General features: G+C 35.1%; 1 protein-coding gene across 1 annotated transcript; it reads left to right on the top strand.

Annotated features, from left to right (window-relative positions):
- Nucleotides 1–32,919: 32,919 nt before the first annotated feature.
- Nucleotides 32,920–93,277, top strand: LOC149554203 (Aha1 domain-containing protein). The gene is made up of 5 exons (XM_089789444.1): nt 32,920–33,381; nt 35,204–35,431; nt 35,648–36,085; nt 92,588–92,667; nt 92,761–93,277. Exons 1-5 carry the CDS (start codon nt 33,157–33,159, stop codon nt 92,852–92,854), a joined length of 1,065 nt encoding a protein of 354 aa, XP_089645570.1. The 5' UTR covers nt 32,920–33,156; the 3' UTR covers nt 92,855–93,277.
- Nucleotides 93,278–144,179: the final 50,902 nt, after the last annotated feature.

Genomic DNA, 144,179 nt, shown 5'->3' on the forward strand with positions numbered 1-144,179 from the left:
ACGAGGGTTAAAGTGAACCCTCGCAACAACTATAGAAGGATCATCTTCATCAAAGAGAAGATGTAAATCATCAAGGTCATCTCCCAAGTCTACGATGTGTGACTCCATGAACAAATCTGAAATGCCTGCCATGTAGTCATCGCCTAGTGCTGGAGATGGAAGACAAGGTGTACCCTACTATGTTAGACCTATCATAGTCGCAATATATGCATGTGGATTATGCTGATGCCATGACCTCTTGCTACAATTGTCGATAGAACCCCACGTGTTTGAATCTGTTGAAGCACTATCATTGGTGTCACTATCAGTTTCCACAATGTATGAAGTGTGGAGAGGATTAGAGGATAAGCTGGATGAACTTTCCTCAAAGTGAACATCCTTCTCCATAAAGATCTCATGAGTCTCAGGAACCATAAGTCTATTGCTTTAGCACCATCTTCATATCCAATGAAAGTACAAGGCCTTGATGCTAGTGCCTCACATCCCTTAGAAGATAGGTTTGCCCATGTTGGACAACCGAAGACTCTAAAGTGACTCACAACTAGTTTTCAGTCACACCATGCCTCAAAAGGAGTCTTACCATCTAAGGCATTATGAGGAGACCTGTTAAGTATGCGAGTGACACTACTAATGGCTTCAACTTCAAGTGTAGGATCAAGAGACTTGGCTTTAATCATTCAACTTGTCATGGACTTAAGAGTTCTAATCCTCATAGCTGCAATATCTGTCTTGTGTGAACTAAATGCTAGTGAGTTCTGAAGATCAATTCCCTCAAGTTTGCAAAAGTCTTTAAGTCTTCTATCCACATATATACTTTCATTGTCCATCTGAAGAACCTTGATGGCTTTCCTTGATTTCTGTTCAACATGAATCTTGAAGGCTTGAAGCTTGTCCAACAATTCATTCTTATGATGAAGTAGACCCATGTGAAGAGTGAAAAGCCATCAACGAAAGTAAGGATGTAATGACCTTAGCTGACTAATGTCACTATAAAAGGTCCTACTAATACCATGTGAACCAATTGAAGAATAACTAGTGCTCTAGAAGACTTTCCTTTAATATACTTCTCCTCAAGATGCATATCCACTAAACATGATGAACACTCACCCTTAGAAAAGTTGATGTTAGGTAGACCTTTGACCATGTATTTTAAGAAAAGTTGCTAAAGATAATGGAAGGCAAGATGACCAAATTGCTCATACCATAGTTTGATTTGTGAATTAGATTGAGTTAACAAGGCATGTGAAGGAGACTTAGGCACAAAGTGGGAGAAAGAATAAAGCCTCTTGTCATGATTGACTTTCCCCACTGCAACCAATGAATCATCTTTTAGACTGCGCACCTTTACTGAATTTGGAAGGAACTCAACTTTGTGGCCATCTCTAAGGTGAGTGATTTAGTAAATTGAGAGGAGATTAGAGCTTAGGTTTGGAACATAGAGAACATCTTTGAATTGCTCATTTTCCATTTCCACATGTCCTTTCCCTTCAACTTCCATTTTTGTATCATCTCCCACAAAGATGTGTAGTACATGTGGCTGCTTCAATGAAGAAAAGTCTCCCTTTGAAGAACCCATGTGATAGAAGGCACCTGAGTCAAGAATCCATTCCGAAGAAGAACTTGTATTTACCATAAGTGCTTGCCCTTTTCCCTTTGAAGAGGTTGGAGTTAAATCCTTGGAAGTACCTAGCACTTGAATTTTTTTCTTCCTAAGTAGGTTTTCCAACTCATTGATTCTCTTAATCTTGCAATGATGCTCATCATGATTTGGCTTTTTGCATGTGAGGAGGATTGTTGTGTCTCAGATTGTGATTTTTGCTTCCACCGCTTCTTCTTCTTGTTGCTAGAACTTCTTCCTCCTTGATTTGATTGGTGCTCATCACTAGCCACCAATTATTTGGTCTTTGATGTCATGAAAAGTCCCAAATCTATCAAGTGAGATTGTTCAAGAATCAAAATCTCTACAAAAGCATCAAATGTAGGCTTCTGGAAAGCACTTCCCATGGTCAACCTATGAGTATTATAACTCAAAACAAAGGAAACATACTCTGAAGGTAGCCTCTTCAGGATGTGATGAATCAACTTATCATCCTTCAAGGGATTTCCACAATCTTTAAGTAGTGCTCTATATTCATTGGCTTTGTTGATGTAATCCTGAATTGTGTCAAAGTTCTTTGGATCCAACAAAAGTAGATCATCCTCAATTTGAAAACCCTTTTCCTCAGCCACCTTACCATATAATGATTCAAGTTTGTCCCATGTAGGTTTGGATTCCTTGAAACTGGAAATGTGGAAGAAGAGATCTCTACGTACACAATTCCTAATAATTCCTAAAGCTTGTTGGTCACCTAAGAATTATGACACAGACAAGCTTCAACTAAGAGACAATACATACATCGATAAAAGGGATGACATAAACCTAAACATATTTTTCAATCCTACTCATAATCTATTACTTCATAGCCAGTAACATATTAAAAGAGCCCCAAGAGTTCAATTAAATGCCACAGTGTCTTTAAAATACCAACCATTAACCACCTAACTACTATGTAACCCATGAGAAGTTTATAAAGCAGGTGGTACTATAATTTGCTAATGTCCCCGTACAACCTATCCTTATATATGGTTTACCTAATCTAGCTATCTTAAGTAAAATCTATATCGAGATATCGAGTGCACCTTTTATATAGATGAAACTTAAAGCTAACAGTAAAAATTGAAACTTAAAATTCATAGCCCATCTTTGAATTCCAAGAGGTTAACACCATCAGCTCTTTGTTAGCCAAAAGGTCTAGCTTCTAGTTACCTTCTTGAAAGATATGGCAGATCTTGATATCCTCAAACCTATCTATCAAATTAATAACTTTTTCTAACTTGGAATTAAGGACCCAGTTTGGAGTAGCTCTATTCCTTATTGCATTTAAAACAATTTGAGAATTGCCTCCAATGAAGGTTTTTTATAATCCTAAATATTGACAGAGCTTCAGCCCTTCTTCTAGTGCTTTGAGCTCTACCAGGTTATTAGAAGTAGGGCTAATGGACTTGGCTTTCTTAGCAATCCACTAACCTGTGTCATCATTGATAATGCATCCAATTCCTATTGTCCCCGGATTACCTCTAACTACTTTTTTAGTTCTATTACAAGACTTGATTCCTATAATAATTTATGATATTCAGCCAATATAATTTCTTATAGATTCATCTTCCATCATTTTAGCTTCTTGAAATAAGCATATCTGATTGTGCAATCTAATTCTCTTAGCACACTTATCACCTTCAAAAGTAGATTCAAAAGTTTTTCAAATTTAATGAGATGATACCAAAGATTTTATCTAACTATACTCATTTTTTAGGAAGAGCTGAAAAAGTGCTTCTCTGGCAAACATGTTGCTCATGAACAAATCTTCTCATCTTTTGTACATTTTTCAAGTTTTCTTTCTTCCATATTGATCTTCCCATTCTTTATAATCAGCCAATATCCTGGACCCATGCATAAAATCTTCTCTTTCCATTTGTCATAATTAACTCCATCAAACTTAGGACTTTCTTTTATGAAATGACTCGCCATTGATCTCCTTAAGCTATTAATCTTTTCCTTCAAGGCCCTAATGCTTTGATTCCAATTGTTTAGAAAGTAAAGTCTACCAACGTAACTGGGGGGGGGGGGTGTGTGAATAAGTTATCTGATCAATATTACTTTTATCAACCTTATTAAACTTGAAACATGTGATCAATATAAACAATAATTGTAAGAAGATATACATACACAATAACACCAATTATGTTAACTAGGGAAACCCTTGATCAAAGGGAAAACATAGTGGGGATGGTACCCACAAAATAATGTACCATTAATAAGTTCCTTCTAAGAGGATTGACTCTATTAGGAGCCAATGAAATACATTTAGTACATATCAGTCCCTATTAGGAGAATTTGAATCACTATGAGGAGATTCCAACCCTATTAGGAGTTGTAGAAGGTAGATGGACCCACTATCCAAATAGCTTCAGGGAAAGACCACTGAACTCGCTATCCAATTGGCCTCTATTATTCTTTTCAAAATAACAGAAATGCAACTGATCTCAACAACTCAATACTTGCTCTGACATCTTACCATGCTACTACCACACCAAAACTCTTCTCAAATCTCAATATCAGATTTGCAAACTCACATTACAATGATCCCTTTGATTGCTTACTTGCATTTACCAAATTCACATATTAGTTACTTCTTGTAGTCTACACACATTCCATCACAAGGAAAATAACTTTCCTTTATACCATGTCCTCAAAATTATTCATTGAGTTGGCCTCGAGGCTTTCTAATTAATTACAATATGACCTTATTAAGATAATACGATACATTACATATTTTCACAATTACATAATACACTTTCGACTTACTATCTGTAACACCTTGCCATGCAAACTAAAAGAAGTTAACCTAAAGTTTTACTAAGTTTGTGAAACATTTTTTTAAAAAAAGTTAAAGATAATAACTTAACAACAATAGTTATAACATAGCAAAAGAAATTAACATACACTCATACATCAACAATACATAAACAGGTTACAACTCTTAAGGGTCCCATGACATCGAATCACATTTAAGTTTAATTAATAATAAATATAATATATAATAAATCCACATCAAATAATAATATACCAGTATGAATCCATTTAAATGATATTCAATTATATACAATGCCACTTGGCAATAAATAGAATGCACAATCATCCACTATACAGGTCACAGGGTATGAAAGGCTGAAATAATATACATCATGAAACAAATTACATCATCTCTTAAGATCTTATGAAATCAAATACAATACAATAGTACAACCATCCATCATTATAATATAAGAACAAATAGAAAGGAACATCTACACAAACACATCCAGCAACAACATCTGACGATTGGATCTCAATGATACAAGAAAAAGCACCACCACCTGACCTCCTGGAACCTAAATGGCCCACTCCCACCACATTGAGGAGATAGTCTCAAGTCTCAAATAGGATAACAAACTCAAAAGTCAAAAACCAACATCTAGGTTCAAGGAATCGCCTAAAAGTAAACTATTTCAAAGGGTACCAAGACACAAGTATCAACTAATCCTAGAGGCAACACAGACACGTACACAATCTACTATGCAAGTGGGCAAGTGTCATCACACAAAACAACTCTAGGGTTACCCGGCTAGTCTTTTAATCCTCTGGCCCCCTAGTGATTCTATGTAGAACTAGTATCCTTTCATATTGACAAGGCATACTAACAAGTCAACTGTAAGGTTACCCGGCTAGTCTTTTAATCCTCCAACCCCTTAGTGACTTTCTGTGGTACCAATATCTTGTTAATTCATTTTAAACCCATTTAATGAAATGTTATCACTTTTTAAATAACCTACAATAGGTTAGGCTCCAACCTCCATTGCAAGCCACTTCCCAACTTAACATACAGATAACCTACCCTAAGCTCAGTAAAGTCAAAACATCACAAAAGACCACATACCATACATTAGTTCTCAAACAAGCAACTGATGTGGATTTATTATACATTATATTTATTATAACATATCATAACATGACATATCTCCATATACTCCTTGACACTCATGGGCATCAAGCACAAGTCTTTCAAAGGCAATGAAATGGAAGCAGAACGGAAAAAAAAAACCTCTTCAAATGCATGATGTTTAGTGGTTGCCATGTCCAACATATTCGATGGAAGAGTTATTTGTTAGCCATCTTACAGAGCACCAACATATTGAATTTATGAATGCGAATGAGCTTGCATTTAAGAACCTTAGTCATCCAGTGTCACATACCAAGCATGGGAGAAAGATTTTATGCACTCAAGGAAGGCATCAATGATAAAATTATCACTATTACCAACAGACTATGGTGTTGAGGAAAAGCATTTCCCAAAGCTCGACTTCTAATTTAGATCCCCCCATTTGATAGAGGATAAAGATAACAACTGAGTGATCAACAAATATTAGTGTAGTTATCCAGGTCATACACAAGATTTTCGAGCGATCAAAAAGTACATTGCTCAGTTGCAGTGTGGGATTTGAGCCATAGTAGAAGATTTATAAGTTTTTAAGATATTTTCTTTTGAATAGATGATGCATAGCTCAAATCATCATAGTATTAGAAATTGAACCCTATAGCGATGAATCCTAACTATGTCACTTGGTGACTGAAGAGAACGAGTCCCTCTTGAACAACCTAATATATACTAAGAATGTATGTGTGGGTAGTGATAAAAGCCTTCCAAAAGGCAAATGGAGAAGAGTGGTTTTGAAACCAACAGTTCCATCAAAGGCCAAACTCATTGAGTATATTATGGAGGTAGGTTCTGAGAAGGATTTTGAATCTGATGTGTTTGTTGGTAGTGCTCTTGTTGACATGAATTTAAATGAACCAGATGAAGAGGCATGAGACTGATAGGTGTGTAAAGAGCTCATAGCTAGGTACTTAATGAAGAAGGTCATGGCATCCCCTATCCACGATGAAAACTAGAATCTTTTAATGAATTTAACAATATTAGAGGCATTGGTTGGAAATGAATTAAAAGATCATGGCACCTATTAATTCTTGCCTCATGAGAAACTCCAAGTGGCAATAACGACATGTGATCGACTCCGTCTTAGAAATATATGTGTTCATGGGGGAGATAAAATATTCACACATTGAAACTTTATAATACCTTTTGGAAAAGTTTTTAAACATCATGTGACTATGTTAAAATATGGGAAAGTAATGCAATGTCCTCATCGTAAGTTCTTCCTTTTTCAAGATTCAATTTTTGTAACTGAAAGAGAACCAATAGTAAGAGGGTATAAATATGCCAAAGGTAGACAAAAGATAGGTTCTTCTTCTTTTCCAGTTTAGAAGTTCTACAACTGCTACAATAGGGGGAAGATAGTTCTATTTTGTGACAGGGGAAGGAGCTTTGTCTTATGCAGATTGATTTTAATAGGGGGATAGAGCAATACTATTATTTTTTTATTATATTTCTGAACTAAAGAGGGGTATATGTGTGTTTGATCTTGAGGTCATGTACATCTATATTTATGATTTGGAAGGATTCTGAGTCCTTTTATTTCTATTTTAGATGCAGCCCTTTATTACTATATTGAATGTGATATACATAATTTTGTGGTTATGTATTCATAGTTATGCATAAAGATATTTATAGCTTTCTCCCTCTCTCTTTCATAATGTGAAAGACTTGGTAAATAGTCCTATGGCTATTTGCTGATTTTTTCTCTCATAATCAACTTCGCAATCTGATAATCGCATTTGTTCCATATTGATGGATGAATGTTAGAAAACCCTTCGTGTCTTCAAGTTAAAGACATAACCAGATATCATATTCATTGAATATCTTTTATGAGGGAGTTGTACCTCTTAATTCAGAGGATAGTTATCAATCAATGATAACTGATCCAACTAGTAGTACGTTTTGTCCTTCTTGTTAGGTGTATTGAGTCATGTTTTGTAATTCTTGTTGAAGGGAAAATCTATTTACTAACATTTTTTTTTTGGGTGACTCTACTGGGGAAAGAAAGTGAAGTTCTAGTGCTTTCTTTTCTTGGATATATGAAGATTACCTCTCCGAGGATGAAGGTTGGCGACTCTGATCTTTTTGGTAAAAGAAGTCCAATACAAACATGGCCTTGACTGTGACTCAATCATGGCAACCACATTTTGGTCCTTTTGGTTTGCCTCAAATCACACTCATGCCCACTGGATCAAAGAAATATTTTCTTGTATGCTAGAAGAAGCAATCAAGATTCAGACAACCACATTCAAGCATTCAATACAGCCTGTGGGATTCTTGGTGTTTTAGAAGAAGATGTGTATGTTCATCTATTTGTTAAATCTCTTGTTGGTGATGCTACTATTTGGTTTCAGTATTTGGAAGATGGGTGCATCACTGAATGGTGTGTGATGGAAAGTAAATTCCTTGCAAGATTTAAACCAGTAGTCAATGTGGGCTCCCTATTATGCCAACTCTTCAAAATCCAGAAAGAAGAGAATGAAGAGATAAGAAACTTTGTGGATCGATTCACACAAACCTTGATAAAAATTCCACAAGCTGACCAGCCCAACCAAGCTAACTTATTGTCAATCTTTATTGCAACATTGCATCTAGAAGTCAGATTTCATCTGAAAAGGAGTAAGATACATGACCTTGAAATTGCTAAGAGAGAGGCTATTAAAATTGAAGATGACTTAGTTTTATCTTGTTGGTTTCAACAAGACAACATTGCAAAAGTCTCAAGTCTAGAATTTAAATTAAAAGATGAGCATACAAGTGATAAACCTTTACAGAAAAGAGTTTGCCTCTATGAACAACAGTATCATTTGGAGGTAAAACCTAGAATGAAAAGGCTTGTCCTCAAAATAGCAAGACCAACATCCTCCATTTCTAATTGTCAAATTACATCAGTTGATGGTGTAGAGGATTTGGTAATGCCTCCCTCATTTGAAAGCAATCCTCAACATACAATGGGATTATAGCACCTACATGTTGAATATGATGATGAGGATTCTCAAGAAGTCACACCCGAAGAGTGTAATTCTTTTGGTATGACACGGTGTTGTTGTTCACAAATTGAGAATAATAGCAAACATACTTCCCAATCAGATGATTCTATGAAGCATCTAAGTACGCCTACTATAGAGGAAGAGCTAGCTAAAGATGAGTTAAATACAAGCTTACCAATGGCTACCTCTCACCCAATCTTTGAATCTTCTTTTGTTGAATTTCCTAATGCAATTTTAGCCATCAACATTAATTAGGAAAGTATGTCAGATCAGTGTGGCAAAGGAAAGATTCATGAGGAAGGAATAGAAGGCATCTTTCAAGGTGATGGAGAGGTAGAATATGAAGCCTTTTTATATTAGTTCCCTTCTTCTCAAGAGGAATGGTCACATCAAGAGGACTTCTACACTCCTACCTAAGGTTAGACCTCAACCAGGCAGTCTACATGAATCAGAGGCAATCACACTCACTTGTGACAGCACAAGTTCCCAAATGGAAGGACCTCTCACATACTCTTGTAAAGAAGATACTCTTTGAATAATTGATAGATCAGCAAGTGAGACAAGTATGAAGTTTGAAGAACTGGATGATAATTAGACTTGGAACGAGCTTAACTTGCTATACCTTCCAATGGGGTTCCATGAAGATGTCATTGTTAGAGAAAAATCTTTTTTCAAAATGCAAGAATCACCTCCAGGTGGGAAAGACTATTTATCTCCCTTTGACATGGAGAATGTTGAAACAAGTATATTGCAAGGAGAGCCACAAAGACCATTGAAGGTTTTAGCAAACACATTGTCTCATAGTGAAGAAGTATTGTCCTACTTTCTCTCAACAGACAAGGAAGGAATTACTCTCATGAAAACTCCAGGTATAAGCCTTTCAAATTCCTCTGATTTAGACAAAGAATTTTCAAACTTTTTAGCAGCAAAGGATGATGGATTTGTCCTGATTGAGATTGATCATATGCTTGAAAAAGCTCACTCCTATCTTGATAGTGTTTTCAATTCTGAAAAGCCTCTTTTTGGTGTTGATTCCAAGAGTATGTATGCTGAAAATAACATAATTTTTTCTTTGAAATTTTTTTAACAAGTTTTGTTTCAATTTATTGTTGGAAAGGAACTTAGAAATTCTTCACTGGATGCCCAAGAAAACTTAGAATTTTATGATGAAATTTGGCTCTTTGGATGTGATGATCGGTGGATAAGGTTCCTTTGCATGATCAGTCTGGAATACCAAGAAGATGAGTTTGCAAAATGGAAGTGTTGGGTTGTGTCATGCCAACAAAACTCATTGTTTAGGAAGGGTTCTTTCTTCTCACAGCTGGTGAATGGCTTTTTGTAAGTTTTCCCTCAATTCTAGTCCTGTGGTGAGTTCTTCTCACCTATGTACATTTGTAAACCTTGTTGCTCTTCATTTTTGGTGGTGTGTAGTGTAGTTGTTTGGTTTTTGTGTTGTTGGTTTGCTTTCATTTGTTGGTTGCTTTGGTCGTTTTGGTGTTGTCCCCTATTCTCTCTCTCTGCAAGCAATCTCCTTTCTTTGTTCCCATAACTCTATTGCCCAATGGCTAGGCACTGGTCTCTACCATAGATTGCTGAATTATTTATGTCCCTTATGGCCCACATCCCCAGTCAAAGCCAGTTGTTACCATGCCCTTTGGTACCTACATTCTAAACTTCTAAGCTAACTCTGCAAAGTAAATTTTGGTTGTTTTTTAATTGTTGATGGTAGATTATGAACTATGATCTGTGAGAATATAGTATCATAAAGATATGTTGAAGTTGAACCATCAAGTTCAAAACTTCAATTTCAACTTCAACTTCAAGCTTGAGTTAAAGCTTTAGTCTGCAAAATCAAAGTTCAGAGCTCAAACTCATCAGTACAAATGTGCAACCTGATTTTCCAAATGTAAATCAATGTTCTCAAAATCATACTTTCATGTTAATGTTCAGTGTAGATTCAAGGGTTCGATGATTCAAAAGATGAAGACAAGTCAAGCTTATGTTTCAGAATGCATACCGATAGCATTGTGCATTTGAAATATGTTATGGGCACCCATTAAACAATGGTGATATGGTTAGTGATTTGATTTTGACATATTAGATTCTCAAATTTGAACTCAAGTAAGTTCGAGAAGTTGAGGTTCAATTCAAAATATAAGGTTGTTAGTTTCAAGCCATTACCAGTTGAAGGTCCAAATGCAGGTGTACTAATGTCCTATTCAAAAGCACATTTTAAAGCTCCAAATTCCAAAGTATGAATTTAGTTCAAGAAGAAAGGAAACTCAAGTTTCAAACTCTTTGGTCTTCCTTGACATGTTTTGAAATACAGACTTAGATACAAATTCTCTAGTTTAGAAAGTTCAGAATTTGAGATTCAAATTTATTTTCAAGACTTAGTACAAAAGCTCATAAGGTTGGGTTCAATTCACAAGGCCATTATCACCATTGCTGATGAAGATGGTAACTATCTCCAAGGATCTTGGGAACACATTTTAACATGTCTCTCTCAATTTGAGTAGTTGCTCCTCCAGATGCGACATGCTCACTCATACTAGGAGTGTATATGAGCAATGTTAGTATGCTAATAGAAACCAAATTTAAATAAAGCTTCTACAAACTAAACAAAATTCATAAACTTCAAGATATACTAAGATGAGCTCTCAATTGAGAATATGAACCATTAATGGACTCTCTCAATAAGAAGCTCTCTTGTTGACTAGCTTTGTCTAAATAGATAGGATGTATGCTCAAGCTTATGCTTCAAAAAGGGCTTCAAATGGAGTTGGAATTTGGGTGTGAGTGTATGGTTTTGATGTAAAATGGCTTCTTAAAATGGCATTATGAATTTACTTCATGGATTGTGTTGTTTTGCAAAGGGGAAGGATCCAATTTATAGGCAAGAGGCTTGAGGGATTGAGGGCTAAGATGCAAGGATGGGAAAAAGCTCATGGAGGGCTCAGATTGCATGAGAGGAGAGCACATGGATTGTGCTTCCTTATAGCCAATTAGGGAGTGACGCATGTCACAAGGTGAGAGGATGGAGGAAAGGGGAAGGATGAGTCAACAAAGGAGGCTCAAGGGATAAAATCTTCATAAAGACCCTCATAATGGCTTGTAAGAGCAATAAAAGGGCTTGGACGAGTCATTTATGGCCTAGTGGGCTTCATAAAGTTTTATGGTTGAGATGTTTTGAGGGAGATGAGAACATTTTTGACTTGGGCTTGATTAGAAAGGTTTTAAGCTTGCTTAGGATTGTGCAAATGATTAGAGGATGGATTAGGATGGTTTAGGATTAGCTTAGGGATAGGCAAGTGGATAGCATTTAATGAGGGTGGGTGAAGGAGGAGATATTTGTTAACTTTGGCTTGGGTTAGTAAGTCTTAACCCATTTTTAGGGAATGTGACAAGGTTAGGAGGGGATTAGGATTAGGTTTAAAGACATCTTCTAGAAGAGTCTAGATTTTGGATGAGGATAAAGACTTTCTAGAATAGTCTAGAATTTCCTAGGATGAGGATGAAGACTTTCTAGAAGAGTCTAGAACTTCTTAGGATGAGGATAAATTATATTTTTAGAAAATAAATAAAGTTTTATTTATTTCAAGGGTTTGGGTAGAGGAGATATTTATTAAAACTTTTTTAATAAACATGAGAATTAATATTTAATCTTAATTAAATATTTTGAGTTGGGATTAGGGGTAGGAAATGATGGGATTAGCCTTTAATCAAAATTAAAGAAGGATTAGAAGATTTTGGAAGAGGTTAGTGGTCTTAAGGAAATTGGCTAAGTTTTGAGCAAAAAATAAATTTTTTATTTATTTTGGGTTTTTTGGTCAATTTATTAATTAAATAATTAATAAATAAGGAAATAATGTTTAAATAAGATTTAAACATTTTTGGGAGGGATTCCTTAATTAAATATTTTTAATTAAGATAAAGGGATTTAATGGCATAAAAATAAATAAATTAATTAATTAATAAATGATGATCTCATCAGGAATTTTTCAGAAAATAAAAATAAAAATACTTTATTTTCTAAAGGTTTTTAGGTGTCTACAAGGAGTACATGTTAGTGTGCTTAGCAAATTGAAGTCTCACGATGATGAGACATGCCTTGTCATGCATAACTCTAAAGGAGTTGAAATGATATATGTCAACTTGAAAGTCATAATGTTCAAACATTCCCCTCCACATTGAGAAACACTGCCATGAAGTCTTGCAAGTCACCAAGGAAGGGGGTAAATGCCAATAAATACTCATGAAATAATTAGAAGAAAATCATGAATGGGTTGAATTATAGTCAAAACATGAAGAGCATTGTTGGCAAGAGAAGCATGCTTATCTAATCCTATAGAGAATGAGGCTCAGTCTCCATATACTCCTTGACACTCACGAGCATCAAACACAAGTCTTTCAAAGGCAATGAAATGGAAGTAGAATGGAAAAAAGAACCTCTTCAAATGTGTGATGTTTAGTGGTTGCCATGTCCAACATGTTTGATGGAAGAGTTATTTGTCAGCCATCTTGCAGAGCACCAACATATTGAATTAATGAATGAGAATGAGCTTGCATTTAAGAACCTCGATCATCCCGCGTCACATACCAAGCATGGGAGAAAGATTTTATGCACTCAAGGATGGTCTCAATGATAAAATTATCACTATTACCAACAGACTATAGTCCTGAGGACAAGCATTTATCAAAGCTCGACTTCTAATTTAGATCCCCCCATTCGACAAAGGATAAAGATAACAACCGAGTGATCAACAAATATCAGTGTAGTTATCAAGGTCATACGAAAGATTTTTTAGCAATCAAAAAGTACATTGCTAAGTTGCGATGCAGGCTTTGAGCCATAGCATAAGATTTATAAGTTTCTAGGATATTTGCATTTGAATAGATGATGCATAGCTCAAATCATCATAGTATTAGAAATTGCACCTTGTAGCCATGAATCCCAATTATGTCACTTTGTGACTGAAGAGCACAAGCCCCTCTTGAACAACCTAATATACACTAAGAATGTTTGTGTGGATAGTGATCAAAGCCTTCCAAAAGGCAAATGGAGAAGAGTGGTTTTGAAACCAATAGTTCCACCAAAGGCCAAACTCACTGAGTATGTTATGGAGGTAGCTTCTGAGAAGGATTTTGAATCTGATGTGTTTGTTGGTAGTGCTCTTGTTGACATGAATTTAAACAAACCAGATGAAGAGGCCTGAGGCTGATAGGTGTGTAAAGAGCTCACAACTACTTAATGAAGAAGGTCATGGCATTCCTTGTCCATAATGAAAACTGGAATCTTTCAATGAATTTACCAATATTAGAGGCATTAGTTGGAAATGAATTAAAAGATCGTGGCACCTATTAATACTTGCCTCATGAGAAACTCCAAGTGGTAATAATGACATGTGATTGGCTCAGTCTTAGAAATATATGTGTTCATGGGGAGATAAAATATTCACACATTGAAACTTCATAATACCTTTTGGAAAAGTTTTTAAACATCATGTGACTATGTTAAAATATGGGAAAGTAATGTAATGTCCTCATCATAAGTTCTTCCTTTTTCAAGACTCAGATTTTGTAACTGAAAGAGAACTGACAAGAAGAGGGTATAAATATGCCAAAGGTAGACAAAAGATGGGTTCTTCTTCTTTTCCAATTTAGAAGTTCTACAACTACTACAATAGGGGGAAGACAATTCTGTTTTGTGACAGGAGAAGGAGCTTTGTCTTATGCAGATTGATTGTAATAGGGGGATAGAGCAATACTATTATTGTTTTATCATGTTTCTAAAATAAAGAAGGATATACATGTTTTTGGTCTTTAGGTCATGTACATCTATAGTTCTAATTTGGAAGGATTCTAAGTCCCTTTATTTGTGTTTTAGATGCATTCCTTTATTACTAAATTGAATGTGATATATGTAATTTTGTGGTTATGTATTCACACTTATGCATAAAGATATTTATAGCTTTCTCCCTCTCTCTTTCATAATGTGAAAGACTTGGTAAATAGTCCTATGGTTGTTTACTGGTTTTTTCTCTCATAAACAACTTAGCAATCTGATAATCACATTTGTTCCATATTAACGGATGAATGTTATAAAACCCTTTGTGTCTTCAGGTTAAAGACATAACCAAATATCATATTCATTGAATATCTTTTCTGAGAGAGTTGTGCCTCTTAATTCAAAGGATAGTTATCAATCAATGATAACTAATCCAACTGGTAGTATGTTTTGTCCTTCTTGTTGGGTGTATTGAGTCATGTTTTGTAATTCTTGTTGAAGGGCAAAACTGTTTACTAACACTATTCATTATTATCTATGTTCATACTAAGTGCAAAAAATTACAAGTATGCACGAACATCTTTACATCCAAAGGCACCTAAACTACTTGTTTGCTGACCACATTCTGATATCGACCTTCAAAAACTTTACATCCAAACTAAAACCCTAATGTAAACTAACAGAAACCTATCTAGGATAATATGATAAAAGAAACATAAACTTATAGGTTGATAGCACTTTTGAAAACACAAAAACCCTTTACAAAAACTCCCAATTTCAAAGGAAGACGATACATCATCGCCTAGCCGTCATACTAGAACAAAGCAGACTAAGATTCTAAACCAACTAATCCTCAACACACCTTACTTCTTCCAGAACAACATTATTACTTCTAAAATATCATTCAAATTTTTTGACTTAAAGTGGGGAGGAAATTCAAAAGAAAACCTTTCTCTGCTGGACTTCTCAATATTGGGGGTGTAGAAGTCCAGCATGTCCAGATTACCAAATCCCACTCCCAGGTGAATATAAGCCTTAAAAAGGCCAAGGTAATTGTTGACCCATCCATGTCCAGCATCCATCATGATCCTTCTCCAATGAAGGAGGAAGTGAGAATAGGATTCCATCTTAGGCCAAACCATATTGAAAGCTGCCATGTCCCTTATTATTAAGGCAAGCCTCCTAGGTATATTTGCCACAACAAGGCTCCCTAGTGGATAATTCATGTACATCTCAAGAAGGGGTACTCTTAAATTTTCATCTAGACTCATGATGGCTTCTATTACTCCTTGACACCAAGTGGAATAGAAAATATTCAAACAAAGTCTTACCATGGCCCATTTGTTGATCCTAGCTTTGGCCATACATCCAATGAATGTTCCTATGATGTCGTTATTCATCATCCAAGTGTATTCATAATTGAAGAACCCTTCACCAATTGCCTTGAAAACCAAAATGCAAGTCATCCCATCAACTAACCTAAGAATTTGATTCCATCTTTCAGGTTTGATGTTGCCTCGAAAGGCCATAGTGCGGGCCTCAGTGATATGAAAAATGTAGATGTTTGTGTCCATATTTATAAAATAAAAATAAAATGACAAAGATAGGGAACTTTCAACATTAGTTGAATAAATTCAAACAATGAAGTCTCTAGAAGCTCCTCAACTATCCGACACTAACTAAGAAGCTTGACATCACCTAAGAATTATGACGCGGACAAGCTTCAACTAAGAGACAATACATACATCATTAAAAGGAATGACATAAACCTAAATATCTTTTTCAATTCTAATCATAATCTATTACTTCACAGCCAGTAACATATTAAAAGAGCCCCGAGAGTTCATTTAAATGCCACGATGTCTTTAAAATACCAACCCTTAACCACCTAACTGCTATGTAACCCATGAGAAGTTTATAAAGTAGGATGTACTATAATTTACTAATGTCCCCATACAACCTATCCTTATAAATGGTTTATCTAATCTAGCTATCCTAAGTAAAATCTAGATCGAGATACCAGGTGCACCTTTCATATAGATGAAACTTAAAGCTAACAGTAAAAATTGAAACTTAAAATTCATAGCCCATCTTTGAGTTCCAAGAGGTTAACACCGTCAGCTCCTTTGTTAGCCAAAAGGTCTACCGTCTGGTTACCTTCTCGAAAGATATGGTAGATCTTGATATCCTCAAACCTATCTATCAGATTAATAACTTCTTCTAACTTGGAATTAAGGACCCAATTTGGAGTAGCTCTATTCCTTATTGCATTTAAAACAATTTGAGAATCGCCTTTGATGAAGATTTTTGATAATCCTAAATATTGATAGAGCTTCAACCCTTCTTCCAATACTCCGAGCTCTGCCAGGTTATTAGAAGTAGGGCTAATGGATTTAGCTTTTCTCGTAATCCACTGACCTATGTCATCATTGATGATGCATCCAATTCCTGTTGTCCCTAGATTACCTCTAGCTTCCCCATCAAAGTTAAGCTTTTCCCATCCGTTTGGAGGGGGGTCCATTTGCACCTTTTACTTGCCTCCTTTCTTTTCTTAAAATAAATGAAAGGAGGATTTATCAAGTTAGGTCATACCTTTTTAATTTGGTCATCCCAATTAGAAAATGAGCCTTCTTCTATTCTAGATTTCCTAAGATGGGAGTTAGTTATTTCAACTATGCTAGCTTCTATTTTTTGGACTAACTCTTCTGATTTCAACTCTATATCACAAAAAATTCTTCTATTCCTTTCTTTCCAAACATTCCACACAAGGATGGAGGGACAAATGTTCCATAGTTTACTATAGATACCCTTGCATAGGTTGGTGGGCTAACCTTTGAGAAAATCAATTAATGATTTAGGTGATGGAGATTACCAACCCAACCTCTATCTAAGCCAGTCCCAACAGACTCGAGAGTATGGGTAGCTATATAGCCAATGGTTAGCATTCTCACTGTCATGCTTACAAAGAACACACCTCGAAGGGCCTTCGATACCTATTTTACAGAGTATGTCTGCCGTCAAAATCCTATTTTGAAATGCTAGCCATAAGAAAAATCCTGCCTTTGGCAAACAAGCAAGATCCCAACAAAGTTTAAGTGGGATTTCCAATTCATCCCATCTCTTTGAGTTTATCAATGCTTTGTATCCATTTTTCACACTATACTTGCCATCATTTGATGCCACCCATATGAGCTTGTCATTCCTCTCGAGCTACTTAACTTTCTTGTCTTGTATGATCTTTTCATATGCCTTTATAGTGGCTGAATCCATCTCTATATCTTTCAAGGGTTTCCAAATCCATCTAGAATATTCTTTCGTAGTGATCTTTGTTTTGTAGTCACTCACTTTACTACCCCGCTGATTAATTAGTTTTTCTTTAAGGTCTCCTAGGATTAGACTACTATCTATCGATGGGTGCCCATCCCAAGAGTCTTCCCAAAAAAGGGCTTCATCACCCTTACCAACATCCCAAGTTAGGTATTTGCCAATGAGGTGGCGACACTTAACCATAAAGTTCCAACTTTTTGATCCTTTAGGAAGGGTCTTCATTCTGGTACTTATTATACATAATCTTGGCCCATTTATGTTCTCTTTCCATGTAGAGGTGCCATATTTATTTAGCCCCTAGTGCTTCATCTTGCCATTGTAGGTTCTTAATTCCTAATCCTCCACATTCCTTAGGTTTGCAAATATTGTCCCATTTTATGAGGGCTAGTTTTTTGCATTCCTTGCAATCATTTTAAAGGAAATTTCTAAGTTTTGAATCTAACTTATGATGAAGATGCTTGGGGAGAGGGGGGCAGGAGAGCGGGTACATAGGGATGGTCGATAAAACTGAACTTATCTTGATACTCTTTCCTACTTTTGTGAGCCACTTATCTTTCTAGCAACCAACCCTTGCTTCCAATTTCTCTAGTGTATTATACCAAACCTTACTAGACTTCACACCCTTCTCTAACTCAATGCCAAGGTACTTAAAGGGGAACAAACCTTTTTTGTATCCCATAATGTGGCAGATATGTTTTTCCACCTTAGAATCCATATTAATAAAATATATCTTTGATTTTGACTCATTCACTTTCTAGGCAGATGCATTCATGTATCGCTCTATGATGGATTTTAATACAATTGCCTCTTTCACTATGCTCACACCTGGAAAAATTGTGTCATCTACATATTGTTGATGGGTTATATTAGGGATATTTCTAGTGATGGTAATACCTTTAATCTCATGTTTGTTATAAGCCTCAGTAAGAGATCTCCCAAAGGCTTCAGCCATAATTATATACAGAAACAGGGATAATGAATCTCCTTGTCTTATGCCCCTCGAGATATCAAAAAAACCTTTTGGGGACCCATTAATAAGGACAAAAATTTGGGTAGAGGAGATGCATTTGTAAATAAGGTTAATCCATTGATGAGAAAAACCAAAAACTTCTAGGGGTTTGTAGAGGAACCGCCAATCCACCATATCATAGGCTTTTTGGATGTCAAGCTTCATGAACATACGTGCCTCTTTATTCTTTTGGGCTGAGTGAATAGTTTCTTGAATGGTAAGAATGCCATCCAGAATAGATCTGCCTGGTATGAAACTTGTTTATTCCTCGGAGATAATCTTCAGAAGGATTAATTTTAGTCTACTTGCTAATATCTTTGAAAATATTTTATAAATGGTATTACATAACACAATGGGCCTAAAGTCTCTTGGAATCTCAGGCTCTAGCTTTTTGGGAATTAGAGTGAGAAAGGAATAATTAATTTCAGATAACAAAGATCCACCCTTCCTAGATGCTTCAATAGCTTCCCAAAGATCTATACAAATAATGTCCCAACATTTCTGATAGAAAGATGCCTAAAATCCATCTGGACCTGGTGATTTATCAAGATTCATGTTGACCACCACCATGATGACTTCTTCTAATGTTATGGGTTTATTTAATGCCTTATTGTCCTCCACTATGACCAATTTAGGGATCACTTCAAGCAAGTTGGCTTGAGCCTCTCTATTTGACCCTTCAAAATTATTTAATTTTTTCTGAAAATGATCCACAAAAATCTCTGAAATTTCATTTGATTTATGAATTGAGATACCTAAATTATTTATAATACTCCATATTTTACTTTTGGCTCTGTTATAGAGGGTAGAGTTATGGAAAAATTTAGTGTTTCAATCTCCCTCCTCTAGCCACCTTTCTCATGACTTTTGTCTCCTAAAAATTTCTTCTTTGGATAGTATATCCTCTTCTTTAGCGAGAAATTCTTTTTCTAAAAGATAGCTATCATTATTCATACCATTCTTCATAATTTCTAGATTTAATTCCTTTAATCTATCATTGATGTCCAATTTTTCTTTAAAAATGTTGTTGAAGTGTTCTTTGTTCCATCTGAGGATCTTTTCTTTGAGCATCTTCATTTCAGACACAAAAATAAACATCCTAGATCCTTCAAAATTACCTTGTGACCACCACTCCTTGATATTATCTAAAAAACTAGAATCTAAAAATCACATTTTTTTGCATTTAAACGAATTCCTAATAGGTTTATGAGGCTCAAAAAATTCAATTCTAACTGAGAAATGGTTAGAACCAGCAATCAATAGAATTGAAGATTGAATATTTAAGTTATTTACATCTAGATCTCCTTTAATAAAAAACCTATCTAATTTTTCAACTATATACACAAAATCCTTTCGTTTGTTGTTCCATGTAAAATTCCCCTTATTAAATGGGATATCAATAAGATTATGGAAATCACACCATTTTCAAAAATCTTTAGGAGATTGAGGGATTTGTTGAGATCCCCCTATTTTTTCATTCAGGTTAAAAATAGTATTGAAATCTCCTCCTAGTAAGATTAGACTATTTTGATGATCCTTCATGAATTGGCTGATTACTTCCCAAACTAATTTTTTCTCTAGATTGTTGGTTGGACCATAAATGTTAATTAGAATAAATGTGAGGTTGGATTTCAAGCTTTTGACAGTACCACTGATCCAATTATTGTTTGATCTTAAAATATCTAAGGTTATTTTCCTATGATTCCAAATGAAACCTAAACCGTCAGATGCACCTACAGATTCTTGCATAGCAATACTCCAATTGCCTAACTTCTTACCTAATTTAATTCCACATGGTGATCTTCATGGTTCCTTGGGAAGGATCTTACCCTTATGTTAAAAAGTTGGCTATTTTTTGTTGCTCTCAGGCCTAAACATCTACTTCTTTGAGTTCCTTGAGTGATTTTCTTCCTCTTCTAGATTTCATCTTGCCAAAATTAGGGGATTTAACCCTTCCTAATTCATTATTATGCCCAATTGTTTTGGATTCTCTTGTGCACTTTTTACTGTCTCAGATTGATTACTCTCCTTGACCTCCTTTTCTTCATTACCCAACTCTTGTAGTATTTGTTCTATTATGCTTTGGTGATCCAAGGTGGCTCTATCCTCAGCCTCACATAACCTTCTGGCTACCATGTCATCATTGTCTTTGTTTGGCTTATTTTCTTCTTCACAAGATAATAGATCCCTTTTGAGATCTTCAAAATTATTAATTATCTCCTCCCAACTATAGTACTTGCTGCAAATGTTATTCTTTCTATGAAATACTGCAATTGTCTTCATTTTCAAAGTCAAATACCCAAATCAATTTCTCTGAGAGCCTTTCTATATTTTCCTTTTTCTCCTCTTTTAAAGATTATGCTTCAATGTCTTCATTCTCCTCCAGCTCCTTGTTTAAAAAATCCTGGAAGTCTTGCACTGGGATATCTTTAGGCCTGTTTCCTCCTGATATGCTAGTATTGAGTTTGCCTTTAGGAGACGCTCTCCTTGGGGTGGGAGTCTGCCAAAATTTGGTTAGCCACTTCAGAGTCTTCTTGTTAGAAATTAAGATCACCAAAGAGGGTTCTTCAACTTGCTATCTTTGTACCTTCAAATTGTGTTCAATATTTCTAATCTTTCCACTCGCTGAAGCTTCTCCATATACAAATAAGTATTTCATTTCATCAATATTTTTGAGTGAATTAGCTGGGCTCTTATTACCCACCATATTGGTTTCTGAAAAATTCTCTTGTTCGTTGACTAACTTCGTAGGACCTTTTCTTTCCTTTTAGATTTTTTACTGTAAATAATTATGCTCTATATTTTGTATCTGATTTGGGGGACTTTTCTTAGTTGAGGTTGAGATCTTTCTACTCCACCACATCTAATGAATACAATTTATCTTTGCTCGTCTCTGCTTTTGGGCATTTCCAATTGAAGACTTCCTTTGCTATTCTCTTGTGATGTTATGATTCTTTCCTTCTGATTTCCATTGATTTGGAGTGTTAGGCTATTGTCATTTTTTGCTTTAGCCTTATTTGAATTTTCTTCCATTTCATTTCTCGAGTCATCTCTTGTGCTCATTAAAATATCTCGCTCATCTAAACACTCCTTTTTCTTCATTCTTTGGTGCCTTATTCTGATCATGGGAAGGGAGGCATTGATATTTGGTGTAGCTTGTAGTGTTCTAAAGGAGAACTTATGCTCATCATCAAGCCTAATTATCTCTGTAATTTTGCCTTCGTACCTTTGAAAGTTTAGTTTGTATGTCGATCTGTTGGTAGTAATTTTGATTGGTTTGAGAGTCATATTGTTTGCTTTGCATTTGATTAGGTTTTTTTATGTTGTCACATCACTCAAAGGAGGCATCTAATCCAATCAAGTCTCCCATTAATCTTCCTATCCTTTTGATAATACCTATTTGTTTTAACTCCAGAGGGATAGGGTTTATGGAGAACCATGCTAGAGTTAAAAAATTTAAGTTATCTTCATTACAGTTTGGTGTCCATTCAAAAAAATTAACTGCATGACCTTTGAAAAAACTATCATAATCATATAGAAAGTCTTTTTTCATAGCCTCCTCACTACAATGTATGTAAACTAATCTATCCGTATAGTGAGAAATACTTACCTGATAGCCGTAAAAGTCCTCCAGCCAACCAATTAGATTATGTAGCTCTGCTTTAGGGCCATTCCAGAAAGTAAACAGTCTAACTTCCTAGCATTCCTGCTAACACTCTTCATTGTCTTGGTCACTAATAATTAGGACCTTATCTCCTTGGTTTGATGGTGCGAAGCTGTGGGACTGAGGGGGTAAAGTAGTCAAATGGAGAGAAGGGCAAACGGGTGACGACCTACGATGAGGAGGAATGTAGGCTTTCAAAGTATTCGAAGCTAGGGATTCCTGAATAGGGATTGATCGACCAAAAGATGGTTTAATGGTAAAACCTGTCTGCTGGGTATAAATGGGGTTTAGGTTGGAGCTTGCATATTTAGTTAGGTTAGAAAAATAAATATTCTTATCTAAGCTAAAAGTCCAATGGATCAAGGGTAAATCTTTTCTTGGGAGCTGATGAGAATGGGGGTGGTTGCCGCAAACGTTGATTCCTCGATTAGGGTCGAAATCCTGAAAATCACTTGCCTTCGGATCCTGTGAGCAAGCTAATGTGGTAGAATAGTTTGAAGTCTTTACTGCAAAGGTTGGACTTTCTCGAAGATTGTTGACCAAAGGTTTTGGCACCTGTTTGCCTCTGAATATGGAGTTATTTGAGCTATTGGTTGGTAGAGACTCAGGGCAAGATTTTGAAAGCCCTAGTTTTTTAGGATGTACATGTCTGCAATTATATTGACTATCTACTTTTGAATAAAAAGTTTTCTCAATTTTTGCTTTTATACTTTTCATTCTACTCACCATTTTTTGCGTTCTTAATAAATCAAATATTCACATATTTTAATATTTTCTTTTTAATCAAATAATATTTATTACTAAACTAATAATATTATTTAGAGTTTTTATTAAAATAAAACTCTTAAATAATAATAATTAAATTATATGAATATAAATATGCTAAAATTAGAACTTTATTTTAATCTTTTAAATTTAATTATTTTAATTAATTAATTTATCAATTAATTAAATATAATTAAATATCAAATTTCTTTATAATTTTTTTATTAAATTAAATCATTAAATTATCTTTTAATTTGATATAATTATAATAGAAAATCACCACATACCCACAAAAACAAAAATGACAACTTAACTAAAGGCAAAGAACATAATTAAACTCTAGGGTCAAAATTACGAATTCACGTCACTTGACAAATTCGAATGGGTGAACTAACTCAGATACTTGTCCTATTTTCTAGGACAATTGGCTTAGGGTTTAAGATTTGGACTTAAGAGTTATCTCCCCACTTATACCATTGAAATACTGCAATAGGGTACGCTCATCCTAGCAATTCAGGGAACTCGATACTCGGTACTTGCAATCTGCATAAAATCCACACATGTACAAACACAATATTCTAAACTAAACAGGCAATGGTAGGAAGTGGTTCATCGTGTAGATTCCAACTAGCAGGTGACTATGACTCCCTTCCTCAACCAAGTCAAAAATGTCAAACATAAAGAAAACATACATGCACACCATACACATGCAAGTATGGGGTAAGTATCCCTAGAAACTGCATGAAAATCATTCATCTAACTAACATCAGTCAACAACTAGCTAAAATAATTGGCACTAAGTACCTAAACACACACACACACACACACACACACACACACACACACACACACACACACACACACACACACACACACACACACACACACACACACACACACACACACACACACACACACACACACACACACACACATCAATTGAATATGAAATACAACTAATCAGTTCTCGTAATCCAACACTGTTAATCATGAAACATAATAATAAAACAGGCCTGAAAGAATCTAGTCAACACAAATAAGAAAAGTCAAGTAGGGGTGGACATTACACTATCTTTATGATTTTTCACATGTGTGACCTCTGACTCTACACTTGTTGATGTCATCATCAGGCTATCTTTTGTCTCTATCTAACTTTGGTCATCCATATTCTATCCCTTTTTGGAGATATAATTTGAACACCAGAAGCCACTTCTCATGAACTATGTTTGCAAATTGTCTTTTGTAAATCATAAATAACTCTCACCAGTCTTTGACTTTATACACATGCTCTTAGTTATGTCATCAGGACACACTATAGAACATGTCCTCAACTACGCTTGACCTCATCTGCAATACTCAATCTGTATGACCCCAATCCCTATTTGTTACTCTGCCAATCTTCACAGTATGTTGACATCAATGACAAACATAGTCATGAATGTAATACACAGTAACGTTGTCAATCTTTCCAGTGCTCTAGCAATGCTATAATACTCCCACATAGGAATATCATCAACATTCATGCTAATAGTCCACAGTAGTAATAAGAGGTGGAGTAGGATCTACCAGATTTGAGAAGGCTAAATTATTAATGAGGAATCATCTTGGGAGGATACATCATCAACCTATCAAGAGTCATCAAAGGAAGAGTCATATGGTAGGACAACTATTACTCCTAGTATTTTTCAGTCACCTAGTGTTTGTGTTTCATATTCAATCTTGAACTATCAACTTCGAACCTCTGTTCAATCTTCAAATTCTTAGGTTTTGGGTTGCTAGTTAATTAATCATCTTCTTCAAGGTCATCATGGTCAAGTTAATATGCGTTGTCAAATGTAAGTATTAAGTCGAGTTCAAGTCAATTGAAGTCCTTCATGTATAAAATAACTGAACTCTTGAACCATTTTGAACCCTTTTGAACTCCTGAACCACTTTTTACCATTTGAACCTTGGTTCAAATCATTTGAATAATATATGCAATTCATAACGAGATTGGTGGTGGGTCCCAACATCATACACATGGAAACACATTTCATCATCGACTAAGCAAAGATTCCCAAAGGGAAAAAATATTTGATATGGGGTACGGTATGATTGAAGTGATACCGAAATAAAAGGTGATTTCCCTAGACATGTCATGCATGATAGTCATTATATGTTGAAGTTAAACAAAAAGTACACATTATGTAATATACATAAGGAAAGGTTGTCATGTACATAAGTGATTATGATTTAGTAAGATATTAAAACATTGAAAAGACCATCATTAATTAACTTACCACGAGTTGTGAAATCAAGCAATATTTATTGCATGCAAATCTTTCTAAATCTGTACCTCGAAACTTGTTATAATTGCCTTCGTCATTCAAAGGTCTCTTCTTGAAAGAGGTAAGTTTAAAGCTTCTTCAAGTACCTACAACAAAGGTGAAGTCCAGAAAGTTTGAGGAGTTTATTGGTATTTTTATTGTTGATTCAAGGTAATCTTCGTCACCCCACTCAATTTTATTTTCCTCAGTAAGCTTTCTATTGTATAGAATCCAGGTGTTTGTGATCACATTGGTATCAAGAAAGTATGAAGTCATCTCTCCATTTCTTTGGTAACAACACCGATATGAATTATAAGGGGCCTATACTTATAGATACATATTTAAGGGGGGTAGACATTAAGTCCATTCCCAACAACCTATTGAATGAATTAGAAGAACCCAATGTAATTGAATTCCTCAATATGGTTTGTTAGAGGCAATTGATTTTCCCCTTGTTGTAATAGGTTCCAAACTTATAAAAGAATGTCTAAGTCATTATGATACCAAGACTTGTTGCTTTAATAAAAATGATGTGAAGGATTTCCTTGAAGTCACCCAGGAGAGTATAATTTATATCTTTAAATTACCTGAGGAATCCTTTTCAAATTTTTCCCGAACCCAATCTCTTACCAAGTTCGAGGAAGACCCTAATAAACATTGCAACGTGATTGCTAGGCATTCAACTATGAAGAATTATAAGGGTGGTTCACATTTTCCTATGAGCCTAAATAAAGATCATATGAAGCCCCACATTTATGACCTAGTGGCCCTACTACACAAGGTTAGAGGTTCACCAGATGCTTACCTTTGGGAAGACTAGATGTTCTACTATTTAGAGATCATACTTGAAGGCAAGCAACACTTGGATTGGGTTGAGATGGTTGTTAGTTCAATGAGGTCACAACTAAAATAAACTCAGACCGTTAAAGAATAGTTCTTCATGTCCTCGTATCTCATGTATTGTTTGGCCTGTATGCAAAACCTCTCACCCCTACCTCATGAACCATTTGAAAAAACTATCACCACGTATAATTATTGTCTCTTTCTATAAAAGAACTATGCTTTGTCAGATTATAGGAAGGTTCATGATGTCTTTGTGGGAAAATTATGTTTTGAGCTTGCAGGGATGTTTGAGCAAAGAATGACAATCAAGGCTTAACAATTAGTGCAAACTTATGGTATCTTGTTTATCCAATTTCCTAGGTTCACTTATATTAGGATAGGGGTTTTTGATGAAGAACCTATGAAGCTACCCATTTTTTCTCTAGATTGCTTCATATTAGCCGAGGTCTATAGATAGATGATTGTTGTGATTAAGAATTTCTACTCAAAGATGAGTGAGATAATGTCTTCCCCGTTAAACTTGGAAAGCTCTCTTGTGAAACCATGGAAAATGTTGTTAATATTGGTTGTGATCTTTGTAATTTTAATTTCAAGTTCTATGAAGAGAGAAATAATTTTGATAGGAACGGGTTTGCAAGAACAACATTAGAGTTGGAAAACTGAATTGTACCTTTACCCCACATTGAAGACAATTGGGAAGATTGTGCATCTGAAAAATAAGTCTTTAGAAGAGATCATTTTAGGCTATTGGTATCACATATCACTACTTTCGATCTAAAGTAAAATGTAAAAAGAATTCAAAATGGCGGTTCAAATGTAATTGAACCTAAGTTCATAGCCCAGATAGGGGTTGTTCTACCTACCCTTGATCAGTCTTAGGCCGAGGAAGATAACATAATTAAACGAACTGATGCATTTTTTGAATGCAAAAAAATGTGGTTGAAATAAAGGAGAAAATAAGGGATGGTTCAAGTTTAGTCAACAGAATAGAACCAAGATGTAGAGTCTCCCAGGCAATCGCTAATACTTTTGTTTTCATTGATCATGCAGGTAAAAAAAAGGTGGTTAAATAAAATGATCTCTGAACTAGCAAAAAGCCAACCCATTCTATAAAGAACTAGGTCGAAGATCAAATCTAAGAAATAGGGCAAGATGACTACTAAAGAGACTACTAAGGTGGATTTGGACAAAGAACAAAATAAAGAGCCTATGGATAATGAGCAAAAGGTTCAGGCGACTACATATATTATTGCTCTAGTGGTGACTGAATTGACAAGCCCAACGAAGGATTCAGGTAAATCCAAGTCATCCTCATTAGTTCCTAATTAGCTTACTAGTTTAGTTAGCAAGAAACAAAACCTATTTCTTGTGGTGGTGCCTATTTAAGATATGGTTAGTATGTACAGTTTCAAGACCCCCAAATAGAAAAGAATGAAGAATACGAAACATATAGTCATAGATTCTAAGACAAGGGGAGTTACCATAGAAGTTGCGCCTTACAAGCCAAAAGAAGGTTCCACTGATTTAAATAGTGGTGACTTTGAAATTACCAAAGTTGATTTTGGGGTACTAAATTGCAAAACTAAAGAACATTTGTTGCAGCATTCCACTCTAGAAATATTGGTTCTGTCATAGAAGAATGGAAAGTAGAAGAGGGAATTGAAACAAATAATTAATGTAATGGCAAAATACATTGATTCTCTCAATGTGCTTAGACCACATCTGTTGGTTCAAGCACCACAAAACTTTAACCCAAACTCCCTTGAGAGTAAGAAGATGTTGAAAGATTTGTAGAGAGGTAAATCAATGACTTTGGCAATGGATAATTAGATCAATGGTAAAATTAAGAATGGGAAAAACTTCCTCCAAGAATTTAGTATGGTCTTCGATGCTGAGGCCCTACTTGAGGAAGTGCAAACTCAACTGCTAGCATGGGAAGTTGAAGAAGCCAAGTGGTCTTTTGTGGTCACTCAGATCAATGAAGTGGAACAATATGGTGTCAATAATTTTTTGGCTAAAACCCCTTGAAAACTATGGATCCTAGCATGTTATATGTTCTTGAAAGAGAATATAGCCTCGAGATTCTTTGTAACCAAGTGTTTTGTCATGAAAACATAGGATAACAAGGGAGAAATCAAGAACATGTATAACATTGTTAAGGACATGAAAACCATAAATCCTACATGTGCTACGCAATACGAAGAAGGGAATTTGGACTTGGAGACTTTGATCAAAATATTTGAAGAGGATATAAAGATAGTGAAAGAAAATATGAACTCCACATCTGTAGATTTCACTAAGGTTTCCCAAATAGAAGCTATGTTATCTTTGTGCCTAGATCATCTCCCATGATATGTGAAACAAGTCACAAAGGTGAAGTGCAACAAGGATGTGTGTAGGATTAAGCTCTTGAGCTTCAAGAACCCTATTTTTAATGCTTTGCAGGAATTTGTGGGCACCTTTTACATTTGGAAATTGGCATGTGGTCTCGTCAACAAAGATGAGCAAATTGAAGACCCTGAGTGCAGTTCATCTACTTAGTCGTAGTTTCTTTTAATTTCCTCTTATGGTGTTTAAAACTTATGGGACACATGTCCTCTATTTTATTGCTTAGTTGTAATAATTGTTACTTATAACTGTCTAAGGGTGAAATTTTCAAGGAGATCCTCATGTAATTTGAAACTATAAGTATGCAACTCTGAGATAGAATAGGGGTTAGAAAAAGATTTGGTGAGTTATTTTTTAACTCTTTTTGGTAGCATATGAATTGATCCATTTTTAATAAATGTTATTAAGATAGTTTTTGTCTAGAAATTTGAACAAAGATAATAGAAGTTAGTTTATGGCAATGATATGAATTTATGTTATTTGGATTCTAGAAAGGATTTTTTTTTTGTGAATTCTCATTTTCTTTTCCTATATTGTCTTGCTATCTTGAAGTATTCCATCATGATGAATTCACTTGCTGCTATGTCAATCTTTAATAATTTTCATTCATGGTGATGTGAGAAGCTTAGATCTTTTCTTGTTTTGGTGATATTTTTTTAAGTTAATTATTTTTAGCCCCTTGTCTAAGAATAAGGTGTGCAACCTTCACACTTTCTAGTTAACAACAATAGCATATATTTAGATTAGTTGATTTATTGGAAAACAAACAAGGGAGTTGTACCTTATTAAATTCAAAAAAAGATGAGCCATTGAACCTACCCAATAGTTGTGGACTCTTTCTGTCTTCAAATATAGGGTAGTAAAGTCTTGCTAAAGAAACATTTTTAAGGAGACAAATTTGTTCACCACCAACAACAAAATAATCAACATTATCATCCTTTCACCGAGACACAATGCCTTTATGACACATGAGAGAATGGTTTATGATCAGGTGACAATTAGAGAAGAACCAACAACATTGAAAGGGGGGACCCTCATAATCCAATGATTGAGTGCATGGCCTATTTCCAACCACAAGAACCACATTCCTAGGCAGAGGTATTGGTGATGTCTATGTTGATCAATATGTGTGTAAAGGTAGAGAGACTCATGGAGGTTGTGGTATCATTTTTCTACCTTTAAAAAATGACCAATAGAGTTGTTGATGACCTTCAAACAAGAATTATCCTAAAAATGAGTGAGAAGATTGGGGAGACAAAGCCATACTAGATGCACATTGAGTTGTTCAATAAGAAAATTAAAGGAGATTGTTCATGGTTTGGTCAAAAGAGAGTAATCCACCCAAGCTCACAACTAGTCCAATACTAGATTATAGTTGTCAAAAGAAATAAAATAAGGAATATAATTAGCCTTAGCATTGTGATGAAAGAATATAGGTGCAAGGCAAAATCACTATAATGGGGGAAAATCACTATAATGGGTCATAAAACTAAGAATCTCACACGAAAATTGCTCTCAATCATTGGAAGGAATATGATACCCTAGGCTCAAGGAGATTCAAGCATCGAGGGGATGCAATTTGGATTCCCTTATTATGGGGATGAAAAGATGGTTATGTAAAATAAGAACATAAACGCAACCACACAAAAAAACCTAGGTAATAAAGCATGTGGATAATTTTGAATTCACAAAAGATCTAAAAATCAATACTATAAATAACCTATGTTTGAGACTATAATCTAGAATAACTGGAACAAGGTGCCGTTGAGGATTTGGGTTGTGTTGGACATCTAGGGTGACTCAATTTCACTTTGTCCAAAACAAGGACAATTATAATTTTTATTGACTAAGATTTTGCACCTGATATTTTTGCCATTGTACTCGCAATTGCGCTACCTATCACTTGTACCTAGACATAGAAATGGAGAAAATAGTTGTGGAAAAAGATTTATCTTTGTAAAACCCTTGTTTAGGAATCAACCGCAAAATTGAATTGAAATGTTTTAAAAGGAAACAAAACATGCTATTAGCAATAGAGGCTTGATAAAATAAAATAGCTTTATAAGCCTTTGTTTTGTTGAATCTTATGTAGATGCTTCAAAATGATTTTTGATGTAGTCTTGACTTGGATCTAAGATAGGAAGGACATGCATGTTTTCACCAATGCTTAGATCTAGACTTCACTCCTTGTTTACGATGCTTAATGCTTGAATGGACGAATATCAATGCCAATTAACTCCTTGAATTGAATGCTTGAATGCTTGCTCGGCATCTTGAATTGATAGGTTATCATGTCTTGTGCATGTAGATGCTCAAATGAGGGGAATAACTTTTCACTTATATCTCACCTTGACCATATAGAGCTCAAAAATCAAGAGATAAGTAGGAATATAAATCTTTCTAAAAACCTAGATGGAAACTGCAATGTATATTTCATTGTAAGCTATGGAGTACAAGCAACTTTCTAGGCATGAGGCAAGTTAGAGAGACTTTATACACAAAAATTTGGCTAGTTTCAACAATTTGGGCTCAAATTTAAATTAGGACCCAATCAAAATTCTAGGATTCTAAAAATATATTTTAAAATAAGATAGAGCTAAAGCTAAGTACAAAAAGCCACCCACAATTAAATAGGGCTTATGTATGCAACAAGAGTGATTGGAATAATAAATAAGGCAGACTTGTAATTAAGGGGTCTCCATAGAGATTCATTAACATTGAAATAACAAAAAGGAGTTGTAATTTAATTGATCGATTGATGAAAGTGGAGGATTTGATTAAAGGAGCACACCCATAATTAAAAGAGGCCACACTATGAATTGAATGAACAAATATTTGAATATTAATTAATTAAAAGTACGAGAGAAAGGTTATAATGCATGAAAGCCCTGAATACTAAAATGAGGACTATTTAAAAAAAAATTATATTGCCCACAATTTAGGACTATAAGCACAAAGAGAAAGCTCAATGTTAGAAGAAGAATCTTCAAGAATCCATTACCGAATGATGAAGATCCAAGATAGAAGGCCAAAGACCAACAAATCTACAAACAAACTTGGAATATTGTTAGAAGTCCACATTATCCATCACATCATGGCCATAAACAACAATAACGAGGTCTTGGCACAAGCAAAAGGTTGAGATTCTCTCCTGGGAGGAAGGGTAGCAAAAACTATGGCAATACATTTAGAGCTTCACCCATCAATAAGAAAGAGGCTAGGAGGGTTCGAGGGGTTGTTGATTCCTTCACAACATTAGCAAACCCAGGAATAAGTCTCCTAGAGGTTTACCCAATGATATGCCCCCTCCTTAACAAAAACCTACACACCAAAAGCATCACCAATTTCAAGATTAGACAAATAAACAATATCTCGTTGAGAGGACTGTATATTGTAGAGCGCAAAGCTTTAGTGGTTCAAAATTTATGACTTAGTGTAATGTTGGGTCTCAACATGTTCATTTAGTATTAAATAAAGTTGATGTATAAGATTTATGGGTAATAGTTTGAAATATTTCCAGTAGTAAATTATGTCAAAATGTTAATATCGTATATTTTAGAAGTTAATAGAAGCGACTATGAATACTGGAGTATTAAGATGATGACAACTCAATTAAGATGAAATGTCAAGGGAGATTGTAGAACAAACTAACTAGACCACTCTTGCAGTCAATCATAAATTAGCTAAATAAAATTTACAAAAATGGTTAAATTAAGATTAGGTTGAACCCTAATTACACAATAATTAAATTAAGATTCAACTATGATTACATGACTCGAGATAAGCAACTCTTAATTTCTTTATATGCTAATACATTATATTATTATTATTTCAAGTCTATTTAAAATCATTTTATAAATAATAATGATTCACTATTATATAATTTTTTAAAAGAAGAATAAATACTTCATATAAAGTTATAAATTTGAAATCATAAATGAAGTGCCCCATCTCCGATTAAACATTCAATAATAACTCCCCTACTAGTATTATTTACAAATTACTATATAAGTTAAAGTAAAACAAATTTTTATTTATTTTAAATTATTTATATTTAAAATTACACTTGTACCTGTTTAATGTACGAACTTACAATTGTAAGTTTGATTTCAAACTATTCTCCTCCAAAAGCCCAAGACTGCACGGATTTCCCCCATAAAACCCTGTTCGAAACGGACGGGAAATGTCCGTAGGTAATGCAGTTTTCCCCATGACGATCACGCCTGCGTATACCCTATAAATATAACGGCGTAAACTAGTGTGAATAAAGCGGGAGGTTTCTTCGACCAGATTCTAGAAAGATCTGTGCCAGAATATTACCGTCCATATTCCATCAACAACTTTTACAGGAGGGTATTCAAGAAACCAGAAGGTAGGCTCTGAAGCACGGTGATACGCTCGGGCGCATCGACCAGGTTAAGGAGCGCGCGGAATTTTGTATTCATTTAATTCATTAATAGCAGGTTTATCATATTATTCATTCGGTGGCTGGGCAAGAGGGGTATGGCGAAATTTGGAGAGGGCGATAAACGATGGATAGTTGAGGAGAGACCCGACGGTACCAATGTTCACAACTGGCACTGGTCCGAGAAAGATTGCTTGCAGTGGTCCAAAAGCCGCCTAGCTGAACTTCTCGAGAGCCTTACAGTTCTTGACGAAGAAGGCCTCTCCATCAAAATCACCGCAGTCGAAAAGATCGAAGGGGAGGCTTACGTAAACATACGCAAGGTCAGTTTCACAGCAATTCATCACTTATCCAAATGTAAAAGTTTCTTTTTCATTTCTATCACTAACAAATTGTGCAACTATCTCATTTTGTGGGTGACCTTTGCTATAGAGTTTCTATGAGAGTTCTGCTGGGCACGCTGCACCAGCATGTTTGATATATATTTTACTCAATCTCAACACTTTTAGTATCTCAGGTCGTCTATTTAGAAGTTCGTTTTTTGAGCTAAATACATTTGGCCTTTTATATAAATTTTGTGTATTTCGTGGCTTGTTTGTTGATCTTGGCTAGTCCAGATTCGCTCTGGATTTGCTGAAAGGCAGATCTATTTGGACAAAAGCTATTTTGGCTTGGTTTTGTTGGGTATGCTATTATGCCTTGGTTTGTTCCTATGTGCTCCATACGGTGAATTGGGTGGGGATGTTACCTGTTTACAATATGTTGTAAGTTTTGATTGATGCTTTTTAAATCGATTGTTTAGCTGCAAAATATCTATTTTCCCTCAAATTGTGTCTATTCTTTTTGTCGTGGTTTATTGCTGCGTGCTGCACATGAAGAGTCAGGGAGAGATGTTATCTAGTTTCATTATGTTATGTTCCGCCCTCCGTATTTGAACACGGAGTTCCTCTTTTATATATATATATGAATATGATTGCTTTACAACTCGAGAATCTTGTTCGAAAATGTTTTTTCCTCCCTCCCTGCTCTATTTGAGCATGGAGCTCCTCTTTGAAACCCCTAATGCTTTACAAATTGACGATATGGTTTTCAAAAAGTGTTATCGTCGTTCAAATTGCCATTGCCTCTGTTTGTTGCTGCATGCTTTATCAGAGATTAGATAAGCGTCAATAGAAGCTGAATAGAAAAAGTTGTATACGGGATAACACTTTGCTCATATGTTTTTTTGCCTTCAATACAACTTAGATATATTGTAGGGTTTCCACATTCTCTATTATAGAACCCATCCTTAAAACAACTCCTAATATATTGAGTTGTGTCCAAACTTTCAACAAGTCAAAAAACAAAATCCTTAAACAACTCCTAATATATTGAGTTGTGTCCAAACTTTCGACAAGTCAAAAAAAGAAACTCAATTATTATACTAACAACTACGGGAATGATGTAGTATTCTCAACATGCTCTTTATAGATAGTTAATGGGAATGTTATCTTATTTGAATATCTCATGCTCCCGTGGGATTTGAACATGGAGCTCCTTGTTGATGATTCTGATTGTTTCGATTACTTGAGCATAGAGTTTTGAAATAAGTGGTCTTCCACACCTGTATTGGTTTAAAGCAAGTTTGGCTGATTTCAACATGTTATGATCTCTCTTTGGTAGTTGCATACCAAGCTCCTTTTTGAAACCCTTGCTGCTTTGCTAGCTGAGTGTTTAGTTTTGAAATAAATTTTCTTTCTGAAATAGACTGTCTTTTTTGGCTGTAAGCTTTATACAACAAGAACTTGGTGGGAATGTTAAATAGCTTCGGATTTCGTCATTGGGCTTCTTTTCCAAAGCCTTTATGCATTGAGACTTGAGTATATAGTTTTAAAATAAATTTCTCTCTCTAGTTTTGAGTGTCTTGAGAGTTTGAAACTGATGGAAATTCTTTAACATATGCTAGACAAGTGGCTAAAGGGTTTATTAGTCTAGCTGAAGGCTTTAACAGGCTGAGGAGACTGGGGGAGAGCAGCACATTTATATTTTCTATCAACTCTGAGAAGAAGTTTAGTTTAATGGTGTTGTAAAATTAACTTTATTTAAAAGTTGAAGTATTAAGATACAACCATATTATGTTTAAATTTTCCTACTATCACTACACAGGGTAAGGTCATTCCGGGTTATGAGATCAGTCTCACAGTTGCATGGAGTGGGGAGACTAAGGAACCTCCAACAGGTGAAGCCAAGGGCACACTGCACTTCCCATATATTGGCGATGAGAATGCTGGTGAGGACCCAGAGATCCGGGTTTCTGTCAAGGATGAAGGTCCTGTTGCGGAGAAATTGCGCCAGGCATTTGTTGATCGAGGGAAGCCAGTTGTATTGGCACAGGTTAGTTTATTTCCCAGTGTAACTTATTTTTTATTTTTTCTCTAATATTGTCATGAGATGCATTTTTGAGTGCCATTGACCCACTTAGTTTTGCTGGATATTAATATGACTTTTTTTTCCTGTCCCCAATGTTATTATTATTTTAAATATTAGAAGCTACAAAATGTAAACATAGTTTGAGGATATCTTGCTACATTTATATCTACCTATCAACAGGTGAGGAAATATGTGGAGCACATGACTGCTGGTGGTCCAGCCAAGGATGAACTTGAGTCAAAGCTCTCACAGTCCAAATCCACATCTGTACCCACATCCACACCTGCTCCTGTACCCACATCCATACCAGCAACTGCATCTGTTGCTGCAGGGCCAACCAAGCCGGTAAAGAAGGCAGAGCCCACGAAGGAGGGGTTTAAGACAATTAAAATTACTGAAAAGTTCAATTGCAGGGCGAGGGATATATATGAGGTGCTTATGGATGAGAATAGGTGGAAGGGCTTTACACAGAGTAATGCAAAGATTAGCAGAGAGGTTGGTGGCGAGTTTTCTGTCTTCAATGGGGCTATTACGGGTGTCAATCAGGAGCTCCAGCCGGATAGGCTTATTGTTCAGAAGTGGAGATCAGGAAGCTGGCCCGATGGGCTTTATTCAAAGGTAATTTCTCTTCTAGTCTCCATAATCTCATTACAGGCATTGTTTTATATCTACCATTTTGTGTATATAATTAGTTAAGCAATAAGAAACCTTTTGATCAATTTTTTGTGCTGCATATGGATGCTTATTTTGTATGGCTGTAAACAATGGTCATTTTGGTAAAGTAAAAGGCTTCAATTGCATGCTTGTTTAAAGATGGGATATTTTTGTCATAGGATTTAGGGTTTGAGACTTAAGGCAACTAATGTAGGGTCTCCACTCAATAGGACAGTGTGGCGATTTTTTCAGGAGCAATTGATAAAAAAAGTAATCTAATGGAAAATAAATTTTGAAGGCCTTTGCTGTTTGATCGTTGGATTATGCATATTAACATTTTAATTGCATGGAAGGATTTAGGTAGCGAAAAGGATTTGTTCATTCTGCAGAAATACTCCTAAAAATTATTTGAGTTGGTGCTGCAAACGCGTGATCCTTGTGTTATTGGATGCTCAAAGTTATGTCTGTAAGAGTTGTTGCTTTGAATTTAGAGTATTGGAACTTCACTCTGTTGTGCTTTTACAGGATTTTATGTTGGGTCACTTGTGCTCGCAAAATAAGGTCCTATATAGGAGGGTGGCCATGATTAGTTTCTAAATGGTTCATGTCTAGTAAATTGGCATGTCCTCTTTTGGTATTGGATTCCACCTTAGTACTGCCTGTTTTATGATTTGGGTCTTTGCTCTTTGATAGTAGACATGCCAAGATTTTTGTTTGCTGTGAGCCTTTGTGTTATGTCCCTTTCATATATTATAATAATACAAATATAGTGATATAAATACAAAATTATATATATTAACATACATTGTAATATAAATAAAACTATAAACAACTGCAACTCAGGAATGATGGTTTAGTGCTGAACATTATAAGCAACTGGGAAGAGGATTCCCACTACAAAATCACCTTTGCATAGCTCCAATCCACCATTGCGAAGGTTGGTCTCGGATCCAGAGGGAGTCGTGATTAGTACCCAACGATGGCACAATGACTCGCTGCGCACAGCATTCCAGTTGCAAAATTGAATACTCAGCAATCAAGAGGTTGGAATCTTAATACAATCGGAGTTATTAAGTTGACTATTGCAGGTGTAAGAAGTCAAACCAACAGCATCATTCTTCAAAGCACAGAGACAGCACAGATTATATCCATGCCAATATGATATCACTTGAGGCTGCTGCAAACAGCATCAGACTTTCACCATCACGCAGCTTGGGAGATGTGATCACATGTAAGATGGTTTATCTGGAACTGATTACCTGTGTCACTGTTTGAAGCCAGGTGTTAACAATACCGAGAGTGTCGTTAGACAACTAATATAAAGACAAAGTTAAGTAATTATGATCTGATATACTTGTTGCAAAATGATTTTAACAGTTACCTTTATAAATAAACAAAGGGGTTTGACCTCTCACATGAAGGTGGCATCTCTTTATGAGATTTGAAGATATAAAGGGGAATGAGAAGTGTGTGGAGATGGATAGACGTATGGGAAGTAGTATTCAGAAACAGTGGTAATCCCACAGATTACAGATTCATGAAGATCAGTATTATAGTTATTGTGTTTTGGACACTCTTTAAATCCATTAGGGGTTGCCATTAAATCAGATTCATGGCATAATCAGGAAGTATATTTGAGATGGTGATGTTAGTTTTATAGATCTCTGATAGATAAAACTATTACAACAAATATGGATAAATACTCTTACTTGTATAACTGCAGAATTGATTTGATTCCCAAATGGTGACTGTTCTGTGATTGCTGATATGGCAACTATCTTCAATGATGTCTGTTAATAATCTGTACTGTAGAATGCATATGATATTTGTCTTTCAGCAAGAACTGTGAAGGAGAGAGTTTAGAATAATCTTGTGATAATAGTGCAGATTGTTGGGACTTATGATGCCGTATATTTATCTTATCCTCAGCAATCTGCCTATACTTATATATGTTAGTGAAGGGACATGAGCCCCGTAGAGTCATGACTCTACATGGCCTTTGGCCATAAAGAGTCATGCCTCTACGGAGGCATAACTAACTCCATATTAGTTTAGAGTAAACCAATACTTCTTAGAATAAGCAATCGGCAATAACACAATGCCATCGATATTATATAACTTGTGATGTTCTCCAGTATAAAGCAGTCTGTCGATAAGACTATCAATCGCATGTTTATGGTAATCATTAAACAACTATATATATGTGTGCGTGCGTGTGTGTGTGTGTGAGAGAGAGAGAGAGAGAGAGAGAGAGAGAGAGAGAGAGAGAGAGAGAGAGAGAGCAATAATTATTATTAGATAAATTTGATACAGGTTTGCATACGACTGATTACTTCTACAAATGCTATACATCAACACTCCCTCTTAGCAAGGGAGAAATAATACACCTTATATTTTAGAATAGAAGATTTGATCACTTTATTTGATCTTAACACTCTGAAACAATGACTGGTCAGATAATAAAAATCACCAAGCTATGAACACTATCATAACGTACATTATGATCTCTAATTGTCCAAAACAATATCTAGAGTAATCATAATGAATATGTTATCTATGATCTCTAATTGTTCAAAACAATATTTGGAGATGTCCATAGTAATAACATAAAAATTCGTTGTCCATGATCTCTAATTGTCCAATACGATATCTAGAGATGTCCATGGTAACACAAATGAGTTTGTTATCTATGATCTCTAATTGCCCGAAGCAATATCTAGAGATGTCAATGATAATAGGCCTATCATTTGCAAGATCGTCACCTTACAAACAATTACCTTCTGAATAAATATGTCCATGAAAGATCGTCACCTTTCATTACATATCTGATGCAACTAAACAACAATAGAAGCATAAACTCACTTGAATTGAAATTTTTTAAATTCAAATATTCAATATTACAAATTAATCATACCAACTTTTTCTCTGAAGTATTTCAACTTCACTTTAGCAAGAGGCTTGGTAAAGATATCAGCTGTTTCCTCATTAGTATTGATGTACTCCAGTTGAATGATTCCTTGATTCACCATATCTCAAATGTAGTGGTAAGGAATTTCAATATGTTTGGAGTGATTGTGGAAAACCGAATTGGTTGAAAGCTTGATGCAACTTTGATTACCACAATGAATCATAGTGGGCTTCAAAGGTCTTTTGAACAAATCTGCTAACAACTTCCGTAGCCATACTACTCTCTAGCACTTAAAGAAGATGCAATGTACTCTGCTTAGGTGGAACTTAATGCAACTGAGTTTGTTTTCTGCTGAACCAAGAAACCATACCAGATCCTAGACTGAAGCAACATCCAGAAGTACTCTTACGTTCAGTAGGACTGCCTGCCCAATCAGAATCAGAATATCCATGAAGTTCGATGTTGACTTTATCATATTTGATTCCCATTCCAATAGAACCTTTTAGATATCTCAAAATGTATTTAGCTGCATGTAGATGTATCTTCTTTGGTGCACACATAAACTAACTCAAGGTGTTAGTAGCATAACATATGTCAGGATGGGTATTCACTAAATACATTGAAGATCCAATAATCTGCCTGTAGTAAGTAGAATCTGTAGGTTCTGATTTGATCATATCATCCTTCAAACTTGTGTAGATTTACTTCCATAGGAGTAGCAACTGGTTTACATTCCATCATTCCAAATATTGTTAGAATGTCGATTGCATATTTTCCTTGATTCAGAAGAATGTAGTTATCCTGTTGCCAAACTTCTAATCCAAGAAAGTAGTGAAATAGACCTAAGTCTTTCATTTCAAACTTTGCTGTGAGTTCTTGCTTGCATTTCTTTATGAGATGTTCCTCACCTGTTATCAACAACTCATCAACATATAACGCAAGAATAATCATATCATCACCATCTATTTTGAAGTATAAGTTAGGATCAACTTCATTTTTATGATATCCTAACTTCATTAGCTAGTTGTCTATCCTTTCATGCCACGCTCTGGGAGCCTGTTTGAGACCATAAAGAGCTTTTTTAAATTTACAAACATGAGTTTTACTGTCATGAGTGTTGAATCCTTCTGGTTGTTCGATATAAACTTTTTCAATTTTGCTATTTAGGAATGCCGTTTTGACATTCATTTGATGAACCTTCCGTCCCTTGGATGCTGCAATAGCCAAGATGGTTTTGACTGAAGTGTATTTAGCAACTGGTGCAAATGTTTCTTCATAATCAATGCCTTCTTTATGTGAGAAACCTCGTGCTACAAACTTGGCTTTGTACTTTTCAATGTTTCCATCAGATGCATGCTTAGTTTTAAACAACGATTTGGAAGAAACAATTGATTTGTTTTTAGGTCTTGGTAAAACATCCCATACATCATTTTTTAGTATAGAGTTATATTCTTCAATCATTGCTTCTTTTCAAAATTGATTTGAAAGTGCTTCTTTAACATAAGAAGGTTCAGTTTTTATAAGTTGAGTTAATAATGCAACATAACATGATTGATTTCTTGTTCTTTTGCTTTCTCAAATCACTTCATTAGTTTCAACCTGATTTCCTTCTATCATTTTCGTAGCCCAAAGTGGCCTCTTTTTATTGTTGACATTTTCAAAATCTTCATGATTAGACATAGTGGAAGAGGATGGCTCAATATCATTCTCCCTCTCAATTTCTGCTTGTTGATTTTCATCTACTTTAGGAATAGATTCAGTAATGAATTCATCACTGTTTTTAGAGATATTAAAGGCAATATTTTCTTCAAATTTCACATCTCTGCTAATCTCAATTGTTCTTTGACCTGGAATGAAGACGCTGCATCCTTTTGTTGTTTCACTATATCCAATAAGTATCCCTTTCTTTGCTGAAGGTTCTAGTTTTATTCTTTTTTCTTTAGGAATGTGGATATAAATGGGACATCCGAATATTCTTAGATGACTTAGATCAGGTTCAATGCTCGCAAATACTTCTTCCGGAGTGGTGTTGTCTAATATTGAGTGTGGACATCTGTTTTGAATGTAGACTGCAGTGTTAGATGCTTCAGCCCAGAAGGAAGTATGAAGGTTTTGATCTTGCATCATTGCTCTGGCAGATTCAACAATTGATCTATTTTTACGTTCAACAACTCCATTCTGTTGAGGACTATATGGTACAGAAAACTCCCTCTTAATACTAACAACAATGCAAAAATTCTTAAAAATATCAAAGATGTATTCACCTCCATTGTTTAACTTTAGAGTTTTTATTTTCTGTCCTGACTCATTTTCAACTAAGGCTTTGAACTTTTTGAATTTTGATAAAACTTCAGCGGATTCTTTCTATTTTAGAAAATAGATCCAAGTGCTTCTAGAGTAATCATTAATAAAAATTGCATAGAAGAAGCACCCGTTAAGAGAAGATTCAGATATAGGACCACAAAGATTAGTGTGGATTAGTTCAAGAATGGATTTTGATTTGTGAACACTTTTAGGAAATGATTGCTTAGTATTTTTGCCTAAAGCACATTTTCTGCAAATACTTAAGTGATTAGTTTTTAGACTAGGTAAATCTTTTACAATTTTTCTATGGATGATAATGCACGATAATGAAGGTGACCTAGCCTCCTATGCCAAATTTTGGTGGAATTTGAAGTTTCGTGACTAAGAGCTAAGTTTTGATTATTACAAAGTTTATATAAACTTACATCTCTAAATCCAGTGGAAATGGCTTTCTTGATATTGGAGTTCTTTGGCCAAGATAGAACTTTGTCCTCTTGGAAAGTGATTTTGAATCCTTGATCAGCAAGACCAGAAATAGAGACTAGGTTTCTCTTTATTCCTGGTACATATAAAACATTTGTGAGTTGTAGGGTAATTCCTGAATTTAGGTAAATTGAACAGGAACCAATTCCTTTGATAGGATGAGTAGAGTTATCTCCAATGGTAACTTCTTCTGAGGATTGTTTAGAGAAAGTTTCAAATTTGTCTTTAAAACCAGTGATGTGCCTAGATGCTTCACTGCCTATGATCCAAGTGTTGTGGTTTATGTTTAATTCACTTGAAAGGACTAAATAGAAAGCATAGTTTTCTCTTTCTTTCTCTACATCCTCTCTTTTGATTTCTGCTAAGGTTGCTTGAATTTTTTTCTTGTCAGGGCAGAAGTTATGAGAGTGACCAATTTTATTAAAGTAACGTCTAATTTAATTGTAAAATATTAAAGTGTTACTTTAATATTTATTTTATGGGGATGTGTACCCAAGGGAGACATAAGGGGTATTTTAATATATGTTTTATATATTACACATCTTTTATCCCACATTGCCCATATGAGTTGAGCGGACCCTTGAAAATAGAATAAAAGGAAGCATTTGTGGCTTCATTAGACAGGTTGAATATGAGAAGAAATTGGTGTGTGAGTTGCAGCTCCGTTCTTGGCATTTGAGGACGTTTATCCTCTCTTGTAACATTCTAGACATCATTCCCTTGGGGTTTGGCCTTTGGAATTCTTTGTTATCGGCTTCATTATCAGGCAGTTTAGTTGCATTTCCAGCTACAGGCAGATTTGGTATTTTGCTCATATCTTTTTCACTACTTGTCCGACGCTTATGCCGCTTTGAGGGAATGATATTACAAAAGTAGTGGACTGATTGAAGGACAAAGTACTATAGCAACACTATTCATGCGGCACTGTAGCAGCAAGTTCGAAAGCATGGGCTGGAGTATTATGTCAATAATGCTGAAGTAATTAGTGAGTTGATAAATCTGCCATGTATTTGGTTTTATGAATTCTGAAAATAACATTTTGCATATTATTGTAGTTTCTTTCTTGTTTATGTTGTATGATACCAATTCCATGCACAAAACACAACAAACAAATAAACGTTTGATTTCCAGAGTTATAAGGGGTTTAAAACATTAAACGGAGAAATAAGAGGTTGAATGCAAACTGTTTGACATAATTCCTTTCAGCAATTTGGTTTAGTTTTTTGGGGCATTCAGGGGTGCCCATTACAAGAAGTGTGAAGGAGAGTTTAGAATAATCTTGTGATAATAGTGCAGATTGCTGGGACTTGGGATGTTGTATATTTATCTTATCCTCAGAAATCTGCCTATACTTACATATGTTAGTGAAGGGACATGATCCCCATAGAGTCATGCCTCTTCATGGCCTTTGGCCAGGAAGAGTCATGCCTCTACGGAGGCATAACTGATTCCATATTAGTTTAGAGTAAACCAATACTGTTTAGAATAAGCAATCGGCAAGAACACAATGCCATTGATATTATATAACTTGTGATGTTCTCCAATATAAAGCAGTCTGTTGATAATATAATCTGCCGATAAGACTATCAATCGCATGTTTATGGTAATCATTAAACAACTTGTGTGTGTGTGTGAGAGAGAGAGAGAGAGAGAGAGCAATAATTATTATCAGATAAATCTGATACAGGTTTGCATACGATTGATTACTTCTACAGATGCTATACATCAACAGGTGATAGTCAATTAAGCTTATCAATTGGATCATTGGATACACTAATAGACATAATTCAGAAAAACAAAATTCACTGTAATCCTTTGATTCATACCAGATTATAGATCTCCAAGATCATTCCTTGTGTCCTGATCGGTATGCTTAGATTGATATAAGTTATACAAAATCTTTGTAATATCAGATCAACATTTACCTTAACATATATTGAAAGATCTTTTTCAAATTAGCATAGGGCATACAATCTTACCTTATTCAAGTGAAATTACATTTCCAGCTGCATTTTCTCTCTTTTTTCATTTTGGATTTGTGAACTTAGAACAAAGAGTAAGGTATCCTGAAAGGGGCACACCGCACTCTGTATATGGTTGCTTAGTTTCATATCATGCGACTGTTTTGAATTCAAATATGTGTGTGTGCTGGCATAGGATTAAAAGTAGCTGAAGTAAAATGTAGTATATAAGTTGCAATACTAGAACTTGCTGTAGTTGCTTAGATAAATGGGGCTTTCAATTGTAATTCTTATTCAAGGCGTTCCTAATTTTTGATCTGTGGCTACGGTTTAGTTATGATAGTCATTATCAGCATAGGCCAAAGGAGCATTAGTGATTTGAGATATTTTGAATGCTATAAACTGTAAATGGCTTCCATAGGGGGCTCATCCAGTAAACTGGTGAAGACCTTGAGTTTAGTCCATGTTGAAATCAGGACCTTGATGATCTGATCCTAGGGAAAACCTTTGTTTTCCATATCCACTTTTGCACTAACTAAAGGGAGACTTGTCAATGGGACATAGATTGATACTATCATAATGTACATTTGTCTCACCAACCATTGAGAGAAAAAGGTATGTTAATGGTAGCACTGTGTCAGAGCATATAGCACAAGGACCTAAACAGTATACCTCTTGGGCCAATTTGTGAAGGATTTGAGAGAACTGAATCCACTTAAACTGAACATTCATCCAACATAACTGCATAACTTAAGATAGGATATGTTTGCCAATTTGATGTATAACCTTTTGTATGTTTGTAAATTGTGTGAATTCCGGAATGTGACAATGAAACTAACATGAGAAATGTGAGTGCCAAAAGCCATTTTTGGCTAGGGAATTCTGTGGAAACAACTAAGTAATGAAAAAGACATGAATTTCAATTAATGAAAATTTCTGGAAAAATGTGGATTGGAATAAAGTATGATGTCAGTACAAATATTTGATGTATTATAGGTTCGCCATTTTAAAGCAAATCACCAACCATTCTTTGTTATGCTTGTTAATACCTGTCCAATCGGATCTACATGCCTCTTTAATGTACTGGTCCAAATAACACTGGTTGCTGTAGATATTGTTGGATATTAACCCAAAAATCAGATAAACAACAATAACAAATAATCAGAAAAGATGCAAGAGGCACACAAAAATATCCTAGGAAAACCCTTCGAGAACGAAGGGAAAAACCCGGCCACATGCAACAAAAGATCATTTTATTGATAATGAAATTCATATGTACAATACCGTTTGCTTGATGCGATATAAATAAGATAAAGAAACACTCTTCAATAACTTTTTATTTTCAAATACCACTCTTATTTCCATGCCTTAACACAAATGTTGTATGACACGTCTTTATATTTAATATTACAATTAATCATATATGTCATTTTCAGCTGAAGGTGACCATAACGGTATTAATGCCCATACTTCTAGAGATAAAGATCTCTATTGCAGCTATAATCTCGAACACTCCCTCTTAGCCAGAGAGAGATCTTTAGCTAAGCAGTCACACAAGGCTGCAATGAAAATGTCATTCCAATCATGTAGATCCTATAAAAAATTCATGAAATCACCCAACATGAAAACTTGTAACAATCACATTCAACTTTCATCACAAACTCTCTCAATGTGATGCTGTCATTGAATCTCTCAACATGACAAACTTGCAAGAATCACAATCACAATCAGTTTTCATTATGGACTCTCTCAATGTGATGCTGTCATGGAATCTCTCAACGTGACAAGTTAGTAAGGTTCATAACTAGCATTTTATCATGGAATCTCTTAACGCGATAGAATCATGGACTCTCTCAACACGACTTTCAATTCCCATCATAGAATCTCTCAACGTGATGACATCATGGACTCTTTACATGATGTTCATTATGAATCTCTCATAAGTGTAAGAGTTATTAGGTTGTCCTTACGACTTATTATTAATCTCACATGAGTAATAACACATAAAATCACAACTGATTTTTTTCCTGTCAACAATCTCAAAATTTTACAAATACCACAATAACAATGTGTATAAGATTGGTAGGGATTCCATAAATACTCCCTCTTAACTATCAAAAGAAGATGATGGTTGATGAAGCCTCCCTTTGAAGCTAAAACATCTCTCTCAATCATTGTTATTGCATCCTGCAAATACTCATCCCAAATATATAAGTTAGAAAACTTATTTATTTGAAGAATAATCTCCTTAGTCATGCGTGCAAAAGTGAATCAATAACCAATATGCAACCATTACACATATAACTTAAAAAGAAACTTAGATTAGATTATAATTTTTTTTTGATTTTTCGGGATCGCTGCAAGTTTACTAAGCAATGCCTGATTTTTTGTATGTGTTTTCCAAATGACAACGATTTCTTATTTAGATTGAGGATAAGCCATGAAGAGACATGTCCCTTCATTGGACATGTCTATTTGTTAATCAAATAATTAATATAATAACAAATTTAATCATAGTTATATATATATCATTATTATATTAATTTCTCTCATGTAATAATAAACTTATGTCTCAAATATAATAATCACATGTATAAATTTTTTTTTCTGATCGGTAAGAGGCCGAAGCCAAGATTCATTATTACTATTATGTGTTGTGATTAATTATTATTATTAAGTATTAATCTTGAGTAGATTCGAACCCAAGAACTCCCACATAGGAGGCTCACAATTTACCGTTGTGTTGTAGACTCTTGCCTATAATCACATGTATATATTATATCATATATGTAATTTATATATAGGTTTATTCGATTGAAGCTATCAAACATCAACATTCCCTCTTAGCTAGGGAGGATAACCACAAGATAAATATTACACCATTAGTAATATTAGGAATAACAAACTTTAAGGATATCTTTGATCAGAAGATATCCACCATTTTGAAAACACATTTGATATCATGATTATTAGTCTCCAGAATATTAACATATAATATTCACCAAATATTTTGAATAATGGCTTGCAGAATATCAACACATGATATTCACCATTTTGAAATCACATGAGTATTGGCTTGGCATCCAAAATATCAACATATGATATTCACCAAATACTTTGAGTAATGTCCTATAGTACATCATATGATATTCGCCATGTGCTCAATAAGGTTTGATATCACATCTGATATCATGAGTATTGGCCTCAAGAATATCAACATATGATATTTACCAAATACTTTGAGTAATGGCCTCCAGAATGTTGAAATGCAAGATATTCACCAAGTACTGTGAGTAATGGCCTCTTGAACATCAAGTTGAATGATATTCACCAAGTACTCTATGTAATGGTCTCCAAAACATCAATTTGCATAACATTCACCATGTACTCAAAATGTTTATAAGGTATGTAAACACACATTCTCATAATGTGTACAATATAAACATTCACCATGCAAATTATAATTTATCATGATCTGCATAGACATCGTAAGATATCCATCATAATAGAAAACTAAGTTATTGTAAGATTGTCACCTTTCAATAACTTTTGCAAATACAACTAATAATCATTTGGAAGTCATAACTTCCTCGTGTATACATAGGGGATAGGCCCATTAAGATCATACAGTCACACACAATGACTTTCAAACTCCCTCTGAAAATCAATAATCCAAGCTCCTCAACCAAAGTTGCCTTTGATGAAGTGTCACACTCCTTTTGAATCTTAGATGATCAAGATCTTTAAAGATCAATTAAAACATATCCTCTATTTGCTCCTTCAGACAAATGTGTCAAACTCCCTCTGAACATCAATCTTCTGAGCTCCTTTACCTTTGAAGAAATGTTAGACTCCTCCTGAATTTGATATCAATTTTCCATTTTCTGCAAGAAGATTCTTCGAAAAGATCAAGGCAAATAGCTCTTATAGTACGTATTGAAAATAAAATTAAGCGAGTACAATAATACTCAATATAAGATTTTTCAATGTAATATAGATAAAGGTTTTATTTAAATATATACTTTGAACATAAATGCATATATATATTCAATCGTCTAAGTATATTTCTTTAATCTAAGTTTTCACACATTATTATTACTTTATATACATATAAAATCACCATTTATGTACATTTATATCTATCCATATAAATGAATTCATAAATAATTATTAATGATAACACATATTAATGTGAGTCGGCTCGTATTTGTACATTTAATAATTAATTTATAGTCAAATCATGTAAATAGGCATTGATCACATACCTCAAGATCCTCTTATACTACTCACCTCATTATCTTCCATGTTGGCTTCAGTGATAATATGAGGTGTCGTTCCCTCTTTTATACTTGCCAATTTCATTTCCCAATTTATTGAATGTGTCAACCAGTGTTGATGTATGCACATCTGTACTCTTGCGGTGGATCACCATCTCCCTACGGTCGTACTATATACTATGCAGTAAGGGGTTGACATAACAAGGAGGTGTTGCCATTTATCGTACTTTTCCAATTTAGTCTGTTGCCCATCAATCGGATTTTGTCAAGTAGAATACATGTCAAAGGACCATGTCATCCCCTGATGCAGACTATTGCCGGGTTTGTTTATTAGGCAAAGTTTTATATTATCAATTGATGAGTTGTTCTTATTAGGTCTTACTTCCTTCAACATTCAACTTGCTTTGTGATTGGTTTATTGTTCGTGTGGGCAACGTATGCATGTTGTCCTTAATGAGATAAGCATGATTATAATCAACATAATCAAAGTGGCTGCCTTGGATTATATTCTCCACCTTACATATGGTTTTTAATATCTATTTCTTGGTGATGTACCTTCTTCCTTGTGTTGCGTTTCTTTTCAGCCAATCATCTTGTTTTGAATTATTTCCTTCATAATGGAGGATTCTTGCAAAACTCACCCTAAGAGAATTGGAATTTCAAATCTGCTGATAGATGATGATGTCCATTTGTAAATAGTTTCTATTATCAAAACACCTTATTGGCAACTATTTTAGAACTATCCACTTCGATCCAAATTTAGATTGAGAATTTTAGCGTTCTTGTGTTCCTGATGTCTCAATATTATGGGAAGAATTTATCATTTGAATGCTCTAATGATGTTTGCAAAAAAGGATTGATATTTGATTAATAAGGTGGTATTATTAAATTGTATATTTGACAAGGGGCTACTGGATATATGTCGGTCAAGTTTCTCATGACTCTATGCAGTGTGACGATGATATGGCATCTAAAAACCAATAATAGGCAACTCATCTACATTGTTTGGTGTCACTATGTCAGCAAATGAGTGATTTCCATGGTTGCGCATGATGATTGGATTGTGGCATTCCTCACCACGGTACCTGACATGTCATAAGGAGTTAATAGGCTTCTCCAAACCGAGTTTAGAGAACACCGAATCTACTTTTAAATTATACCATGAGCAACGCGAGCTACATCATGTCTTGGTATTAAGGCATAAATACAATCAAGGAGGCCATTATGTACAGGTTGTGGAGATGTAATTCCATGAAAATTTTATCATCATTGTCGAATCCTTAATTGTTTCAGTCAATCAAAGTGCTTGATTTTGAGGTTATCGTTGTTTGCAGCTATAAGGAAAGGATGTGAAATGTTTACATGAGAATCCTCACCCCCAAACAAATGTGAATGCGATGCATTATAATTTGCATCATAAGTTTTCATTTTGCGCATGAGAGGCATGGCATTGGCCATTGAATTTGGCTTTATGTTTGTCATTTATACTTGCTCAAAAGAATCTAAAGCCCTTCTAACAGATCTATCTTCTAGATGTTACGTACTTTTTTTTCTTTGTTACATTTGTAGTTGGCTTAGATACCATGTTGATTTTATCGGGATTACTACAAATGTACTAAGCACTGCCTGATTTTTGGTATGTGTTTTCCAAATGACAGCAATCTCATATTTATATTGAGAATAAGCCATGAAGAGACATGTCCCTTCATGGGACACGTCTATTTGTTAATCAAATGATTAATATAATTAAAAATTTAATCATAGTTATATATATATCATTATTATATTAATTTCTCTCATTTAACAATAAACTTATATCTCAAATATAGTAAATACACATATAAATTATATCTCATATATAGTTATATATATGTTTTTCCGACTGAAGCTATCAATCATCAATAGTTTTTTTTTATCCTTTTAAGACGGGACTCCTCTAGGATGGCAATAAATAAAGCTTGATATTAGAGTCCCCTAGGATTGTAGGAGTTGCAAGAGCTCCTTCATCTTACTGCACATGCTTGTGCTTATCATAACTCCTTCCACAATAACATTTATACCCCTCTTCCTTTAATGATTGTCACTGGAGAATAAAGAGACCTCCGCTAGACAAGAAATGACAATATCGGGGATGCTTGCTGCCTTATCCGCCATAGATGCTCCTTTCATCTTCTTGAAATTGTATCTCGTCTATGACTTCCATCATGGGGAAGTTGGGAGCCCAATGGAAATAATTTCTACTCTTGTATCCTTTTCTGGTGACTTAGCTTCCATGGACTTCATGTGTAGTCAAATATTGCAAATCCTACTTGGAAATTTATGAGTGATAAAACTTTGAATTTCATCAATTGCTCCTTCTCATTGACTATTATTTGAGATAACAACTCTCTTTGCAACCTTTAATTGTGCAGAAGTTTTTCAAGAATGTTGTAAACATACATGTGCCTGTAATCACGAATCACGACAGTCTTTCCTGCGTTAAGATCTCCAACCAGTTGATGAGAGGAATTGAGCCATGAGCTCGGAGTTGTCATCACTTTCTCCACACGTATGCTCAAATCAAATTCTTTCACGAATTTGCTAATACCGTCACTACCTTTGCAAGATAAAAGTCAAACGAATACATTCATTGCAGACGCATGAACATGGATTTTCAGTGGGGACATAAATGCGATAATTAAGAGACTAAATCCTAGACAATATGTGGATGCCGACAAAACAAAACACGATATTGACAAATGACCAAAGTTGAGGTCGAAAACTCATAAAACTAGGTCATACAAGTCTAGGGATAACTCCACGCAAAGAGAGTCTTGCAAATGGAATCATACAACAATAAAACTCTTTCCTATGTATTCACATGTTGTTTGCATTTGACATAAGATATCAAATTCATCACACGAGATCAAAGAAGAAGGAAGTTACAAGTATAATAATAATAATAATCTTGATAAACATTAAACAAAATCATAATAATTCTGATGAAGAAAATTTTTCTCGACTCTTTTAGCTGACCAAGAATATAAGACACAATAACAAAAGCAGTGCTTCTTAAAAGTTATGAAGTCCCATGAAGATTGCATGAGTGAAAAAATACAAATCCTGATAGGGTAAAAAATGGAGGGATAAAAACAAAAACTAAAGAATCCAGGACACCAAGAAAACATTGCCAAGCCTGATAGAGCTGACAATGCTCTATTTTAAGACAAAAATGGATCATCACATAAGTGACTATTCGAGCAATTTGAAGTCGGGTTTCAATATTTGATGCAAGAATATAGTAAACTTAGCTAAAAAGTGAGGATAATAATCTCCAAGAATGACACATAAACAAGGAAAAATGTAGAAAGTCTCAATCCTTAGAATAACAAAATTCTATATTGTTGTAATAAATAGGCTTTGATACCATGTTGGATTTTAACCTAGAAATTAGATAAACAACAATAACAAATAATCAGAAAAGATTCAAGAGACAGAGAAATATCTTCGGAAAACCCTTAGAGAATGGAGGGAAAATCCAGCCACATACAATAAAAGGTCATTTTATTGATAATGAAATTCATATATGCAATGCCTTTCGCTTGATGCGATATAAATAAAATAGACTCTTCACATTCCAACCAAAGGTCTCTTCAATAATCAATAACTCTTTCTTTTCAAAAACATGCCTTTACAATTTAATATCACTATTTATCATGTATGTCATTTTCAGCAAAAGGTGACTATAATGGTAATAACGTCCATACTTCTAGATATAAAGATCTCTATTGTAGCTATAATCTCCAACATATATTATTGAACTTTTTTGGCTCAAATATGATCTTTTGATGACTTAAAACCTATGTACCCTAGTGATACGTCACCGCAAGGTTTTCGAGATGAGGGGGATGGGTATGGGACGTCTCTCCCCCCCCCCCACCATCCCCAATTAGGCAAAAAATGCAAGGGATGACCCTGGTACTTGGGAACTTTTGAGAGAAAAACAAGTTGTCCCCAATACTGAAAGGGGACGTCTAGAAGTCCCCTTACCGTACCGAGGACAGGCGATTGTTCCCTTTTTTGTGAAGCTTAAAAAAAGATTTAAAACAAATTTTTTTATTTTGTTTGTCCATACTTGGTCATCCAATGGGCTTTGCCCCTCCAAATGCCCTAAAAGGGCAAAAAAGACCACATTGTGGTTGTTTTGTCATTTGTTTGGTTTTCCTTGTGAAGTTGGAGTGTGTTGCAGTTGGTTGGGTTTTTCATTTTGCAAGAAGAGTTGAATTTTTTGCTTCCAAGAGCATGAGCAACAGTTTGTTTCATTTTTCTATATTTTGTTTTCTATGTTGAACTTGAACGTGATGTTGAAACTTTATGGCAGCCCCCTAGCCTTTGGGCATATTTAGATTTCCAGAGTTTTATGATATTGTTCGCTCCTAAACTTATATTTGATTTTTTTAATTTAAATATTTTTGTTTCACATATTGATATGCATATTGACAATTAAGTATTGAAATCGGTTATTATTTCCTAGATGGCATTCAAATGGTGTATGTTAAGGTTTTATAATGTCTAAGTGACATGGTTTGTGCTTAGTTTTATATGAATGACATGTATATTTGCAAATTTGAGTGTATATTTTAAAATTTTCCTATATATATAGCCATCCCTTTCGTCCCCAAAATCGCTAAATCATCTTGCCATCCCCATCTTAGAAACTCAGGGGAACATAGCTTAAAACTTTTTTGAGCTTGTTTTCCAATAATAAATGTAGGCTTGCTATTTTAAAATTTATTTGGTATCTTTGATGTGATTGTTGAAGCTGTAAATGTTAAATCCCCATGTCTTTGTTAGTAAGCTTGTGTGCCTTGGTGGTAGGAACATGGGTATCCTTAAACCATTTTTCTTCACAATTATAGCTAAGTATCTTTTACCTCACTTCATGCCTCCCTTCCAAACAGACAAAAAAATAAAAATTACCTCCCTCTATTTTGTATAGAAAATGATTTGGGGGTCTTTGTCAGTAAGCTTGTCTGCCTTGGTTGGTAGGAGCATGGATATCTGCTTACCCTTTAAACCATTCTTCTTCACAACTATAGTCAATTGTCTTTTACCTCACTTCATGCCTCCCTATCAAACCAACAGAAAAAAGGAATTACCTCCCTCTATTTTGTATAGAAAATGATTTGGGGATCAACTGAGGGGTTTGAGCCCTATACTGAAACTTAAAATATGCACCAGACCGTAGGCTATAATAGTATGTACAAACTGTCCTCAAAGGGGTGTACTGGACAAAAAGCAAGAGATGGATGGAATCCAAAAATATAGAAACCAAACACTCAAAATCTGTACATTAAACCAATCTAATGTAGGTTTGAGAACCCTAGTAAGTTACTCTAGGAAATCAGGTGCCTCCCTCTAGTGCTTGTATGCATGGCTAGGCATATTGCTACTTGCCACAATAATTGCCTTCACCTTTTGCCTCACCGTAGCTGGGAGGATCCTCTAAGCCTTAAAGTCTTAGTTACTGATTCAGATGCAGATGTGGGAAGTGGGTGTGTGAATTGTTTTTGAGGTATGCAGATGCGTGGGTGTGCGTTTATATATATGTGCAAAAAAACTTAGAAATAGACATAATTAAAACATTTAGTAGTATGATACTTGTGACTTCATTAATGCATATTCAAATTGAAATTCAAATATTCAATAAGATTATAAACCATATCATATCAGTCGATGTGCATGAATTCAATGCAAATTGGCAAATGATCACAATTACAAAAGTAAAATATAGTTCATGATTCAATGTTCATCAATCCGAATTTGAATCATATGGATTCACAAATTCCTCATCATCCCCAGCTCCTTTAATTGCAGTAAGTTCAAGATCATTTGAACTGAAAACGGCTCTACTTGTGCTAGATGCACCATGTGTTATGATGTTATCAGCGTCACCATTCGTGAATGTAGTAAGATCTTGAATCATTGCATCCAAGTTTGAACACTCAAATTCTACATTCCAAAGCTTGGCTGCTCTGCTAGTGATCCTCCTTACATGACAAAAGATGCAAGTTGGTATGAATGTAAACCGAGTCTTCAACTTTATTAAAGGCCAACCAGTTATGCTTCATAGAGTGGATAAAGTAGTATGTACTCCAATTCTGTTCAGTGGTAGAAGAACTTGCAACCTGGGGAATGTTCACAATTGCAAAATTTAATTATCAAAGTAAAACTTGTAGAATACTCGTGGTAAACAAAAAATAAATAAAACTTACTTGTGAGAGGATATTGATTGCGGGAGGTTGTAAATGCTTAAATGGTTGACCATAGAGGTACTTATTTCGATAATAGATAGTTTGTATTATAATTATTTATTATTTAATTGTTATCTATTGTAATCTATTGTAAATATTATAATGTTTCTAATATATAGTCTCATGTATCTAGAGTAGAATGGCGCTATTCTTTACAATTGTTTCCTAATGAAACATCGTTCATTCTTTAGTATATATTGACCTCTCGGTCTTTGTTAATAATAAGCAAATATTTACCAATTACTTTGTAATATGGTGTCAAAGCCATAGTAACTTTTTTTTTTTTTTGACAAATTTTTCAGTAAAAAATTTGAATGAATTTTTTTAGTGTTTTTTGAAAATTTTTCAGTTTGTTGAAATTGGTTTGTTTTTCCAGAATTTTTTTGTGGCCCTGTTTTTAAAAACAAAAGGAATCTATTGTTTGTCATAATTGTGAGTTTTGGGCAACACTTCTAGGCGGTTGTGTTTTGCAAATTGTGTGACTTTGTCTACAAAATCGCACAACCTTTCTTGTTTGCGCTTTTTCTCTAGAAGATCACAACCTCATTCAACCATGCCTAGCTGTGTTCAACCTTGTTATTTGGCTCTATTCAGTCGTGGTTATTTAAAGAAGGTTTTCTTTTTGGCTCATTTTTTAGAAACGTGAATATGTTTATTTTGAACAAAAAGTTGTAGTTCTTTATTGTTGTGGCTTTGTCTAGGGTTTCTCAAACCCTTAGTAACATATTTGTGCTCAAAAAATATGTTTTTTTTGCACATTTCTACCAATTTTTAAGCCTTCTTGAAGCCCAAGCCTTTATTATAAAACCCTAATTTTTTTGTACTGGATTCAAATTTTTAGAAAAAGTTCTTGATGGATTTTTTGAGAGGTCAATTGGGTTGTCTATTTTTTTGGGTGTCTCGATTTTTGTGCTGCAATTTTCGAGGTAGCGGATCCAGAATCTGACAGCATATTTTTTTTGGGTTTCTCAAGCTCTCTTATGGATTTCTCGTCATTTTTCTTGGGTCTTCCGTTCTTTTGCCTCGAAGAACATGCCTTCACAAATTTTCTCGTTTGTTCACTAAAAAACATGCTATGGCATTTTTGACAAATATTTTGCTCGAGGGAAATCAAGAGTTCAATGGTCATAATTATGGCATGTGGAAACAAAAAATGTTAACCATCTTTGAATATCGTGACAACAATAAGGTGGTTCTGCATACTACTTGACCTATTCAAGCTGGTCTCGATCAGAATAATCAGGAGGTGGTGATGCTTCTCAAATTATTCGTAGCTGATGATCAGCTCCCTCAGATTCCATTGGACAAAACTACTGTCGAGATATGGGAGCATCTCAAGAAACTTCATGAGACTTTTGACAAAAGCAGAGCCTTCTTTCTCAAGAACACTCTATTTTCTATTATCATAGATGAGTAGAAATAGCTCTAGGAATATCTGAATAGGATTTAGGAAATTTGTGAGGAGTTGCTTGCCATTAAACGCAAGATGTACGAAGATGACATTGTGGTCATAACCCTCAAAAGTTTACCCAAGTCCTGCAAGCATTTTATCGACTCTCAACTTCACTTCTATTGGTGTTGATCTAAAGTTCATCTATCTTTGCATAATGTTGCTTCAGCAATATCAATGGAAACAATAGTTTGGTAGCAGTATTAGCTCCTCCACAGAGCAAGCCTTTGCTGCTAAATCCTTTCAGAAGGACAAGGGCAAGTCTTATTCCCAACAGTCTTCTCAACAGAAGTCCTCTGCTCCAGCTTTAGAAGGCTCCAAGAAAAATAACATTCAATGTAACTGCTGCCACAAGTATGGTCACATGAAGGTTGAATGTCAAAAACGTTAACTACCCAAGCTAAGCAATCTGGTTTATAGCCCAAAGCAAATAGTGCAGAGCATATTGAGCAGGCAAAATCTTCCTTTTATGCCTTTATGGCTAAAAGACCTACAAATCATGTGAATTCATTTGCCCGATACATTGATTTAAGTGCCACTCATCATTTCACCCACTATAGAGACTGCTTCACTTTCTTCTAGCCTTATTCAAATTCTGTTATATTTGTGGAGGGGAAGAGTACATCGCTATCGTCAAAGGAAACATTTAGATTCAGTCTGCTAGGAGGAATCTCATTTTCCTCGATGTGTACTATGGAATATCCCAAACCGGATATTTATTCGATTTCCTTTTCAAAATAACATTTTGTTGGTGTAAATAATTATTCACTATTTACACTTAAGTTTACTTAGGTTAATGCATTATTTTAATATTTATTTATTTAGTCACCTAGGAGTATGTGCACTCTTGTGAGTTGTCATGTTGACAACATAAGAGTTCGCACCTCTTTTATGCAAATGGTGTCTACAACACAGGTGTTAACACACTAATTAAGCACATGGTGTCACAACATCTCCACTTGAGATACACCTCATCATTCTTATCTTATCATCTAGAATGATGGATAAGACGTGTGCTTAGTTGTCATGCTTATCTCCTGGTTCTTTCTAGAGACATTCTAAGTGCTTTCTAAGAGGCCTTTATATACAGACACTCCTAGTGTGTACATTCATCACATATAATACAGAGCAATGTATGAGGACATACTCTGATATATTGATCATACTATTTTTTGGTCTATAGTTGTGCTCGTGTTCGAGGTTTACAATCTTGGGTGAATCTTGCCTTAAACAAATTCTTACATGGTATCAGAGCTTTTGGAGAATTTCTCTTCACATAGCCGTTCGAGACCATCTTCTTGCTTCAGCACCTCAGCCTAAATCTGGAGTATTGTAGTCATTGGGAGTGTCTAGAGCCAGATTTGACCTCGCCATTGCGTCCAAATGTCGATTTGGTGAAATTTGACTATAATTTCGCCTACCTTAAGCCATAGTCAAAATTGAGGCAATTTTTTTTGCAAACTGGCACTCGAAGGACCGATTTGTAAAATTGGTATGATCGTTTTAGATCTATACATTTAATTCTCAGATCTCCATTTTTTTCATCCGCATCTCTACTACTTTTTTAGATCTGCATTATTTTTCGGAAATTTTTTGGCCATCGGGCCATAGGAGAGATTTTTTGCAGGTGAAGATTGGTGCTTGTTGGTGCAAATTAGATATTTGCATCACATTTAGAAGGTCAAAAAACCCCCAGATCGGATTTTGTTTCATCCAAATCAGACATCTGAGGTAAAATCTAGAGCCATTTGATTTTTGGAGGCGTGACTTTCAAACAATGATATCTCCCTCATATGGACTCTTTTTTGCAAGCAATTTTTTGTTTTGTTTTGGGATAGAATTTCGTGATCTATATATTGTTGCAGGTGGTTTGAGATTTCTATTCCTGAATTTTTTTGCAATTTGCAAATCCCGATTTTCGCCACTTAAAATGCTTAGTACAAACTCATCTGGACTCCCAATCAGATTCTTTTTTTTTTGAAAGTGCATATTTTTTAATCTACTTTCTATATCTATAATCATATTATAGGTTTTGTGGACAAAAATACTGCTTTCAGAAATAGGCCCTAAATTGGCATGTGGCTATCACACTAGTGCCAAATCATACATTGGGGGGCGGTTCTTTGATTTCTTTTACATTTTGGAGGTTCATTGATTGATCTCATGGAGTCTTGTCAAATATGTCGGTTTGGTATTAGACCACAGTTGACAAGAAGGAACTATCACAAATTGAGTGCTTTGGTACTTGATCATCGAAGAGACCATCAAAAATTGCCTCCTTATCTCTATTCATTGCCACCACATTTTAATTGGACACATCTTGTGCACCTTAGTTGCTTTCTATATAACAGTATGAGTAAGCAATCTTTTGCTCCTCTTAGAATGACAAGTTTTCCTTATGATATTTGGATGTCTATTTGGGAAGCATATGGAGATTCGTGTGTTCCTCCATCTCCAGGGGACATTCTACATCTAGTCACTGCAGCTATGGTTTCTTCAACTCCAGAGAAGATCACACCTCCAGATGCTCCTGTTGCTCCTACTGATCCTGTTTCAACCACAGATGCTTCGGATTCAGTGCAGCAGGACACTTCATGTCTTCGTACTTTACCTTCATGCAACGACTTCCTTCCAGCCATTGCAGCTTTGTTGTGGAGTCTCACATTGAAGATATGGGATACATCCTTGATGATATTTGTCTTCTCTTTGAGGCAAATTCTTCATCGATTGCCGCAGTGACAAATTCATGTACTTCAGCATAGTAGGGTACACTTTGTCTTCTAGTTTCAGCCTCAGGTGATGACTTCTTGGCATATATTTCAGGTTTGTTCGTAGTCACACACAACAGATTTGGAGGACTTCTTTGATGATATCCCGCTTCTTTTTGATGAAGACGATCCTTCTACAGTTGTTGCGAGGGCTCACTCTGACCCTCATGTCCATTCTCTACATGATTAGTCTTTACAGGCTGATGTGGTTGTGGATACTTATGTACAACACTTGTTAGAGGTCTCTTTGTCATTTGAGAAGACTGTTGGTTTCTTGAGACAAGTTCTACTTGCATCCTTGCTAGGTCTGCACTTCTTTTCAGCAGTTTTGGAAGGAGCCACCAGCGATGTCGACGCAAGGACACTTGAACAAGTTTCAGAGACACCTTTCATCATTGAGATTCTTTCTACATATAGGGGAAGCGTCTCATCAGTACCTCTGCCATTGTTTCTTCCAAAGGGGAGGAAGATCATTCAATGGTCATGGATTGGTTTCTACATTGGAGCATTTCTCACTGGTCGGCACCTTACTTTTAGGGGGGGGAACTACCTTGTCTCCTTCTTGTTTTTGGGGGGGACTTTTTCCTCTCAAGGGGTTTTGTCCTTCTCATTCTCTCTTTTATATATTTGATATATGTCGTAATGGCGGGGTCTTGATTACTCTATCCATCCATGCATCTAGTTTTTTCATCTCTTTTTGGGGGAGGGTTTTTCCCATGACGTTTTCCCTCTTTCTTCACTTTATGAGAGATTGCATTTTCATTATGTACATGGGTACCTAACATGGCCACGTAGCTGGGACCCATTATGCATTTCATCCTAGTTTTTGTAAGCTTAAGGGCATTCCCCTAAGTTGCACTTAAGGGGGAGTGTTAGTGTAAATAATTATTGACTATTTACACTTAAGTTTATTTAGGTTAATGCATTATTTTAATATTTATTTATTTAGGTTAATGCACTCTTGTGAGTTGTCATGTTGACAACATAGGAGTTTGCACCTCTGTTATGCACATGGTGTCTACAACACAGAAATTAGCAAACTAATTAAGCACATGGTGTGTACAACATCTCCACTTGAGATACACCTCATCATTCTTATCCTATCATCTAGAATGATGGATAAGATGTGTGTTTAGTTGTTATGCTTATCTTATTTCCTAGTTGTAGAGACATTCTAGGTGCTTACTAAGAGGCCTTTATATATGGGCACTCCTAGTGTGTACATTCATCACATACAATACAAAGCAATGTATGAGGACATACTCTGATATATTGATCATACGCTTTTTTGGTCTACAGTTGTGCTTGTGTTCGAGTTCTACGATCTTGGGTGAATCTTGCCCTAAGACAAATTCTTACACATTTAGATCATAAACATATGAAAACTGTATTATAATAGCCAACAAAGTAAACCATAAGAAATAACCCAATTGATATTTATATGGCTGCTTACTCAAACTGATATTCAACACATGAATATTGGCAGATGTATTATGAAATACAATAGAAAACCAAAAGAATTACCAATATATATAAAGCTGTACTTTCTCATAATAGTATTTAAGATTCAAGTATATAAAATGTATTACAAACCAACAGTATTTAACTAGTAAACTCTCATACAATCTCCTTAAAACATGTCATTGCATTATACAACAACAGTACAATAACCAGCATTAAAAATCCAGTCCTAAATACAACTTTACAATCATATTGGAAAACTTAAGAACCTGGAATGACGTCTCTATGGACAATGGGTTTGCGTCCATTGTCTGCTAGCACGAGGGGCTACGTCCTCACACTGGCTGAACGCTGAAGCTTTCCGATTACTCTCCCAAGAGAAACTGAAATCTGAATAATTAATCAAGCATGCCCAAATGAAAGAGTTTCTTCTCCTTTTATCCCCGCTCCTATGACTCTTCGACTTCCCACTTGGCTTTTCATCTTATCTCCCTTGTCCTTTGTGCCTCCTTTATAACATTAAATTGACCTTTATATTTTAAGTCCACGCTCTCCAAGTCAATTTTGATATTATATATAATACACCTTTAACGTTTCTAATGTCCCAGAAAAGGCGACATTACAAATCTCCCCTCCTTAAAATTGCTTGTCCTCAAGCAATTAGTACCAGCATCCTATACGAATCTGTAGGCAGCCCTGAAGCCCAATCTAAAAACAATTCGGGCCACACTGTGAAGCAAGGTGTCACTTTGCAACACATCGATCAACCTTATTCCTGGATCCCATATAAATCTATAAGATTTCACTATACTTGTAGATTGTACAACTTTGACTATCCTCGCATCCAATCTCAAACTGAGTAGAACTATAACAAACTCCTCAATGAGCCATAGATGCATACTGTTGACACCCGGATCCCAAACCTTGTTGTCATAACCGACCAATATAATAAGGTAGAAATATATTAATGAACTATGCACGACCTAGTAGATGGTGACAACCTGACCTAAATAGATGATGGAATAAACAAGCCGTTCAAAAATTGAAAGTAACACTTTGGGCACATCAAATAACATACTGTCATCATCAATCTAGAGAACTTCATTCTGGAGAACCTTTGGGTACATAGGTACTATGAATAAGAATGAAGTTGAAAGAGCATTCCTTATGATCAACACATAACTCTTCTCAATACTACACCAAAAGCTATCCAAAGGCTGATGTATATAATCCAACCAACACCTATATGGTGTGAAATCAAGAACCCTATTTGGATTGATCCAATGACACACAACCGTAGTCAATTTACCACTCCCATCTTGTGACCAAGTTTTGCTGTTAAGAACTGTAGCTGGATTCGAATCTTTGAAGCCAAGGTTGCCAAACAACATCTACCTCAAACAAAGGGTTGCCTATAAGTTGAATATGATCTGAAGTTTTTGAACTTGGTCGCTTGGGGAAACTATCCAAATCATACGTCTGCACTATCAAGTTCTTCAATTATCTCTAGGAAATTTTTTTGCCTCTCTTTATCCTTGTGTTCTTGAGAGTGATTCGTGATCCTAATCTGATTTTATGCTTCCTGAAGGGAGATTTGAGCATCATCTAATGCCTCATGAGTATACTTAAGCTCTCTATTGAGCTCCAAAATCTCATTCTTTTCTTTGTTCAGTTGATCAACATGTATTTCAACAACTTTAAGAGTGTTATCCCTGTCGGAAAGCAAACGTAAATAATCTGATTTCATAGTTTCAAGAGCTGTTTTGATCACTTGTAAATCAGCAACAAGCCAGTTTGCTTCCACTCCCTTTTGAGCCTTCCTGTAGAGATCAACCTTTCTGTGAGTGCTGTCATAATGTTCCAAAGAGGCCACAACCATGTTTTCACTAACCTTCAGCTGGTTCTTTAAGGTATACATTTCATTGTTGTCATATTGAGGTGGTTCATCATCTTGTACTCTTGTCTCAGTTTGTTCCTCCAATTTCATGTCATGGACATTAGAAATATATGGTTCATTAGCTCTCTCAAAATCATAGGTATTCTTTCCCTTGTTCTCTTGATTTGCATGCAAAGGCCAAAGTGTTGCTATGTTATCATGTACACACAAGGACCTCGACTTGTTATTACCTCGTGTGCAACCTATCTCATCAATCTGCCTGTCAAAGCTAACCTCCAATTCACCAACGAAGAAACTTGTTCCCTGTGTAACAACTTTTGCGTGATCATGAGAAGGCTGCAAGTCATTGGTGGTTGACAGTTCTTTTTCAAGATCCTTTATTAAATGATTTTGGCCGGTTGGAAATTCTTCATACAAATTTTTGCACTCGTCTTTTTCAAGGAGATCTTGAACCAATTCAAAGCACTTTCTTTTTGCCATATCCGTCTTATTTTGCTGCTCTAGATGAAGCTCCAAGTAATTGTTGAATGATAAGTCATTTTGAACTCGGTTAGGTAGTCTTTTATATTCTCTGTAAAGGTCAAGTATTTTTGCTCTTATATCGGCTTCGGAATTCCGGACTAACTGCTCTTGTCATTTCATAGTACCTTTCAAGATTTTGTCCCAATCTTTTCCCATTGTTGAACTCCTTATCCTGTTACTGGAAGCCTGACAAACAACTATATCTTGCCCTTGAAATATACATGTTATCTAAGATCTGATGCATCGTATTCTTAATTAGATGTACATTTGCTATTGTAGTTTGAATCGTTATAAGTTTGTGATCTATGTTGATCCACAACATATATTGACAATTATGAATGTATTGATATAAGTTTCATGATTTATACTTGGAATTAGATGTTTCTATATGTTGAGATCACTCAAAGACGCTACTATTCAAAAGCATGATCTACATTTTTAAAATGTGTTCACTGCTTTGAATACGGTTTTACTGCCTTTGCTGAAAGTTACCACTATTACACTTTCGATATCAGGAATTCATGATTTGCATACATTGCTAGATGGAATATTGTGTCTATGTGGAAATCATCTTGAAGTATTATCAGTATCAATTATAATATTATCTTTAGACAACAACTCATGGCTCATTAGTTAGATGTATATTTGAGGATTTTTACATGTGCTTTGAATCCTTCCTTAGGAATTATTCTAGAACTTGCAACATCAACGAGGCCCTGATTGACGTACATTCAACACTAATAAAAATTTGAATCTCCCTTCTAAGAGACACGACATACGGTCAAAATCAAAACATGGCGGATATTGGGGTTCCTTCAGACATTTCTTGTCAATAAATGGATGTAGCAAGCCATTGCTTACGAGAAAGCATCTTTCATAATAGATTTCTCATTCCTCCAGTCCAAAATTACAATAACCTCGCCACCATAACTGGGCATTTTGCCATGCAAGCCTGAACATTTAAGGTGTTTTTGCTTCTGCTTAGTGATGCGTTCAATCGTAGTTAAGATATTTACCATGTATGTGAAGGGTGCGTTCCTTGCTTAGATACATGAGCAACATTTGTCGTCAACCACTGAGGATGAGAAATACGGCTTTAGCATCCTTCTCTGTGCTTGATAAATTGGTATCAATGTTGTTCATATTTACTTTTAGATGCTCTGTCGGAGAGTCACTGTTTTTAATGTATGTATCCATCTTCAACTTCTCTCATATATGAGTCAAACTTCAGATTCTTGATAACAACTATCTCCAAGCGATATGTAATAATAATGGGTGAATCAACATGCTTCCTCCTAATGGGTAAGCCAACGTCACACAAATGCACCAGGTTTTGACATGGGCATAGCCTCAACGAAATAAATTATTGACGGATTAACAATTGCTATTCTGTCAACACATATTTGTACCCCCTACGCATGATGATGTGTCTTACCTTGAGACGTGTCATTCTATAGAGCCTATTACTCTCAGCCCAAGTCTATCGATAAGTGTTTTATCCGTTGCTTTCCCACTCCTATGGAACCCCAGGTGGTTGATAAAATATGAATCGTGGCTCCTTCTTAAAACTTGTTGATGATTCACCAACTGGTCACAATAATTCTTACCATTTCAAAGAACGACGTTACTTACTGACCCTGACTAGATTCTTGCTTTCGACCTTAACGCTATCTGTACGGGACATTGCAGGTAAGCTTCATGTCTTCTGGCTTTTGGTGTTACGCACACAACCATGACAGGTGTTAATGAATAGGAAAAGGAACTCCAATTTATTTCCCAAACTGTAGTCTCACAACCTCGTCACAATAACTTCGCTTCCTTTAGTCTGAAACTATTAATACTCCTTTCTCTATGTACAGTTACAGTCTCTAGCATCGACCACCTGTCAGCAATTTCCCATGACATCTAGCTAATATCCATCAAACTAGAGCTCCTCTCAACTATCTGAAATCTACTATATGTGTTGATAGAATACTTGACAGAACAATGCACATGTCATGCCCGGAATAGTGCTGATATCTATTTGGCAAAGGCTATCCCCAAACTCTCATCGTTTCCTTGAAGGTGATCTGTAGTTGCCCAGCTCAAGTATTCTTCAAAGCCACTAATGTGCATGCGAGTGCGAAAAGGGAGTTATTTGCAGAAATGAGCGACGTTCTGCTACTTCACCCGCATTTGACTTCCTCTTGACTCGACTGTAGGTGAGGCTCACCATGAAACCGCCACAATATTGGAGTGAAACAGTCACATTGAACAATTGTTGTGACCACCTCAATATCTGCTAACCTTGACTGTCATCCCAGCTCACACTGCTACTCTATGCATTCATTCAATTCAACTTCAAATGTAGAGAATATTTGTTCACACGTAAACTCATCCCTCTAACTTCAGTGATACCTCAATATATTTTGATCAACTTTCTCTACTATAGAATATATCGGCTTCCATATAATTTTTTCCTAAGTAGTTTTCCATGGCAACAACAGAAATAACAATTCCCTTGAATCTTTCGTAGATTGAAGAATAGGCCTAAAACTTATAAATAATTGTGGCTTGAGAAGAGATATTTGGAGTACTAAGCTCGAAAAGGTCTATCGTCGATAACCATAGGGATTTTGTCACTGCACAAAATTTGAAATAATATGATGGCCTATGCACATTTTCTTTCCATGTATTTCTGAACTTAAATATTTTTGTTCCTTAGCATAGTCCCGCACAGAGCTAGTAAATCTTAGACATCAAAACTCCCTCACATGATGATACCAACAGTATTAGGATTTCTTTAATCTTCTTTATCAAATATAAGCTTCTTAGCTCAGATTGTCAAAGTGCATTAATAAATTTTTTAGGACTGCAAATACTTATCTGAGATAAAATTTCCGAATAGACTTCACAGGATGGCAGGATATTTTGGCTTTGATACCAATGAAATATCCCAAACTGGATATTTACCCGATTTATTTCTCAGAATAACATTTAGATCATAAACATATGAAAACAGTAGTATAGTAGCCAGCAAAGTAAACCATAAGAAAAACCCAACTGATATTTATATGGCTGCTTCCTCAAACTTATATTTGACACTTGAATATTGGCAGATGTATTACAAAATACAATAGAAAACCAGAAGAATTACCAATATCTATAAACCTGTACTTTATCATAATAGTATTCAAGATTCAAGCATATAAAATGCGTTACAAACAGTTTTAAACCAATAAACTCTCATACAATCTCCTTAAACCATGTTATTGCATTATACAACAGCAATACAATAACCGTCATTAAAAATCCAATTCTGAATACAGCTTTACAGTCAGATTGGAAAACTTAAGAACTTGTAAGCGCATATGAGACACCTGGAATGATGTCTCCACGGACAATGGGTTTGTGTCCACTATTTGTCGGCACAAGTGGCAAGTCCTCATAGTGGCTGAAAGCTGAAGCTTTCTGAGTACTCTCCCAAGAGAGAAACTTAAATCTGAATAATTAATCAAGCATGCTCAAACGAAAGAGTCTCTTCTTTTATCCCCACAACTGTGACTCTTTGACTTCCCTCTTGGCTTTTCGTCTTATCTCCCTCGTCGTTTTTGCCCCCTTTATAACATTAAATTGACTTTTATATTTTGAGTCCACGCTCTCCAAGTCAATTTTGATATTATAGATAACACGCCTTTAACATTGCTAATGTCCCAGAAAAGGGGACATTACATACTACGTTCCAGGGATGGAACTAAATGTACTCTCAATTAGTTGCTGTAACACTCTCCACAATTGGATGTCACCTTCAATCCACATCAGTGCACCATCACTGATAGGGCAACTCAATCTAGGTCTTGAGGATCGTGGTCTTTTTCAAACTTACTAATTTTGGTGATTTTCAAAACTTAGCTATGGCTGTTCGGCGATCTTCTGTTAGCACCCTTTGATATCAATGATATGGGGACTTAAATGTGCACTCTCTTAGCTTGCTCGGGAATAGCTTGTCCTCGGATTGCTAGAAATTCAAATTCAGTAACTCGGAGTTTGTGATGCATGCTAGACTGGGAAGCAACATCTCACAACTTTCACCACTGGTGATTCACGATGAGCTTCTCAGATGCCTTATGACCACTCCTTTTGTTCTTGGGTCCAGGTATTTTTTGTTATTTGTTGATGATTTCATTAGAAAAATGTGGGTATATTTTCTTAGAAAGAAATCAAAAGCATTTACTATATTTCAGAATTTTAAACCCTTAGTTGAAAAAGAGTTTGGGAAATCAATTATTGCTTTTTAGGTTAGACAATGGGGGATTTTTTTGTTCTCATGAATTCTCTAGCTTTTGTGATACTAATGACATCAAGCATCAGTTATCCACACACCACAATAGAACAATGTAGTTGAATGTCGAAATAGATTAATCACCAAGATGACTTGGTCCATGCTCGAATGCAAGCATGTTCTGAAGAATTTTTGGGTAGAAGTAGTTAACAACACAGTTTTCTTTTGAATCGGTCACCCACAATGACAGTCAAAGGTAAGATCTTGGAAGAGGCTTGGTCAGGTTGGAAGCCCAGAATCAGTCATCTGAAGGTTTTTGGCTCTCTTGCTTTTGTTTGGATCCTTGGTGCATCATGTACCAAGGTGGATGTCAAGAGTTAGAAACTCATGCTTGTTGGATGTAGTCCTCACAAAGCCTACTGCTTGATCGACACTGAGACATGTCTCCTATACAGTCGTGATGTAGTCTTTGATGAGCAACGATGACCATTCATGCTTGTTTCTCCTGTACGACTTTAACCAGACCACTTTGCTTGAGTCTCTGTGACTGGGTGAATTTGCTGCGAATTTAGTCTTCTGTGAAGATCAGATAGACGTAGAAACAGAAAGAAGTGTGTTAAATCCTTCAATTTGCTTTCTTAAGGCCATGAATTACATAAACTTAGAACACTAGACTCGGCTACTTGTTTTGCATCTATATTTTCCATTAATATGGTGGGTAAATGGCCTTATTTGAATTAAATGTAGCTTTAAGAGCGATTCGTACGATTAATTTCATAAACTTCACCTTTTAAGCTCAAGCGTAGCAGAATTGGCACTTTTCTAACATTTATTTGTGTTCTTAATAAGCTTTGAAGGCCTCGAGGAACAACAACTACCTCTTTAATGAGTTGGACAAATCACTTATATTTCACCTTTCACAACTTTCCTCTATAATGTTTTGGGCTTGTAGTTGATTGGTTTTTCTTGACACCTTCGAAAGCTTTAGCTTATTTGCCCTTGGTTGAGTGTAGAGCACTCTTCTTTTTTGAAATTGGATGTTTCCTTCTAACTCTTCACTTCTTTATAATTCTCTCGAGTGTAGCACATTCCAAGCATCTTCGAGGAATATTCTCTCTTTTTAACGAGCCTTGACTTGTGCTCGTGTGGTCAAAACCACACTTTCCGATTGGGGCTCTGGTTTGACTAAATTCCTCAATATCTGATTGCATCCAAGGCTCAGGATTAACTTTAGTAGCTAGAAACTGGAATAGCTTCATTCTCTAGATGGTTCAATTGTGCTCTAAATGCTTCTGAGCGTCGTTAGAATGCAAGACTTCATCGTATATACTTGGTAGATCCTTTCCAAATCCCTTTTCGGAAAGTAGGGATCGCGGCTCCGCAATGAACATTGCATAGCAATAGGGGGAAAACTTCTAAAATGGAACTTCCACTTTCATAGTGCACTTTAAAATGATTCAACATTGCTAAGTATCGTCTGAATTGCTTCCTAGAGTGAAATCAACACAAGATATCACAAGAACTCAACGGATTTCATCATCTCGAGAAAAGGTTTGCACGGCTCTGCTATGAAGAACGTTACGTGGCCAAATTAACCGATTTTAGAAGTCCTTTAGCTTTGTCAAACGAACTCTAGAGTTCTTCCTTATCATGCTCACAATCTTCCAAGTTACTCCAGGATTGTAAATTCAGCACAAAAAACCTACCACTTGACTTGATTGATGCATTTTGGAAAATTGTGTCTCGAGGTACGTTGCCTGAGTTCACAGAGCAATGAAGGTGTTTATTTGAAATGTATATATTTCGATAAAATTGGTTCATTTGAACAACTGAACACTTCAAGATCTGTGTAAAACTTTAGAGAGGCAATCTCCTTCAGCTTAGAGACCAAACAAAACTCGTTCAAATATGTTTTCGGCTAATTGGATATGTGGCTCCGTGATGGCCTTGGTGCACTGAGAAAGGTAGTTTTCGAAATAGATCATGGACCACTGATTTATGCTTCTTCATGAGTGAACGAACAACCAAGATCATTTCTTTACTAGCTTTGCGATCAACACACATCTATTTCATGTTGGGGCAAATCTACGGCCCCTATGCTCCCACTTTGGCTATCTTTCGAGGGTTTGTTCTTTGCAAATGTATATGAGTCGTAAAATTACCTGATCTTTAACACTACATCTTCCTTCAAAGTATTGTCCTGGTGACTTTTGAACTTCAAACATGTGAAAGGTTTTCATTGGTGCATGACCCAAATAGGGTTGCATCTTCATTTTAAAAAAATAGCAAGGCAACAAAAATATCAGAAAAAGGGATAAAGAGCTCCGTTGTGGAGCCGAAGTAGAGGTTTTTCGAAATTGCCCAAAAGTATGGAATTTTCGCCATGTCTTCATTCAAGCAAGTTTGCCTTTGATTCCCAAGAGCATGAATTTCATCTTTTCGAAGTACATTCTGACAGATGTCCCTTGTGACATGCATTTTGGTCAGATCTTTCTCCATATGCATGCTAACTTTGATATAAGCAATTTTAGAGCACGAGTTGAAGTAACAAGCTTTCTTCTCGTCAAGTAAAATGTATGACACTTCCCTTGCCAAACCGATAATCACCTAGTCTTGACTGACATGCATTACTTGCTTTAATACCCACATTGGTAAGCTTATGGAGGTAGGTGAGAAAGAAGCCCCCCGTAAGGGCTAGCTTTATTTGGATGTGAACTCATTTCCATTGAAATAGGATCAAACTAGAAGTTTGAAAAAGGGAGACTGAAAGTTTGGTAGTATGAAAGATTGCAAGCCTACATCTACATCTATGGAGAAAGGTCTGAAGTTATTAGCCAAGTCTGATTCTCCTCTAGTCGATGATACTACATATAGGCAACTAGTAGGTAGCCTCATCTACCTCTTTGCTACTAGAGTTGATATTAGCTTTGCAATCAGCTACATCTCTCGTTTTATGACAACTTTTAAGGTTGATCATTGAATGGTAGAAAAGCATGTGCTTCGTTAGGTTAAGGGTACTACTGATTATGGACTTCTTTACTCTCGGAGTTCTAATCCTAGACTTGGTTCATAGATTTAGACTGGGTAGGTTTTGTTGTTGATAAAAAGTCAACTTCTAGATATGTATTCAATTTGGATTCTGGTGCCGTCACATGGACCAGTAAGAAGCAACAAGCCATTTCTCTCTCCTCTATAGAGGCTGAATACAAAGGGACAATCAAGGCAAGTTGTGAATTTGTTTGGCTTCGTTAGATGCTTGGGGATATGCAGATGTCACAAGAAGACCAAGAGACTTTGTTCGTTGATAACAAAGGTCTTATCAAGTTAGCCCAAAGTCTAGTCTTCCATGAATGAACCAAGCATGTGGATGTTCACTGTCACTACATACGAAAGCTGGTTGAAGATGAGACAATAGACTTGCAGTGGGTTCCTACTACAGATCGGACTGTAGACATTCTCATGAAGCCTCTTGGTCCATATAAGTTTGTCCAATATAGAGGACAACTTGATGTTGTGGATAGATTAACCATTGAGGGAGGGTATTATGATAATATATAGTTTCTATTATTATTATTTATTGTTAAATGATTATCTATTGTAATCTACTGTAAATATTAGAATGTTTCTATTATTTATTATTGTTTCCTAAGGAAACATTGTTCATTCTTTTGTATATATTGACCTTTCGGTCTTTGTTAACAACAAACAAATATTTATCAATTACTTAGTAATAGTACCACCATGTGATAGCTCCCATGTCACATTGATCCTTTATTGCAAGTGAACTAAGTTTTGCTCCCGAAGCAAATAAGCCAAATTCTGTCCTAACTTTTTTGTTAACATCATCATCCAAGAAGAGTCCTTCAAAAGCTTTACAGTACCCACTAGCAACCTTTTCATTTGCATATGGTGTTTCTCTATCTTGCATACCAAGTACTTCCTTGCTATAGTGCCTTGGAGATAAAGCATAGGCAAGGAGGTGCAACGTGGTAGTCATCTTTCCCAATGATGATGAATGATTGTTTCTAGTTGCTTACATAAGGCTTCACATTTTGTGGGGTCATTCTCATGTGTTTGTATAGAAAGTTTTACCTTTGCTACCATTGTGTCTATGCCATCACAAACATCTCCCAAACAAGGCTGATCTGAATCAGCATAGTGGAGCATAGTGATGATAGGGCACGTGAAATCCAATACAAATTGCACACGAGCCCACCAACTGTCATCCAAGACCAAAAGCCTTGACCTTTTGGGCTCTCTCTAAACTTGAAGCCTTCTATATACCCTTTGGCTAGAAATAACCATTTGGCTCTTGTACCTTGACAAGTCATTTCATAACAATAGTATGAGTTTGAAGTTGTGTCTCAGCAACCTAAGCAAGTTAACAATATGTCAATAAATATTAAGCAAAGTTATATACAATTTGATAATTGATCATGACATAAAAAATATCTAAATTAAACAAATAAATTAAGTTTACTAATTACAATTTACCTTCAACAACTCCAATTTGGAGAATGATTTAAATATCGATTGTGAGATGTGATGGTTCATCACGAACATTTGTATCTCCTACCCCTCTTGGTAAATCTGCTTTACCCAATCTATTTGAGTGCCAGTGTCTTGCACGACCAAGTTTAGAGAGTGTGAATCTTTCACTTACCCTTCACAATGGACTACCTTAAAAAACATTGTTCCTTTGGGGGACACAACAATCGTATTAATTAATGGCCAATTTTTCGTATCTTTCCATTCATCCAAAACAACAGAAACACCTGAACTTTTACATGAATATTTAATTGGTTGAATAATTTTTTCTGCACAAGCCTTCTCTTTTTGCATTAAAGTGGTACACACCTTTTCATGCCTGAGATTTGTGTAATCAGCTGGTGCTTTATTTATGGCTGCCACCATTTCCTTCCAATATGGCGATGTCAGCAAGTTGAAAGGAAGACCATTGGCATAGAGGCAATGTGCAGTGGCTTGATCAACAAGCTTCTTGACTCCATTTTAAATGCAGTGTCTAATGGACCTCTTTTGTGGGCAAGAGTTTCTACTTCTTCCTCTTCCACTCCCGGTATAGGTACTTGCAAGAATGGGTGTTTGGAGTACACACTTATTTCAGTGGGTAATTGCATTATTTTCTCTGAGGATGAAGGTTGATAAAAACATCTTTTGATCGTTTTATCAATTTATCAACAGCTTCTTGTTCTTTTACAAATGAAGCTATTTTTGCATTAGACAAACCTTTCCCATTTGTACCTTCGTTCATTGAAAATCCTTTACTAGTAGGGCCCATAAAATAAAGTTTGACTCAGGAACATGAGCTATTAAATGGTTTGCCATCGTTTCTTTGAAATAATTACACTTCCAAATACACGAGCCACCTTCGGAAACTGTGAGATTCTTGTGGTATGTCTCCATAAAGGAGATCCTACAATTTTATAACTATTAGCTCCTTGCCGTCCCACTAAACTTTGACTACTTGTGGTTGACATTCTTGCACAATATAATATAATTTAAATTTCTTGACATGCCTATAATAAGAGATCTAATAATTTTAAATTAGAAAAAAAACTATGAACATCAAGCATACAAATATAGAAAAATGACACAAAACTACAAAAAAATGAAAAAATTTGAAAACTTTCTTCACAAACTTGAACTTTTTATCAAATCTCGAAAAAAAGTCATTAAGGAACTCAAGAATGGGATCAAATGCTTACCTTACATGCTTAAAATTCATTTGTGGAAGCTATCTCTTGCCCTACAAATGATCCTCTTAAAAACTAATCACCTTGCCTTCAAAATGCCAAAATGGAGACCAAATGAGAAAATAATCCAGCTTCAAACAAAATGTGATGAAGAGTGGTTAAGTGACATCTTTTAGAGCTGTTTTAGGTTTTAGGAGTAAAAATTAGGTTGAAATTTTTATTTCCCCATGTGCTTTTAATAAGTGGCAAAAAAAAGGCTTTTCAACCATCTGGGCTCACAGAGGCTAATGTAGGCACTTGGATGTGTGGTGGTTTCAGCGCACATCTAATTGGTTCGGAGTGGCTTCCAGCCAGCTTCTATACGTATCAGCTCTTGATTTCACCTCCACACGCTTCCTTCTCTGCCTCTTCTAACAAGAGGCTCACATCAATATCAAACTTAAAATCCTACACCTTGAGTAAATTCTGCCCCTCGTTGCAGTTTGCATTAGATTAATTTGGTGAATTAAATCTGCATTAAATCTCCAATTTTTCCTTTGTCATGCAATACATCTAGGTATTTAACAACCATTTTCATATCCTAGCAGAAAACCATAAGGCAGTGTAGGATCTATGATGAATTTCAACAGCTCTGACAAAATAACTTCAAATGCTTCCCTTTTAAGTTTATTGATCTTAGTCATCTGATTGACTGGATGTAAAGCAATTGGTGCATCCAAGGGCTCGTCCTCATCAATTGTTGCACTTGCTGGAACTAACACAATAGCATTTCCTTTAACCATCCCTTGACTTCCACAGACAAAACTAGAATACTGAGTTTTTCCAAGAAATATGGCTCAATCATTTGATAAGTGTGGGGAGAATTATTTTTTTAGAGTAATAATATATTGCCTTATTAATTAAATCATTTTGATCTAATTATTAAGTCACTTATTTATCTCTAGTTTTCTTAAGCTAAACTTTAGGCATATAATAAATAATTATTTTATTAATTATTATCATGCAACCTAGGTTTTCCTTGTTAGGGTTTTGATCTCCTTTCATAAGGATTGATCTCTTTGTAATTTCATTCATTCACTTTTGATAATAGCAATCTCTCTTTTTGCTCATAAAAATGTCTCATCTATGGATTTGGTAATTTCAGCCTCCATAGCTTTTGCTTCTCCCTTTCTATGACAGGTGTTTGCATGCAGGTGATTCTTGGAAGCGGTGGGGTTGATCTTTTATCAACTTCAACATGGTATCAGAGCTCTAGATCTTTATGCCCTTGTTTTGTTTATGAGAAGTTTGTCTTGACTTTCAGATCTGTGCTTTTTGTTCCGAGGGTTTCATTTTTTAGAGTTTTTTTGTATTAAATTTGGGGGGTCAGTATTTTTCAGTGCACTTTGAGCCCAAATGGACATCATTGTTGAGCTCAGAGTGCCCAAAAACCCTATTATCATATAAAAATTGGCCAATTTGGACACAATTGGAATTTGAGGCTAAAAAATTTGCTCCCAGATTGGACATGTTTCTTGAGGTGGCCATTTTCTAAATTTTGTACACAAATCGAGATTTTTGGTACATTTCTCGAGGCGGTGATTCTATGATTTTTTGCACACAAATCGAGATTTTGGGGCACACAAATTGAGATTTTTTGACATGTTTCTCGAGGCTGCAATTTTGTGGTTTTTAATTGAGATTCTTGGGCATGCAAATTGAGACATTTTTGGTACGGAATTGACACACTTTCTACGGCAATTTTTGGTGTTGTTGGGCACCGTTTTCGAGATATTTGGCACAAATCTTGAGGTGGTGATTTTTTTCTTGCTTTTCCAACACATTTTAAAACCTACATGTGGTTTTTTGGCCATAACTTGCTTATCTGGACTTCGTTTTTTGATCCGAAGGAAGCATTGGAAAGCTGATTCCAAGCCTGTCATGATTGTGCAGTTTATTTGGATTTTTGATGCTGTTTGGTGGCCTGTTTTGGCTGTCAAAGTCAGAAGTTATATTTTGCACTCTGAGAGACATATTTTGAGAGATTCTATTTTTTCGATTCTACTCCAGGCACATCCCGTTTAGTTTTTTGCCTTTTTACATTTTGGTGGATATCTTGGTTGTTTCAGGTCTGGGGATCGATTTTGTTGTTTTAGATAATTTTTCATGGGTTATACTATCTATTGTGTCAGCCATATGTCTCTTTTGATCTTTGTTGACATCCTTTTGTAGTATTTTTGCAAATGCATTGAGATAAAGTGCCACTCTATTGCATTTCAGGGTCTTGGACATCTTTGTGTTTTTTGTACTCGCACTACATTATAAAGTGCCTTGGGGGGTTTTATATTGGCCATATTTGCCATCTTCCTTTGTTAAGTGAGTGTTCCTTCCACGAGTATAGGTGTTTGTACTTCTTTGCACTCTCGATGTTCCTAGTTCTTCTTTCTGCATGCGATATTGCATTTAGTTTCAACATTGATGTCTTATCTCTCAGCATTAGAGGAGGATTATGTTGGTTCTATTATTTTCTTGGTTTGATGGAGTGAGCTATGTATTCAGTATTTGATCCTATGTATTAGGCGATTGCAATGGCTGGATATCTATGCATTTCGGTGAGATGGATCATTTACCATATAGACATTCTTTCATTCCTATTTTTAGAGGCCATAAAGATACCTTCTATCTTCAATGGATCAGCTCTTTAGACTTAGTCTTCTCTACCTGGTCATGTTCTATACAATGGAGGTTCTTCAGATTAGTAGTTTGGCAGTGTTTGCAGCTTCATGCTTCAATGGTGTTTTTCATGATCATCTTTTGTTCCTGTTTTCTGGAACATTCTTTCCATATTTTTTTGGAGTAGGGTTTTTCCCATGTGGTTTTCTCTATTTCTTCTCTTTATAGAGATTTGGTTGTGCTTGGGTACTTCATTAGGCCTTGTTGCCAGGACCCAAATTTGCTTTCAGTAGTAGTTTCTAGGTTTTTAGCTACTCGTAAGTTTATCTTAAGGGGGGGGTGTAGAATAATAAGATATTGCCTTATTAATTAAATAATTTTGATTAAATTATTTTCTCACTTATTATCTTTAGTTTACTTAAACTTTAGGCATATAATAATTATTTTAAAAAAAATTATTATCATGCAACTTAGGTTTTACCTGTTAGGGTTTTCATCTCTTTTTATAAGGATTGATCTTTGTAATTTCGTTCATTCACTTTTGATAATAGCAATCTCTCTTTTTGCTCATTAAGAATGTCTCATTTATGGATCTGGCAATTTCAGCCTCCATAGCTTTTGCTTCTCTCTTTCTGTGACAGGTGTTTGCATGCAGGGGATTCTTGGGAGCTATGGGGTTGATCTTTCATCAACTTCAACATTATTTTCTACCAATTCTTCTTTAAAATGTTATAAACAAGTCATTAGTCAATAATGTGAAAGATGGATATCTCACTTGGCAACAACTCGGCAAGCCCCCCTTCAAAAAAGAAAAAAGAAAAATTGGACCAATTTTTTCAAAAATGCTCGTGAAAAACTCTGGAGCCTAAAAAATAGCTTAATTTTAATTAGAACATTTTTTTGCAAAATTCAGTGAGAAGATGTATGTAATGAGTTGATTACACACACACACACATACATATTCTGCTTGTTTTCTTTTGTGTTCTCTTTAATCAACTCATTACATAAATGCATGGTGGGTACAAGATCACATTCTCGTGAAATTTCAATGGTGGGAAGCAAAATAGTAAATAGTTTCAGTCTGTCTAGAAGTAAATAGTAAAACTAATACATCAAAACAATTACATCTTCCTCTTCCCAACTTTGCAAAAAAGGGAGGGGGTCTAGGAGCCCCACATTGGGAGTGGGTGTGACTATGAAGTCCATGGCTGTGCCTCCTTTCTCTCTATCTTGGAACTGGATGTATCTTCTCCTATATGTGGCACTGGTAATGACTCGTCTGATTCCTCATCGTCCTCGTCCTCGTCCTCAATGTCATCCATTCTAACCCCCTCCTCCATGGCCTGCCTCTCCAAATCAATGATCTCATTTGTTGAAAACAATGAACTTGGATCCTGTGCTGTCCAATCAAAATAATGATATAGCATCTAGAGCAAGTAAACCGGGTACTGAACACTGTGCCTTTTTCATGCCCTTCTTAAGATTACATTGCACATAAACAAGGTCATTGAGCCATTTTTGAGTGAATTTATTTCTTTTCTTTATGTGGATGGACTCAAATATGCTCCAATTGCACTCACAATGAGATGCGCTACATGGCTGGTACAAGATTTTAAGAGCAAAATTCATTACATTGGGGGTATTGCCACCCCAATTTTCGCACCAGGCATCTACAAAAGAAAATATAATAAATTAAAAGCAATGAAAAAAGATAATAAAAAAACATAACTTATCAAATTGCAAATGTTCTAAAGTTTAAACTTTCTCTTTTTAACATTATCAGATTTCCACAATCCATTTGAAATAAGAATTTTTTGTTTTTGGATTTGATTGTATATTTTTTTTAACATTCAACGTTTCGGATCACACTCTGTGATCCATCACGAGGATGAGAGAAGCAAGAATAGAATAGAAAAATGTGCAAACCTAGCATCAACAAGAAGGAATAAAAGAAGGGGACAAAGAAGCACACAAATCAAGGAAGGGAAGAATAATAAAACAAGGGAGTCAAACAAGGAGACAACTAAATAAAAAATGAAACAAGTAAATGAGTAACTAAAGAGGCCCAAAATTACACCTCACAAAAGAAATATTTCACGTAGGGTTTGAGTGCCTCTTGCTCTCTTTGATAGCATAGAAGAGAACAAATTACCCCTCGATTCCACATAGATTTGTTGTTTGGTCACAACAAGGTCTCTTTAATTGGGGGATCAGACATCTACACTTGAAATTTGAAAAATACAAATCAGTTACTTACACAGTAAGTTACAAATTAATAATGAAACTTGAATCAACTAAAAAAATTAATGTTTTGATTCTTGAAGTTACCTTCACAATTTTAGTAGCCTTTTCAAAAAATTTTTCGTTAAAGACTATTTGTGCCATAACCTTTCCTTTAACCTTCTTTGAGTAAGGTGAAGCAACCCAAATAGGACATAGTGTTCCACGAGGACGTGTCCCATATGGTTTGGGGTCCTATCCTTATTGGGGACAAAACAGGGATGTGGGGAAGGATTTTTGCCGTCCCCTTTTTGGCAAATTTGAAAATGTCTCCGAAATGGCCAAATGTTTTTTGGTAGGAAACTTGGGGACGACCAGTAGAACCAGGGACGGCAAAACGAACCGGGGACGGTTTTTCTGTCCCCTATCCGTCCCCAAAACTGCTGGCTGTCCCCTTTTTTCCATCCAATCTGGTAATGGCAAAACACCCCCCAAAAATCATTTTTAATTTTAATTTTTCTATTTGCGTAGGCCCCTAGTCTTAAAGACAATAAAAATATGCAAACCATATTTGGTCCATTAAAACATTAACTTTTCTACTCTGTTTTAGATTTTATATACTAGCTATAAGAGGAAGAAAGAAAACATAAGAGCAGTAGGAGCTACGAGGAAATATTGTTTTTAGTGAGGACAGGTTGTGTTTAGTATTTACTAACTATTTTAGTTGGACTTCTCTTTATTTCCTTTTATGATACTTGGAGCCTTTAGGGATTTTAATTTTTGCTATATATGTATGTGATATTGTTATAATGGAAGTACTTAGTATTTGCCATTTGATAATATTTCATGTATTGATCTTCTAAAATGTCTATGGTGAATGGTTTCTCAATGTTATGATATGCATATTTGAATTGTCTCTCTATATAAAAAATCTCCTATGTTTTTAATTGCCGTCCTATGAGGTCTTATTCCCTAAATTTTGGCTTCGACTTGTACCCATACGGGAAACATGTCCCTGTCCCCTAAAATGTCCTCGTCCCGGAAACTTCGTGGAGCATAGAGGACACAAACATTTGTTTCAAAGGCAATAGTGTCTTTAGTGACAACGAGTCTCACCAAATCTTTGTCTTTAGTGATCCTTCTCATCAAACTTAGAACCCATGGGTGATTATAGATGAACTTGGTGACTCGCCTAACATCTTCCACAATTGGATTCACCCAATCAAGTTTTCCTTTGTTCTCAGAAAGAAGGTCAAGGATATGCGTTGCACAAGGTGACCAAAAAAGTGTGGGGTGCCTCTCTTGGAGGATTCTACCTAACATTTAGCAAAAAGTCAATAATTAGTTACAAACTTTGCATATTTTACATCAAAGCTAAATTGAATAATACCATAGAATTAGATTCATGATTCATATTGAACATAAAAATAAAAATTACCTGTTGCCACATTATCTGTGATGATTTGCACCACATTCTCTATTCCCACCTCCATGACAACATTAATGCCAATCTGTGTGCATTTTTTACTTTATTGGAGGCATCAACAAATTTCCAAAAACCCACATCATCTTTGCAAGCAACCAAATAAATAAATAATTGTGCTACTTCTTCCATTTGTGCACCCATAAGATAAAATGGTGCAGCCATATTTTTTCCACTCTTTTTTTTGCTCTTCCACTTTTTCTTTTAGTGTATCAACCGCATTGTCAAGCAACCTACAAATTAAAGTGAATCAAGTGTTAGTAATAAATAGAAAATAACAATTAAAATTTAAAATATAAAAATTAACTCAAGCGGATTTCAATTATTTATAGAGGCTAGCCTTTCACTCAAATCCTTGTGAGAAGGAGCCTTGTACTGTTTACCTGAAATTGTCAATGCGGTCACCAAATTCAGCCAATAGGGATTATCAACCACATTCATTGAGAGATTGTTGAAATGCCAAAAATCAGTACATTCAACATCAGTTTGCTTATGCACCTCCTTGTTCCATCCAATGCCCTCTAATGATGGTTGTGCTCCAGTTGTGTTCTTGGGCACATAATAGCTCCCTAACCTTGATGGTGATAGTGATGAAGAACTAGGTGCTGTAGAAGAGGTAGTGGAAGTAGTAAAAGAGACACTTTGTTTGCAGATCCACGAGCTACGCAAAGATTCCGCTATGTTATCGAGTGCTACTTCTTTTTCAACATCAATAGAAGCTCCTTTAGATTCAGCTATGGCTGCCCTCATAGCTAATCTTCCCCTCTCCCTATTCAGTTTTCCTCTTCACTAGCTTCAAGTAGGGCATTAATGAATCTTTTTATTTCTTCAATTGCCTTGCCACAAGGAGTTGAATTATGTTTCTTTATGCCGGCAAGGTGGTTTTTGAAGCGCTTTATGCCTCCACAAATTATTTTTTGACATTGAATGCGTATTACCTTCGCAACATCATTTGGAGCTTCATAGGTATACCGCTATGCTTTATCTCTCACATTTCTAGACCGAGTGCTTGTATATCTAGATGGGCATGGTGTTTGTGGTCACTCTTTCTCTGAACTTGCCATGCTTATTCAATGCTTAATTGCTGTCTACACGTAGAAATTTAAAACACAAGTGAAAATTTGTAGAAAAATAATTGAACAAAGTTAGAAATAGAAACTAGGTAAATTAGTTTGATTGTATTTAGTCTTTAGACATCATTCAAAGTTAAACATCAATTACACAAAATGCTAGGTTTTGTTTAAAAAAAAAACTACATATTCTTCAAAAAAAATTAGCAAGACTCTAAAAATTTGTCAAACAGAGTTAAAATGCTTTCTAATGATTCAAAATCGTTTCTAACTATTTAGGAATGAATTTGAATTCATTTACATGCAACAAAAAAATAATAGAACAGTTTTTAGAAGTATAAAAACAAACTCAGCAAACTTACTTGAGGAGGAGGTTTTTCTTCCAAGACCAGTTGAAATCCACCCAAATTCGCCTCCAATAGCTTTAGCCTTGGAACCCTTTTTCTCTCCACTCTTTAAGCCTCCAAACGTTGACACATAAACTGGTGAAGAAAAACTAATATTTTATTGCCTTTATCGCTGGTTTGGAAACATGGCCGAAACATGCATTAAAACTCACAATGATAGTAAATGCAGATATGGGATTTTGGATGGAGTATTTTTAATCAAGAACCATGGTGAGATGGAGGTTTTATTGGGCATTCTATGGAAGTAAGAATTTAAGAGTTCCTTTGAAACTATGATTTATCTCGTACATCATGATCATCTAAAAGCACACTGTGCAGCATTTCCTTGAGAGACACAACTACTATAATTTATTGGATTCCCTATTGTTACAAACGTAAATGGCAGAATACTTCATTGATTAAACAGAGATCAAAATGATCTATATATACAAAATGAGAGTCGAATAGAATAGAAACATTCTATTCTAGACTACATCTAAATATTAGAAACATTCTAATATTTACAATAAGCTACAATAGTGAGCATTAAAAAGAAACATAAAGATTATTTTAATACCCCCCCTTAATGCTCAATCTATTTACTACACCAATAGATCCCATGAATTTAACAAACTTGTTAGGACCAAGGGGTTTTGTGAAAATAGTTGCTGGTTGCTCTGAGGTAGGGACATAGAGTAACTGAATAGATCCATCTTCTACTAACTGTCGGATATAATGGCAATGAAGCTCTATGTGCTTGGTTCGTTCATGAAACATTGGGTTTTTTGCAAGTTTGAGTACTGCCTGATTGTCTGAAAACAAAGAAGTCGGACCTACTTGAGGAATATACATATCTACAAGCATCTGACGGAGCCAAACTGCTTCACAAGCTGCCTTGACAGCTCCTCTTTATTTTGCTTCTGTAGAGGAGAGTGCATGTGCCTGTTGCTTCTTATTGGTCTGTTGCAGATCCGATACTGAACACATAGCCAAAAGTAGATTTCTTGTCATCAACTGAGCCGGCCCAATCGTAATCGGTGAATCCACTGAGCTAAGGAGTAGTACTCCTTGTGTAAAGAAGACCATAATCTGAAGTACCATGTACATAGGGTAACACGTTTTGCTGCAATCCAATGATCAGGCTTGGGGTTCGTCATGAACAATGAGATGTAGCTGACTACAAAATTGAGATCAGGTCTAGTAGTAGTAAGGTAGATGAGACTACCTACTAGCTGCCTAAAGAGTGTTTCATCTACAAGAGGAGAATCAGATTGTGCAGACAATTTCAGACTAGTCTCCATAGGAGTGGAGGTAGGTTTGCAATCTTGCATTCGAAACCTGTTAAGCAAATTTCTGGCATACTTGGACTAAGACAAAAAAATATTGTTGTTAGTCTGTCAAACCTTAATACCTAAACAATAATGAAGCAATCCGAGATTGGTCATATCAAAAGTTTTGCATATATCTTGTTTGATATCTAAAGTCAAATGTTCTGAACTCTCAATAATGATCAGATCATCCACATAGACAAGAAGAAAAAGAATATCATTACCAGAGTGTTTAATATATAGATTACTGTCTGATGGGCTGCGCTGAAATCCCTGATTAATCAAGTACTGATCAATCTTTATGTACCAAGCCCGAGGGGCCTGTTTAAGACCATAGATGGCCTTCTGGAGTCTACATACTTTTGGTTCTGAACCGGCAACCTTGAAACCTTGGGGCTGCGTCATGTAGACTTCCTGTAATTCACCATTGAGAAAAGCACTCTTTACATCCATCTGGTGAACTTTCCAACCATACTGAGCTGCAATAGCAAAAAGAATGCGAATAGTGCTCATCTTGGCTATCGGGGCAAAGGTCTCCTCATATTCAATGCCTTCGCGTTGGGTGAATCCTCGAGCAGCAATTTTGGCTTTGTATTTGTCCAAGGTACCATCTGCATGGTACTTGACCTTATAGACCCATTTACAACTAATGGGTTTCTTCCCTGGAGGAAGATTTGAAAGAACCTAGGTGTGATTCTTTTGAAGACTCTGAAGGTTAGCATCCATTGCCTGTAACCATTCTGGAACTCCTTTGGCCTCTGCATATGTCTGGGGCTCAAGGATACTGTGGATGTTGGCCATAAGCGCAACATTAACTGTGTTGTGTTGAATGCTCTTATTTCTGGAGGTTCTACCCTCAATGAGTTCATCAGGACGAAGATCACTAATCGTTTGAGCCTACCATTTTGGCCGTAGAGTAGAGGAGCCAATATCAGATGTTGTCGGAATAGCTGGATGAGGAACAGGAGCAGGAGCTGTATTATCTGGAGGTGGCTGAGATGGTGTATTAGTAGTATTCGATGACTCATATAAAATAGAAGGACCCAAGCTAGAGATTGCTGAAGACTGAATCTCGGAATGCGGTGGGGAGGCATAGAGTTGAAATGGTCTGAGTTCCTCATCAAACACAACATCAAGGCTGAAGATTAAACGATTAGCGTTTACATCAATCAACCTGTAGGCCTTATGTGTGTGACTGTATCCTGTAAACATGAGTTTTTGGCTTTTGGAATCCAACTTAGTGCGTTTGGCATCAGGATTCCACACATATGCTAGAGAGCCAAAAACTTTCAAATGGTTGATCTTAGGTTTACGACAAGACCAGGCTTCCTCAGGAGTCTTATGGTTAACTGCAAGGGTGGGTGATCGATTAAGAAGGTAGACAGTTGTGGATACTGCTTCTGCCCAATATTTTCTGGGAATATTTCTATGTTCTAGCATAGCCCTAGCCATTTCTGTGATGGTACGATTTCGACGCTCTACAACACCGTTTTGCTGAGGGGTGTGAGGTGTGGTGAACTGATGTCTAATGCCATGAGTAGTACAAAAGGCAGAAAAAGCAGAAGAACAAAATTCCCTCCCATTATCGGTCCTAAGAGTACGAATGGGGAACGAGACTCTTTTTCTACTAAGGCTTTAAATTGCTGAAATACAAGAAAAGCATCTGATTTTTGCTTAAGAAAATATACCCACATTTGTGATTGAAATCATCCACAAAGAGTAAGAAGTACCTGTTCCCAGTAATAGAAGGAGTATTCATAGGACCACATACATCAGCGTGGACCAGCTGGAGTACTTTAGATGCCCACCATGATTCAAAATCCTTAAATGGTGTCCTATGTTGCTTCCTTGCTTGGCAAGCTCCACAAACGTGATGGTTTTGGGTCTGGATATTAGGTAGGCCATGGACTAAATTATCTTGAGCAAGTTGTGCTAGATATTGAATGTTCAGCTGACCGTATTGTTGATGCCAGAGGCTGCTGAGAGCAGATGATTTAGCGATGAAGGCATGCTCAAGGGAATCGCCTGAATCTACAGGCCTATAAATACCATGGTCCTCAAGACTGACAACAAGTGTATTGCGAGAAGCATAATCAATAATCGAACACTTATTTCCACTGAAAACGACATCAACTGAGGGGAGTGCTTTATAATCTGAGTAACAGACAAAAGATTATGTTTCATGCTAGGAACATAACATACATTGAGGAACATGAGTCTTTTTTCTTCGGACTGAATCTAAACATTGCCCTTGCCGGCAATATTGTATTCTTCGCCGCCTCCAAAGATGATTGAGTTAGAATAGGGAGTGAATTCAACAAACCAATCACGTCTGTGAGTGAAATGTCGAGAGGCACCAGAATATATGTACCAAGCAGAAGATTTCACATGATCGGTAGGTATGCTGGCCATAAAGGCATGGTAGATAGATTCTATCTGCTTTGAGTGTTGGGCAACATTGGCTTTTCTGTTAATTGACTTTGACTTCTGATGCTGCTGATACAGATGGTCATAATATGCCAATATCTCAAATGGCACAAATTTTGAGGTGAGAAAATGAAAGATCCAGAAAAAATGGAGTACATGGATGAGAGCTCGAAAAACTCAAAAATAATATGCTGTCAGAAATTCAGATCTGGCTTGAAAATCAAGGCACAAAAATCGAGGCACCCACAAAAATTTGATGAAGATCCATTTTAGATCTCAAAAAACCCACAAAGAATATGCGATTGGGAAAAATTTTGACCCCAAAAAATTAGGGTTTTGGGCAAAACCCTAGCCAGCGACTTGGTAGGTCGAAATTGAAAAAAATGGCAATTTCTTGGAAAGAAAAGGCTGATTTTTTGTTGCAGAGTTCGTCTAGGAGCAAATACCACCCTAAAAAAAGTAGAGATTTGACGACTCAAATGGCTGAGATTGTTGGTTGAAGGAGAAAACACATAGTAGAAAAATGCAGAGGAAAAAAAAACGCTGAGCGATTTTGTAGATGATTTGAAGACCTGACTTTCAGATGTGATTTGAACCACTATTAGTAGACAAATTGACCACGAGGAGGTCGTGAATCTCAGAGAAAAAAACCTGCGATTTTGCAAGGGAGGAATACTTGCGATTTTTCCAAAGAAAGACCAGAGATGCGCTGTGGATTTCAAAGTTGAACCAAACGCAACAAAAGAAATCGCGATTTTCAAAGAGGAATTTTGAAAAAACAAAACAGATAATGTCAATAAAAAAATTATAATTTTTTCAAAAAATTACTCTAGCTCTGATACTGTGTTACAAACGTAAATGGCAGAATACTTCATTGATTAAACAAAGATCAAAATGATCTATATATACAAAAAGAGAGTCGAATAGAATAGAAACATTCTATTCTAGACTACACCTAAATATTAGAAACATTCTAATATTTACAATAAGCTACAATAGTGAGCATTAAAAAGAAACATAAAGATTATTCTAATACCTATTTCATAGTTTGACAAAGCATCTTCAATAGCATCTCAGCTAAAGAGTAATTGTTATTGACATAAACAGATGACAATGCATGGGCAGCAATAACATTTATTAACAGAAGCAACATACTTAAGAATATTTCTATATCAATCATATATGAAGGTCATCAATATTGATTACCATTGCTAATTCTGATCAGCACTTAAAACTAGTAAAATATCACCAAGGATCAGCTTGGTGAACGAGGACATCAACTTATCAAACAATAGTTGTCTGGATTGTACATAGATAATGATCCATCTCCAGGTTATTGACAGTGACTCGAGTAAGATGGGATGATTATGGGAACTACTGTTCAGCAGGGAATCAACATGCTATTCCTTGTCATCACCCAAAACAACGAGTTTGACTCAAAAACTACACAGTTAAATCCTGATAGCAATATCACAATTTGACTTGCTGTGGAAAATATCTCCTACTTATCAAGTACAGAGTTGTTAATCAATTTGGCCCAGGCAACATGTCAAAGTTATAAAAAATAGTACTGCCATTCCCTGTCGCTAATTACTATGGAACCATCATGGATACTAAAGATTAATAAGTTATGAAGATGATTAATTCAATTCAGAAGGAAAGAAAAAATTACGAGAAGAACTAATTAAATAATTATTTAATGTTGTTAAGAAAGAGGCAGACTTGTGAATGGTTGTGTCTATTTGAAGAGAGGTCTCTCTAAGAAAATAAAGATATTAGAGGGAGACCGAGCACATTCAGGGGAGAAAATCAAGGATTAATGATTGTAAAAAGATATTTGGTACTGATCAAGAGGATCAGAAGTTACCATTTATTAATGATAGAAAAGGATGAGAGATTATAGAATACATTGGGTACTCATCTCAAGGAAGAGACGATGGTAATAACAGTGGATTGTTATACTATAGTTTATCTATGGATATTATTTACAGAATATTATATCAGAGTACTATGATGAATAAGGCACCACTATATGGTCTAACATGTATGCTATAACCTTAATATCCTTATAGTAGTGAAATTGGGAATAAATAAATATATCAGAAAAATTAATTTATTCATGACTGGAAGAATCAGAGACTGTAAAACATCTGATATTCTGCATAAGAAAGAATTCCAAGGGAAGTAAATCATATTACATTCTGTCAAGCATCATGACGGCAAATATATGAATAAATCCATACTAGTCTATAGAATATTATAGCTGGATAAGGAATCCTCATATGGTTGTAACACACACACACAGAGATACATATAATATCTGATAATAATAGTGAAAGAAGAATTATATAGTAGTTATGTTATATTTTCATAAATTATTCGTAATCTATTCTAAGTTAGTACATTTATAGTCTGTTTTTTGAACTCTTGCTACAGTCCATTTTGAGGACAGATAGGTTGCAGGGAACGGCTGGAGCAATTCCCCACAATGCGGGCAAATTCCAAGAGAAGCTTAGGCATATATCTTGGAGAACATGAGGGCGTAGTCCCAAGATGGGTATGGATGTGTTCTGGAAACATCGAGGGAATCCACTTGAGGATTGAGTTTGGAGAGAAATAAGCAATTGTTAAATGCATATTATGGATCACTAATTGATGTGTTTGATCTTTTAAAGAACGCTATGGAAACTAAGTAAATTTCCATTTTCAGGCGCAACTTAAACTGTACTTGGAGATTTTAGGGTAATTTAAGTAACATTTACCAACCAAGAAGGTGTCATTTGGTCATTTGCATGGCTAGATAAAAAGATATCAATGTTAAACTCTACCATGGACAACGCAAGTGTTAATAACTTAATTGAAAAATAATATTCAGCATTCTGTTGTGAGAACATAGACAACTAACTGAACAATGAAATTTCCTTAGCATGCATACTGGGCTTTAACAAATTAAAAAAAATGTGAAATTGCAGCTAAAGAAAATATAATGTTGATTCAGTCCATCATCTTTCTAACGTCAGAGCTAGCATTCAAGATCCAAGCAGTAAAGTTTCTTCAAGTTGCAATTTCTACTGAGCCAAGAAGGCAATAATATAATCAGTCCATCAATATGCTTTTTCCAACACAGGCTTGAAAAAAAGTAGCTTTAATAAATGGAGAACCAACTGTTTTTGAGTTAAATTTGTGTGCATGTCTTTTTGTGGACAAATGTTTCAATATCAAGTGCATGTCATTCTATTGGATGAAATTTATAATTCTATGTTGAAGTTTTGTGGCTTCAGTTGGATGATTTCTAGTGTGTCTATATATATATATATACTTAAATATATTTATATACATATTTATATTATTTACATATTTGAGAAAAAGATATTATATATATATATATATATATATAAAATTTCTATATATATAATTATAATAATTTTCTTTATGAATGGAAATGTCCCTTCATGTGACATGTCTATTCTTGACTTATTATCCATATAAATAAGTGGTTTCTGCATTTGAAAAACACATATCCAATACGACAGTGCTATTACATTTGCAGCGATCCAAGGAAACTAACACGGTATTAGAGCCAACTGCAAATATAACAAAAAAAAATGAACATAGCATCTAGTGGCAGGGAAGAATCTCAACATAGATTAATGCATTTGATGAAAGTATATGATTGAAATCTGGTTTCCAATTTGCAACTGAGGTAAAGTCTTCTTAATGTTTTGGCCATAGTTGCACTCATTCTATGAAACTCAGCTGGTTCCCAAATTAGTTCAAATATGTTTTGCGAGTATGATAATCCAGGTTTGAATTGATGCTGGAACAAAATGAAATAATATGACTTTGATGATTATCATAATGTTTTAATCATCTTTAGAAACAACTGGAAGATGCTAAATGACATTTCTTAACTTGTCGGACTTTGTTTTGGGCATACAATTTAATTGCAAACTATGCTAGCATCCAATGCTGGAGGAAATTGAATGCAACTTTCACAACGCTACATCTCCTAGAGCAACTTGTGGCGAAGAGATCTGATCGAAAATGTTACCTTATTGTTTTGAAGGATGTACATGCGCTATTCCACTGGGGATTTCACAAAATGCGTTACTAAAATTACCTCTGATATCACTGTATTATGTGATATAGCATCCACCTTCACAACACAAGAAGAGACAATGCACACTTTGCAAACATATGTCAGGCAACCTGAACTAAGACACATTTTATCAATGCATTTCTCAAAGGCTTCCACATTTTGTAATCCATTCTGCCTACTTTGTAACCATTTCGTGAGTTATTGCGGAGTTCTTGCGTTTGGTGTAGTGGAAAGATTATTGATTTGATCTTGATATCTTCCACTTACATTAGCTTGATGCTTTTTGAAGCCTTCACAATGAATAGATGCCCTGATCTTGCTGCAAGGTTGGTACAATAAGATGAAATGACTTTGTAGTGTTCTACTGAGCAATCTAACATGGTTTTATATCTATGATACCACATTTGCATGAAATAAAATATGATGGAAAAGGATCAGCTAGTAAAATCTATACATGAAATAATACATTGCTCAAAGAAATGGAGACACAATGCAACAGCCCTTAATACATTGAATTAGATAATAAAACACAATGTCATCATGGCTATTAAAAGGGTGGTAGATACATATATATTATATTAAATGACACTTACTATGCTTCTTAAAAGAAGTCATAAGAGTGAGCAAAAATCATGTATAGGCACGATGAGACGACAGAGATGATGACTTACGAGATGAGTATTTGGCAGGAAAGTATTGGAATCATTCAATTCAATTGACCAATCAACTCATAGGATTTAAAAGATTAAAAGAAATGCCAAATGTTTATATCTTTTTCTAATTTTTCATTATTTTATTAATCACATTTTCTATTCATTTTATTGGACCATACTATTTTTGGTATGGAGAAAATTCAATTTTCTCCAACAAAAATACAAATATTTTCTAACAAGTCTATCATGCATTAATTACAACTTTATCTTTTCCACATTTGTGACAAGTGAATTAACTTTTCAAGTTTTACATTGATGTTTATTTTTGTCATTTCTAACAAAATACAAATATTTTCTAACAAGTCTATCATGCATTAATGGATGCATTAATTACAATTTTATTTTTTCACATTTGTGACAAGTAAATTAACTTTTCAAAAAATAAATCATTTTTATCTTCCACCTCACAAATGAATGTCTAATCAATATTAATTATCACTATCTATTTTTCTAAATATAGAGTTTAAATGTTTTATATTTCCTTTTTTAAATATATTGATTAGTTTTACATTGATGTTTATTTTTGTCATTTGTAAAATGTTATTTCTTTAAGTTTACACTATATTTTACTCGCTACTATTTTACAATCTTATTCTAATTTTTGGTTCCTGTCAAAGGTAAGATACTATTGCTTTCATGCAATTCAATTTTTCAATTAAATTGACCAGTCAACTCATATGATTGAAAAGATTAAAAGAAACTTCAAATGTTTATTTCTTTTTCTAATTTTTCATTAATTTTTTAAATCACATTTTTCATTCACTCTATTAGAACATTCTATTTTTAGTAGGGAGAAAATTCAATTTTCTTCAACAACAATACAAATATTTCCTAACAACTCTATCATGCATTAATGAATGCATTAGTTACAACTTTATCTTTTCCACATTTGTGACATGTTCATTAGGTTTTCAAACAAGTAATGTTTTAATCTTCCACCTCACACCTGAACAAAAATAATGTGTAATCAATAATAATTATCACAATTTATTTTTCTTACCAAGTTCAAATATAGAGTTAAATATTTTATATTTCTTATTTTAAATATATTTATTAATTTTACATTGATGTATATTTTTGCCAATTGTAAAATGCTATTTCTTTGAGTTTACATTATGTTTTATTAACTACTATTTCACAATTATGTTTTAATTATTTTAGTATCATTTTACAAATTGTTAAAACTAATACTACCTCTCAAACTTACGAGATATTTTGGTAGTTTGAATTAAGTAATCAACAATTTATTTTTTAAAATTAAATATTTCAACTTATAATTGAATTGGTAGAAATGAGTAGTTCATTCATATAATATAATTTTTATTGTTATTCATATATTTCTTAAAATATTATAATTATTAATATTCTTTAAATTCTCTTCAACTCTCTCCATCATTCTACCTTTACTTTTCTTTATTATAACATATCATTCTCTCTTTTAATTCTCTTTCTATCCTTCCTTTCTATCTATAGATCTCTATTTTCCTTTTTTTCCTATTATTGGCAGGAACCGTCTCTTATTTTATACCATTTTGCAAACTGTAAAAGTAATACTACCCCTCAAACTAATTAGATATTTTGGTAGTTTGAATTGAGTAATCAACAATTTAAAAAAATAAAAAAAATCAAATATTTCAATGGTAGAAATGATTAGTGCATTCATATAATATAATTTCTATTGTTATTTATATATTTTTGAAAATAATATAATTATTAATATTTTTAAAATTCCCTTCAACTCTCTCTATCATTCTACCTTTAATTGTCCATATAGATTAAAGTATATATATGAAAAATTGAATATATGCACATATGTTCAAAAATATATATTTCAATTAGAAATTATCTATATTTTATTGGAATGATATTATCATTATGTAAAATTTTAATTTTAATTTTATGTAATATAAAAGTTTGCGTCGATATTTTCTAAGAATGTTTTTCTAGGAAAAAGAGGATTGATATCAGACCTTATTCAGTGTTTGGTGAATATCCAAGACCAATACTCATGATATCAAAATATTACTGAAGAATATTTGGTGAATATCATGTGTTGATATTTTGGAAGACCAATACTCATGATTAAAATGGTGGGTATCTTCTTATCAAAGATTTACGACTTAGGTAATATTATCAATGGTGTAATTTATGTCTTGTGTTTATCCTCGCTAGCGAAGAGGGAGTGTTGAAGTTTTGTAGCTTCAGTTGGATGATTTCTAGTGTGTGTGTGTGTGTATCAATCAAATATATAAATAATATAAATATGTATATAAATATATTTAAGTATATATATACATCTCTTATATATTAAATATATACATATTTATATTATTTATATAGTAAATAATATAAATAATATAAATATGTATATATTATATATATATATGTATATATGTATTATATATATACATATCAATCAAATATATAAATAATATAAATATGTATATAAATATATTTAAGTATATATATACATCTCTTATATATTATATATATACATATTTATATTATTTATATAGTAAATTATATATATATATATATATATATATATTTATGTATGTATGTATGTATATATGTATATATATATGTACATATATACATATCTACACTAGAAATCATCCAACTGAAGCTGCAAAACTTCAACTCTCCCTCTTAGCTAGGGAGGATAATATTATTTATATATTTCTGAGATACATATATAATTTATATATATATAATTATGACAATTGTCGTTATGAATGTACATGTCCCATGAAGGGACATGTCTATTCTTGACTTATCCATAGAAATAAGTGGTTGCTGCATTTGAAAAACACATATCGAATAAGACAGTGCTATTACATTTGCAGCGATCCCAGGAATCCAACACTATCCTTTCCCAACAGAGCATCACTGTTAAGTTCATACATACATCGTTCATGTGCTTTTTATTGCAATGTCCAACCAATTTTAAGGAGTTGTGCGCATCATACCTGAATTACGAAAGGTACGGGAACACAAAAAAGTCACAGTGGCTGCTGTTTCAACTGCTGCCTCAACAGTTGCTTAAAAAATGAGAGCAATCTCTTGGCTGGTACGCTGTTTCCCAACTAGGATTTGTTTGCTTATTTGAGTGCCATTTAAAAATTTTTTTTAATAGTTCGTCGTCTTAATCAATATCAAACTATTCACACATCACTTTAATTAGGCTAACAAATGGCTTAAGGTCTTATATGTCGAATTGCAGTGGAAAAATCAGTTCAGGGTTTCTGAAAAAATAAGAATGCGCAATAAAAAACCAGCAAAAATGATGACTGGCATTTCTTTTCCATAATTTTATTATTGTGATTACAATATTGTAAAACGAGCAATTTATGATGTATTCAGCATGTATATGAGTGAATTATGATATATGCTTAGAGTTCTCTTGTGCTGCGTACAAGACACACACAGACACAAGATTTAAATAAATTAAATCTAAAGACACATGATAATAGTTCATTAAAGCGTGTGCACTAAACAAGATGACCAAATTTGGCATTGCATCATCCTTACTTGGTCAAATATCCACTTTATTAAGAGCACTATGGAACATGTGGGCAATTTTTTCTTTAAATGTTCTTGCAGTTTGAGAGTATTTCTTATTAGTTGACATGACAGGCTTTTAATGTCTAGTCTAGTCTTTTGTGTGAATTTATAGTTCAAGAATTTTGTTATTTTTTTTGTACATAAGAGTAAGAAAAATTCTTGAAATTTAAAAATAGGACCAATCTCATGCCACCACACTGTTATTAAATGGAATGCCTTTTTCAGGTTACAATCACTTTCGAGGAACCAGAAGTAGGGATTACAGTAGTAAAGTTGATGCAGACTGATATACCCGAAGAAGACAGGTAGATCCTCATTTTGAAAACCTGAAATTAAAACTTGAGTATAGCTAATGTTTCACAGGTTGTTTATTTACTTTCTGGAATGTCTACCCGCAGATATGGAAATGCTACAGTTGTAGAGAACACTGAGAGGGGGTGGAGGGAGCATATCTTCAATAGGATCCGAGCTGTTTTTGGATATGGGATCTAAGGGTCTCTCTTTTCATCCCAAATAGAAATTCAATTTCCATTCAAGTTCGGAAGATGGTAGTATTCTAATTGAAACAGAAATAGGAGGTTGCAATTCCTTTATCATCCTTCCATGCTGAATTGAGGCATGTGAGGAAATGAGAAACAGTGGTTTATGGCCAAATATGTAACTATCCTCTTCAAAATAATGGTGTCATCATTTTTTTTAAATGCCTTCGAAATGTGCACATTGGATTGGAAACTACTTTTGATATTTTGATTGGCTGGAATGATGAGCTTGTTTCTGCAATGCTACTTAAGAGCAAGTTGAATATATCTCTTTGTTCAGGCTGTTGACAGTGACAAGTAACAATAGTTCTTGATTGTATGTTCATGCCTGAGTGGTTAAATCTTCGGTGGCTAAGATGATCTATTATCTTCTAAAGATGTTATCTTTTTTTGTTAGTGCCATGCATAAAGGAGGAACTTTGGCTCTTGGGTTAGAACTTTTTGGTGCAGCTCCTAACTAGGCATTGCGTCTGTTGCAAATCATTTCGATGTTGCGTTGTTGTGATCAATAGCAATTCGATAGTGTTGATTTGCATTGAGAAGCTTAAAACTGGTTTTGTAATATGGCGTGGCAACCTTTCTGATGCTTATGATATCTTGGGGTTTATCTACAGATGCATATGTTGAATTTTCCAATGTTTATTCATTCAGGTTGAGACCTAGCAACTTGACTGCCTGGAGGTTATCATTTTTTAAGAGACAAAAATTGGTAGTTTATAACTACTTAAATGGGCCTAGATGCTACTGTGTGCTAATTTGATGCATGAAAGTGATTCTTATGGTTTGTGGCCAAATGCGTAGCTTTTTCCGTCAGTGTATCTCGGAAATATTTATATTAGGCAAACTAATGATAAGTTCCAATTGGTTGGATTGACCTGATGATCTCATGTTGTTTATATGCAATGCATTTTGAAACAAAGTAGACCATTACTAATGGGGGCTTCTGCAGGTAATGAACATAGAGAAATACAGTATTAGGTTGTTTCCTGGGATGCCCATGCATGGTGCTTCTTTTGTGGGTCAGATAGTGACCTGTTTATTTTTACTTGTTTATACTAGGCAGCAACTGAGGAAAAAGCAAATGGAGAGTAATATTACACCTTCCCAGTGGTTTGAATAGGGCTTTTCACTGTTCAAGAGACAGTCGTGTATTAAGAAATTAGGTGTTGAAAAAGTAAAAGACCTTGTTGAAGCACTGGGACATGAAAACTCTTGCACCTCACATTATAAATTTGTTGAACATCATTATTTAACATAGGTTCCTTTGAGATTGGGCAATTAGTCTTGGTATTCCTCTTTTTAAGATTGGGGACATCAATAGTCCTAATTATGACAACCTTTTATTTGCAAGTTTTTGGGAAGTATGTTAGAAACAGAATTAGCAAGTCGTCAGAAAAAAGATAAGCGTGCTAAAGGGCAAGTAAGTTTCAAACCAAAGCACATTCTGTAGCTGATCATGCTAATGATTTTCAGACACACCATTGAAAAATTCTCAGAGAAAAAAGGAGGATGCATTTTGCTGCCTTTTTTATTTCGAGAGGTATTTTGCAGTCCCAGGGTCAAGTTTTGGCTCAAGTTTATTCATCTTAAAGCTGCTCCCCAAATTAACTGTCAAATCAGAACTTTAAATGGCATCTCTAGAAATTTTAGTAGTGATAATAGGGGTCAAGCAAAGGGTGCCTTTTGCTCATTCCTCTCTTGGTTTGTATATTGACAAATCTGAAGGGTTGTTAAATTTACAAGGAGATCGTGTTCATTTGGGTAATTTTTTGTAAGTTATTTTTTTGGTATGCCAACTTTATTAAAGTTTGCTCTTAGAATTATAAAAACACTTTACTTTCTTTTCAGATTTGTTTTTAAAATTGTGGAGATACAAGTCAATAGTGATGAGTCCCTCTAATAAACAAAATATAACGCACAAATTTTTTACTTCAAATGTAGGAACTCTTGAAGGAGTGTTATATTACAAATATATTAGAATGGACTTCAATAAAAATTTAAGTTGGGAAACGTGTGGATTTTGGGTGCTGGAAAATATTTTTATGCATTTCAAAATATAGATGTAGAGAGGGAGAGCTATGGGATTTGAAAATACCCAACTCTCTTAGGGCTTCTAGTGCTTTTAGTTTTTCTCTATAATTGTGCACTATGAGCCAACAACACTTGATTTACAATGGAAAGAGCTTGAAAAAAAATATTCAAAAACACTTGCATATGAATAAGTTTAAGAAATTAATAGTTTAGTCACCTATGATATCATGCTGAGTGAGGTGGGAGTTGCTCTTATAACACAATTGTTATGGTGTGACTCATGAGCTATTTATAAAATAATCAAATCAACAGATAAGAGTAGATGGCCTAAGGTTATTACAATGACATATTGTGCAGAAGAAAAAGACTTGGGCGTGAGAAACCTATAGATACTTTAATAAATGAGTTATTTACTTGAATTCATGCTACACAAATAGCAAAGAGATAAAGGCTTTTGTTATGAATAAATTTGACAAGTGTTCCTCAGATAAATGTTTAAATACCACTTGTAATCATTTTCAAAAAGATCACATAGGGGTCAATATCTATCAAAGAACCAAAGTTCATATTGCTTAATTAAGGATCAAATCTCATCAACTTTGTTTGTGAAACCTAGTGTTGGAGAAGAAGATCAAAAGAAGCTTTAGAAATAAAGAGCACATTTTTTTGCATTTCTAAAAAATGAAAAAATAGAAAAATATTTCATTTTGAGTGTAATTCTTTCAAGGATAGCAAAGACAATTTTGCTACTATCTTGAGAGCGAATGTTTAGGTCAATTTATTTAGCGAGGGGATTGTTGAGTAGATGGGAACACTCACCATCAAGTTGCACAAGAAAAAAATTGTAATGTGAAATTAGCGTGTGAAGTTGTTTGTCCCATAGGCTATCTTTTAGCCTTGCAGGCATCAAAGATAATTGTTGATTAGAACGAGAATCTTGATTGTGTGTCTCCACTAATTAGTAGTTATTTTTATAAGTGCTATCATAATTGTAGAGCACTTCAATATTACATATTAGCATGTTAAATGCTCCTTGTTTCTATGTTGCCACTTCTTTCTTGTTTTTATGTTGTCTCTTTGACATTAATTTGATGACTATTTTGGTTTTATGTTTCAAATGGTCTTAGGTTATACTATTAAATATTGTTCTCAGACATTTTTTAGGGTTCCACTTAACTTTGGATTGAGGAGTGTTGGTTTCAAGGAACAAGGGACCATGTCCCAAGTTTGATGGATCTCTATTGTCATGCACTTGATCACCATACTATTCAATGGGCAAATAGTACTTTGTAGATTTAAATAAGAACTATTGTGAAACTATTTAAAACTACTTTTTAATTTCAAAATTTTATATACTTAGTTAGCTTTTTATGCAATTTGATATACCAATATATGGGGAAATATTATGCAAGAATATTATTATTATTATTTTTGATAGGTACCTATTTTAGGCACGCTTGAAGGACCTAGAGGAAAGATGCGGCTCTGGGTATGGCTCCAAAAAGATTAGATGAATATAACTTTCTTTATAGATTGACAGATTAGTATTATTGAATAATTAAAATGATATAGAAATTTATAGTGTTCATAAAGAAAGGGAGTCTTAAGTTCCTTTTACAACCTCTTTGCTCCAAATTAAATCTCCTCAGAATCTCAACTATTTCCTATGTAAATTTGAGCTCTTCAATGTTCCTAGTGCTTCTGAGCTCTTCAATGTTCCTAGTGTTTCCTAGACCTTTATCCTGGATTTACAACATAGAATTCTTCAACTCTTGATAACATATGTTTGCTAGAATTTTTTGAACCATCTTCAAAATAAAGCGCATCTTATATATATATATATATATATAGGAATAGGATTACATTTACAAAATTCTTACCTCGATGAAGATAATATTACTTAGGATAATTAGTTTAGCATTTTAATTATTCTTCAGAAGTTCTTTATAGATTACTTTATATGTTCAATCTGAATGAAAAATTAACTAATACTTAATTGAATTAATTCCTAATACCTTCGCCATGAATAATGAGGTATTATAAACATGTCTTATATCCTAAGATTCTTATTGTAGGTTATGTCTACCTAAAATAATTTGATAATTAAATTAGTAAAGAGATTTTAAATAAATAAATAATTCCATAATTAATTTATGAATAAGCAAATTGATTATCAATATAATTTGCAATGGCACTTAGTTTTCACTTATGGCTCAGATACTAAGTTAAAAATAAAAAAAAGAGAAACCTAAAATAAGCTCTACTGATTACAGACCTTCATCTATTAATGTATAGAAAGATACATTTTATAAATACTAGGTTCACTGTTGCAGTGAGTTAGATTTGGAGTAATTGTGGATAGATGCAATAGTCTGCATAAGAAGAACGTGCATGGCTGGAGATAGAGTTGAGCGGATAATTAATACAGACTATGCTTTACTGAACCTAACAATGTCTCCTATAACCTTGTTGATATCGTTGTCATGGAAAGTAAAACATTAACAATTTAACATTCTTTCTAGAAGCTTAGATTAAAGTGGTTACTTTGTCCGACTGATCACAACTGCGAAGAAACTCATTTATGCTCACAATCACTTAGAAGCGTATAGAACACCTGAATCGAATTAAATGAACGAATGAATAAAACCGCAAGGAGCTTATTACCCATGATTTGGTCTAACCATATTGCACCATGAGTTTGTATCATTGTAAAAATTGGTCTGCTAACCATTATCTATTTAAAAACAAGTAATTTTGTATGGTAAGTATCATTATTTGGCTCCCATTTCATACTATAGGTCTAAAAACTACACAATGCGTAATTACTCGTTATATCTTATATTCATTATAAAGAATTTATAATTAAGTAAAATATAGCTTTAACTCTAGTTTAAAACGTGTAGCAAAAACTAAGTTCTTTACTACTTATCTACCTACCTTATTATTATTATTACATACACAATCTGACTGATTCTGTGAATAAATTTGTCATCCAATAAAGTGACACCTACTATTGTTGCGGGATTCATTAATTTAATACGAACATTTTACAAGATTTTAGTCATATTTTAGTATCTCCTCCCCGTGGTACCCATTTCATATTAAGTTCATTAATTTTGAGAAAAGTCAAATCCATCGTTTCCTACTGGCTATGTGTACAGAGATGAAGATAATGACCTTAATTGCATCTCAAAAAATATTGTATTCTTCATCATTTGATTCTTTATAATAAGACATTGTATGTTTTATGGGGCTGTATCTTAGGGCCATATTTAATGGTTGTAGTTAAGTAGGTTTAATGTTATAAATCTGATAAATTGAGTTGAAATTTGAGCTAAGACATTATAATGCATTTTCTAATATAGTTTCAGTAGGGTTTACATATACCACACTCTTACGTGGTGCAAGAAATTACAACCTTCATTAGCACTAGAGATCGAGCAACCTATAACAAAGTTAATACCATAAATCAAATAGAAAAGAAGTCAAACTATATAAAGTAAATTATATTCTTTGAGCTTTTTAGATCTAAAAACTTTAATGCTTTGAAACTTTATTGTATTGATATCAAGCCTTGCTAGTGGCTATCCTCTAATATGAGATTATCTATAATAGCACTTACACTTTTAAAGAGTGTAAGTGATGCTGATAGTCCTATATATATTCATTATTTTTATATATTGGTAAAATATTAATAATTTCAATTGTTGTTTTGTGTTGTGTGAGCCCTTACAATTTATGTATAGTATTGCCCATGAGATAGTGTGTGAGAGTTGTCTTCGTTTGCTTGATGTTGTGGAACAAGCAATATGATTTTTTGGATTCTACTTGTTTTGTGACAAACCACAATAATTGTCAAAATGTATGATAACATACATGGGGATATTTGGTGGCTTAAAGCTTGACTCATAAACAATTTTAAAAATCTCATCAAGAGCTCCATTAACAAGTTTTGTTTGTATCCATATATTATTTGTGAGCATAATGAGTTGTCCTCTGCAAAGAAGTACATATTTTTCTAGTTGTTCATCATCCAATATATTAATGTTAGTGCTTTCAAAATCCATTATTGTACTTATTGTGACCAGACAATTTAATTATTTTAACATCTTATTGTGTAGCTTTATTCAATCATTAGTAGTGAACAAGTGTGTAGTGTTGTCAAACACTTTATTTTTAGCTATTACGAATGTACAAGATAAGATAATTTTATTAATGTCCAACAAAAGACCACAACTTGGGTCTATGAGACTGGAAGCTTGCAACTGAGAAGATAATGGAAAAACATAACACTGAATGGTGTCCACAAAGAACAAGCACAAAAAATGAAGAAGCAAGCATGAGACATAACTAAAAAGATTAGGTATTCGTCTTTAGAGGGAAAAAAATCCAAAAGTGATTGATATGGTTGGTGGCTACCAGGGGCCCTGTGGTGTAGCTGAGTGCTACGAGAAAAGTGTCGCTAGCGAAGAAGTCCACTACGAGGTCTTACTGATTTGGAATGGCTTGTGTCAAGGAAACTGCATGGTCACTTCACACCTTGAGCCAGAGCTAAGGGCGAGAAGAAGGTTGTGATAAGTTGTGCTTGGGTTTGACTCTTGGGGAATGATAGCTATAAAATATGGTCACAAAGCTGTAAGGACTCACAAAGATAGAGCACAATGCAACACTGATCTGTGTACCTAAAGAACTCTGAGAGGGATCTGCAATCTCTAAATAAACAATAAGATTTCCCTCTAATCTCATAGTATATGGGGCATCTGAAAAGGAAATGGGTCTCAGATTTTGCCTCTGGTAAGGTACAATGTCTACAAATCCGTTCCTCTCTAGGAATATGGTGATCGACTTGGATTCGGAGTTGGTGCAAGCCCACCCTGAAGGAACCAAGGGAGATATGCAAGGCATGTGTCCAATGTCTGTGTAAAAAGTCAGTGTGTACATAATCCCATCTTGAATATCTAAGAAATGCTCAGCATAGAATGCCATCCTCAGACTAAGACCCCCTAGAGGATCAACCTAGGTCCATATAATATACTGCTTGTAGATGTCAAGTCTGACATGCCCATTCAACTCCTATCGAAAGGGGAGAAGATTAGCACGAGCATCTAATGAGAACTGATAGGGAGGGAGATAGTTGATGTTGATCCCAACCGATCTCAGCAGGATAGTAGCCTGAGCATACCAACAATGGTATCTAGTAGCTAGATTGAAGTCTGCAATAAGAACTAAAGAGAAATAGGCTAAGTAAGGGTATCTGTGTTGGCCTTCAGCCGAATCTGCAAATCCATGAAGACAAGAGAAACTAGATTAGGTAAAAAATGGCTGTAAGCCTGAATGGGGTGGCTCCAAACTCAGCCAAAATAATATTGTGGGGGTAGATCTATGATATCTGATAATCCAATGGAGGAGTAGAGTCTGGGTGCGCTTGATCATGGCCCAATCCAAGTCCAAAAGGGAAGGCCCCCATACAACCGAACCATAGAGCACTGTGGGTCTTACTAAGGAATCCAGGAGGGATAGCTTAGACGATGTGTCTTGAAAGTGGTGTTTGAAGCACTATCTCTCAAAAATGGCAAGGGAACCCAACCCTTTTATGATCCGAGGCAAAATGGCTGATCTCAAGTTGAAATGGGATCCAGAAAACTTAACCCCAAGGTATGTGTAAGATGATGTAATCTCAACTTCTCGACCCTGGAAGTGAAAATGGAGATGTGAGGTCTTCAAATTGTTGAAGACCATAACACGAGTCTTCTCCAGGTTGACCAACTGTCTCATGTCACAAAAAGATGCAAGTCTATCTAGAAGCCTCTGAAGACCCTCAAGAGAAGAAGCAAAAAGAACCACATCGTTAACAAAGAGAAGGATGGAGATCAATACTTGGTGTAGATGATAGTTGTCACTCGGAAGCAAGGAGTCACTAAGAAAGGCCTCAAGCTCATCCATGTAGATCTTGAACAAGGTAGGTGAGAGAGGTCAACCTTGCTTCACCCCAATGGTGCTTTGGATGGGGTCAGAGAGGCCGTCAGTGGTCTTGAGTCTACCAACCACTGTCTCATATAACCTCATGATAGCCGTTAGTAAGATCTCAAAAATACCAATATCTCTAAGTCTCTAAAAAAGGGCTGCTCTAGGGATGGAATCAAAAGCCTTACGAAAATCCACAAAATAGCAGTAGAATTTCTTCAAGTGGTGCTGGGCCTCCTTGATAATAGCTTGTAGCATCAAGATATGATCCATGGTCTGGTAGTCTGCCCTGAAGCCTGCTTGGCCCTTAGCCCTGCATTTTCTCTTGTCAAGCTCACTGGATAAAATAGTATTCAATGTTGTGGCATAAAGTTTGGAAAATATATGCCCAATCATGATGTTCCTATAGTTTTTGGGATCAGAAGCCAACCCAAACTTATGGATTGGGTGAATAATGTGTCTCAACCATGAGTCCGAAAAACCAAAACAAACCACTCTATTAAAGAGTGTAGAGAGATAAGGGCCCAAGATCGTGGTACCAAGCTTGAAGAGCTCAGTCTGAAAACCCTCCTCATAAGTCACCCTACTGTATCTCATAAGTCTGATGGCTTCGTAAATGATGGAGGTGGAGAACAAGTGACAATGGGGGGCTGGGATGGGAAGGGGAGCAAGCTGACCCAGGATGTCATACAACATGGAGACATGGGAGGCAAAGGTCAGGGATGGATGGGGGTTGGGGATGCCGGGGGAACATGATGCGCCAAAACATCTTGGGACATTGTATAAGTGTGTCAAAAAGGGATTTTCCCTATGAAGAAATAAATAACCGCTTCTTATGGCAAAGAAAGCATTTGTAAGAGAGTCATATGTTGGTGAAAGCGAGGGAATGAGTATCAAAAGCCAAGCACAAGGAGCGGTGAAAAGTTTTACATGTATCATCAAACCACTAGTTCATGGGGCAAGTATTTTGTTGAGCAGATTTAGGGGTGCTAGGAATGGAGTGATGGGGGATAGAGAGGAGAGATGACTCCCAAATTGTGGTGGCTAGTGAGTGAGACATGGTGGATATCTGACTGTGATCTATGAAGGTAGCAGGATAGAGGAATCTTCTCAAATGAAAGATGAAGAGGTCTTGATCACTGCCATCAAAATAGAAATGGGTATGGGGGTAGATCTAAGAAGGGGGACTCGAGGTGGGTGGCGGAGGGTGGGAAGAAACATAAACTAAAAGGCTAGGGAGAGCATGATCAACCAAGGGGAGAAGAGAGATGGTAAAGTTGTGGATGGAGGGGAGGAAAGAAGCAACAATGAGGATGTAATCAACCATGCTTGCACCCCCACTATGAGGCCAACACATAAAAATCTCAGAGCCTGGGAAGCAAGAGAGGCCATTTAGAATCACCATGTTGAAAGACTCATAGAGATGGAGAAGGTGGCAACCATAGCAAGAAAGAGGCCCACTGTGATCCTCGAACAATCACTAAAGCCCCATATTGGAAGGATCCCTCTCTATAGTACAAATCAATTCGGACCCATGATCATATTGTGGGTCTGGAGATCTCTAGTCTATGTAATAAAATCACCTAAGATGATGATGTCACCCATAGCCCCAAACTTGGAGATATTCTTGTATAGGTCTATAGAAGGGTTCCTATCCTCAACACTCTGCATGGCGTAAGGTGAGGAAGCTGACAAAAAGTAGCAAACAATAATGAAGACATCTCTCTGATGGTGGTTGGTGCCTCCAGCACGAATCCACATAAATCTGGCATAAGTGTCAAAAAAATCAATGTGGTAGTACTGAACATGTCATCTCTAATCAAACATTCAACCCCACCAGAACCACACACACCTCTGGAAGCGCAGACCTGCTCTACAAACTGAAAGCCATTGATACCCTGTGTAACTTGGAAGGTGCCGTGCAAGACTCTCACTAGTCTTAGTAACAACCAACAAATCAATAGACCCAACTGCATCGTGACATAAGCCTAGAAAAGACGATAGGGAGCCATTGCCATTCCAATAGTTGACAAGCAGCAAGCTAATGGGGGGGGATTAAACCTGCCCAAATTTTGGTGATCAGACCATCATTTGGCTTGGTTATGTCTCACTTCCTAACCACTAGGAGGTGAGCCATGAATAACTGCTTTTAGATTCTTTATAACTGCCAATTTCCTATTACTCCTTGCCTCCACCACTGGACTCCTAGAGTGCTTTAGTTCAGCTACTTGTGATTTTGTGAGGTCTTCATCAAGAAATATCTTAGTGGGAAGAGGGGAGAGATTCTTCTTTGCCTTGAGAGCTTGTAATTGATCAACCAATGATAGAAACCTAAGAAAAAGGGTGCCATTGTGTCCAAACCATGTTTTGTCTAATGTAATATCTAAAATACCCAGTTACTCGCTAAGAAATGAGTAGCCTATAGGGAGAGGGTTAATGGAGGATGGAGGAAGACCTCTAACCCGAAGGTTGAGTTCCCAGAAGTGCCTAACCTAGTCTTTTGCCAACTTCACTTGGACAATTTTTTCAACCTTGGGCAAAGATGTAGTGCTGGAGTTCTTGCAAGTGGAAGCCCAAGATTTAATATGCTACTTTGTTTCAATCAAGAGAGATGTTTGTTTATTAATGATCTTGGTTTGCTTGTCTTTGAGGCTTCCAATATCTCTGAAGTCTTCAATAATGGAGCTGATATCTTTTGTAATGCCTATTGTTTGGGTGGTAAAAGTTTTAGAGAGGTCTTGGATGCATGAAGAATTAATCATCACCTGTTGGTTCAAGTCATTTAATGTCTCAGAATGGGAGCAAATAGTGTCTCAGAGAGTTTGGTTCACAGATTCGTACTTCTATAACTATACTAAGATACCTTGGGAGACTGTAGAAAGAGAAAGAGTTGCGACTTTTAGAGGTGCATTATCCTTCTCTAGTAATGTCAAGAGGTCAACTATCTATTGAAATGCTATTGGATTGGGTGGGGGGTCCATGATTCAAAATCGTCATTGCATAGTAACAATGCTATGCAGTACTTGTATAAATAGATGCAGATAAGATACAATGTGACTCTATCCAAGAACAAGGAACCGTGTTTCATAACATGCATTGTGTCAAATAGTTCACGTACCATCAAAAAAAAGTTAAGTTACAAAGTTATAAAGCTTTTAATCTGATTTGGTATTTGGTTAAAGGTCAGACATTTTGTCGAATAGTTCACATGCAATCTGAAATTTGGTCTGAAGGTTGTAGTGATGGCTCTGCTAGTGGCCCTGTACAGTGCTCCCTTCTGCTACTCACAACACACTGCACCCTCTAGTTGCTCACGACACTATATCTTCCTACTATAGTCAGCCACTCACGACACCTGCACTTAGAAACCCACAACAACCCATTGTAGAAGATTCAAAAACTCACGACACTTGCACTTGGCAACCCTCGACAACCCACGACAGAGAAAACAAGTTACAGTAAAGAGCTTATGACAACCCACAACCTCTACATTCAGCAACCTAGAGCAATCCATGACACCTTTACCAAATAAAACACGACCAGAAGCAGAATGGTAATCCTATTTCCATTTGCATAACACAGAAGACTAGAAGATTAGTGTTGTGTGGTCTACGAGTCTCCTTGTTGCGGGTAAGATGAAATTACTAATAAGTTTCAAGGACTATCTGTAATGGTTCCAAAAAAAATAAAAAAATAGTTTTCAATCATTTTTTGTTAGTTTTGTGTCTCAAATATTTGACAAAGCACATCTCTCTCTCTCTCTCTCTCACACACACACACATTGTAGGTACCCAAAAATTGGTAAAGACCTAAAAAAATCAAATTTTGGTCAAATGACGCAAAACTAAGGATAAAATTAGAAGAAAACAACAAACTTCCAAATCAATCGTTACATCATGTCATTAATCAATCAAATCATCTATCAAATAAAAAGGGACCTAAATCAACTTTAAAAAGGGGAAAAAAATTCACAAAATCATAAAATGAAATAAAAAAAGGAAAAAGAGAAAGACAAAAGTTAAAATAAATAAAATATTTATTAAATCAATAAAAGCCATTTATCCTCACAAAAGTGAAAATCCTTCTTTTTAGATTTAAAAAAATTGAAAAATCCTCTTTTATCTTCACAAACTAAGTCTGTTGAACTCTTCCTCTTGGTCCCTTATGAGATATTTATAGTTTCACCATTACCCTCTAGTAAAAAGTGAAATCCTAATCTTTACCCCGACCCCTTTTGAAATCTTATAAATAGGAGGGAAATTCAAGAGCCAAAGGACCCAAGTTTTAGGCATTTGCATTGTAGGCACATTTTGAGTTATCATCTTTTAACATTGTCATTAAAAGGAATTCATGTCATTTTGATAGTATTTTAACATTCTTTTCATGTTATTTAGTATCATTTAGCACATGATTAGTCTATTGCATACTCATATCATAACATTCTAGGGTTATTATACTTGTATAATCTTCATTCTCACATAGATCTTGCATACATCTTTGTAGATCTGCATTCGTAGAATACTCCCATTCTAAAACTATCACTGAGACGCTGGTTTGAGAGCAATCTTAATGATTATAGTTAGGGAAACATGGGATATTCGTACAGTCTCTATTTGATAATGATTTCTTGGGTTTAGATTAGTTTGTTGTCATTCTATTTTTACTCTGCTCTAAGGTCTCATGAATACGCGAATCCACCGTGTACAAATTGGCACCCACCATGGGACACTGTCTTAAAGCCTTATTGTTCTTTTAGTTTTCTTGCTAATCTTCCATTTTTATTATATATCTGTGTTTTTCTCTAGTTTCGTGTGCAGATCTGATTGGTTGTGGGTTCTACAATGTTTGGGAAGCTTCACAATATGAACAACAAACCTTCAAAGACATTCCTGAGCTCACAAAGACTAGATCTATAATTTTTTCAACGCTACAACACTTTTGAACATTATTTTAACACTTTTGCATAGTCTTTTAGTTCACTTGAAGTGTTTTGTAGTGCATCTGAAGTTTTCTGTAGCGCATTTGATATATTCTATAGTGTATTTGCTAGATTCTATAATGTATTTGCATGTTTAAATAACACATTTGGCTAATCTTGTAGTGCATTTACATCTTTCTATAACACGTTATTTTCTATAACACATCTAATCAGAGTTGTAAAACACCATATTGAACTTTCAGATTTGATTGTGGGGTGTTTTACAGATCTCTTCTAGTCTGATAGGAATTCTCAGGTTTCCAAAATTGCAAGGTGGGAATGAAGACCCTCAAAATTACACCTAGCCTTTGCTAGCATCATATCAGGTAAGTAGACCTAGACCCTCCTCAATTAAATTATGACATTTATAAATTCATAACCTAGTTTAAGCAGTAGGTTTGATCTTACTGATCAGATCGAAAGTAGGCCTATGCTCTCAACTTCCAAGAGTTGATCAGAATGCCAAACCTTCTGCAAGGATCAACAATAATCAAACATGGAATGAACAAGCACTTGGCTTAATTAGAAGCCCCTTTGTCTTTTGTAGTTAAGGGCTCAAAATTGAACAAAATTTTTTCTATTGTGTTTTGGAGATCAAAATAGTAGGGATATGTTCTCACTCTCTTAGAGTGATCAAACTCCCAAACCTTCTTTTGATTTCTACTTTTCCTACTTTTTACTAGCTAGATTATCTAGCCATAGAAGAGCTACCTCCTGATATTTGCCTTAGTAGGCCCGATGAGAGGGAACTGTTAGACTAAATAATTAATTTACTAATTATTTATTCTATTTACTTAAGCTTACTTAGGTAAATGCATTTCATTTATTAGTTGTAGTCTAGGAGTTTGTTATAAGTTGTTGACAATACAGGAGTTTGTTCTCTCCCAAGTCATACTTATCCTCTCACATTGTTCGAGGACTTTCCACCTCATGTGGATGTATGCTTTTAGTTGTCACACTTATCTCCTAGCATCTTTTAGCTCATTCTGGAAGATTCCTTGAGCTCTTTATATTCGAGCTCCCTCATTGTATAACATAACACATATTGCATATTGTAAATACATATTTTCTTTTGTTTGCATATTTTCTCTCTCATATCCGTTTAGGGTTTTTCCCTTGCTCCACGCTCTTCCTTTGTTTGCTTCCCTTTGACAAGTTTTCGCATGCAGGTGATCTTGGGCATCTTCAGAGTTGGATTTCATCAACTCCAACATGGTATTAGAGCCTCCCTGCTGCTACTTGGTTGAAAGTTTTTTGAAGCCGTGATTTGGAGTCACAAACCCTAGTTTGTTTGTGCATTTTTCTTCAAATCAGGTGAACAACAAATTTTCAGCCCAAAAAAATGCCGCCATTGGATTTAGAAGGTGCTTTTAAGCTAGGATCCATATAAAACTTGTTGATTTTGGAGACAGGGCTCCGACTTTTCAGCTAGGATCCATATAAAACTTGTTGCTTTTTTTTTGTTACAAGGCGTTCTATACGAACTGTACAGATGATTTGTAACGCCCCGCCAAGGGATCCAAAAGAAATAACCTAAAGTTATCACTTATTAAACAACTTACAATGGGTTACCCCTAGGACCACTTAGGGTCTCGGACCCCCATTGCAAGCCACTTCCCGACACTGCATAAAGATAACCTACCCTAAGCTCATGAAATCACAAATCACATAATCATAGTAAAATCACTTCAGTCCTATACAAGTGACTGAGAAGCATCATAAAGATAATCATAGTAATCACATCAATTCTCTACGAGCAATTGGAAAGCACAAGATAAATCACAATATCCATCAGTTCTCAATGAGCAACCGAAAGTAATCCAACAATACTAAACAATGACTCAGAATGGTTAATCAGGTATCTCATAGCATACATCTTGCTATTCCACAAAGACACTGAAACATAGTATCCAACACAATAAATATACTCATCATAAGCATACCATTACATACATGGTTGAGAAATAATGATCGAGATCAAGTCAACATGATACCACACTCACAAAACCCCCAAGCCTCTGGTAGATGTCCTATAACTGATCAACAATCTAGTCAACCCAAAAAAAATCCCAAACATAAATAGCATAAGGAAAACAAGCTACAAGCACTTGATTTTCAGTTTATTTAAAGCATATAGTTAAGTTACATGTGGGTTTTCAATTTCTATTTCAGAGTTCACTAACAAGTGAAGAAATATTTCCATCGTTTTCCTTATAATAAATTTAAGTATCAGCTTAAGTAAAAATAAATGTTTACCCCATGATTTAAAATCAATTCCTAAATTTACTAAGATAAAATTATATTTATTCCAAGTTTGCTAATGTTTATTTATCAAATTTTAATTAATATTTATTAAATTAAATTTAAATAAACAACTATATTAAATGTCATTTATTATTCAAAACTAATAATGATTCTATTAATTAACATATTATTTAAAATATATTATAATTATATATATAAACAACTTTTAAAAAAAATAGATATAAAAAAAAAACTTTATTCAAAAAATAAATCGCGTTTAAAAAAAAAACTCGCTGGCTTAATTTAAAGAGGCCTGCGGCCATACTGTGATGCAGGGACTGCTATTGCAGTCGTCCTACATCAGTAGTCGCCTGCTATGCGCAGAGACACACAAGGCCGTGACAGGGGTAGGGGGTGGTTTGATCCGCCCCTCCCCATTATTATTATTATTATTTTTTATAATAATTTAGAAAAAATAAAAGAAAAAGTTTCTTCCAATACAACTGTGACGTTTTTTGAACATTTACTCTATATTCATATTTATTGCTTAAAACATTTTTCCCAATATTGTGTATATATATTTAAATTGAATTTTCTATCACCATCAATGTATACAATATGGATTTCAACCATCCAATTTTAGAATTTTAGTCTTAGATTCAACCCTTTCTGGTAAATTTTTTCAATTTAAAATCTATTGGAGAGAATTTTTATTGAACAATTAAAACATTCCATGTACAGAATAATTTCCCAATATCCAAAAAAACCCAACATGGTATATATTTTTTACCAGAATTATCCAAACAATCATCTAGCAAACACGAAGAAGACATGAATTAAAAGAACGTATTTAAATTATGCAAATTTTCACAAGTGTCTACTTGGACATTAATGCTAATTCGCTACGCTCCAAAAATCTATAGAGAACAAATCCCCTTTTCAGATCTTTCTCCTTCTTTGGAAATTTCCTTCGTCTCCTCCAAAATTCCCAACCCCCTTGAAAAATGAACCCCTAAATTGTGAAAAAGGAGTTCTCTCCCTAAAACGAGGCACTAATTGTGCGTTCACTGTAGAGATCTCTTTGCTCACACCTTTTTTAACTCTTTATTAACTTTTATTTATCTTTCTTTTATCTTTTCCATGCACATACAATAATCCATTAAATTACTTTATTTAATTTTTTTTACTTGACCTCTTTTAAAATGATTTATTTAATTTAGTCTCATGCACGTATTATGCAATCCTAAAACTTTTAATAAATTAATTTTTATCTTAGTAGATTTAGGAATTGATTTTAAATCATGGGGTAAACATTTATTTTTACTTAAGCTAATACTTAAATTTATTATAAGGAAAACAATGGAAATATTTCTTCACTTGTTAGCGAACTTTGAAATAGATATCAAAAACCCACATGTAACTTAACTATGTGCTTTCAATAAACTGAAAATCATGTGCTTGTATCTTGTTTTCCTTATGCTATTTATGTTTGGGATTTTTTTTGGGTTGACTAGATTTTTGACCAGTTATAGGACGTCTACCAGAGGCTTGGGGGTTTTGTGAGTGTGGTATCATGTTGACTCAATCTCGATCATTATTGCTCAACCATGTATGTAATGGTATGCTTATGATGAGTATATTTATTGTGTTGGATACTATGTTTCAGTGTCTTTGTGGAATAGCGGGATGTATGCTATGAGATACCTGATTAACCATTCTGAGTCATTATTCAGTATTGTTGGATTACTTCCGGTTGCTCATTGAGAACCGATGGATATTGTGATTTATCTTGTGCTTTCTAGTTACTCGTAGAGAACTGATGTGATTACTATGATTATCTTTATGATGTTTCCCAGTCATTTGTATAGGACTGAGGTGATTTTACTATGATTATATGATTTGTGATTTCATGAGCTTAGGGTAGATTATCTTTATGCAGTGTTGGGAAGTGGCTTGCAATGGGGGCCAGGGACCCTAAGTGGTCTTGGGGGTAACCCATTATAAGTTGTTTAATAAGTGATAACTTTACACTTAATGGTAACTTAAATGAACCTAATAAGAGATAATTGTATGTTCTCGCCCATGCCATGAGTGCTAATACAGACTAGGATGGGAGTAGAGAGAACGCTTGGTTATGACCTTGCATTTTTTAGTATGCCTTGTCAGTATGAGAGGATACTAGTGGCCACAGGGATCACTAGGGACCAGAGAGTCCTAAGGGACTGCTCGGGTAACTCCGAACGTGATTTGTGCGATGACACTTTCTCACTTACATAGTAGATACCTACGTGTCTTTGTGGTGCCTCTGGGTCTAGATGTCGATCTATGTGTTGGAACCTTTGAGTTAGTTTACTTTTAGGATATCCTGGACTTAGAGAGTTCTTGTGTCATGTGATTTGATATCTTGTTTGGGACTTGAGACTATCTCCTCAGCGTGGTGGGAGTGGACCATTTAGGTTCCACGTGGTTGGGTGGTAGTGCTTTTTACTCTTACCATTGAGATCCATCTGAGACACCGTGGCTGGAGTATTCTTGTTGGCATATACCTTCATTCTATTCATGGATCATTATGATAAATGGTTATATTTTATGTTGGATGTTATATCTTTTGATGTATGGATGTATTATGTATGGAGGATGGTTTCATTTATTTTATTGCACGTGTATCATGGATCTAAAGAGGATGATGTATATCTATCTTTACTTATGTATATCCTTTTAAGCCTTTCATACCCTGTGACTTGTACAGTGGATGAATGAGCATTCTGAATTAATTTGCCAAAAGGCATTTGGAACAAATGTATATTAAATGGACATTGGACTTTTCATTATTCTTTCATATAGATGTTGTAATTGATGGACTTAGTTTTAGATTAGATTTAAATGTGATTCAACGTCATGGGATCTTTAAGGAATGTAACCTGTTATGTATGTTATTGCTTCCGCTACTATGTGTTTGATGTGTATGTTATATCTTTCATGTTAAAAAAAATTAAAAAAATGCTATCAAATTTAGCCAAACTTTAGGTTATTTATTTTGGATCCCTTGGCAGGGCGTTACACGATTTTGGCAAAAAAAATTAAAAAAAAAAACAAATTTCAGGCGCGCCACCTAGCGGCCACCGCCATGCCACCACCGCACGGCCCACTCTCCACCCGCAGTGGCTGCAGCCGGCAGCGCCATCCTTCCTATGCTGTAGCTCAGCCTCAGACTGTGCTTTGCCTGAGCACCACCTCCTCCTGACGGCGACACCCTTTCACTCCGCTCAGTCGACATTTTCCATTGGCACACAGCTCCTCCACCCGCCTGCATGGACTCTCTACATCCAATCGGTGCCTGAAAAAACAACACATTCAGTGAATAGTTTTCTACCACATGGACGGTGTGTCACCAGCCTATGTCATCATTTGTAGCATAGATGGTAGCTCGGGGGGGTGACATGTGGACGTGGACCCGTCACGTCACCCTTGCCACGTGGCCCTTCTTTTTTATGGTGACGACCTTCAAGCCATCAAATTTTTTTCCCTAAATGCTAATGTCAGCCTTGCATCATTATCCTTCTTACACATCTCCAGGGTCTTTTTTGGACCTACTTGCGATTTTTTGGCCATAAGTTGAGCATACGGAGGTATTTTTTCGATCCAAAAGAAGCACCGAAAAGCTAGTTCTGAGACAAAGACATTGGTGTAGGTATTTTTAGGTTTTGATGCATTTTTATTGCCCATTTTTTCAATCAAATTTTGAAGTTGTGTTTTTGACTCCAGCAAGCTTATCTTTTGCATCTCATGTCCATTTTTTTGAAAACGTTATATTTCTGGAAAGCTGGTTCAGTCTACTTTTCAGAAATGCTATCATTTTCTTTAGATTTTGCCCCATGCTCTTTCTATTATTGTTTTGGCATTTTTGGTCCATGGTGGATATCTTGGGTGTTTTAGGTCCGAGGATCATTTTCTTGGTATGGGATCCTTTGTTTTGGGCTGTACTATGTTTTGTTGCAGCCCATTTTTAGTTTTGATCATTGTACTTATCATTTTGAAGAGCTTTTATGTATCACACTGAGATAAAGTGCCACTCTTGCATTCTGGGGGTCATGAATGTTGTTTTGAGATAGTTGTACCTACACTATTTTCAGAAAGCACCATGGGGGATAGTAGTTGCCATATTTGTGCCGTCTTCCTTTGTCAAGTGAGTGTCCCTTCCATGACATTAGCCCATGCAGAGTCAATTTGATCGTGTCTTTATGGGTGTTTGTACCTCTTTCCCTCTCTTGTCATTTTTGGTTCATTTGCAGGAGACTTTGGCCCACCTTTTCAATTGCCTGTCATCTCACCCCATCTCCATTAAGGGGGGGTTATGCTATTGTTCTAATGCATCCTTGGTTCGATGGTTCGATAGTGTGAGCTATGTATTCAGTGGTTGATCCTATATATAAGGCGATTGCAATGGCTGGCTACCTATGCATTTCGGTGAGATGGATCATCTACCATATAGACACGCTCAGTTCATGCCTTCTTCTTCTTCCATGGAGGTTCTTCAGATCAATAGTTTTCTTTCTGATGGTAGATTTTACAATTTCTTCATGCTTTAGTGATGCTCTTCATGATTACTCCCTGTTCCTATTTTAGGGGACATTCCCCTAGTTGGAGGCTTCTTCAGTTCTTCACTAGGTTACCTCTTTTTGGGGGAGGGTTTTTCTCGCGTGGTTTTCTCTCTTTCCCCATTTTTAGAGGTTGCATCTTTTGCATTGTTCATGGGTACCTAACATGGTCTCATTGCTGGGACCCATTCTGCATTTCTGCATTTCTTAGTTTTGTGAGCTTAAGGCATTTCTCTAAGTTGCACTTAAGGGGGGGTGTTAGAGTAAATAATTAATTTACTAATTATTTATTCTATTTACTTAAGCTTCCTTAGGTAAATGCATTTCATTTATTAGTTGTAGTCTAGGAGTTTGTTATAAGTTGTTGACAATACAGGAGTTTGTTCTCTCCTAAGTCATACTTATCCTCCCTCATTGTATAACATAAATCATATTGCATATTGTAAATACATATTTTCTTGTGTTTTCATATTTTCTCTCTCATGTCCGTTTAGAGTTTTTCCCTTGCTCCATGCTCTTCCTTCCTTGGCTTCCCTTTGATAGGTTTTCACATGCAGGTGATCTTGGGCATCTTTGGAGTTGGATTTCATCAACTCCAACAGGAATGACATCTAATTTTGTAGTCTTAATCAAATGCAAGCCAACCATGTTCAAAATATAGCCTTCCTCTAGTAGTCTTGCAAGAGATTGAACCAAACTTCCTTAGCATTGGTGGGAAACTCTTTATCACAGAGAGGTATATTCGAACATTGTTGGGTAAACACTAAAACTCGGTGGTCACCAACCTTAGATAACCTTATTAGGAAGACATTTCTTTCATTTTCTAGGTGTGTGCGAGTTTATTTCATTGTCATTTCTACTGCAATTATGTTTGAAATGTGTCTTATTTAATATATAATAATCTCATTTTTTCAGACCATAGTCCTTTCAAGAAGATGTAATGACAAACTGATACAAAATAGAGCTCAAAACTACTAAATAACCTGAAATAACATATCCATTCCTTAAAATAGTGCATTTCACCTTTTCTGTAACACATTTTCATTCTGAAACATCACATATGACTGAAATAATAGTGCATTTGAATAATTAAACAACACATATGCCTTGTGGAACAATGCTTGATGAACTGTGAAATAGCTTATATAATAATTGAAATAGTGCATTCAAGAATTTTTGTAGCACATTTGAAGAAAATCTTAAAAAAGAGGCTACCCGCACGTGAAATTTTCGTGAACAAACAATAGATTTAGATACCCTTTTTCCTTGTCAAAATTTGGCAAAAACAGAGAGATTCTAAAATTGACCATCACCATTTTTCAAACAAGCAATGTTCTAACTCCAACTGAGATTTGTTACTTTAGCCCCACATATCGTCAGAAACAAACCAAAAACACACATCTGTTCCCTACTTGACTTCACGAGATTGAATTTTACCATTGTCAACATTGTCACACAGCTTTTTCAAACATAGCTTATTGCCTAACCAACTATGGTCTAAAAGAAGCCCTCATATTGTCAAAATGCAAAAGAACTAAAGGAATCCCATCTATATCTCATGTCACTGTGTAAAACTAGTGTAGTCGCAAAACTAAATTGATCACCTATGCGGGTAAGTGCCTGAATAGTCAAGAAAATCATCAGATACACACAATCTTTGAACTTCAATGAGCATGTTACACCTACCAACTATTCACTAAATACACCTACCCACAAATCACCCTTGTTCAATGAGAACTCAAAACCCTTTTCCAAAATGGGTTCATCCAACATGTGGGATGAGAAAAGCATCGAAGCCAAAATTGAAGATTTTTAGCATAACCCCAAGCTTGTTGATATCATGGACATGATACTTGAAAGACACAAAAAATGCTACTAGCTAGCATTAGCAAAACAAGGTGTGGAACTACTATTTGATTTTGACATAACAAACCTTAAATGAGATGAAGAAGAAACACCATTGGATATTGTTACACAAAAATTACAAGACTTACAACTAGAAATGGAAAGGATGAAAAGAGGGAAAATCCAACCCATAGAATTCAGCCTCAAGAAGGTGTGTCCCCTTCCATTTGACAAAAGTATCACCTTCACACCTTTCCCGCAGAATGTAAAACTACCAAATTATGATAAGTATTTTGGTACATCTGATCCTCATGATCACCTTAGACAATTCTAAACTCTAAGTATGGAATTTGTCCATGACACAACTTACCTAATGTGATTGTTTCCTAGAAACCTAGGAGGGCAAGCCATGGAGTGGTCCTCCAAGTTGCCTTCCAACATTAAGTCCTTTGATCAATTGGCCTCACTCTTCATAGCACAATATTCTGTAATATCAAAACAAAATTTACCATGATTGATTTGTGCAATACCAAACAAATCCCTAGAGAGTCATTCAAAGTCTTTTGCAAAGGTAGAGACATACTTTTGCAAAATACCATAGAGACATCCCAAATAAGGAGAAGACATGCATCTTCGTCAACAGTCTCTCAAAACCTATGAATTACTAGCTCCAACTTCAAGGTCCTAAGAACTTTAAGACCACATTAGAAAGTGCAGCCAAAGTAGAAGAGACCCTGATAAACAATGATATCATCAAACTATAAAAAGATGGTAAGAGTTTCTCAAAAAAATCCTCACAAACTCACTATACATCTAATCGGTCTACTAATTAAAAAAAGTCATGGTGGAGAAATAACAAAAAAAACCTAGTTAATGATGGGGTGGTTGAAGCTAATCATGTTAAACCACAAACTCAACCCCATCCAAACCGACAATATCCTATCATCAATAACACCAATGTGAATACTAGAAAAAACCCACCCAGGTAAGATGATGTTCATCCATTTTACCGATGCAACCCGACTACTCCTTCAAAGTCCAATAAAAAAGTAGCCTATAATCAAGCTCCTCCCCTAAGATGATACTAGTCTTCTAATATACCTAAGGAATATACACCTATTGGAGTGTCTTACGAGAGTGCATTGCAAACACTCTTAGCTAATAAACTCATTGTACTCCTTGAGGCCAAGCTCTATAAACCACAAGTTAAACCAAAGTGGTGGAGTGACAAGTACTTTTGTGCCTACCACTAAAATAGGGGGTACTTAACCAACAATTGTTACACCCTTCAAGGGGCTATACAAAATTTGATCAACAATGGAACTATTGAAGTGAATAACCTCTACAACAATGAAGACCACACAACCTTCAAAAACCATTTCATGAATCATGAGAAGGTTGAATCCTCCAGAGCAATTCAAAACATGTCTTCACTTGATAAAGTTAATTATTCTCATCACTATGATAACACTATTAATATGATCTCTAGATTTGATGATGTCGTAAATGTCATCATAATTAAAGACAAACATAAGAAAAAATCATCAAACATTGTTACCCGAGGTCAACCCTTTAAAGTCATTCTACTAGGGCCCCTGAGGAGTTCTGATCATGCAACTACAAGTTCTACCTTATCCAAATACAACTTGGTCAACTAGTTACTAAAGACTCCCACTCATACCTCTATTTTTGAGTTGTTGCAAATTTCCCCTGAGCATAAAGAGATCCTCAGCAAAGCCTTACTGCCAAATGATCTGGATGTTAGTAGACTTCAAAACAAGGTAAGTAACCTTGTTGACCCTCATTGTGTATCTTTTTCAGCCCAAGATGACATGTTTTTCATTCATCCACAAAATTCTCTATTGCACATTGAAGTATTTATCCATAGAAACAAAGTCAAAAGAGTCTTGGTTGACAGTGGGGCAGGTGTAAAAATTTTCACGTTGAATTTGGTTAGAGCCTTGGGGTATACAAAATATGTGGTTGACCCTAAAAAGAAGATCACGATCAAAGCTTATGACGATGAGGGGAGATCCTCCAAGGGCATGGTCATCTTACTAATAAGGGTTAGCTCAGTTCTAAAGGAAACTATTTGCCAAGTCCTAGACTTGAAATTTACCTACAACATCTTGTTAGGCAGACCATGGATCCAGGAAATGTAGGCTGTCCTGTCCACCTGCCATCAATGTTTAGAATTTCCTTACATGGGTCAAGAGGTGACTATACCATGGGGTTAAAACTATGCTTAGTACTGTAATGCTCTTGTCCCTCATAAGAGGGAAGAGGTGAACATTCCAACAACTATTGCTAGACAATACACATCAACAGACACCACCACATTCATAATACCAAAGAATGACCACTTATTTGCATCAACTAAGGGTAAAGAGAAGTTTGGTTGTTTTAGTTTGTCCATTCCTTTACCATCATTATCAAAAGACTCTAAATAATCACATTATGAGGAAATGGATAGGCTAATGAAAGAGTTTGATAGGAAGTGCAAACTACAACGCAAAGGGGTAGGCAAGTACTTAGTCTCATTATTTGATCCCCCACTCTCTCCGAGATCTCACAAAAGACCATCATCCACCACTAGGCCTTATCTCACACATATTGTCAAAGAAAGTGGTGTACCTTCAAGTTCAATAGAAGAAATCAGTGAACAAATACAAAATATTGACATTTCTCCTCACCTATATAGAAAAGGTTTTGATTTAATTAAAAAGATGGGAAATATGGGTGATGGTTCTTTAGGGAAAGGGAAAGGAATCATCGAACCCCAAGTAGCATAGTTTAGGTCTAACATGATAAAAAATAGGGGTAGGGTACTTTGAACAAGACAATGCATAGATCACTTCCAAGTCTTATTCCAAATACAGTGATTCCTCCTCTTCTACCTTGGTGTGGGTGCCCAAAGAAAGAGATGATAAATCCCAAATGTAGCTGACAACAAGAATGTAAATCTATCTATCCCAGATTTACATCATACAAGGGAACCATTCATGGATGCTTCTAATAATGAAAACAATGACAATTCCACCAAGTGAGAATTCAAATCGTTATATGAAGAGTCCCTTCATGATAAAGAATGTGATTTTGTTCATATTCTTGCACCCAATAGTTCCATTGCACAAGGATCAACCTCTCATTTAGAATTTACTTCACCAAGAGCCAACACACATCAGAAAAACTTAGAGACTTATATAGAATAGACATGTCACATCACATCATTTGAGGATGGTGAACCTATTAATGGGTTTCAGTTTTAAACTTTATTTCTTGACTTTTTCTAGTAGAAGTTGAAGATGAGTACTATGAGCCACTCATGAGCTCTACTTTCCCTGATACTTTAGAGGAAGCACACATTATAGACCTAACTGATACAATGTATGCAAAGTCAAACAAGGTCATGTCTTTAAACCCTACCAAATCCTATCCATATTACACACCCCTCTCCTTAATCCATCCCGAGCTTATTAGCTGGGATGCAAATGATCCTCACCATATTCCCAATTTTGACATTGACCACGATGTTTTTGTCTACCTTAACGTGGTTGAACCATCTCATTTACATAGAATAAGAGAAATGCATACATATAGATCTAATATCAATAATTTTAGTCATACCAAAATTGGCCAAGCACATTAAAGCATTAATGCTCAACACCAGGTTGTAGCTAATCTTGAAAAAAAATAAATTAAATAAATAGAAGTGATGCATTCAATGGTAAAACCCAACTGTGGCACCCACAGATGAGATGATTGATACCTTACTTGAGCACTCAAAGGAAAGATCATCTATCCTAATTGAACCTACAAAAAAAAGTCAACATTAGAATAGAGCAGGAACCAATGATAATTCATTTGGCATAGTCTTTAAACACAAAAGAAAGAAGAAAATTCATTCACTTCTTCAAAGAGAGGAAAATAAACTTTGCATGGTATTACATAGACATGCTAGGGTTAGACCCAACTCTAATCCTTCATCACCTCAATTTTCTCCAGAGGCCAAATTGGTTAAGCAAAAGCTAAGGAAAATGCATCCCTACATAGCCTTGTTAGTCAAAACAGAACTAGAGTAATTGCTTAGCACCAATTTCATCCGACTCTTAGCTTATGCATCATGGATGTCAAATATTATGTCTATCTCAAAGAAAGATGGTAGCATACACATATGTATTGATTTATTGGATGTCAATAAAATATGTCCTAAAGATGATTTCCCCCTTCCCCACATTGACGCAATTGTAGATTTGACCCAGGCCATTCTATATTTTTCACTCATGGATGGATTTTTAGGGTACAACCAAATTAGGCTAGCACTAGAGGATCAAGAGAAAATAATTTTACTTGTGTATGGGCAATATTTGGTTGGAATGTCATGCCCTTTGGTCTCAAGAATGTAGGGGCTACCTATTAGTAGGCCATGACCACCATTTTTCATGACATGATGCACACTTTTATGGAGGATTACGTTGATGACCTCCTTGATATATCCCATACCTGAGAGAATTATCTTCCTATCTTGGACAAGATATTCACACACTTAGAAGCATTTAAAGTTAGGCTAAATCCTAAGAAATGCACTTTTGCTATGAAATTCAAAAAAATCCTAGGGTACATTGTTTCAGCCAAAGGGATTGAGGTTAATCCCAAAAAGGTACAAGCTATAATCAACATACAACCTCCAAAGAACTTGAGTTAGCTGCATTCTCTCTAGGGAAGACTTCATTCAATTCATCGCTTCATATCTTAGTTGCAAAAAAGTGTGTGCCTTTCACCCATCTCCTCCATAAGGACATGGTTTTTAAATGGGATAGTTAGTGTCAGATGGCCTTCAATCTTCTCAAAAACTACTTGATGAGTCCACTTGTGTTGGTACTTTTGATACTGCATAAACCATTGTTTCTTTATATCTCCCTAACAGATAAATCAATTGGAGCCCTCTTGGCATAGGAAAATGATAAAGGCAAAGAAAGAACCATTTATTATATTAGTTGCACCTTGGTCAATTATGAGTTGAACTACACTTTTATTGATAAGGCATGCTTGGCCATAGTTTTTACTTCACAAAATCTACATCACTATCTTGTAATACACAAAATGAAGCTCATCTCAAAAATTGATCCTCTCAAATATCTACTTAGCAAGTCAACATTAACAGACATATTGGCGAAATGGGTAATGATCCTGAGTGAGTTTGAAATTGAGTACATTAATAGGAAGGCTATAAAGGGACAAGCCATTTTTGATCAATTGGCATATGCATCCATAGACAGCTTGAATCCTATCATAGTTGAATTTCTAGATATGCAAATTCTTCAAACATAATCGATTACTTGGATGTTCTACTTTGATGCTTCTTACACACACCATGGTTTAGGCATTGGTATTTTGTTCATGACGCCCCTAGGTGTTACCATCCCCATGTCCTACAAACTACTTTTCCCCTGCACAAACAACATGGTAGAATATGAAACCTTGGTTTTAGGCCTCAAACTAGCCTTAGAATGGAAGTTAACAACACTACAAGTTTATGGGGATTCTCAGCTGACCATTAATTAGGTTACAAACATGTATCAAACTAAGGATGAAAAGTTGTTGCCTTACAAACATATGGTTGACACGCTTAAGGTATGATTTTTTCACATTACTTTTGCAAAAATTCCTAGGGATAAGAACATAGCAATAGATGCCATGGCCACCATGGCCTCCTTGCTTTAGTTACTAGACCAACACGAGTGACAAGAGTTCTTAGTAGAAGAGGTGGCTCAACCCACATTTACTCAACTTGATTCCCTCATTATTTTCCATTTAGATACCCTCGATTCCCTTTGGATTGAGTCCATCACCACCTACCTCCCTAATAACACCATTCCCTCTGACCTCTCACAAAACCAAAGGCATAAATTCATTCGATAGACCTCGCATTACACTTTGGTGGATGATATGCTATATAGGAAAGGTCTTGACGATACCTTGTTTAGAAGTCTTGAAAAGGATGAGTCTAGAGTCACTTTGTAAGAAGTCCATGCAGTCATCTATGGGTCACACTCCAATGGGTTTACACTAGCAAAGAAAATTCTTAGGGTAGGCTATTTCTAGCCAACCATGGAAAATGATTCTATTGACTATGCTAAAACTTGCAAAAAGTGTCAAATCCATAATAATATTATTCATGCACAAATAGAAGAACTCAAACCCTTGGCCGCACCATGGCCTTTTTATTAGTGGGGCTTTAACTGATTGGATCCATCCACCCACCTTTCTTTGATGGACATAAATGAATTATCACCATAACTGAATATTTCACCAAATGGGTTAAATCAACACCACTTGCAGACTCTATAGGAAAAAAAATATATTCATTCATTTTAAACCATATCATTTGTTGGTTTGGCATACCTTATGCCATCCTAATGAACAATGCCTTGTATTTTAAAAATCATATAATTGACAAATTATGTGTAAAATTTCACATTATACACCATTCCTCTTCAATCTATTATCCCCAAGACAATGGCCAAGCAGAGGCCATCAACAAGAACATTATCAACATTCTTAAAAGAAATGTCAATGATATTGGTAGACATTGGCATTTACAACTAAATCCCACCCTCTGGGCCTACATGATGAGCATTAGGATGCCTATAGGTGCTACACCCTTCTCCTTGGTTTATGGATATGAAGCCATTCTTCCTTTGAAGGTTGAGATCCCATCCTTGAGAGACTCTCCGTGATAGCCTATCAGATGAAGACTACAGAGTGACCTGTCTAGAGAAGCTAGAACTCTTAGAAGAACATCAATATACAACACATGAGCATCTCAAAGTGTATAAGAATAGGTTGTCCAGACACTATAAAAAAAAGGTCAAAGCCCATGTCTTTTAGATTGGAGACTTAGTTCTCTAGGAAAACCCTAAGAATTAGGTAGCTTGGGAAAAGAAAGGAAAATGGGAGGCCAATTGGATTGGTCCTATTGGTGTAAATAATTATTCACTATTTACACTTACTTAAGTTTACTTAGCTTAATGCATATTTATTATTATTTATTTATTGGCCACCTAGGAGTATGCGTACTCTTGTGAGTTATCATGTTGACAACATAGGATTCTGCACATCTTTTATGCATAAGTTGTCTACAACACATGAGTTAGCATACTAATTAAGCACATGGTGTCTACAACCTTGCCATTCCTATTCACTCATCTAGAATTATGGATAAGGCATGTGCTTAGTTGTCATGATGCTTATCTTATCCCTGGTTCCTTCTAGAGACATTTTAGGTGCTTCCTGAGAGGCCTTTATATACAGGCACTCCTAGTGTGTTTGTAAATCACATACTCAACATAACAATGTATTAGGACATACTCTGATTAATTGATCATATCCATTTTTGGTCTACAATTGTGCTTGCATTTGAGTTCTTAGTTCTTGGGTGAATTTTCCCTTAGGAAAATTCTTACATGGTATCATAGCTATACCAAAATCTTAAATGGTATCAGAGCTCTTGGAGATTTTCTCTTCACATAGCTGTTCAAGACCATTGTTGCTTCAACATCTCAGCCTGAATCTAGAGTACTGCAGAAAGTGGGAGCATCTAGAGCCAGATCTAACCTTGCCATTACATCTAGAATGTTGATTTGGTGAAGATCAACTATAAATTTGGCTACCTTGGCCCAAAGTCAATTATGAGACAATTTTTTTGCAACCCAGCATCCAAAGGACCAATTTGCAGAATTGGTATGATCATTTCAGATCTGTACATTTAATTTTTAGATTTGCATTTTTTTTCATCTGCATCTCTGCTATTTTTTTGGATCTACATTATTTTTTGGAATTTTTTTGGCCATAGGGCCATAGAAGAGATTTTTTACAGGTGAACACTAGAGCTTGCTGGTGCAAATTAGATATTTGCATCATATTCAAAAGGTCCAAAAACCCCCAAATTGAATTTTGTTTCATTCAAATTATACAATTGAAGCAAAATCTAGAGCCATTTGGTTTTTGGAGGTGCGGTGGTGATTTAGAAAACATAAGACCATCAACGATTTTCAAACAACAAAATCTCCCTAATACAGACTCCTTTTTGTGAGCTTTTTTTTTTTTGGGTAGGATTTTATGATCTACACATTGGTGTAGGTGGTTTGAGATCTCTATTCTTGAATTTTTTTGCAACTCCAAAATCCCAAATTTTGCCACTTAAAATGCTTAGTATGGGCTCATCTAGACTCCAAATCAAGTTCTATTTTTTTTGAAAGTGTATATTTTTTTGCCTACTTTCTAGATCTATGATCAGATTATAGGTTCTATGGACAAAAATACTGCTTTCAAAAATAGGCCCTAAATTGGCAAGTGGCTACCAAGTGCCTAAATCATACATTAGGGGGGATTCTTTGATACACTTTTATACTTTGGGGGTTCATTTATTAGTCCATCATGAAAGAGGCATATTTGATTTACTTGACCCCAGACAACTATCAAGAATGGAGTCAACTTGTTGTCAGATATCTCAGTTAGCACAATGCACTGCCCTATGTGCCACATCTTGAGTATATTCCTTACAAGAGTCTCATCCTTTGGTGTACTCTCTTTCTCTTTATGGTTGATGACATTCTGGATACAATGTCTGACATTAAGTCATTTGATCCATATGTTTTTTGGATGCATCTTTGGGAGAAGTATGGAGATCCAAATATTCCTCCATTCTCAGTAGATCTTTTACCTCTAGTTGTAGCTGACTCCTCTTCAGATGAGATCACACCTCCAGCTCTTGTTGCTCCTACTGATCCTGTTCTAGCGACAGATGCTTCAGATTCAGTGCAACAAGACCCTTTATGTCTTCCTACTCTACCTTCATGCAGTGACTTCCTTCCTGCCCTTCCAGGCCTATTCATGGAGTCTCACATTGAAGATGTGAGAGACATTCTTGAAGATATTCATCTTCTTTTTGAGGCAGATACTTCTTCTTTTTTCGTAGTGAAAAATTCATGTACTTTAACATAGCAAGGTACACATGGTCTTCCAGTTCTAGGTGATGACTTCTTACTAGACATTTTAGCATAGCCCCTAGTGCCTTTTCAGGCCTCAACACCTTTTTAAGGCCCCATTAACACCTTTGTAGGCCTCTAAAACACCTTTTTTGGCTCAAGCGCCCTTTTCTGGTCCTCAAATGCCTTTTCAGGCATTGTGCACCTTTTTCATGACCCAAGCATCCTTCTCGGGTCCCAAAATGCCTTTTTGAAGGCCCCTTTTGTGCCTCTTTCAGCCATCAAAGCCTCCCATAGGCCCAAAAGCCTTTTTACAGGCCTTGTGAGCATCCATCTCAGCACACATCTAGAGAAAAATCCCAACTTTGGCCTTTAGCTTGTCTGCAAAGGCTATCAATATATATAGAATTGTGCCTTGCAATTCGCGGTTTAACACTTCCTGGTTGTTCCACCTTGAGCATCGTCACTCTTCAAATGTTACACAAGTTTGTATTCATCTTTCATTGAGACCCCACACCGACATTCTGTTCCCATACATAAGTGAAGGTCAATCATCTTCTACATATCTCATTGTTCCCAGTTTTATGAAGTTTGACAAACTTTCAAATGTTTGTGAAAATTCTAAAAATATTCAAATATTTATGAATAATTCCAAAAAAATCCACATATTCATCAAAATGCCAAAAATACCAAAACATATTCACCAAATATCAAAAATAGAAATGACATTGTATATCCAACATTTTTTTCAATTACATTGTTCATTAACATGAGCATCAATCACCATTTTTTTTGCTTGCCACAAAAACAAAAACACCTTTTATTCTATTATGATGGCAACAAAACTATTACATTTTGGTGGATCATTTATTTTGGCCTCCCTTGAGGAGATGGTAGGGCAGGGTGTCCGATCAGGGGCATTTCCACAGACCCAGTCCTAGAGGATGAGGCCCTTGGCGTCAATCATCCTCGCACCCACAGAACATTCATGGGAATTGGAAATCTCCCACCACACAATTGAGTGCTTAGTAGTTGTGTGAATTCCCTATCTATAAATTGAGTCTCTCAATACTTCTCATTGGGGAGTGACTAATGATAAAGCGCTATATAATAAGCAACTCCTAGTGCACTTTTGCAGTCCATTACATATCTACAAACACATTCTCCACCAGCTTGTGTATCCCTAGTACAATGATCACTTGTTGGGACACATCCTGCTCCTATTGTATTTGATTAGTCATCATTCTCCAACACTCCACATCTACTTTCACTTCACTTAATCACTATTATAACTACCTCAACTTTGACTCGTTCAATGCTAACTACTCTTGCAATTGCAATGATAGGGTGTTTGATTTCACAATTGCCTCCCTAAAAGACTCAAACTGCACTTGCAATAACACCAGTTCATTTTATGCACTTCCCAAACCCACATGTGCCATCCTTAGTGACTCTTGTAGTCTTTGTGCTCATGATCACTCTGCCCATAGACCCACATCATTTCCCTCTACTCATGACTATTCCATTCATAGTTCTGCTTCCAATGACCACACTCAAGCCTATTTTGAATTCACCACTACCTAGATCCACTTTTCTTCTATTTGCGCTCCATCCTCTTGAGCTTTCTCCATCAATCCCAACAAAAATACAACTTCTTACTCTGCATTATCCACCCAGAGTCTCTCTGTGGCCAACATTTTCTATAAGTCCTCCACCTTACTTGTCACCTATGTTCCTCCCTTTGCCTTTGGTAGTGGCTCCATCGCACTCCATCCTCCCCACTCCTCTTTCATTGACTTTTGCTTTAGAATCTTGAGGCTAATCAACTAACTTACTACACTCGTCACCTTACCCAAGCTAACATCTTCTACCGCCCTTTGAGTATTTTCCATAGTCTTCTCTAGAGAATCCATCTCCCCCATCTCTGTCCTAGCTTCTGACATACTCTTCGTTACCACAGGTGGACTATTATCTTCCTACATCATTGGTTCATCATCTAATACCACCTGCAATGCCTACTGTGTTGTGCTCCCTAACAACATCATTAATGTCGACAATGGAATTTCTTCCACCCTAACTCTCAAAACTTGAGGTTGTGTTGGTGCTACTCCCGCATGACTCAGTTCACCCTACTCATGAACTAATGCTTGTAGTTTAGACTAACAGACCAATTCCCTAAAGCTTCACTGAATGCACTTTTCCCTCTGTCCTTGCTTCACCCATCCTCCCTGGTTAGTGTCACCCTCCTATTGTGACTGATCTGGTGAGCTCAACATGCTATCACTTACACACTCCCTCAAACTTCTCAATAACATCAATAGTTGCACTCTACCCTTCACCATGCTTCATGTCATCTGCATATCATCCACCTATTTATGGCTGTCACTCGCCATGCCTCACACTTTACTAGCCTTTCCATGTGTTTTCTCTATGCATCCCACCACACCAGTGCCAAGTACACTTACCACTCGGCTATGACATACCTATGGTGTAAACCCCACAGAAACATATATTCCAATGCAATCACCTAGTCCCATTGCTGAATCACTACTGACACATCCCACACTTTGTTGCTAGACTTTTACAACAGTTACTTCCAAAGAGAATTGAACAAAATTGACACTATTGCACACAACTGTCAGCACTAGTGATCCACAAATAATGTTTTTTCCTACTGTTATGATCTTCTAGTACCTTGATGATGTACTTGACTAGGGGTATCAGGATGAAGTCATGATATTTTATTTTCCTTTGGTTTTTCATTATTTTTCTCTAGCGATCCTTTGATTTTCTACATAATTGGTGTCCACTTGTAAGTGCCTCCTCTCATCTAGAAGGCCATGTGTACCTCAAGCATTTTTATATGATATCTTAGGTGAGGTTCTTTATTTGACATGTGACTTTTTGCATACCTATTTTCATTTATTGTGGCTATAACTTTTGTTCTTAATAGTTGTCTTATCTTTTATGTACATTGCCCATGTTTGGTTACACTTCTCGGTGTGGTACAATTCATATCAACATAGTTGAGCTTGTGGTTGTTGTACTAGGTCACTTTTTATTAAATGTTCTATGATGATAGTTAATTTGCATCTCTTTTCAAAAAGTGATAGTTAATTGCATTCATCTAGTTTTCATTTCATCTTGGGTACCTTAAAAATAAGCACTTGGCACATCACACAGGATTACACAAGAAAGCCTAAACAACATTATACAAACAAATTGACAACACAATTTAGGACTAGTTATCAAATGACAGAAACAACATCAACGTCAAGATGAGCTTTTAACACTCAACTATTTTGGACTTTGCCTTACCATCATGCATATCACCTCATTATCTAATAATATTTATTCCACCTACTGCATTGCATGACCTCCGAATCTTAAACAATTCTAGTCACTATTTCCTCTTATCACATCTCATTCCTCATTACACCACAATCATCTATTGCATTGTGTGACCTTTGAATCTCAAACAATTTTAGTCACTATTCCTTACATTATTCATCATATACTGTTCCTTTGTGGCTTTCAAATCTCAAAAGTGAGAATACATCTTTTCATATCATTTCATCCCTAATATCCTTCATTTCTCATTGCATCCTCATTTCATCCATTATCATTCCCCATTTATGTTTCTTATTCATTTCTTATTTTTATCATCTTCATTTTTATTTATCTTTATATTCACTTCCTACTTCACTTCATTAGTTTATTTCACATTTTTCATTTTCTCTCTATTCTTTCATCACATGCCACACATTAGACACTTGCTTCTTATTTCCTTCTATTTTTCACTTTCATTTGTTTCATTTTACCTCTTCTATTTTTACCTCATTATTATCATCTTATTTTCATGCCTCATTTACACATTGCATTACATTTCCTTACACTTCATTTCATTTCATTTCATTCATACTCTTCATTATGTCTCATTACATTTTACTTCCTTTCCTTCATGCATGTCACTATATCACATTTCATTTATACCTAACATTTCTTTACATCACATTACATATCATCGCATCATATGTCATTCATTACATATCATCACATCACATTTCATTTCACATATTAATTTCCTTACATCTCATTTCATACTTTACATTTTATCACATTACATTTCATCTTATCACATTTCATTTTATTACATTTCATTTATACACTTCATTTCATTACATTTCATTCACTCATTACAATTACATCTCATTTCATTATCACATTTTGTTATCATTTATTCCAATGTTTTACTTTTCATATCATGTCATTACCTTGCATTGAAGTTCATTACATCATATTTAATTCATTACATCACATTTAATTTCATTACATTTCAATTATATATCACATTCCATTTCATTTCATTACATTCATGCCATTACATTACATTTCTATTCATCACATTTCATTTCATTTATGCATCTCGTTAACTAACATTTCATTCACACATCCCATTAGAACATTTCACTCATACATGTCATTTAATTACTTCATTCACTATCCACATATCATGCTATTCTATATACTACATTAATCATCCACAGTGCATCAACATCTACCACTATCATATCAATTAAATCACAACATCACATGCATAGAAGAGTCCATGATACTACAAGTGCAACGTCAAAATATCTCAGTGATTAGATAATCATATTAGAAGGCTCACATCAACATGAACATCAAAAGGTCCCAACATATATCAACATGAACAAAAAAGGTCACAAAGTACATCCATGTAGACATCAATAAGTCCTCATCAATGATACACATGATAAAGTCAATAAAAGTGTTATACAAAATGATACATGGATCAACCTTGTGTCTCACCATCTGCATCATCTATTTGTGTCTGCTCTGGATGTTCCTGATGGCTGGGGTCACTCCTCTCATCTCAAGGAACCTATTTTATCACACCTATAGCCGGTGTGATAGGTATGGCTATGGTCATCTAGCTAGTCGTGGCCCTATCTATCCTCAATGGTGGTGGCAATAATGGCAGCCTCAGTGCCATCGATGCCATAAATGCATGCAACATGCTAGTCAACTCTATAATCCATGTCTCTATCACTCCCATCTGTACCTCCATGGCACTAATATAAGTCTCCACCCCTGATGACCCACTCACTCTATTTGGTGGTAGCTACACTTGAGGCATTATCTACTACTACCTCTATGGTTGTAAACCCTATGCACCTAAGATTGGAACCTATACCCAAGGTCTCTGCCACTAAATAAGCTACACATCATCAGGTAACCTGGCCCTAACCTACTTTTCCTCATATCATCTACTCGCTGGCTAGACCCTACAACACTTCCTATACCTCCCCTCATCCTCACCCCACCTTAGCCATAGATCCCTCTCTATCTCTCTACTAGCATCTACACTAGGCCCAATGTGATGATCCTCGACTATGGTAAAATTTCTACATGGTCTCACCCTCCATATCTCCCCCATAGTCTCACTCCACCCCTAGCTCTACCTTTAGCTCAACACTAACCCCTACCTCTCCCTCATCCACTCTCATCATCCCCATCATCTGCTCTTCTCAATTGATCCTCAATCCTAGGTATTGACTCTGCAAGACTTGTATATCTCAGGAATGGATTCTCATGGAACCATCATTCATAATCTCCATCCATCCTTGTGTCTGTCTCCCCATCCCTTAGTTCCCATGCCTACGATGTCTCTATCATCTGCTAAAATGCCTCCTAATAGGACTCATACTCCAAGGTTGGCCCCCACATTGGCCCCTCTAACTAAACTTGTGCATAATGTGTTAATCCCTATGGCATGTCCTACCACTGACCAAACCTTCTCACTACTGTCTGGAAGAAAAATCTCTCGATCACTATGGGAATCTAGCCAAGTAAAAGTTTTAGACAAAAGAAGTATACCAACTCATCCTCATCCTCAACCCATGCCTTAGTAAACCTATACGGCCTCCACACTACCTCATGGACCATATCATCCAACATCTGACGCCAGGAAGGTCTATATAATCAAGGGCTTATATTGCCTCCCTTTCAAACTATTCTCAATTCCCTATATAATGTGGGGTAACATGCCCATAGAAGAGTAGGGCCCTTAGGGTGAAAGCATTGTTTCTTCTTGAATAATCTATTTTAAGGGCTATTCTAAGCAATCAGTTTAGTAAGCTATCAATGTAGAGGTAGATTATCTAGGGGTAATGTTACATATAGAATCTCAGGATGTGCAAGGGAGGGAATTGCCTCACTCTAGAACTATTGTTTCATCAACATAATGTACTCTTTGATGAGGGCTCAATTCTATACATAACATGGGTGGCCCTATTATCAGATTATTGAATAGAACCCCTTACCCGAGGACTTAAATGGGTTAGGTTCTTCTTAGGGGTTGGTTGCCCCCTCTTGGGCTCTCAAATTTTTGCTCTTGGAATTGCTCTTAGATTTGGAACTTCTCACTTTGGCACTATAACTAGAAACCATAAAATTTTAGGGCAGGACCCATAGAATAGTAGGGGCTACCTAGTGGCTTATAAAATTATAGGGCCTTAAGTTTTTGTTACTTCAAATAGTGATGTTTTTGCCTCATGAACTGCAATGGTTTTTTGGCCCCCCCCTACAATTCTATGGGGAACTGTGGCCCCTCTATGAACTAAGAAAGGGATGGTAAATTCCTCTCTTTGAACCTAGCCTATCTATCAGTTATCAATTCTGAAAATTTTGGGCTCTTGATCCATAGGCCATTAGTCAAAACCTGGCCTATAATGGAGTGGTTGTATGATCACACCTGAATAGGTATATATGTATGGCATATCCTATGGCCGTTGATGTAGATATATTGATCGAGTAATAGGAAGGTTCTCCCATGTCCATATCTATAATAAGATTGCACCTATTGATAGTGAGGAGGCACCAAAATACACAACCTAGTGCAAATCATGATATAAATGGGCCAATATGCAACTTCCCTATGAAAGCCTCTGTGGTTGATCAATCATGTCCTCGATAATATGACCCCATGCCACTGGACATCCTTGTTCTTGCTTATCTAACAACAAAAATCCACCTATCAATCCAACCAACACAACATGCAATAGCTCATACTGTAGCATCTAAAACCAAGATACACTGTCATCCTCAATGCTATCATCACCAAACACATCTTTGAATGCTGCGTTGTCTGTAGTCTAATCATAGTACACAAGATATCCCACTGTAGGAATCTTGAAAATCTGATATACATTCTATGTAGATATCATCATCTCCCCTAGTAGCACATGGAAATGGTTTTGGTCTAAGTACCACCTCTCGGCCACAACTGTTAATAATCCTCTATTCACTTGTAATTGAGGCATCTGTAACAAATAGTTGAATCCACATCTATCAATCACCTATCGATCTGATTTGGACAATCTACTGATCAACTCCAATGGCCATGGGTACAATATCCACACCATGAGCTTTCACCCATGTACCTATTTCATTAAACAATCAACCAACAATATCATTTTTTTTTCTCACAAGTGATCATCATATATCAATCAAATGTCAAAATCTAGTTACTCAGCTAATGGTTCTATATTAGACTAGTTATTTGTCCTATTTTGTATCCTTAGCTAGACATTTTTAATTTTCCCTACTCTATATCTTGAGGGGGGCATCATTTTCTATCTATCTGACATCATCAGATTGTTATTACAACATCACTTTGTAACTACATGATCCCTATTATTTTCTTGTTATGAAAACCCTAGTCTTTTGTATTATCTTATGCTCAATAAATGCTACACAATTTGTTTCTACTATTCCACTCATCATTACCACTATTTTCACACATGAATGTGTTGCAAGAACAATTTGCGATATTTCCTGATTCATATTCACTAATTCATTCATTGATTGCACTATTAAAGACATATGCACTATTAAACTCATCATGAGTGCTATTTGATTTAGTATATGAGCCATGAGATTCAAAAGTGCTACCACAGTGTTGATATGTGCTATCCACATACACAAAAGTGCTATAAAAGATAAAAGTGCTACAACATTAGTTATTTGTGCTAGAAAATGACCGTCAAATAGATTACCTTAGATTCATTCAACCCACTAAACCCTAACAAATCTAATGAACTATTTTTTGCTTCATATGCGCTACAAGATACATTGTATGAGCTAAAACATTTAAAAGTGCCACAACAATCTATGCATGTGCTATTTTAGTACAAACCTAGGGTTTGATATGCACTATTTCATAATGTGGACGTGCTATTCTATTTGGCAGATGTAGTAAAAGATTTTAAATACGCTAAAATAAATAGTAAAAGTGCTAAAACATCTAAAATACTACATTCATGATAAAAATCCATGCAAAAACAAAAAACTCAAGTAAAAATTCAAGAATCTTAAAAGAAAAGGATCTCGACGACTCACTGAGGCACCATAGTCAATTGGACACTTGTACTTGCAACCCCTCTTGAATCTATGCTCTCATAAAGGGACTATCATCCTTGCTAGCTTAGAGCTCCACATCACTAAAATTCAAAAGGGAGTGTGAAAATGACAAGGGTAAAAGGTCTTTTGACCTATTTAAACCTCTTTAGAGGCATTTATATGACATTTTTTTTGCCCTATTTACCCAAATTAAAACTTTTTCACTCATTTTCTTGAACTGGGTATTATTCTAAAACAACTTGATCATCCCCATCTATCAATCATCCACATTGTCAAAAATAAAATTGGAATATTCCTATTTTGCACATTCATTTTTCCAATTTCATTTCTGAGGGGCAGTATATTGGGGCATCAAAAATTTTTAAATGTAAAAAACATTCTACCCCAACCAAAATTTTAGCATTACATCAAACTAGGGCATCCAATCAAGTTATCCTAAATGAAGAATTTTAAAACATCAACATTGAATCAAACATCAAAATTAGACATTAAATCACCAATGATCAGATGAAAAATTATCAACAATTAGGCATCATATCAACCTTTAGTCAATCAAACATCATTGACCAAACATTCAGTTATTAGAATTTGACCTAAAGATATAGAAAATTAGATAGTCTTTGAACTAATACGCTTAGCATATTAGCTCAAAGAGGGGTATTTGTAGACACCCAAAAATTGGTAAAGACCTAAAACAATGCAATTTCAATGAAATGACACAAAATTAACAAAAAAATCAGAGGAAAACAATGAACTTTCAAATCAATCGCTACATAAGGTCATTAATCAATCAAATCATCTATCAAATAAAAAAGGGCCTAAATCAACTTTAAGAAGGGGAAAAACAATTCACAAAATCATAAAATGAAATAGAAAAATGAAAAAGGAAAAGATAAAATTTGAAAATAAATGAAACATTTATTAAGTCAATAAAAGCCATTTATCCTCAAAAACATGAAAATCCTTCTTTTTACATTTAAAAGAATTGAAAAATCCTCTTTTATCCTCACAAACTAAGTCTGTTGGACTCTTCCTCTTGGTGCCTTATGAGATATTTATAGCTTCACCATTACCTTACAGTCAAAAGTGAAATCCTGGTCTTTACCCTAACCCTTTTTGAACTCCTATAAATAGGAGGGAAATTCAAGCGCAAAAGGACCCAAGCTTTAGGCATCTGTATTGTAGGAAAATTTTGAGTTATCATCTTTTAGCATTGTCATTATAAGGAATTCATGTCATTTTGATAGCATTTTAACTTTCTTTTCATGTTATTTAGTATCATTTAGCACATGTTTAGTCTATGGCATACTCGTTTAATAACATTCTAGGGTTACTATACTCATATAATCTTCATTCTCGCATAGATCTTGCATACATCTTTGTAAATCTACATTTGTAGCATACTCCCATCTTAGAACTGTCACAGAGATGCTGGTCTTAGAGAAATCTTAGCAGTTGTAGTTAGGGAAACATGGGATGTTCGTAGAGTCTCTATTTGAGAATGATTTCTTGGGTTTAGATTAGTTCATTGTCATTCTATTTGCACTCTACTCTAAGGTCTCATGAATACACGAATCCACCATGTACAAACATCTTTGTAGTCCTATACGTCTATATTCAATTATATATCTATTTATATTTATCCATGCATCCCTTGGTCTCTATCACACTATTTCTTTGTTTCTCTCTGCTCCTATAAAACTCCACCTCTACTTCTCTTTCTATATCATGTCTCTCTATTTTCATCTTTCAATCTCCCTTACTCTCATTCTATGGACACTTTAATGATTTTAACATCTTATTGTGTAGTTTTACTCAATCATTAGTAGTGAACGAGTGTGTAGTGTTTTCAAACACTTTATGTTTAGCTATTGTGAATGTATATCTATATGAGTCATTAATATTTTTCAATCATCTTTTGTTAGCTTTGCATCTTAAATATAAAAAATGCACCCCCTCTCACACACACATCTTTGTAGACCCATACATCTATATTTATTTACATATCTATTTATATTTATCCATATATCCTTTGTTCTCTATCCCACTATTTCTTTGTTTCTCTCCACTCTACTTCTCTTTCTATATCACATCTCTATTTGCATCTCTCTCTCTCTCTCTCTCTCTCTCACACACACACACACACACACACACACACACACACACACACACACACACACACACACACACACACACACACACACACACACACACACACACACACACACACACACACACACACACACACACAAACACACACCCACCCACACACACACACACACACACACACACACACACACACACACACACACGAAATTTTAGGAATATAATTCAAAGATTGCAAATATAAACACGTTGGGAATTTCTTATTAATATAAATGTGTTGTAAATTTCTTATTGTACTTGTGTAGTATTAGTGAATTTGTACCTAAGTAACTATTTTTGACTCATTCCAATAGTTGAAAGTTTATATATTTATTTCTTAATTAACTATAGAATATTAATTATTTATTTCAATTATGATTGGTTGAATTGATTTGATTCTATAGGACTCATTTTTTAGCAGGCTTTGTTTAATTTATAGATACCGTGTCTAGGGATAAAAAATGGACGAGTCCAATTATTGTGAATAAAAAATTCAATTGAGTTTTGATCATATAACTTTTAATTTAAAATTTATATGTTTTTATTTTAATTGATATATATTTATACTAACTAATCCAAAAATATATTAAATTATGGAAAATGAATTTGTCACTATCATTTTCAAACTTAGTTCATGTTTCTTCATCCAACATCAAAATTGTAAGTCCACTTTGATCCATTTTGACAAGTGGTAATTGTACACACACACTAAGCACTCAATGTGAAAATTATCTATTTTGGGGGGTGTTCTTTGATAGAGTGAATTTTGGGGGGGGAGTGTATTGAGTAATTTTTCTTTTCTTGTATTCTTTCATTTTGCATCATTATTTTTCTTAAATTTGTACTTTTGAATCCACATAGTCATGCTACTTGGAAAATTGATGCATAGAGTAAGCTAAAGACAAAGGATATATTGATGGAACTAATGATGCACCATATGATCTTGATGATCTTAAGGAATGAAAAAATGAAAAAATGAAGGTTGTTGGGATCTTGAGGCAATATGTCTTAAAAGAGCTCGTCTTACATCTTGATAGTTGTAACATAGTAAAAAAAAAGCTTGAGAAAAGCTTAGGAGTCTGTATGGTCAAGGTGACAAATCTAGGGGTTTGCAACTTGATAGAGACCTCATCCTTTGGGAAGCCAAAGAATTTGATAAAATCCAAGACTATGTATCCAAATCCATATAGATTAGAGCCAAACTTAAGGATTGTGGCATGGACAAATCAGATGAGAACTTGATTAAAAATTTGTTGCATATTTTTTAATCTGATTATTTACCATTTATTTACAGCTTCAATACCCACAAGTTGACTACATGTCCTTCATAGACCATGCATTCATTTAATGCATTCACAAAGAAGTTGATGTTAGAACAAAAAATACTAACGAGAATGGGCATTCTCAAGTCTTCAAAGTCTAAAGCATTGGTAGATAGTAAAGGGAATTAGGAAAAGGGTACTCTAACAAGAAGCATTAAACATGGTATCAAAACTCACATCAAGAGAAAGAAAACTCAACCTCCTCACCACAAGACAACTCCAAAAAAAAGGGAAAATCATCTAAGAGGGAGTTTCTCATGTGTGTATAATTCAAGAAGAATGGACTTAAAAACATCATTTCTACAAGAAGGAAATAGACGAGCTTAAGAATATTCTTAAGTGGAATTGAATTGGTCTACCTTCAAGAATTAATATTTCATCCTCTTCTTCACATTCACATTTTGATAAAGGAAATAATTATAAGGGCAATGATCAAGCCTTAGTTTCTTCTCTAAGTCATGATTTAGAGGGATGGCTTCTAGATTCAGAGGCTTCTCATCATATGGCATCTTTACAGTCTATATTTTCATCATTTGGTCCTTTTCATACTCCATCAATTTTGATGGGTATTATACTTACATAAATGTGATTGGGAATGAAACTATTGATAAGGGTGAGTAGTACTTCAAACATGTGTTGTGTACCTTACCTAAGCCATTATATTCTTCCCATCTATCTACTCACTAATGGGGAAACAAGGAGGACTACATAATTCACAAATGGTTCAATTTTTATAAAAGACTTGGAGACTAATGAGGTCCTTTCTATAGGGGTTGTTGATAATGAATCTTGGCTATACTACTTTTTATACTTTTCTCATGCTAATGACATTGATTATTTAGTAGTTTTGTCAACATATTTTGATCACATGTCTAGTGATGATTCAGATTTTGAGGAGAACTTTGGCTACTTGAACTTAGGTATTCTCACATGTGATAAAGTTCTTGAGTATTCCATTACTCTTCCTATTTATGTTTCATCTATTGTTGTTCCTAGTGATGTTTTTGTTCACACAACCATGGATTCAAATGATTCGATACATTAGGATACTTATTATTTTCTAGACTCAATTCCATGGGATGTCTATTTGACTAACATTATAGGTTTTTTTGTAGAGTCCTACATTGTATATTTTGGAGACATTATTAATGACATTCTACTTCTTTTTAGTGAAGATTATCCTTGTTCAATTTTTGTGAGGGAATATGCTAACCCTCATCTTCATTCTCTACTTAATCATTCTTTTGAGGTTCACATAATGGTGGATACTTTATTTTTCATCTCTCTTTTTGCAAGAGGGTTTTTCCCATGAGGTTTTCCCTCTTTCTCCATTTTATTAGAGAATGCATTGCATGTTTCTTGCACTTTGCACAATTTTTTTGATGAATAGTCCTTTTCTATTAATAAATTAATATACTTGTTACAAATGCACAATTTTTAGAAATAATAATAGCCACACAAAGTTTTATAGATAAGCATTTCCAATAATAAGGAGCCCAAATTCTCTTATATATTGTAAAATAAATTGCTGATATCGGGGGAACATAATAAAGATTTAATATCAAAGGAAAATAATAGACTTATGTACATGAAGTTATTTGTAGAAGCACTATGTATTATTTTTGGATGAACATAATATTATTATTTTGATTCAAGAAGCATAGAGGATCATTTATTTCCATTATCGGGTGTATTGAGGAGGCGCGATCCACTTCTCAGGATGACTTGTGATTTGTTTTAGATTAGATGTGTATTTTTATATTTTTCTCTGTGTTATTAATTTAATTTAATTTTATAAATTATTTTATTAGTGGATCAAATTGCATATAATGATGAGATTCCATTGATCCTTTTAAATTCTCTTAATATGCATGAAATTGATGATATGGATAAAGAATGTGATTTTTGATTCAAAGAAGTAGAGGAATATATTGATTAATTAAATAATCATCAATATAGTTTTTTAATCTACTTCTTGAATAACAAATTTTTGAGATATTTCACACACATAAGGAAACAAACCATCATGATTTCATCATAAAAAATATATGTGTGTGTTGAAATTAATCATGCATCAAAAGGCGATCTATTGTATATTTTAATCATTCAAGTGTTGTGTGTGATATTGAATAATATCTTACAAGACCTACCCTTTAAAAATGTTTTGACATTCAAACATCTAGACCTTGTGGGGGCTATGACAAAAATACATATTCTTCACACACTTATTGATTTAGGTCCAATTGATTAAAATAAAGTTGAAGGATTTGAATGCATTAATGAACAAATGACATGTGTTACAAATTGATGATTATTATTCCTCATTGTTGATTCTTTGCATTGTCCTAAGATGACCAAATACACTATGGATGCTTCCTTTATTTAACAAGGATCTACATATTAATATCTACATTTCTCAATCATGGTTCTTATATCTTGAGATGATCATTCATTGATAAAAGATACTAATTCAATTTCAAAATTACTTGGAATATCCTAATAAAACTATCTTTTTGTAATATGAAATTAAGTTTAGGATGCATCCATTGAGTTATTTTGAGATATCTGATTTATCATTCATTGAATAAAGCTCAAGAAATTATTCAATGTGTTTCTTACTTTTTTTTTTGGATTATCATAATGTTCCCATGACCTTGTAGCATGAAGTTAAGTTAGGGGGAAATCCCTCCACTTTTTTGGTTCTGGGTTGATTTCCAATAGAATTTCATTAATTATTTCATTGGTCCTTCTAGTAAACTTCCACATGTGAGATCTCAATTAATTTAAGGTATATGTTCTTGTGTTGATTTTAATTGATATTATATATACACAAATATTTATTTGTATTTATCCATCTTATTATTATAAAGTATCTATTCATATTAATAACTCTACCTATCATTTGTAAAAATAAATTGCCTACTTAATGATAGAGTTATTGAATGGATGTCATCTGTTTACTATACTTGATATGTTTGGTCTTGATAATATGGCTACATGTCTCTTATTATGGAAAGCTAATATCTTTGCACTAAGATCATTTGGTGATGCTTCTCTTCATAAGCATTTGAAAATGACTTTGATAATATCTTGTGGCCTTGATAACTATCCAGAGCATCTAATTTTTCATTGTTTTTCCCTCTTGGATAACAGAAGAAGATTTTTTCATCGGATATTCATCATTCATGAACATAATTATTCCTATTTGGTTATGATTCAAGGAGGTAGGAAACTTAAGTGAAATCAACTCAACTTAAGCTCAGAAACAACCCTACTTAGAGTTACACACAAAAGCAACATACAAACAATATTCATAAGGCTACATTCTAGAATTTTACTCAGGTGTAATTAATAAGAAACACATTTGAACATAAAGTTCAACAATTGGATACCATACTATTGTAATAATTAAGAGAATTTTGTCAACATGCCCAACTATGAGGCCTTCCGGGTTTTGGCCATATATATTGAAATTACAATGTTAAAAATCCAAACTCACATCTATCATGATTCTCAACTTCTCATCTAATAATTTATCTAACTTCTACTACACCTTACTACCTCTAACTAAGCTTCTTATATAGCCATCTAAGCCACAAGTCGGCTAGTCAAGCATTTAATTACATTATAGGTCCAACCTAGGAAGAGTAAATAAAAAATGATGCTAAATAAAACATAAGGTGATGCACACTCAAAGGAAGATACACACATGTTTTAGGAGTCATCTCCTAATTTTGAAACATGTCATGTTAACATATGAAACCACACCAAAAGAAACAACATGCCATGCTAGAAGAAAATACACCAAAACAAAGGTTGCAAAGAATGACTCAGAACTTGAGAAATTAAAATGATGAAGGATTGTGCTCTTAAGTAGAGGATCAAGGATAGATCCTCATTAATATGTTAAATGCACATAACATGATACAAATAGAAGAAACAACTATTTTGCAATCAACAGACTGGTACAAAAAATAAGACATATTTTTAGTTAATGCAAGATTACTCAAAGACTCAAGATGCATCAAACACCTAAGGTTAATAAAGAACTCACGTCCATAATACATATTGCTCATATTCTAACCAGAATCATGTAATCCATGAACTATCTTCAACTAGTTTATCTTTGTACTAAACTAGGTATTCCATGTAATCCTTTCATCTAGTACTCTTGCTTACTCTACTACTCAAAATATTTTCAATGTCTTATTTCTACTTTCTAGGATAATCTAGGTTATTTTCATTCTCATCTTCTGATTCATAGTACTCAAAAATATCTACAATTTTGAATATAAGTGATATATCCATATCCTCTGGCAATTCTATTTCATAGGAATTTCTGTTGTCAAACTTTTTCAAAATCTTATAAGGTCCAAATTTTTTCATTTTCAACTTACTGTAGGTACCAATTGGAAATCTGTTCATCTTCAAATGAATCATAACATCATCGCCAATTTTGAAAGATTTATGTCTATCTTTTTTCATCTTTCTATTTATACTTTTGATAATTGTCTTCTAAATTTAATTTAACTTCTTCATGTAAAGTCTTCATGAACATTGTAAAGTCTTCAGCTTCATCACTCTTTCTTGAATCAATATGCAATTCCCTCAACTATGTGGTTCATTTAGGATGAACTCTAGTAATGATCTTAAATGGCATCCTCTTAGTGCTTCTATTCATAGAATTATTATATGCAAACTCTTCTTGTGCCAAAACTAAATCCCCATTACTAGGCCTATCTCCTATGAAACATCTTAGCAAGTTACCCAAACTTCTATTTACTACAATAGTTTGTCTATCTCTCTGAGGGTGAAATGTAGTACTAAACTTCAACTATGTATTCATCTTCTTCCAAACTATTCTCCATAAATAACCAGTAAACTTAGTGTCTCTATCTGAAAAAATAGTCTTAGGAAAACCATGCAATCTCACTATTTTCTTGAAAAATAACTTATATACATGCAATGCATCAAAGGACTTCTTAAAAATTATAAAATGTGTCATCTTTGGAAATATGTCAACCACTACCAAAATAGAATCATTACCTCTCTGAGTTTTAGGCAATCCAAGAACAAAATCCATGCTCACATCTTCCCAAGGTCTATTAGATATAGGTAAAGGTGAATACAATCACACATCCTGACTAGTTCCTTTTGCTACTTGAAAAATTCTACAACTTCTAACCATTCACTACACATCCCTGTAAGTCTATGGCCAAAAGTATATCTAGAAAATTAGTTTAACAACCTTATTGATTCCAAAATGTCTAGCAAGTGCACCACTATGTTTCTCTTTTATTATGTTCTCCCTCATAGATCTTCTAGGTATGCATAACTAAATTCCTCTAAAAAACATATCCTCTTGAATGAAATAATCAGTCTAATTATTGCTTACTGTCTATTTCTTACAAACTTTCCAAGGTTTTGTAAAATCTAGACCAATCTCATACAAACACTTCAACTCATCAAAACCAAGTACCTCAACTCTCATCTCTGTTAAAAAATTTCTTCTTCGACTTAATGTATCAATGACTTTGTTTAACTATCCACTCTTACATTTCAATGAAAGGGAAAAACTTTGCAAGAACCCAACCCATTTCATATGTCTCTAATTCAGCTTATTCTGACTTCTCAAATACTACAAATCTTTATGGTCAGTGTACAATACAAAATCCTTAGGCGTTAGATAATGTCTCCATTTCTTTAAAGCTTAAACAATGACATAGAATTCTTGATCATAAATTGAATATTTTATCTTAGAATAATTCAATTTCTCACTAAAGATAGCTACATGCATTCCTTCTCGACTGAAAACAAATCCAATTGCACTTCCACTCACATCACATTCAACTTGAAAAACCTTACTAAAATCAGGCAAAACAAGTATAGGAAATTTTGCAATATTTTGTTTCAGTGTTTTAGAACTCTTTTGTGCTCCATGTATCCATTTGAAATCCCTTTTATCTCCTCTCATAGTCTTAGCCATAGCATTACAAATAGAACTAAAATTCCTAATAAATTTCCTATAAAAACTTGCCAATCCATGAAATGGTCTTACCTGTCCAACATCCTCTAGTGTAGGCCAATCTAGAATTACTCTTACCTTTTCAAGGTCCATCTTCAAACCATCCACTGAAATTAAAAAACCAAGGTACATAATCTCCTCTTGCATAAATGAGCATTTCTTCAAGTTAATCAACAACTTTTCCTCTTTCAATATTTGCAATACTTGTCTGATGTGATCAAGATGTTCTTTCTTACTTTTACTAAATATTAAAATATCATCAAGGTATTTAATCACAAACTTACCCAAGAAAATTTTCAAAACTTCACTCATTAGTCTCATGAAAGTACTAGGAGCATTAGTTAGACCAATGGGCATAACCAACCATTCATATAAACATTCTATAGTCTTAAAAGTAGTCTTCCATTCACATCCTTGTTTGATTCTAATATGATGATATCCGCTTTTAAAATTAATCTTTGTGAAATATTTTCTCCACTCAAACTATCCATTATGTCATCCGTCCTAGCAAAAGGAAATTTGTATTTCACCATTATCTTTTTTATAGCTCTAGAATTAGTACACATTCTCCATTCCCTAATACTCTAGGTACAACACATGGACTCAAACTTTTTCTAATCAACCATTTCTCCAACAATTCCTACACTTGTCTATTTAACTCAATCTTCTCATCAAGTGTTAACCTTTGTGGTGCTTTATTAGGAAAACTAGTTCTAGGTATCAAATCCATACAATGACTTGTACTTCTCATAGGAGGAAAACAATCAGGTACATTACCAAAAATGATGTCATTAAATTCTATCAACAAAGGTTCAATCTCAGGTGCATGTTCTTATTCATCTTGTTTCTCAATTTTCCTTGGAATAAAAGCATAGTAAACACTTTGTTCTTTCATTTCTCTTGCAAACTTATTACCCTAACTAAACATACTCTAGTTGTAGTACAATGATTTTCACTCAACTTTTCCACTAAGGCAACAATATTTATTTCTTTCCATTCACCCAAATAGTATACTGATTTAATTTATCATCATGCAAATATTTTCTATAATATTACCAAGGTCTACTCAAAAGAATATACAACAATCCATAGGCATAATATTGCACAAGACTTCATCATGATAATTCCAATTTTAAATTTGAAAAGGCATTGTTCACTTACAAGAAATTTATGCTCCTTCTAGATCCAAGAAATATGGTAAGGCCTAGGATGTATCAACCTCTATAACCTCAATTTGTTAACTAGCTCTTCAACTACCAAATTATTAAACTTTCACTATCAATGATTACCTTGCAACATTTTCCAACAATCTTACATCTGGTCTTGAATAAATTTTTTCTTAGAATAGGTTCTTTGTTAATTTCTTCATTCCACAAGACTCTTCTCACCATTAGGTTCTCACCCTTCTTAGGTTCGTTAGAATTTTAATCAAATTCTTCGCAAGCCAAAGTATTTCTGCTATTACCTCCATCTTTCTTTCCTAAATTAGTACATTCAAAATCCCTATGACCTTATTCTCCATATTTGTAACAAGTACCCTTAAACCAAGATCTTTCTTCACTTTTTCCATTGTTATTATTCCTAAAGTAACTAGTATAATTTCTTCTAGAGTAATTACCTCTCTTACTAGCATGCTCATTCTTCCATCCTTTATCTTTTATTGTATTGTCAGATCTACTACCTTCTCCATAAGTTTTGCATTTGCTTCTCTAAAATTGATCACCTCTTCCTCTCTGTCTTTGATCATGTTTCTGTGTCAATCTTTCTTCAAACTTTAAAGAAAATTGATATGCTTGCTCCACACTGTCCATCTTAACATAGATGATCTCATCTTGAATTGATATTCTCAAGCCATTCAAGTATCTAGCCACTTTTTTCACTTCATCATCCACATGTCCAGATCTGATATCTAGTTTGTAAAATTCTTAGTATATTCCTTCACACTCATGACCTTTTTCCTTATATTTTTCATCTTCCTTAGCAAGCTAACCTAGTAATCTATATGGAGAAACTTCTTCTTCATCTTTCTAATCATTTTCATCCAAGTCTTGATCTTTTCTTTCCCTCTCTTCTATCTATTAGCTTGCAAATGATCCCACCAATGAGATGCATGACCTTTCAAATTTGTAACTACTATCTTGACCTTCTTGTTATCAGGAGTACCTTCATACTCAAAATACTTTTCCATTTCATAGATCCAATCCAATACCACATTAGTCTCAAGTTTTCTATCATAAAAAGCAACTTCAATAGAAGGTCTAGTATTTTCTCTAGACAAAACTCTCATAAACCTTTCTTCATCTTGTTCAACTTTAGGTTCAAATTAGGGTTAGGTACTACTTCTTCCTCATCACTAACATCTTCAAGATGTAATCCTCTTCTTTGGGATATCTCTATTGGGAATATGTCTCAACCTTGATGTCATATTTCTATTACACTTGTACTTATCTTAAATTGTCATATGTGATTGTGACAACCTGTAAGATAAGAAAGTAATGGATAAAATACTAAAAGCAACTATGAAAAAAGTAAAGATAAGAAACCTTGTCTTATTGATAGTGGGCAAGCCACTATGATAATGGGTAAATAATAAACCTTATCTTATTGATAGTGGGCAAGCCATTATGACAATGGGGAATATAAGATACCTTATCTTATTGATATTTGGTTTCCACTACGACAATAGAAAAG

Source organism: Cupressus sempervirens, chromosome 6 (genome assembly GCF_028749045.1).
Source record: "Cupressus sempervirens isolate cs-2001-9-10 chromosome 6, ASM2874904v1, whole genome shotgun sequence".
Taxonomy (NCBI): domain Eukaryota; kingdom Viridiplantae; phylum Streptophyta; class Pinopsida; order Cupressales; family Cupressaceae; genus Cupressus; species Cupressus sempervirens.

What these genes read in the sequence shown, in the direction of transcription:
- LOC149554203 (XM_089789444.1), top strand. Translation starts at nt 33,157, where the DNA reads ATGGCGAAATTTGGAGAGGGCGATAAACGATGGATAGTTGAGGAGAGA. An exon ending in AGCCAGTTGTATTGGCACAG is followed by an intron (nt 35,432 to 35,647) that starts GTTAGTTTATTT and finishes ACCTATCAACAG; the next exon opens with GTGAGGAAATATGTGGAGCA. An exon ending in CCGATGGGCTTTATTCAAAG is followed by an intron (nt 36,086 to 92,587) that starts GTAATTTCTCTT and finishes TGCCTTTTTCAG; the next exon opens with GTTACAATCACTTTCGAGGA.